Source organism: Amphiura filiformis, chromosome 2, assembly GCF_039555335.1.
Source record: "Amphiura filiformis chromosome 2, Afil_fr2py, whole genome shotgun sequence".
In the NCBI taxonomy this organism is placed as follows: Eukaryota; Metazoa; Echinodermata; class Ophiuroidea; order Amphilepidida; family Amphiuridae; genus Amphiura; species Amphiura filiformis.
Window position 1 is genome coordinate 63,292,593 of NC_092629.1, and position 135,868 is coordinate 63,428,460.

Here is a 135,868-nt window from a genome sequence, read left to right on the forward strand (position 1 = left end):
GTTGCCCCTATTTAAATGAGGACACAGGGGGCAAGTCCATAAATGAGGGACAAATACCCAGTGGCAGCGCCACGGGGGGGGGGGGCATGGGTGAAAATACCCCCGTCAGAATTCTTGTCCCCTGTTTCCCCCAGTAAAACCCCAAATTAGGAAAATTTCCACTTTTTACGGCATTTTTGCGCAAAATTTGTTGATTTTGCCCCCCGAAATTCACTTTACCCCAATGCCCCCCCCGACAAATTCCTGGCGCCGGCGCCACTGCAAATACCCTGATGTCTCCTTCGTGCCGCCCTTGATAGGGTGCAGGCAACTGGGGGAGCCCAATGAGGGAAACTGGCGGCAAAGCCCACGACCGCGGTGGGGGATAACCCAGGGATACCCCGATGCCCCTTAGTGTTATTTTTCTTTCATGTCCTTTGATAGTTGTTGGGGCAATTTGCACCCCCTGGATCCACCACTGAATCTATAGAATCATGCATGGTGAATCAAAGAACCAAAAGCATGCAAAGATGGAGGTACGTCTTCGTTGGGCCCATACAAGGCAATAGATTTATATTTAATTTTTTAATTATTGTACATGCATTTCGTATTTCGTATACGTGTATACTAATAGTGTTTATCGTGTTCTTTCATACTTGCACAACTTTAAATTTCCATACGTAGGACCCTATCTGCATTCCTGCAGTTGTAAATACGTATATCACTAACATTCCGTCGTAATAGTTCTTCCATACTCCATGATATCTGAGCATTCCAAATACTCATGATATTGATAATAGAGAACAATTATTAAATTCGATACTAAACGACTGGTAATAAAGACTAAGTACTACTCAAATACTGAAATTCAGTAATTGTAAGTGTGTAGAAAAGTTGTAAGACGTTTAAAAAGGGTCACTTCGCATGATCGCATCTTCCTGCTTGCCGTTAACATGGTTAACAAATGCTAATTTGCTTTATTCGTGGGGTGGGGGAAAGGAGCCTGGGCACATAAAAAAAAATTGATGGTTTGTTCCCTCGGAATTTTTAGGTGGTGGTCTTCGGGAGCTGGCGGCGTACCGGTAAAAGGGTGTCTTTTGGAGCTGCGAACAAGTAAAATGAGAACTTTTGGAGCTGCAAACAGTCAAAATCAAGGGTCTTTTTCGGCTTTCTGGTTGAAAATCGTTTGAAAAAAAAAAAACCCAGAAATATAAGGAATGAGCAATTTTGGGGTCTTTTAGACCTGAAATTATCAAAATCACGCGTCTTTTGGAGCTCTATTTTGGTCAAATATAGGAGGTCTTTAGGAGCTGCGAAATTAAAAAAAAGCCTGTCTTTCCGAGGACATATACCTGTATGATCATTTGTATTAGGTGCCCCCACCCCACATCATGCAGTTATTGTTGCCTACATGTATGCACACAACACAGGTGACAGGGACACTCACATCCGCGATAATGAAAACGCGTAAAAAGGGTCGTTTTTCGCATAGACATACGTTTGTCTGGGGTTTTCCGTGGGTAGGCACGATAGTTGAGGGTGTCAAAAACATGAAAAATTGGACTGAAAAGGGTAGCAAAATTGCAATTGCTAAATACGCGGAAATGAAATTTAGGGTATGAAATTTGATGTTAGGAATGAAATCCCTGTTTAGGGTGTCGTTTTAGCAAAGGGTTAAATCCTTAGGGTGCTTTTCAAAAGTCGATTATCGCGGATGGTGTACGGGCCACAATGGGAGTGACCCCCCGGGATTTTACTTCACCGGGCAACCCTGGCTTGGTCGTATTTGGAAGATTGGTGTCGCGAAACCGTAATAGGTACAAATTTAGTATGGTTTATTCTCTACATGTCAATCCTTAAATCATTAGCATAGTCCTTATAATAACGGGGGAGTTTTGACTTGAACAGAGGGAGATGCGTTGGGCACAGCAAAAAGTTGCCATGAGGAGGGGGGGGTCAATTTTTGGCAAGCGGGAGGGAGAGGGACAAGGAATATTTGGCACAATGCTTACAAAAACACTAAAAACGTTCAAATATTTGAGATCGGGGGGGGGGGGCAAGCAATTTGGGCAGACCGAGTCGGATGTGGGGGGGGGCGTTCTTGGCACACCATTTGAAAAATTAAACGGGGAGGGGCTAATAATTATTGCACAGCCCCTTGGCTATACTAAAGTTAAGAAATAATTAGGCTATAGAATAAAATAAGAAATCATGCTTGATAAAATAAGAAAAAAGAAAAGGGAGCCAAACAACCACCTCAGAACATACGGGGTGGTGTTGAATTCCCAAAATGAAAAAAACAATGTGCCGCCACCCCCCCCCCCCCCCCATTAACCACGGGGTGGGGGCACAATCCGGCACATGACTAGTATGAACACCCCTAAGCACACTTCTCATGTCAAACAGCCCAGCAAACACAAAACGTTTTCGACATCATTCGCAAAAGGTTATAAAAGGTTGTCAGAAAACGTTTAAATGTCGGGTTATATAAAGGGTACATTAATGGTATAAAACGTTTTCATAACATTAAATAACATTTGTTGGTAATTTACTGCACAGCAAACACAAATGTTTTACAGAAAACATTTAAATGTCGGGTTATATAAAGGGTATAAAAACGTTTTAATAACATTCCAAAAACATTTTTGAAAACTTGGTACAAATCATTCTAAACAGAATGTTATTTTGGGGTTGAAAAATATTTTGCAAAAATGTTTACAATAACGTTTTTAAAATGTTTTCACGACCTTTATATAACCCGACATTTAAATGTTATTAAAACGTTTTGTAAAAAACATTTTAAGAACATTTCTGTGTTTGCTGGGTGCAAATATTTTAACATAATGTTATTTAAGTGTTGACAAAATATTTGGCCAAACAAAAATGTTTGCAAAAATAATTTACAATGACATTTCGAAAACATTTAAAAAATATTGTTGTAGTGTGTTTTCATACAAAACGTTTAAAACGATTTCATGACCTTTATATAACCCGACATTTTAATGTTATTAAAACGTTTTTACCTAAACCAAAACCCAAAATATAACTTATTTAAAATGTTTTAAAAACGTTTTTGTGTTTGCTGGGAGGGTGGCTATAATCAACTAAAACATTTTCATAACGAAAATTAATATTAACGTATCCAAGATTAATGCTTTTTGGCTTTCTCTTCATCATTCAGCATCTTCATCATCATACTTATACAATTTTTCATGTCTCACATCATTCTTCAACATATCCGAAATGGCTTTCTGATGTACGACGTGGAGTGTAGTATAGTAATCGTCATACATACATCGTTTTCTCATCATACGTTGATTTTTTTCACGTCGTACGTACACTCTTCATCATCATGCGGCGAAGCATCTCGCATCGCACCACACTTATTTCCACGTCGTGCGTCACTTTCACTCTTCGTTATACGTCGTTGCAATCCACATCGTACGTCGACGTACAACGTGACCATTCATCATTCTTCATGAAATCAAAGGTGTTTCATCATACAACGTTTTACGGAAAGCAATTTCGGATATGACGTCCGTGGATTCTTCATTATACAACATTTTATTTTCATCATTCAACGTCTTCATCATCATACATACAATTTTTCACTGTTCCACATCATCCTTCAACATATCCGATATGGCTTTCCGTACATACTAGCTCGTTCACGTAGCGTTTTCGTTGTCCCACTGGCCTACTAAACGTAGATTGCCTGGCCCTGGGCTGGCGATCGGAGTGTTATCGTCAGAGCACCTCGGACTATCCTCATACACGCGCGAACGCACCCCCGGCATGGATAAGTACTTTCTCTTTCGTGACCTGATCGTCAGATTTGGGACATACTGTAAAATAAAGAATTTCAAGTGCCGTAATAATTATCTGTCTAGTCGACCACAGCATCTTGTGAATGGCGAGCTAGACCTTTGACATTAAACAAGCTGCTGGGCGACTGGGAACGTCAATTTATATGTAAAGTTTTCAATAGATGTATTCCGGGTAAATCCCGGGTCAATCACCTGCCAACATCAGGCGTAACAATATTTCAGAAATTGGCCCCGAAATTTTCTATAAAAATAAATTCATAAAAAAACCCAAAAGATCTGAGTAGCATTTATTTATTTATTCATTCATTTATTTATTTTTATATTAATACTTGTTTACTTATTTATTTTGTTTATTTATTTATTTATTTATTTTTATTATTATGTAGGCTATTTATTCCTTATTTACATGTTTGTTTACTTTACTCAATTTAATTCTTTTATTTTCATTCATTTTTTTTTATTGCTTACTAATTTAGTTTATATTGGAACGTTATCTTAAATATTTAATTACAATACCACCCATCTATGTGAACACAATATCATTTAATAATATAGCCCGGGCATTTACTGCAATCAATCATGTCATATTAATTGACAATTAACCGATTTAGTAATTGTGAATTTCATATTTTGCTAGATCGACTTATCTCACGAATGCATTCTCAGTGCTCGGCCGAACCAGCCAAAACAAGAAATGTCTTTAAAAAGACAATGCCACGGATGAAGACCATGTTTCATAATTTGAATTTGATAGTTCATGATATGCTGGTAATTTGTTTCCAAAAAAAGGTCTTTGCATCAACCATGTCAACATACCATTAGAATGCTTAGGGACGCAACATTATAATATCGGAGGGGGGGGGGGCATAAGCGTAGATTCTGGGGGATGGGCGATAAATCCCCCCCCCAATATTTTGCCAGGGGGGTCCATACAATCTCCCCCATGTTGACGCCTGTATGTGGGTTTCTTCCCAAATTAACCTCAAGTTCAGCCCCAAAAGTGCCAATTTTTCCGCTCTTCGCGCGAATTTATCCCACTTTAGACCCATAGCCTATTTCACCAGTTTCCTATTTCACCAGTTTAACTTCAATATGGCAAAATTTTTCGAGCGCTTCGCGCACATTTGTACCCTACACATCGCTCCCTAATAAGGCGTTGGGAAGTATGCAACTAGAACTAGAATGTGTTTTGGGACCATCTAAGAGACCTATAAAAGTTGGGTTAGGTTAAGGGCTGTGCAATAATTATGAGCTGATGGAGGAGGAGGATAAAAATTGGGGTGGGGTGGCAGGACGAAATTTCATTTAAGATTAAATGAAAATTGAATTGAATATTACAATCTGAAAGTTTTATTTTTTTAAATCCCTGTGGGACTGAAATTTATAAAACTTTGAAGACTTATTTTAATCCTATATTGATTGGTCCCTAACTACAGTCTCTGAAAATTTTGCATTTGAATTTAAATCCCTGTAATTTAAAGTGTATATAGTGTGCTGGGCTATCAGTAAGTGCACTTTCCTGGTATGGTATGGGGATGCATTGTAGTTGAAGTGAATTGGTATAATAGGCCTATACATGTAGTAAGAATATTAAACCTCTTGTGCGTACATAGGAAAAGGAAAGATCAAGATCAAGGTCGAAATCAAAATGGTATTGCCATTATTAACTTAGCTATATAAACAAAATACCATGGACTTTGAACTTGACTTTGATCTGGCAGTTAAATACAATTCAGACTAGTGGCAAATGGTGGTCATAGACCACAAACCTAGCTGGGGCATGTTGGTGTTTTGGAGGTATCTGACCCCTGCAAAATGTTCCAAAAATGCTCCCCTGGTCATGAGGTTTGTTGTCACCGAGTTCGAGTCCAGTATACGACTTACAGATGCCCAGAAAATTAAATTCTACGATTTGACCTGGATGACCTTTGACCTGACCCCTGTACAGCATTCCAAAGTGTTCCCCTGGTCAGTAAGTTTGTTATCACAGAGTTTGAGCCCCGTACCCCTTACAGATGTCCAGAAAATGCATTTCTAAAATTTGACCTCTACTTGACCTGACCCCTTCAAACTGTTCCCATGTTCATGAGATTTGTTGTCACTGAGTTTGAGCCCCATACCCCATACAGATATCCAGAAAATGAAATTATATGATTTGACCCCAGTTAACCTTTGACATGACCCCTGCAAAGTGTTCCAAAATATTCCCCTGGTCATTAAGTTTGTTGTCACAGAGTTTGAGCACTGTACCCCTTACAGATGTCCAGAAAATGCATTTCTAAAATTTGACATCTGCATGACCTTTGACCTGACCCCTGTAAAATGTTCCCCTGGTCATGAAATTTGTTGTCACTGAGTGTGAGCCACACACCCTTACAGATATCGAGATAAGGCAAAATAGATTTTACCCCTTAATGACCTTTGACCCCAATTCTGTGTGCAAGGTATGGGCACTGGGTAAAGCCGATGCACATGTGTAAGTGACGTCATTGTGCTATGTAATATGTGGCAGAAGAAGCATTTTGAAGGTATTTGATTATATACCGGTAATGCCCCCTTAATGACCTTTGACCCCAATTCTGTTTGCACCCTATGGGCATTGGATATAGGCGATACATATATGCAAGTTACGTAATTGTAGGGTGTGACATGTAGGAGGAGAAGCAATTTGAAGTTATTGCCAGAAAGAAGAAGCAGAAAGATCCGATAGCAAAACAGTACCTAGCTCGGGGGGGGTTGAAAACCCCCAGCTAGGTAAGAAGAATGAAAACTATACAATTTTGCATTGAAGAACTCAGTCTGGAAGAAACTCGTCTATTCGTGAAAATCCTCCGGACGCATATAGCAAGCCATTGGACCCATTACATACACACTTAAAACTACGGGGTCAAAAAATGACCCAAACGGGGTCATTTTTGACCCCAGCATAGTTATCAACTAAACACCATACCACTAACGGGGTCATTTTGACCCCATTTGTCGGGGTCATTGCAATGACTACGTATTTGGGTCAAATAGTAACCCCCATTGGGGTCAAAATATTACCACATTTCGGGGTCAAATGAAATGACCCCTTCAAAAGGGTTGCCTTATTGGGTTACTTAATGACCTCATTTCGGGGTCAAATGAAATGACCCATTTGAAAGGGTTGTTTTATAGGGTTACTCAATAACCACATTTAGGGGTTGTTTGGATTTCTTTAGTAGGCCTATGGTCATGCTGGTCCCACCAGGACATAAGTGTGTTTCTGCACAGAGAAAGCATTACATAAACAGCAAACTGCAAAATGCATCTGTGTATCACACTCACACACAGTCAGTCATCGCCTATGACAGTTCACGTATTATAAGCTTACACAGTGGCGTAACTCCTATGGGCTCTGGGGGGGGCGTGCCCCGGGCACCCGGGCTAAGGGGCACCCAAGCCTGGATAGCCTTTGACACGATAGTACTTTGTTATAGGAAAGAAGTGGAAACCTCTACCCACCATGCATTGAATTACTCTTCATTTGGGTGCCCCTTCATCAACACAAAATTTTTCGCGCGCATTGCAACATGTAAATTGTAATTTTAAAGACCTAAATTCAACTTGATTAAATACCAAATTAGTGGTATTTATGCACATTTTCGCGCGCCCTCACGCACGCAATTGTTTTGGGAACAGGGGGGTATTTTGTATTCTTGCCCCTGTGCGTCTTATGCTACGTCACTGCAGCTAGTGACGAGTGTCCAAAGTAAAGACATTAGAGAATATGAAAACATTTTGTTTTATTAACATGAACTGCATTGAAACATGATATAAATTTAATCTGAAACATTTCGTAAGTTATTCGGTATGTTGGTCAGGGGCACCCGAACTACTTTCGCCCCCGGGCACCCTGACCCAAAGTTACGCCACTGAGCTTACATGATATAAGCTTATAACAACTGCAGCCAAGACACCAGCCACGACAGCATGAAATTGGAATGAATCTGCGTGCATAAGGGTCTATGCATCCTTGCAGTCTCACTTTTCAACTAACTTTTCATATTCCATCATGCAGACAAGCACACACGACAATCCGCTGAGCTGCACAATCAGAACAAATATGGCGCTGATGTGACCACGTGAGCCGATGCACACCGTGTGTGCAAATAGTTCCGAAATGCAAGTCATTATAAAGTTGACAAATTGGGTAACTTCGGTCAAAAAATTAGTTTTATTTATTAATCAACAAACATTAATTGCAGCTCATGTTTAAACTCATTTATGAATTGAGATTTTCAAAGCGGAAGATTGAAACTGATATCAATGCGCGACGGTATCGGCAAAATGACCACTAAGTTTTTGACCACGTTCGTCGTGGCTAAAATGACCTCGTGAATGTGGTCAAATTAAAACGGTACAACCCCCTTGAAGGGTCAAAACAACCCCAAACGTGGTCAATTCAAAATGACCACGGAAAATATAACCCCGTAGTTTTTAGTGTGTATTGCGGCAACGCGTTGCTTTCGAAAGCAACGCATTGTTGTCAATTTAAGCATTGCGTTGTTAAATCAGCAAATAGGAAGAGAGCTTTTGACAATGCGTTGCCTTCAAAAACAATGAGTTGCTTCCAAAGCAACGAGTTGTTTTCATAGCTCAACTCACGAGGTCGGCAACACGTTTTTTAGGTTGGCCAATCGTCTCAACGCTTTCAAGAGCGTGACTTCGATGCTTCTGCTGTAGCCCTCCTCCCGGAGTCTCCTATATAAGATTCGCTGTGATTGGTGCTCTTAGCAACTCACTATAAAATTGAAGTTTACAGAGATTTTTGGAAATGTACACCTCTGTAGCTCAAAAGTGAGGTCCGGTACCCCCTGTTTTTAGTTTTACAATTACATTGGATTTTTTTATCTTAATTTAGATTAGAACACTTCTTGGCAGAACACTATCAGTAACAGGAACACATCAAGAACACACTAATAACAGAACACATCAAGAACGTGGATCTCAACCCAGAAAGTATCGAAACGATTATAGATGGTCAGATATATCGGGAACTGAAATATATAGCAAAAACTTATTTAATGTATATAAAGCACATTTTTGATATATAACAGTCCTCGAAGTAAATTTTATAAATCTGATGATTCATACTTAAAGTGTATGTAGGTGGGATGAAAAGCCGGCGATCAATTGAAGATAATGGATTTTTTTCCCAAAACACCAAAAAAAATTGGGGTTTTTTTGGGAAAAAATCCATATCTTCAATATGAAAGGTCAAAATTTTCAATTGATCGTCGGCTGCTTTTCCTCCCAGCTACATACACTTTAAGAATATATCATTAGATTTATAAAATTTACTTCGAGGACTGTTATATATCAAAATGTGAAAAATATCAAATTTTAATCATTTGTCATAAAATTTGTATTATATCGTGAATTTCAAAAAATGAAAATTATTTGATATCAGAAAGACATTCTTCGTATTTAGAATGCAATTCGATATGTCTGATGTGCTCTCATGTCCCACAAAAATTACTGTCAAAACGCTCATTCCAGATCCCTTAAGGGCTGGGGTATGAACGTTTGGACAGTATTTATTTTGGGACATTAGAACACGTCAGACATATCGAATTGCATTTTCTGAAGAATGAATCATTCTGATATCAAATAATTTTGATTTTTTGAAATTCGCAATTTAATACACATTTTATGGCAAATCATTAAAATTGATATTTTTGATATTTAACAGTACTCGAAGTAAACTTTATAAATCTGATGATTTATACTTAAAGTGTATGTAGGTGGGATGAAAAGCCGACGATCAATTGAAAATTTGGACCTTTCGTATAAAATTTGAATATATGGATTTTTTTCCAAAAACACCAAAAAAATTAGGTCTTTTGGGAAAAAAATCCATATCTTCAATATGAAAGGTCAAAATTTTCAATTGACCGTCGGCTTTTTCCTCCCTGCTACATACACTTTAAAATATATCATTAGATTTATATAATTTACTTCGAGGACTGTTATATATCAAAAATTTGAAAAATATCAAATTTTTATAATTTGTCATAAAATTTGTATTATATCGTGATTTTCAAAAAAATGAAAATTATTTGATATCAGAAAGACATGCTTCGTATTCAGAATGCAATTTGATAGGTCTGAGGTGCTCTCATGTCCCACAAATAATACTGTCGAAACGCAATACACGCTCATTCTAGATCCCTTAAGAAATCAAGTTTGTATTAAATTTCAAAGATTCCGAGTCGCGAAAGTGCATCTAACATAATACTGTCATTACAAACATGAGTAGCATCGTTACATGACACATAATCATGCAGCATTCATTGAAATGTCATAAATAATTTATAAAACAAATCCTCCAAAGCTCTCCAACACTTTTATAGTTTAGTACACCGAACATGTGGCGGCGTCACGGACATCAGGTTCAGTCGTCACATCACCATCACACCACCATACTGATATTTATATGCATGCCATGTATAGGAGCCCCGGGGGGACTTAACACAAATGACCATATGGGTATGCTCCCCGGAAAGGCCCCCCTTTTGGATTTCGCAGCTCGAAAGACCCCATATATGACCAAAATAGAGCTCCGAAAGACCCTTGATATTGATAATATTATTTCAGCTCTAAAAGACCCCAAAATTGCTCATTTCAACCAAAAAGCCAAGAAAGACCCTTCATTTTGACTGTTCGCAGCTCCAAAAATCCCCATTTTACTTGTTCGCACCCGATCGCATCAGCTCCCAAAGACCCATCACCTCAAAATTCCAGGGGAACATACCCGCCAACATTTTTTGATGTGCCCCCGATAGGAGCTGTGCAATAATTATCGGTCGCCGGGGACAAATTTTAAAATTGCCTGTCAAAAAATGCTTGCTCCCCCCTCGGCGTGCCCAAAAACCTTACCCCACCCCCGTATTAGCCTGCCAAAAATGAATTGCCCGCGCGCCCTCTCGGCCTGCCGAAAAGTCCCCGGCCCTTTTTGCACATTTCTAATCTCATCCCCATTTACATAGTATAGTGGCCTCCATTCAATAATCAAAGCTTAGAAGGTGACCGCATGTTGTGGAGTATGAGTTTTTAAATTTTGTACCCCACACATACAGGCATTTTATGGGTGGGGGTAGGAAGTTTTTGGGAAAAAAAAGAACTTCGCCGCGAAAAAAAAACCGATTTGCCCCAACTTCCTACCCCCCTACCTTGAAGTCTGATGTTGCGTCCCTTTATGAGTGCACAGGCAATTGTCCTTTTCGGTATATCCCATAAGCCTTTGCGAGTACACCTATGTCGTCATTTGACGTCACACCGATCTGCGCCGATGCGCAGTTTATCGAACATTACTCAGTGCGAATTGCTAGTCGGCGTAACGTCAAATGACCGAGTTGTCAGGTGTACTCGCAAAGGCTTATGGGATTTACCGAAAAGGTGAATTGAAAAACAGTGTTCAGGGTTGCTGGCTTATTTTCAGTTAAATCAAACTCGCTCATTCAAAATTATTAAAAATGGTCTACCGACATGTTTCAGGTTTTGCAGGAACCCGGGTGCAGGAATGGTCCAAATTTGGTCTAGTCATGTCAATGAAGTCATACGTAATTGTCAAAGTCTTCAGATTTCACACCACCAAATAGTATTATACGGTGGTGCGCCTTGAATGCATTTCTCAGAAAAAACCTTGGATGGCCTAAAGTAAGCATTAAAATGAGCAGAAATTTGCATAACTTTGGCTAAATTTGAATTGGTCATGATTAGTAATATCAAATCCTGCAAGTGTACCACAGATGGGAGAGATCGAGTATTTTTAAATGATTTTAAGCAGTCTTTTCTGTACAGAAACACTGGCATGATTTTGCAGGTAAATTAGGTAATTCCCAGACATCATAGACTTCGAGGGCCAGTAGTAAATAATAATGACGGTCAACCTATATTTTTCCCAGTCAGAGGGATCAGGCTAGGGCTAATTTCAACCGTCATTGCTGTCGCTAAGAACTGAGTCGCTCTTGCGAAAAAAAAATGACGTTTTCTTGAGGCGAATTTAGTACACATCTCTATGGGGATTTATTTGGTGGTGTGATATCTGAATCATACTAATTCATGCTAAAGTCGATTTCTAATTGAAGGACATCCGGACATGTGCGTGCAACATATCGCTTTGATGACAGGCCCAGATTATATGAAAAGGGTGACATTATTCTGCCCAATTCCGCGAATAAATAAAGTACATTGTTGCCTCTAGATAAGCCCCTACATCACATTCATGCGGGCATTCATGCACATTTGCTGACATTATTATTGGCATACATGCATGCAAAATGCTACGCAAAATGCACATCACCAAATCAAGTTCCTATGTGTTACAAGGTAGCCTGGAGTTTTAGAATGAATTCCATTTTCTAAAACTCATTCAAAACACCATTTTGCCTAATATTTATGACATCTTCAACCAACACTTTTTTGGTATGTAAGTAGCTCAAATTTTCGCGGTGGTGCATCAAAAACTATGTCGATGTAACTTTACATACACAATGCCTCTTATGTAGTGACATCTGTGTGGTGTAGATCCGAAAACGTGCCTCAAATTTTGGAATTGTGACAGTTGTAATCTTTTTATGCTGAGAAACTCATCCACAAAGTACAGTTATCCGTATCACAAAAAAAGGTATATCAGCCTTCTTTTCAAACTTTTTTCCCATTAAATCATTGTTCTTAGAAGGAAAATGCTGGGTTTTTTTACAAACTTGTGATTGGTGTGATTTGGTGGTGTGAAATGAACTGAAATCTGCACCCACACGTACACTCATAGAAATTGTTCGTTGGCATTACTCAGTATAAAGTTGATGTAAGTCGTTGCGTCAACTTTCCGAGCAATGCCAACGCGTACAATTTTGAGTAACGCTGACTCGATATCATTATGTTGGTCGCACTCTTTTGCACTTACTTTATTGAGTTGTTACAACTCAGAAAATTGAAACTAGGTTAGCATAATTTTCTAGAGGTGTGCTATAGTATACAAAATTTTGCACTGATTACAAAAATAAATATTTGAATACTGCTAATTGTGCAGAAAATGATCCAATTACGTGAATTTAAGTAACAAAGTACCAAATTGGAATAACTCAAAACAATAAGTACCAGTAACTTAATATGAACGAGTTACATCAACTTACATGTTGAGTTACAAACTTACAATAACTCAAATAATTGGTTCTTTGAACCTTGTTTATTTTTATAAGTTCCCTGAACTTGAATTCAGAAGTTGGCATTACTTAAAAAGTTGACGCAACGACTTACATCAACTTTTTAAGTAATGCCAACAAAGTTGATTAGTTGACGGAACCTTTTGAGCTTTTTCAGCATTTTATAAGTTCGGATAACTAAAATGAATTTAGTTTTGGCAACTTTTACACTATTTTTGAGTTGTCCAAACTTACTCCTTTTGAATTGCGCCAACAAGGCGAACAAGTCATTTCTATGAGTGTACATGATATAGATCATGCTGAATCAAAATTGTATTTCGATACCGTACCAGCCAGCCACTAATATAAACACATCAAGTCTTCCCTGACCACAAATAATTAAAAACAATCAATTGTATATGAATATTTGGAGAATTTTGTCAGCTGCAGTATGATACTTTTTACTTTTGCGAATCGGAATTGATTCGAATTAGATGCAGTCATTACTGAGTAAATTTACCGTGAACCAAACCAAAATGTTAAATACGGTTATTTGATGATGTGATCATTTGTTATTTTTTCTAACTATCACACTACACTATATTTTCGTTTCTTTATAAAAAAAAAATTCATTTTGTTTTTACTTTTTGTGATAATTTTTATTCTATAAACTATTCATTTGTGTGGAAATTGAGGGCGCTATTTACATATATTTTAAATTTAAATTAGCCAAATAATGACTTATTCCTTACATTTCATGATAAAAAAATTTCTGAAAATTTCCTCTCCATTTGTTAGTATAAGTTCTAATACCAGTCTACAAGTGTGAAGAGGCTAACAACAAGATAAATAGCGCCATCATTGTTCAACTTGACTTTAAAATGACACAGTTATACTTATACATTACATGAAACAACCGTGTAAAAGAATGTACGCTTGTCAAGAATGTACACTCTCCCCAAATTGAAAGACCGCACGATCAAGTCGGATTATTATGCTGTTTCATACTTTTTGCCGCTGACCGGCGTGAATCTTCACCATGCCGCTTGCGCCGGTCTGCAAGTCCGGAGCGGCACACCGCTGAGCGGCAGCGGCATGATTTTGTTCTCATACGTCAGAGCAGCACCGCTTCGAGTCCCAGAGATGCTGCCGCTTGGGCAAAGCGGTGGAGTGATCGATATACATGATATAGCGTTTTTGTGCGATTGCGCAGTGGAACAAAATCATCGTCAGAGCGGCAAGCGGCAGGAAAATATGAAACCAGCATTATCGATTGAGGACACACGCTGACCGCCGCTCCCTTCATGTGAGTGGAACAGATTCGGCTATGTAACGTCACACCGCCTAATCTGTTTCAAATTGACGAAATAAACATCATTTTGGTGCAATTTAAAAAAATGGACGCGTTAACATCTCATTACGCGTCCAACTTTCTCTCAATAAGCGATACGCATTATTTTATTAGCCTATGCTCATATATGTTCATAATATATACTGTATAATTGTCAGATACAATACATGTTACTTTTATTATACAATATTGCCCAATATATCATGATACGGCTACACTTCGGTTCCCCTCGAGTCTGTAGTAATGTCATTGCTTTTACCATGTTTACGCGTCTGCGCCGCAAGTGTACCGACAAACCACTCTTGTTCACATGTGTATAATGCTCTGCGGGATAAGGGTGGTGCGCGCGTTTCGATTCTGCGACTGACAAAATACGCACCTACGTCACTGCCAAACTTAAGGTGAAACGAAGTATAGCTGCCGGACTCCTTCAAGAAAATGATACACTCGGCATCCTCGCCCGATGCCGTGCCTATATATTATATTGAGTGCTCGGTTAGGTGGCTAGCTGCAGAGCTAACTGTCTGCAAACTCATCTGAAATATCCCATAGCAACTCAAACATAATAATTATGTCATTTTGTTTCCTCAGAAATGGACTGATGCTACATAGGGCACGACATACATTCCAAAAACTTCATTAGGATCTAGCCATCTGAGTATATAGGACGCTCATACCTCCGCTACCATGGCGGCTGTCAAAAGAAGAAGGAGAAGAAGCTAGCTGCTCATCAGCACCCAGCCCCTGATGGAGGCTGGGGTTGGGCCGTTGTTATCGGTGCTCACATGTGCATCTTCTTCGGGGTGGGTTGGCTACAAACCATCAGTATTTATTTAGTTCCGTTGCAGGAAGAATTTGGTTCGAGTTCGGCGACACTTGGATGGATTGTGAGCTCGGGTTTGGCGGTGACGTTTCTCAGTGGTAAGCAAATGTTAAGGAATTCTGTATACATTACCATTTTTCTGTCATTATTCTTGGCTATTTCCGAAGTTTACTATCAGTGTCCATTTCACTAAACTTTAAGAAGCTTCGTAAGTCTCGAAATCGCTCGTAACTTACGACGAGTCGTATGTTCCATTTCACTGCACTAAACTACGAACAGTAGCCTTCGTAAGTAATTGGGATTACAGGGACCCTTCGTATAAAGTTACGTCTAGTATTGGTAAGGATTCTCGAGTATAGTATTGGGTATTCGTAACTTTACGAACGGTTACCTGAGCATGTTTGTATATAGTTACAATGGTATAAAAGAATCAATTCATTCTCTTCCAAACCGCGCTGAGCGTGATTGCAAGAAAATCGTATGTGCAATGGCTACCTCATCATCATCCATCGTGGTACATTTCGTTATTGAGACCTCTTCGGTAAATCCCATAATTCTTTGCGCTTAGACCTGAGATGTTGTCACGCCAATGAGCAACATCGTTACTGAGGCACTTCACGGCTTTGAAATACGCAGTAACAGTTTTCGCTAAACGATATGCGCATCAGCGTTACGTCAAATGGCGACGTCTCGGGTCTACTCGCAAAGGCATTGAATTTACCGAAATGGTCAATTGAATGAGTCCAAGTAGATTTTGTCTCTCTACCCTCTGACCTCTGACGTAACACTTCAACAGTGCTTCATATTTTAAATGACAAAAAGCAGCTCAAGTTGCACATTATGGTTTTCTTGCACTAATAATGACGATTGATTTAACCCTGGTTTAAAGGCCCGTAACCCGAAAAGTGACGTTCCAAATCGATGTATTTCCGAAAAAAACACCTTACTTTGTGGGTTACCACGCTCATGACGCTAGCGAAATTTCGCACGCCCATTTGCATTGCAGGTAGCTCCTGGAATTTGACTTCGATGAAGTCGGGACATTATACGAACATTCAGTAAGCTTCTACTTGTTAGTAACAGCTTGCTGAGACTGGGACTGATACTCCTTTGTATAATTAAACACGGCAATATTCCTGCTACGCGCAGTCCGCGCAAGTTTTCTATAGCATAACCATAAAATCACTTCTCATAATACACCGGGAATACGGTATACCTTCGTGTTTCGCAGTTTACAATGATGCGAAACCACGATGCAATTGGCGTGTGCCACTACACATTTTACTCTGAAAATGTTCTCATTGTTTTTGACGGGGTGCATAGATAAATAAAAGGGGACGATATTTGACATTTAGTAAGTGTGCAGACAATCCATATTCTAAACCAATAGGGTTACCCCTTTAACTTTCACTTTATATTCTCGTACATTTCAGGCCCATTTGGTAGTGTCTGTGTGAAGTATCTTGGCTGCCGTAAATCGTGTTTTCTAGGTGGCACGATACTCGGCTGCGGCTATGTGGCTAGTGTGTTTGCGCAGTCGCCATTGCAGCTCTTCTTTACTATTGGTATGGTAACAGGTAAGCGACGAGTGATTAGTTTTTGACCAATGAGGTAGCGCGCTTTTCCCAACGCAACTAAAATCGCTCTACCTCACTGCCAGTCGCTCAGCTCAGCGGTGTTATTATAAGTGATGCTCGGTGAGCGGTGTATTATAAATCAGCTCAAGCAAACATCATGAACACGGAATGATATTAGAACATTTTAGAAAGGAAAAACAAAAGATTCAGGTCTTCACAAACAAAATTCTATCACCCATACCCATGATACCCGGGGCTATACTCCTATTATAAGGATTCAAATGAGTCAGAGAATCAATTTCATCAACGATTCACGTAATCTGGATTTTCCGTAAACTATTCCGTCTCCTAGAATCCTGATCTGGGCATGCGTAGTTTCTGAGAAGCATAATTCACGCACGCACCGCAAAGTGGAGCGGAATTGAACTACTGGAACAGTAATTGTCGCAACGATTTTCCTAAACTACGTTTGCGAAAATCAAAAATTGATTTTCTTGAAATCATATCCAATCTGCGCACAGTATACGTTGCGGTAACCAGTCTCACGTGATTCCTCCAATCGTTCGTTCGACATTCCATCAACAAAGACCGAATTACTTAAGCATGTTAAGACTTTCAATAGGACAGGGAAGTTAGAGTAGAGAGGTTAGGATTAGATCTGTAGGGTTAGGGTGACCCCTCCAACCTCCCAGTAGCATCAGTTGGCACCGAAGGTCGATGGATGTCGGCCGCAGGCCACCATAGCTAAATAAGTAAGTCGTGAGAAATTGGTTAAACTTTTCATTCATTCATTCATGGTTAGGGTTTGTTGAGGAGCAAGTGAAGTGTCGAACGTTGACCCGCGCAATATCTGTAAGTCTCTCTCGGCTTGGCTTCGCTAACGAAGATCTAAAGGCTGTTGTCCATGTTTGCCGCGACAGGCTCGCTGGTGACTGACGAGGCCGATGCGAGATCCCGGTGCGAGATAGGCAGGTCCGACTGCAATAATAGCAAGTAAAAGTCTGATCAGTGGTGGGAGTCCTGTTGCTGCTCTCTTTCCGTCTCTTTCTCCTGTCTTCTGCTGTACGTATACATGGTACAATGTGTATTATCACAACGTACAGCTGGGACGGATATGGATAGACCCGAGTTTTTAAGCTTTTTTAGTGCAATCACTTATACTAATATCCATTTTTCTGTTCTCCCGTAGGTGTGGGTTGCTCACTCCCTCATCTTTCAGCCAGTATTGCAACTAGTCATTACTTCAACAAGCGTCACGCCTTAGCCAATGGTCTTACGTGGCTAGGCTCCAGTATAGGACAATTTGTGTCTGCCCCATTCCTTCAGCTCCTTATTGACTATTACGGCTGGCGTGGAGCCGTTCTCATCGAAGGCGGACTCGTCTTTAACACTTTAGTAGCAGCTGCTTTGTTTAGACCTATACATCATATTTACAAAAGACGCAAATCTTCAGCTTACTTTAAAGTCAGTCAAGGAGATAAAACGTGTAGAACAAATGGCGGTGTGGGCGGTGCATTACAGACACGAGCATCTGAGGGAGAACTACAGTGCAATCAAGACGACGGTGCTATAACATTCCCACGCCTGCCACCAAATGAAAGCCAAATTCACCTATTACCACAAAATGATAGTAGTCTGTCGTTGCCTTCTGATGAATACAATTCGAAGGACTTTAGAAACTGCAAAGATTCTGTTAAAATAGAGTCGAAAGAATCGGCAAAGTGCAATCGTAACGACAGTGGTAGACCGGTCACATCTTTACCATCTAGTGAAAGCCAGGTTCAGCTATTACCAGTTGCCAGTAGTATATCACTTGCATCAGAGGAGATTAATCGAGAGGACCTATCGCGGACATCTCAGCAGGCCTCTCAAAACCGGGTAGCTGATGTGAAATCAAACGGTGCCTTACAACTTCACGCAATACCTGAAGCAAACGTCGATGACGAAAGTGATCCATGTGATGGACAAGATTTCTGGCGCAAGTTTTTCAGGAAAAAAACTTTCTTTTTGGATAGTCCAGCCGTTCTTGTTGTATGTGTTGTCAACTTCCTAATGGCGTATGCCATCCAAGGCTATTACGCTCACGTCGTAGCTAAAGCAATAGGGAACGGGATCAACAAGGACGCGGCAGCCTTTATTCTGTCTTCCTACGCCATCGGGAGTCTCTGCGCCAGACTCAGCCACGGATGGTTTATAGATCGTAAACTCATCACACCCTTGTCCATGTACGCCTTAGCGTTGGCCACAGGATGTATTGGTGCTTTCGCGGCAGTGGTTGCAAAAAGGTACTCGGGGTTCGTGGTGTCTGCGATTGTGCTGGGCATGTCTTCCGGCGTATTTTACCCGATTATACCTGTGGTGATGCGAAGCCTTGTTGGACTCAAACGAATGGGGTCTGCGTATGGAATAGCAATGGTGTTTGATGGGACGGGGGTTGTTACTGGAGGTCTTATGGCAGGTGAGTTGGAAATGTTATAATTGAAGACCGAATTAAAAAAGACTAGTTTGCGTCTGACGTTAGGGCAAAGACACGGCGTGATTGGTTGCTGATCTGCACAGTACAGCATTTTTGGTCTGGTTGACAGGACGTCATAATACGCAAACTAGTCTTTTTAATTCGGTCTTCAATTATAATGGTTGCATGTTCACAAACGTGCGCAAAGGGGGAGGGCGGAAAGCCACGGTCACCCACTTTAGTAAAAAGTCAGTGGAGGGAAATGCACCCAGAGATCTAGTCGATCATCAAAAAGAAACGAGAGCAAAATTGAATTGAAATCAGCATGAGTATTGTGTAGTGAACGTTTCCAATTCGTCAGCAATTCAACAATTAATCATTTTTGATCATCAGCTCGGTTCGTTTCCAGAAGAAAAGAAAAGTTTTTGGCGGAAACATAGCCGCTGCGCCAACAGGATATCATTCGCAAGGCGTCGGATATGACACGGTCTTATGACGATACATTAAATGTTTGCTATTTTTCCACCCTTTTACAGGTCTAATCAAAGACATCACTGGGGACTACAATATTTCGTTCATTCAATCCGGTGCAACGTTTGCGATAGCAACATTCTCTATTCTCGGCGTAATTATCGCCAAGAAATGTGAAAGTCGGTCACAAGAAGCCGTGCTCCAGTCATCGCCATCGCCCATATAGCGGCCGTGCAAACTAAAGCCATCGTCAGTGTGGGTGACTCCGTGATCCAGTCATCGCCATCGCCCATATAGCGGCCGTACAAACTAAAGCCATCGTCAGTGTGGGTGACTCCGCTCAGACATTTTTGTTCAGTGGCGGGGCAGGCGGGTATTGGGGTTAGTTTGAGTCCCCGACATGCCCGAGAACAAAACATCACTCCACTCACGGTGCTCGCTCCATTATTTTAGACAACTATAGCCAACTGTTAATTGGTGTAAATGTTGAGATTACCATAAATCTCAGTTAGTTTTCCGGAGACCCAGCCTCACATCCCCACCCAATCCGAAGTGGCAACCCCTCCCTCGGACTAGTCTAAGTAATCAGTAAATAAGAGCAATTATCCTGCAAAGACCATGAAGACACTGTATATTGCCAGTTGAATTTGAATTATTTGCGGAAGACCCCTAAAATTGTCCCCATCCAACATACCAAGGTCTGAACATATAAACTGGACTACAACCCGTATAGAACCACAGTATAGATCATAAAGTGTGATACCTAGCAAACACAAAACGTTTTACAGAAAATGTTTTATTGTCGGGTTGTAATTATAAAGGGCATAAAACGTTTTGATAACGTTCCAAAAATATCATTGAAAACAAAAACCATTCTAACGTAATGTATAAGACATGTAAGAGTTGACCAAACTATTTTTCAAAAATATTTGCCCAACATGTTTTACAATAACATTTTAACATTTTTGAATAAAATCAAGACGTGTTTGTTACATTTGCTGTTTCTTGTCGCCTGTATTTTGCCTGCATTTCACTTCGCAGAATTTACACTTCTATTGATTTTGGACTTGGTCATTTTTGGCTACCGAACTAGATTTTCTGTACATTGTCTGTGTTTCCCCACATTTAGTTGGTATACATTGCTCCATCTGTTCAGTTATAATATTATTAACAGCAGATATTGAAAGTGAATGATAACATCATTTAATATGTATATAGATCCTATACGCGCTTTCTGTAACCGTGTTTAAGTAAAGATATATTTTGATTAAATCAGGATCTTGTCTATTGAGTATTATATTTTACCGAGTATCATGAATGGAAATGAATGAATTATGAATATAATAATTATTATATCACAACAAGATTGATTATGAATAAACTTGAACGCGTACGCGTTATACGTTAAGTGTTCGTGTTTGATTGAAAAATGAGGAGTGACTTGAATGGAGGAAGTAGCCTACTCAAGTTTAAACAAAAACACTTGCCCCACTATGGGCAAAAAAAATTTCAATTCAAAAGAACCATTTTATGGGTTCGAGAACCTTTTTAGGTTCTGTAGAACAATTGACAAAGAACCATTTTTAAAGGTTTTATAAAGAATTAAAACGCATAAAATGGTTCTTTGTATAGGCTAACCAACAAAGCTGATAGAACCTTTTGTGGTTCAATTTAGAACCATTTTGGGAGAAGGTTCTGCGTACAAGACAAAATAGGTTCTGAGTCGAACCTTTTTCCTTAGAGTTTGTATCAATCATTTCAAAACATTCAAGAAAATGAAACTATTTTTATGGTAGGCTATGGATGGACAAACATATTTTGCGCCTGTTTGAGCTGGACATTTGCGGGAGGGAGGGAGCCCCGGGGAGGGGGAACTCTTAATATGAAAGTACACCGTAGTTTTTTTAGTTCAATGGGACGGTAAACATGGTAAAACTGGAAAAGTTTAGCGCCTGAACTTTGCACTCGCCTAAACTCAATATGTACTAGTATATTCCCTGTTCGTATTTCAACGTATAAAATACAATCTTTACATGTGACACAACGGTATACACCCAATTTGAGGTAATACAGCTATCGGTAGAGTAATTCAATTCAACTGTACGACTGAAAGGCGTATGAAATTTAGTTTCAACACAAGTTTTGATATGTGTGGTATAGGAACTTCCAGTAAAGAATTGAGTAAAGAATGTGATAATTGAGTTCTTTATACGACTCCAACACAATTGAGACGTATAAATAAAATGAAAGCACATGTGCGCCTTCTTTGGTTTCACGGATTTTCGTGTGGGTCAAGCAGGATAATATATAGAACACTTCTAGTGTATACGACAGTATAAAACGATGTGTAAAAAATATGCAACTAGTCTAAAAGAGTATTTCCGCGTCATGCATGATCCTTCTTATATTACGAGAAAACGCCAAACACCTTTCTGTTGATGTCTTAGGGGTGTTGTGATAATAAATGTGAACTCGGGGTGAATTATAGGGGGAGACAAGACAAAAAAGGGGAGGGTTGATAGATTAAGAAAGGGGGGCAATCGTTTTTGGCATATATATATATTTGGGCCGTTTTCTGCTCGCTGGGGTTCAAAATCGGGCATTAAAAGAGGGGTTGGCATGTCGGGGGGGGGGAGGGGGAAAAGATTTTTAGTTTTATCAACATACAACGTATCACGGCGTGAAGCAGAAAAGATAGCCGTACCGCTCGCGTTGCCAAAGATCGCTGTACATGGAGAAATCTTGTGGTCGCCTGAGAAGAATGATGATATAGGGCCTAGGTCATTCAGTTTATTCCCAGTTTACTGCGTATGAGAACATTGTGTTGAGAAGCACTTTGAAACAAATTGCATTGATCAATTGCACCCCAGATGAACTGGAGAAGAACTATGAGAGAGGGATATAGAGGAGACCAGGGCAACGTGGACCAAATTTTTTTTGTCCAGCCCAAAAAGGATTACGAAGCAAGGCCAAGGCAAAACTTAAGGTTTATAATCTTACCTTATAGGACATAGGACTGCAACTTACAAATGACAATAATAAGGTTTATCAAAAATGCAGTTCTATTAAATGGTGTGAACTTGAAAAACGTCATTCCGCTTTGCCCCAGGTATTGGGCCGGGGTAGAGTGAAACGTGGAGGGGGCATTGCAGAAATACACCCCCTTCAGGTATGTCTTCATTGTCAACACCACTTGGGGCCTACCTCCTGGTATATCAATATACTATGGCCGGATAAATTTCTATTGCATAGTTCTGAGTGGGGTCTGTTTCCTGTGTTACACTTTGCCCCGACCACGTAAGATTTCTCCCGACATGCATCACTATCTTATACGCTAATGTATGCTAGCCCTGAATGCATAGAATAGGCCATGCATATAATAGGCTATCGAAGTAATTCAGCAAAAGTACAATGCTTCGGCAGATAATAATATTTCTATAAATTATTGGGTTAAACATATGAAAAACAGACATTTTCTGAAAAAATCACACATACCTGACTCACTCGATTGCCCCCTATCACAAACAATGCTGGATCCACGCCGTGTTGTAAATACATGAGCTTGGAGATTGAAGATAGCATATAAAAAAGTTAATGGGGGTTTTTCGTTTTGCCCCGTGGTCCACTTTACCCCGGTCTCCCCTATAATAGCCCAACAAGGTGCTGATGAAATTCCCAAACCTTGCTGGCTTATTTGCAACAGGATATATCACAGTGTAATACACTATTAGGATGTTTGCACCTTAAGATTTGGGGGAAAATACCATGAAACTGACCCAGTTCAATAGTTCAGGTTCACTATATATTAATATAGTGTATAATTTTTACTCCAGTCCCACATGGCTTACCCCATGGTTGCACTTTTTGACTTGGAGAATAAAGGTATTGTTTTTAGCCGCTGGAGTGCATCTATCGTCTCATATAACACGGGCGACATCATTATTTTAAGTGCCGAGTTGTTTACGCACGGAAAGGAAAATTCGGAAATTGTTTCGCTTGATTTTTGCTGACTATCAAACACGTTTTCTTGTGATCTTATACCAAATCCGAGGTTAACCCACACTATATAATACGGTAGCTGTACGATGCAAATAATGCAGATTGATTCGAATCAATATGGTCTTGGGTCATATTTATAGGGAGTCTTGACCCTACACTTTAAGAAATAAAGGTTCTAAAATTGTCCTCTCAGGAGAACCCTTATATAGAGGTTCTCCAAAACCATCGAAAATGGCCCCAAAAATGCGATACAGAACCGTTTTCGGTTCTTTAGAGCACCTTTAAGGGTTCTCCAGAATTAAAGAACCTTTTTTTTTTAGAGGTTCAAGAGGGAGGGTTCTCCTTAGGGAGGGTTCTCTCTATCAAGAACCTGTAGGCCCTATACCCTATATCAAGCCTTGTGCTTCACCTCACTATATATGTTGGTGACTCTTGACCCAACTGCATTTTCAGATGTAATGAAAGGGGGAGGGGCACGTCATACATTTTTGTGGGTATGCTCCCCCGCATATGCAATTTTGAGGTATTGGGTCTTTGGGAGCTGATAGCTTGTTTGATTTTCTGGTTGAAAACGAAGTCTAAATTCGCCTGAAAATAAAACCAGAAATGTGAGGAATGAGCAATTTAGGGATCTTTTTGTGCTGAAGTTATCAAAATCAAGGGTCTTTCGGAGCTCTATTAGTCAAATTTAGGGGTCTTTCGGAGCTGCGGAATCCAAAAAAGGGGTCTTTCCGGGATAGCACATCCGTATGGTCATTTATATTCAGTGCCCCCACCCTCCGGGGGCGATGAATCTTCTTAACCATAGTCGTAGACCCTGGACCAAACTATAATCGCAAAGGTGAATCTTTACCATTTGATTATCATCTGCTATAATTAATATTAGATCAAGATTCACCTGATGATCTGAAATTCACAGCTAGCTCAAAATCTTGGATTGAATGATTTTCTCTCTTGAACTGATATTAGACAGAAGGTGAATCTCATGATGCAGTCATGTCTACAGTAGAATTCATCTCGACCTTTGCAGGACTTAACCCCATTAAAAGCTATTAAACCAAGATAACACTCATTGAAACAGCTCAACTGATTAAATCGGATCTTCTCTGGTTGTGCACAAGTGACTGTTTTCATGTGCGATATCGCAATAAAGCTGGTATTCATAGCTTCAGTTGGGTAACCGATTATAAAGGAAACGAAAGGAAACAATGTTATGTGTGGCTTTGTTCACGAAATCAGACAATGGCGTGCTTTTTGTAAACCAGCATTCTTGAAAATGAGCAACATAATGATTTTTGACTTAACACGGTTTGGAAATAATTTCTTCATATTTTTGGTGTTATCTGTCGTTTACATGTCCTTCCTAAAACACAAAAGTACGACCCTCTCCAAACACCTAAATTAGCTAAAAATTTAGGACATGTTACAAAACTATATTGTCTAGAATTTTAGAAGAGTACTTTTAATATTGGCCGGTTATTTTTCACACAGCGACGTTAACTAGGCAATGTACTATTACCTATAACATTAACTAAAACACCAAAGTACGAATATTTCCAAACATCTAAATTAGCTAAAAATTTAGGACATGTTAAAAACTATATTTTCTAGAACTTTAGAAGAGTACTTTTAATATTGGCCGGTTATTTTTCACACAGCGACGTTAACTAGTCATATCCCCATACTGTTAACGTAGGGCTATTTGTAAAAGGTCACGCGTCAATGGGAAAGAGCACTGTGTATTGTGTATAGGAAAACGGACAGTAACTGCAGTATGTTTGCCTAAAAATAATATTTGTTTGAAGAGTGAACCAATGATTGAGGACGGTAGGTTCAAGACTCCTTTGACCCGACAAAAGGCAGAGACTTGACAAAAGGCAGACAATGACGGCATCAGGGAGAGCCCCCTCCACCGGCGCAATCAAAATAAGATAGACATCTGGTAAATTTCCACGTTTTAGGTGCAACGTGCCGAATTTTAGGCAAATTGTCGCATTTCCCCTTCAATCTTGAAATGAACTCTACATCTATTGAGTTTTATGTTTTCAAAAACCTTTGTTTTAGAGGCACCATGTCACTATGGAAACTAGAGCGGTTACCGCACCATAGCTGATCCATGGGGCTTGTGCAGTATATTGTGGTATATACCACTGTCGCGTTTTGGACGACCCGGGTGCGGTCCATGAGATACACTCCCGAGCAAGATACACTCCTGTAGACTGGACTCGATGGTCCAGCAAATCTTTGAGCAATTCAAATTCAACTGGATTCTACTTGTCTATATGTAAGTAAAATACTCCTTGTCATCCACACGTAAAGTACTGGCGTACACAGGGCGTTGGCACCAAATACATTATATGTGATGCGATCAAGCAAAATCAGTCGGAACTCGGCAATAATAAATTTTCAGTTTCTTATAGGATAGTAAAAAAGATTTACAAAGCTGGATTTTGCAGAAACCCCATTGAAATTGAACAACCAGTTCCAAAGATATGAGCAATTAAAGCGCTTCCAAAACAATAGGAAACAAAAGGAAATATTGCCTTTGTTTGGCTATATCTCAAAATCAATATTTCCGAGTTCCGACTGATTTTGCTTGATCGCATCACATATATGTCCCACGTTGTTTATTTTGACCATAGACTTTGTTATGAAATAACGTCTAGGCCATGTCACCTATAGGGGATTACATTAATGTGCTCAATTGCAATTGCAATTTTTACGCGGTATGCAGCTGACTGGGGTGGTTACGGGTCGTTAAAACCACTAGAACCACAAACCGCGAAATATGGATATCCAACTAATTTGCCCCGCAGGGCTACAAAGAATCGCTAACCGCGAAATATGGATATCCAACTAGTTTGCCCTCGGAGCTTCAAAAACCACTCACCCCGAAATATGGATATCCAACTAGTTTGCCTTGCAGGGCTAAAGCACCATTAACCGCGAAATATGGATATCCAACTAGTTCACCTCGCATGGCTACAAAGAACCACTTAGCGCGCAATATTTTTTACCTCAAAAAAAAATTAATATCTACCAAAAACGTTTCAAAACGTAAAAGCGGCCAAAGTTTAAAAATCTTTCCTGTGTGGCTTTTCACCCTTTTTAAACTTGGTCCCATTTGTGACTGGACGCGGCGAATCAGCCGTAAAGTCGGCCCCGGTCAATTTTGTTTTATTTCGTGTTTATAAAATATATACCATAAGCTTTAAAATGGTATATCATTTAACTTCAAATGATATCCAAAAGCGGGTTTATGATTTGTTGAACTCTGATCCTTCGACAAAATTGTATTTTTTATCGGTTCTATATGTGTCTCTTTTTCTACATTTCTGGTAATAAATATCCAACAGTCATAATTGGCGGTCATTTCAAATCATCCCTAAGTCAACGAGGCTCAGAAATATCCTCTCATTGTTCATTGTTGATTATACATACCTGGACAAAATACAATGCTTTGTTATCTACCACTTGAACAGGATTTAGCCAAAGCAAACAAAGACAAGAACTACTCTATAGAAATAGGTAGAAGCTTATTATCCTCTTCAACAGTAGTATTATTTATTGATTTAAACAGCGTTTGACAAGATACTTGTCGCAACGAATTGATACACCTATGAATACGACCTTCACATACATTTTACACTCAAAATACAATTTGCCGAGTTTACGGCTGATTCGCCGCGTCCACTCACATTTATGAAAGTTTTTAAAGACCCATACGAAGTCATCTATAGGCTACTTGTTGGTTTTCTTAGTTGTCAATGTTTATTTTGTAGAGCAAATGAATTAATGTTCGTGCGTAATTGAAGTTTTTTTCCGTATAGACGTTATAATGTATTTTGTAGCAAATACTCACTTTGTTAAATTCTTCATCGTCATGTGCGATTCTGCGCCTTATGTACAGATGTAGGGCCTATATGTAGCAGGTTGACACACAGTCAATTTGCTAAGTATATATAATACTCTACTACTCTTTATGATCACGCAATATAATAAAACATAAACCTTGAAATGTTTTTGATAATACATACGGTAGCCTACGTCATATTGCACCGCTTTCGAACAGTCTTTTATAAGAGTACATTGTTGCATGTAAAAATTAGGACTCATTCTTCATGTTAATACTACTTTACTAAATGGGACCAAGTTTAAAAAAGGGTGAAAAGCCACACAGGAAAGATTTTTTATACTTTGGCCGCTTTTTACGTTTTGAAACGTTTTTTGGTAGATATTAAACCTGCGCACAAGTATAATAATCCTAACCCTAAAACACAGGGTGCACAGGGTAAACCATTGTATCTAAAACACAGGGTGCGCAGGGCAAACCGTACATATCTTTTTTTAGTCGGGTCATATTTAGGGGTTTTGTGACCGCGAGAGTAGAGGAAGGAGAGAATTGAAATCGATTCTTTGAGATAATTAGAATAAAACAAACTCCCAAAAGTGATGGCTAACTCCAGGAGGGGGTAAATCAATACAGGGGACAAAAATGAAAAATTATTGGACTGTTTAAGTGCCTATCAAACGATCCCTTTACAAAAAAAGAAAGTTTCTACTATGATATAAGACAAAAGGTGTCAAAGGTCAATCACACATCGGGTCAAAATGTTAGAATGGTCAGATTTCTTTAAAAAATAGGCGTGAAATTGTTCATGTTACACTTCTGGGAGGGACATAGCTAATTTTTTTCTAATTATCTGATGTCAACCCTAATTATCTGATGTCACGAAAACCATATATATGCCCCTATTTTTGTTTTTGTTCAAAAAATACAAATTTCTATCTGTATGTGTTAGGCCATTAATTGAATATATGAATACAAAAGCCACCCAAGTCCATACTGTGGCCAAATTGATTTAAGCATGGGACATTGTTGCTATGCATAGGCCTGTCATATGTATGAAAAAACAACTCAAATTCATCCACTGTGTCTATTGAGCATGTGAAAAATAGCATGTATGAAAGAACCACCCAAGTCCATGATTTGAGTATTGTAACACATTGATTGAAATCCAGTATGTATAAAAGTCTGCTTGTAACACATTCATTGCTTCAGAGTGACTTTTGAAAAAAAATGGGTTTAATAAAGGAAAGTGTGTGGTTTATATTACATGGCAGAATGCTTATCAACATTTTACATACCTGTGTGCTTTATTTTGTATTATCTTATTAGTGGTAATCTCATTCAAACATTGTTGTCTTTGTATATGATTCAAAAAACCACCCAAGTCCAAAATTTAAAATGAACCCCACGAAGTCCCTGAAATGCTAATTGTCATACTTAATACAGTTTAACCCACTCATTTGCACGTAAAACTTACCATATTGACCAGGTAAATATAACTGAAGGAATTAAAATGATACACATGTTTTTCTCTCAAAATCACTTCCCATGGACTTGGGTGGGTTTTGTATTCATGTATTCAATTGATTGTGGGGATCTCCCAGCCAATATTGAAGCTCACCCCATTTTTCAACATGCACGAGTGTGAAAAGCTATCAACATGCATAAGCGCAAAAGGCTATTATGAATATAATACCTCGAGTTAATGACTTGTTCATACAGTTTGTCCACTCTGAAGTACAAAGTGACAACGCGCGCGTATACAGCGCGTTAACAGTGCTTGCAGTGCTGCGTCTCTGCTGCAGGTATGCGTGCCTTCAAAGTCGGCACAATATGTGCGTCCACGTCGGTACTTTGTACTTTAATGACTGTAGCAAATAATGCATTTAAATTCAATGGGTCATAATTTCTTGAATAATGGGTATATTGATAGCTCCATTTTCAAATTCTCTGTCTCAGTGGCGTACCTCCTCCCAAACCAAACTTGAGTCCCCCCGCACTTGGTTGTGAGAAACTTAAGAATAATACAGCAATTAACCAAATGATGACAAGTTAGCAAATATTTGTGTATTTTCCCAAACCATTATATTCAAATAGTTTTATTCCTCCTTCTCATAGTACAAGTATTGTCATCTAAAATGGGCCATTCCAGTTGAAATCCTTACACCCCCTATTGAAGACATGACTTTTATCTCCCACACAGGGGATGGATGCAAATTTCAAATGGAGTCACCCGTTCAAGTAACCCCACTTGAAACTCGCACTCCATGTGTGGAAGATTATTAAGGTCATGTCTTCCACAGAGCGTGTAAGGATTTCAACAGGAACAGCGTAATATATAGCAGCTAAATTCTTAACTTTACTCCATACAAGTCTGGATTCAATAGTGAGCAGATTCAGTGGTGATGCCAAGACCCCCTCCACCCCCTCAAAACTTTACCCCCCCCCTCCTTAAATGCATCAAGTTTCTGGCACAGCCACTAATCAAGGACACTGTTTTCGCATTTCACAAGTAACCATACTAACAATAGTGGAATTTCAAAACACACTGCTCACTGTCTCCCTCTAGAGTTCAATATTCACTGCAAAATATTCATAACTGCAACCCTCTTAATAGATCCAGAGGGGCTTGTGCAAGTAGCCGTATCTGCAATAGCTGCCAGATGGCATATCTTCAGATGAGTACAATATAGAATGCAGAAATAATGAGAAATTGTCAAATGTTTATAGGGCAGCTATTTCAGATAGGGCTCTTCTTGGACTAAACCCCTCAATTATAAAATAGCTATATACTAGAGTACTACAATACAGTGTGGGTACAATTACATTTATTTTGGGTACAGCCGTCTCCCTCATAATAATGGTTTTTGCAAGGTTTATTTCAAACACAGTTGAAAGTTCTTGTTACTCACTAACTGTAGAATGTGTTCCTGGTGTCAAACTACACACAATTCATATCAATAAAGACAATACAATAAAGTAATAAACAAAATAACTCTGAAATTGATTTTGTGTCTTAATGCCATATTGACCCCGGATTGTAACATTTGCTGAGGAGGACGCCCTCAATATTTTTCAAAGTTCTGTTTTTTACACGATTGCAATGTACTTTATTAAACTAACATACCCTGCAAAAATCAAGACTTCAGGTGCTGTAGTTTTGTCAAAATCTGAGATTTTGAAAAAAAAGTGCAGGAACCGTCTTAACGATGGAAATATTAGTCGAACACGTGCACGATGTTCATAACACAGTACATACATGGCATGTGGGATGGTCATACACACATCAAAGGACTGTGCCGCAGCAGGAATGACGGAGCCATTCCATTTGAAATCAATCAACCCCTGGTAATTACATTTAAAATTCACACTCCCTGTGTGGAAGATTAAGGCATGACTTCCGCAGCGAGGTATGGATTTCAACTGGAATAGCCCCATGCAACAGTCATAAGTGCATAAATAATATAATTTATTGCAGAAATGTAACCAGTTCTCACACAACATTAAAATCTAGACTAGTCCGGATTCATATGAAACTGCATTAATCAAAATGTGACAAAGATACCTCTTAGCAAACACACAAATGCAACCAGTTCTCGCATAACATTACAATCTAGATTTAGTCCGGATTCATATGAAACTGTAAAAATCAAAATGTGCCATGCACATACCTCTAAACAAATACAGAACAGATACAGCCCGCCATGACAAAGGTTCACTATGTCGAAATGAAAACTTTATGTGATTATACACAAAATTTAGGGTTAGGATTAGCTTAGGCTTCCTTCAGAAAAATTACATTAAGGATCGATCGACCGAAGGTTTGCTCTGTTCAACGTCGAATATGAAATACAGTATGTTATGCCAGTGTGCTATGTTCTATATGATATTGTTAATATATTTTGGCCTTGAGCGACACAGCAAATCTTTTTCTACATTATTTCATATTCGACATAACAAACACTCTGGTATTATACAAATACTACATGGTTAGAGGGGGAATAGGGCAAACTATTTCCCCAGAGGTACTGGCTATGGGACTATCACCCCGAACCTGAAGGGTGAGAGATGATAGGCATGTAGTCTGTAAAGAGGGGAAAATAGTTGCCCTATTTCCCCAATATAAACTATGTAGTATTTATTTTATTACACCGAACATAGGCTATGGGTTGTCATGTCAGGTAGATAGTTTTCCCTATCACACAGTGAGATAGGTTATGTCATTTGCAATTGACCAATAAAGTGGCATGATTTGCTCATGAATATTTATGAGGTGTAATACAGGCAAATACTAGTTGAACATAGCGAACTTTCCACATAGCGGGTGGACACCAAAATAATATCACACCAAGATAAATAGCATTTTTAAAGGACAGGGATAATACAGATACATTATCAATTGAATACATCTGGTTGGACCAAAAGGAATTCAATTCGTTGTCTGCATTACATACTATTGTATCTGAAAAGGCTGCCTTGTACGATTTTGCTTATTATTGTCATCTAATTGTGATGAAATCGACTGTAAAATTACCTTACAGAGGAAGCCCTGCCAGGGCAGTTCTTCTGGGGTGAACCAAACCTGCCTGGTTATCAAATTAATCAGTGACAAGGTTATCTCTAAATTTGACAAGTGCTAATTGATGCAATAACATTAAAACATCAATTAGCACCTGTCAAATTCAGAGATAACCTTGTCACTGCTTAATTTGATAACCAGGCAGGTTTGGTTCACCCAGAAGAACTGCTCTGATGCCGCTTCCTCTTTGATATAATAATTTTGAGTTATTATAATCTCATGTCCATTCATAAACGAAGCAACAATGATAATAAAAATCACACAAGGCAGCCTTTTGAGATACGGCAGTATGTAATGCAGAGAAAGAATTATTGGTTGATTGTAACTAAAATAGCAGGCATGATATGCCACTGTCTATATAACAGAATCTCTCTGGGCAAATGTGACAAAACTTGCTCACAAAGGACTAGTTCCATGACTGTGGAATTTGCTCCTAGTTTAAAACACACACACAAATGTAAGTTTTGACATTATTTTTAGTTACGAACAAAGCATTAGTAGTTTTTGTTTTAGTATAAGAAAATACCCTGAAAGCACCACATAATAATTGTGTATCAAATTTTTAACTAAAAATGACTATACCGTATGTGTTAAATATAGTTCATAATACTCATATCCCATTAAGCATACTTTTATGAATCATATCTTATACAAGGGCAATTATTGCTATAAAAATTGCCAAACATTCAATAATTACCTTATATCCTAAAAAAACATTGGCATAATTGGGCAGGAAAAACCTATGTACTTGTGGCCCTTGAACATGTTTAAAACAAAACTGCCAAGAGGTTACATAGGAGGTTTTGCTTTATACATGTTCAGGGCAAATGACACATATGAGATTTTCCCTGCCCAACAAAGCCATATAAAAATGCCAAACGACATAAACCAGCCTGTTGAAACCAGTCCTGTTGGATTGGATTTTCCAAAGACATTTAGTTACACTAGGATCCACAACATGCTCATCTATCAGGGCACAGTTCTTTAAACCCAATACATTTGTAGATTAATTGAATGACCTTTGAAATTTTGAGTACAAAAACTCCAGAACTTGAGGTCAAATTTTGCACTATGATTGTTTTCTTGAGGTAATTGAACTATACCATTGGGATTAGGCTATTGTGGTCCATAGTGTTATAGGTTCCTCTAGACAGTGATGCAAGAATTTTCAAGAGAATGAAGTGGAAAAACGCTGCACACCTTGTGTTAATTATTATTGATAATATACATAGTGAAATTATTCGAAAGTATATGGGCCAATCTTGGTAAGGTGATAAATATTATAAAGATTAGCATGAACCCTGGTATGCACGCATCACAGGTCTGCCTAATAGCCGACGTCTTGACTGCTGCCCTCAGTTGTCAACCATCTGGATTGACGACTGAGAAAACTATGTGGAAAAAAGTGACAGATTTTGCAACAGGATTCCTGTGGCATAGAGCATGCGCAGTTGTGTCCAAATTGACCTTTTGACCAAGCTTGTTTTTTAAAAACTTCAGAGCGTGATCTTGTCACAAACGGCGCAGTGCAGCGACGAGGTACATGGGCGCCGCTAGTCAGTCGCACTTTAGCGCACAACCAAAGTCACATTTAATATTTTCAGTCGTCACTACGACGCATAACGCAGTACATTTGAAGTGTAGACGGCTGAATTAGTCTAGCCAACATCACTGCTTATAGGAAACAAACAAACAAGCGTACTACCAGAAAAGCCACTATTGGTTAAGGTGCTTCCTTTTGGACAATGCCTTCCAAGCATTATCCTGGTGGGTTTGTCTTATAGTATATAATCACAGAGCAGAACTGAAACATGACTATGATTTGGCTAATATGTCCAAGATGCAAATGAAATGCCTGAATAGAATTGCTTACTGGTAACTAGCACACAAGTAATGAATCAAGAAAGCTAATAATGAGATAGAGATAGGGCCAGCAGAGCTCAAAATCAATGAAGATCATGGAATTTCAGAAGTAAATAGCCGAGCACACCAAAACCAAACAGATGCTGCAATGGCACACTGAAACAAACATTAGCCAATTAAATTAAATGTTCTTAACATGGAGAATTAGTAGAGTGAGATCTTTTATGCAAAACTAGAACTGGGCCAAATAACTGGCAACATCTCATTTGCATACTTGTGACATTTTAGCAAAGCAATAGCCCCAAATGCCCAAACTGAACACCACTGCAAAATAACTGCATTAAGAGAAAAATCCCGATTACACAAATTTTGACATTATTTCAGACTACATAAGATCCCTGCCACCTGCAATACAAACTGGCCATGTACATGCACACATTACACTAGGATCTAGCCTCATCTGTCAGTACACAGTTCTTTAACCCCAATACATCTGTACATTCATAGAATGACCTTCAAATGTGTTGGGTACAAAAACTAATTGTTGAATGGAGGTCAATGAACTGTGCCGCAGGAAATGAGAATATTTTGGCTCTTAGTGTTACTGTCTATAGTTTGCTCGGCTTATAATTGGCAAAAATTAGCCTCATAACATGTATTTAATGTAGAATGGTGTACACCCAGTTGGGCACAGCTCATATGATAGTTGCACGTTGTGTAATGAGTGACTGGCGCAGTGTGAATTTACATGAGCATAGGTTAGAACTTTATTTGCATGCTCAGCAATAAAAACCAAATTAATTTCTCCAATTATAAGCCGGACAAACTATAAATTGAAGACATGTTTTTACTCTACAATAATGCAGCCTGCTCAGACTGGTAGTTGAGACAACGGTCTCTCTCTCGGCAGCAGGGAGATTGGCTTGCCACCTGGTTCAGAAATATTGGGCTATTCCAGTTGAAATGCACACACCCCTATGGAAGACACGACCCTTCATCGTCCACACAGGGAGTGCAAATTTCAAATTGGAATACCTGAACGACTACATTTAAAATCTACACTCCCTGTGTGTAAGATTAAAGTCATGTCTTCCACAGGGGTGTATGGGTTTCCACTGCAATAGCCCACTGACAAGTTTCACTGCCTATTTCAGTGAAGACTTTTAGGTAACTGGGTTAGAAATATTCCCAGAATGATTTTGATAAAAGTATTTCTGCAAATCAAAATTTGATTCTCTCAAATTTAAAAATCTACTCAGTAGATTATATGTGGGAATCAAATGATGCCCACAAAATTTTGAAAGAATCAAGATTGATTCTTAACCCCAAGAATTACTGCCTTTTGTACAGCATCTTGAATGGTACAGCCCTACCACCATTCTAACCATGGTGCAGGTAGCACTCATGGGGTTAAACCAAAACAAATTCTAACCCTGGTTAGTTCATATCTAACCCTGGTGGTTAGTTCATACAATACAGTCTTTTGTCAAAGTCATTGTAAACCCAGGCTTGTGGTTGTCGTGGCAACATTATGTCTAGAAACGTGTGATGATAGAATCCCGACTCTGGCCAACTCCTACCCATTTGACTGAAATAGAAAAAAAGATATGATGAGGATTGAGGAATCATTAGCATGTGTGTCTTCAACATTTATCAAGCATAGCCACACAGGGAGGTCAAGCCCAAGTTGCCAACATTGTAGATATATCAATTACTTTTTGCCACAACTCAATGCAACTTGTCGCATTTCCAAGTTAAAATATATTTAGCTCTATTGTGATACCGCAATGCACCGCACCCAAAAGCAATATATTTAACTCTATTGTGATAGCGCAATGCACCGCACCCAAAAGCAATATATTTAACTCTATTGTGATAGCGCAATGCACCGCACTCAAAAGCAATATATTTAACTCTATTGTGATAGTGCAATGCACCGCACCCAAAAGCAATATATTTAACTCTATTGTGATAGTGCAATGCACCGCACTCCAAAAGCAATATATTTAACTCTATTGTGATAGCGCAATGCACCGCACTCCAAAAGCAATATATTTAACTCTATTGTGATAGCGCAATGCACCGCACCCAAAAGCAATATATTTAACTCTATTGTGATAGCGCAATGCACCGCACTCCAAAAGCAATATATTTAACTCTATTGTGATAGCGCAATGCACCGCACCCAAAAGCAATATATTTAACTCTATTGTGATAGCGCAATGCACCGCACCCAATATATTTAACTCTATTGTGATAGCGCAATGCACCGCACCCAAAAGCAATATATTTAACTCTATTGTGATAGTGCAATGCACCGCACCCAAAAGCAATATATTTAACTCTATTGTGATAGCGCAATGCACCGCACCCAAAAGCAATATATTTAACTCTATTGTGATAGTGCAATGCACCGCACTCCAAAAGCAATATATTTAACTCTATTGTGATAGCGCAATGCACCGCACCCAAAAGCAATATATTTAACTCTATTGTGATAGCGCAATGCACCGCACTCCAAAAGCAATATATTTAACTCTATTGTGATAGCGCAATGCACCGCACCCAAAAGCAATATATTTAACTCTATTGTGATAGCGCAATGCACCGCACCCAAAAGCAATATATTTAACTCTATTGTGATAGTGCAATGCACTGCACCGAAAAGCAATATATTTAACTCTATTGTGATAGCGCAATGCACCGCACCCAAAAGCAATATATTTAACTCTATTGTGATAGCGCAATGCACCGCACCCAAAAGCAATATATTTAACTCTATTGTGATAGCGCAATGCACCGCACTCAAAAGCAATATATTTAACTCTATTGTGATAGCGCAATGCACCGCACTCAAAAGCAATATATTTAACTCTATTGTGATAGCGCAATGCACCGCACCCAAAAGCAATATATTTAACTCTATTGTGATAGTGCAATGCACCGCACCCAAAAGCAATATATTTAACTCTATTGTGATAGCGCAATGCACCGCACCCAAAAGCAATATATTTAACTCTATTGTGATAGCGCAATGCACCGCACCCAAAAGCCATTGCTGCGTAATATGAACGGACCTTAAGAGCATCAGAGCAGGATACATATGTGACACTGACAGACTGCCGCACTCATTTGCCCACTTTCTGAGTTGACGACTGAGAAACTTATGTGTTAAAAAAGTGTTGGGACTTATTACCACCAGAATCTGGAGGTTCTTTGCAGTCTTTGAAGTCTTTGCAGTTGTAGACCAAGACTGCTCAGTTGTGACCAAATTAACATTTTGATAGGCAATAGCGCACAACCAAAGTCGCGCAAGAATATTGTCATTGGTCTGACAAAATACAAACGGCAAGTTATTCAGTTGTCAGTACAGGCATAACACATATATATATACAAAGGATTTAGTCTTATGACACTGACACAATCTGAGCAAACCTCTCGGGCCACTCAAATACACTGAGCTTTCCCTGATTTTCTCAAATTAAAGGCCAATTCAGTGAAATTGTATACAAAATAAAATTGTGTTATAATTTTCCCTGTGTGGTTGAGAACCCTGCTGCATAGTGTAGAGTCAGTGAGCCCGTCAATTGATAATAATACCAAATATAAAGGTTACTCCAAACAAAATAATGTGGGACGTACTTAAGACATTTTCAAGAAGAAAATTTCACAAGTACACAACTGTATACAATCATCTCAAGTCAATTGCTTCCTATAGGCCAATTTCAAAGTTCATTCACCTTCCTGCTTTGATCTTTCAATATTCCAGTAACTTCAAGTTCGAGGTCATCACACACGATATTTTTTCCAAGGTTTGCTTTGTAATGGCATTTCCAGGCTCTTTATTTTTCCCCAACAAGCTCTTTTAAGGTGGCTTTATCGGCTATGGTGTCATGCACAGAATTGCTTGAAAATGCTATAGGACATGTCTATTGATGATAAACCTTACCCTGCCTAGTTTCAATTTTGTCCAAAAAAGAAAACGTTTTTGGTTACACAATTTTTAATCATCTCAGGGATGGGTTTTTTGGCACTTCAACAATTGATAAAAATAGCCAAACTTTTGAAAACAAAGATTTTATCGAAACTTAATTTATCTCCTTTGAAGCCAATAATACAAGAGTTTTAGGTTTCATTTTGCTGCCAATATATCACAGAATAATACTGCACTGCGAAGTTGTGTCCTAATTGACCTTTTGGTGAAATTTGTTGTTTCTTAGAGCGCGATCTTGTCACAACGGCATGCCGCTATTCAGTCGCGCTATGGCGCACAACCAAAGTCGCATTGAATATTTTCAGAAGTCCGTCACGATATGGACTGTAAGATAATCAGTCGTCATTACGAGCATACAAATACTTGTTCGAGCATAGCCTCTATCGCAAATCTTTGATTTGCGTTAGAGACCCGACCATAGAGGTTATTGTGCGGACCCGTTACACAAAGATGCGCCGGCATATAAACATTGATAAAATGCTTCATTTTTCACAAACACACTTTCATAAGCGTGTCATATAAGCTTAATTAAGTTCAACCCTACCTTTTGACATCTTTGATACATACGATCCTAAAAAATAAGATGATATATGAAGCCTAATTCAGCGCTGCTTACAGTGCTGCTTATCGTAGCTGTCACATCGTGGAAAGTACTCTCAACCTATGAGATAATTGTACACACGTAAATTCTGGTGATTTATGACTGGACAGTCACTTAGTAGGTACGAGATTACCTCATTCAGATAACACCTGTTATTTTTGTCGATCGATTAACCAGTCCAGGGCATTTCCGGTCCAAGGCAAACTCGACCACATGCAAATTCGGTCCCTGTATAAAACCACGTTTTTATGTGTAAGGGGCGCCCCATTAGATATCAGGGGGGAGGCTTGGTAGATTGTTGGAAAAAAATGTTCCACTGGCAAAAAAAAATGTTTTTCGCGAATTTGCTCATTTTTCATCATTATATAAGGCTAAATAAAAATTTGTGATAACCCGACCGACCGTGTAAGGGACGCACCATTAGATTCTCAGGGGGGGCATGGGAGTTTGGGTCAGGCAGAATTTTTTTTTTTTTTCGCCGCCAAAGGCGACAAATTTTTTTTTTTTTATCCTCCAAGGCAGAATTTTTTTTTTCAAGTATGTAAGTATTTATTTTTCAATTTTAATGTATATCTTTATACAAAGTTGGGTGGGGGAATTTTTTTTTTTTTTACTCATCAGTGAGGCAAATTTTTTTTTTCGTCTCACTAGTGGGTAAAAATTTTTTTTTTTCATCTCACTAGTGGGCTAAGTTTTTTTCTTCAAAAACTCCCATGCCCCCCCTGAAATCTAATGGTGCGCCCTAAAACCCTTGCGACTCAAGTAATTTTATCCAATTATGTTCAAAGTAAAAAATAATTGCTCACGACTGACCGGGTGTCTACAATGCTCCTCATCAGAAACTACATTATTGGCAAAAAAAATGGACGCACCATTAGAATTCTCAGGGGGGTAGTAAGTTTTGAGCAAAAAAAAAAAAGCGAGCAAGAAAAAAACAAACCCACCAACACTAAAAAAAAACCCAAAACATCCCCCACCTAACAAACTACGTATAAAAGCACGAACCAAAAAAAAAAACTTCCCGATCCCAACTTCCTACCCCGAGAATCTAATGAAAGCGTCCCTTACCTCACAGAGACAAAACAATGCGTCAACATGATCATGATGTAAATTGTACCATGACTGTAGTACCAAACCATCGCTTTATGTTAACCGCTCAACTCGCAAAAGCTCACCGCAAATATTGTAAATAAGCGGACTTTCCCAGGAAATATACCATGGCAAGGTGCCGAGATGTCTAGCCACATTCTCAATAGCGTGGGAAACTGGGAATTGATTTTGATCACTTACCAAAAATTTTCTAAAGCAAATGGGAAAAGGTAATTGGTTGGCTATTACTTTTAGCCCCGCCCACAACAGTGACCCACTGATTAAAAGGTTTTTGTTATAAAAAGTGACATTTATAAAGCCATTATAACGATCAGATCATGTACTTTGTGCAAACTTGTATAGTGTTGTAATCTCTAATGATTGAAGAAAAATGGTCAACACACATACATTTTTTAAATGCATGAGGTTTAAATAAAATTTAACTTTAAAATCTGGGTGACTTTCACGACTGCGCCTCTCTCAGTTCTTTCTCCACCCCTCTCTCACCAGTGTGTTCCAATATCTGTGCTCTCACTCTATTTCTGTCTCTCTCTCTCTCCCTTCAAACCCGACCTTCAAAATCCCTCCCTCGATCCAGTTCTCAGACTTTTTTCGAACCCGAACTCGAGTCCCAATTTCCGCCATGTACCGATGGCTGGCTCTGGACCTGTACGGTACCCAGGCGCGCAGCCAGCATACGAGGGGAGGAGGGGGAGGGGGCACGGTCAGTATCGTCCCTATTTTCTCAAGCCTCCACCATGTCTGGCTCTCCTCTCTCTCCATCTCCCGTCAAATGTGGCCGTGTCCCGTAAGTGACTTTACACCACGCCCTATTCAGGGTGCTGTAGGTGACTTAAGACGGTGTATCATAGCAGTAAAGACAAACAAGTTAATATTATTGGCTGTGCTCCGTAAGTGATTTTAATACACCACGCACCCTATGTAAGTGACTTTAGACTGCACCCTGGTAGACGGCACAACATAGATTGGCTGTGCTCTGTAAGTGACTTTACACCACGCCCTATGTGAGTGACTTTTTAGGTCGCACCCTGGTAGACGGTACATAGCAATAAAGACAAACAATAAATTGGCTGTGCTCCGTAAGTGACTGTACACCACGCCCTATGTGAGTGACTTTCACAGAACTAATTCTGTGGTGACTTTAGACCGCACTCTAGTAACATCATAAATTGACAATTTAACAAAAAGGAATTTTGATTGATCTGTTTTAAAAGAGTACAAAGTAGAGGGAATTTTGGCACGGAGGGGGGAGCGATTTTTGGTGGGCCGAGTGGGGACAAGTGACTTTTCAGGCCGAGGGGGGGGTCAAGCGATTTTTTGGCGGTCGTTCGAAATTTACCCCGGGGGGGGAGGGCTCATAATCATTGCACAGCCAGAGCACATTGCGTCTTCTAATTAAACATGGTATCTACACATAAAAACCTAAGTGGGTTTATACAGGGGCCGAATTAGTTTGTGGTCGAGTTGGCATGGGCCAGAGCTGACGAGTCCTACTATTCACGTGTTGTATCCATTGAACATGCGATCACCAGAAAAGAAGGGAGCGATTTTTATCACAAATTGTGCCGAAATATTCACGTGAGTACACTTAAAATGGGACATACTATCTGGGAATTATGCCACCAACACGTATAGTAACAGAATGGTAAGTGAAGTTAGATAAAAGGGGGTTATTTCAGGGTATGTTTATCATGCTGTATTGTCATTATAATTTATGTGGTCTTACGTAATATGTTTACCCCCCCGAAATTAGATACGAAAGGACACTAGCCACGAATGCGAGGGCATCCGTGAGCAAATTCGTGGCTAGTGTTTCTCGAGCAAACAAATACATGCACAGTGTAGCTGTAGAAGAGTGGTGGAATTAGTCTGTAACTATTGGTTTGTTGTAAATTGCTCCTGGCTCACACAAAATCCACCCCACTGGGCAAAAGTTTTTTCTCAAACGTAGAGCCTGGTTTAACCCCTGCTAGTTTTACCCCTGTCCAGTCCCATCTAGTTTGAATCCTATCTCAATCTCATACAAAAGATACTCCAGCTTAACTCCCAAAATCCTATTCTAAATCACAATCCAGTGTGATTGAGACTCCTTGAGATTGGGAGACAGTGACTTCCAGGGGCGTAGCCAGCACTCTCTGCCAGGGTGGGCAAGTCTCCACAAATTTCCCCCGATGTTGATTAACAGATGAAGCGAAGCGAGCGTGGCGAGCGGTCCACCGGCGTGGGGTCCAGGGGCCCGCCTAAGGGCCCCTGGTGGGGGTCCAGGGGGCGAAGTCCCTGAAGCTCATGGGGTTTGGTCATTTTTTATTCCACGAGGAGAAGCCTCCTTGCATAGGCCTACATTTGTAACGTTTTTATGTGAACATTTTACCATGTAAAGTTTTGATTTTAGAATTTAAAACAAAAATGCATTATTTTACAATGTAAGAACAACACAATAAAACAATACTGATATTCTTGAGTTGATTTAACATTATTTAAATTATTTCCCCTTCTCCCATTCGTTATCTTCCTTCTTCTTTATACATTCTTCAATTTCTTCCCCTTTCTCTCATTCCTTCCCCTTCCTTTAAATTACTTCCCCTAAATTACTTCCCTTCTTTTCCTAAAGTTTCCTTCTCTTTTCTTCTTCATTGTATTCCAATATCTTCCCATTTCTCTCATTCCTTCCCTTCCATATACACTCATTTAAATTGCTTCCCTCAAATCACTTCCAGTCCCCTTCTTTAAATATCATGACCTTCATATTCTTCAATTTGTTCCCCTTTCTTATACTCCTTCCCCATGTGCATGAATTACTTCCCCACAATAAACATTACAGATGTTTTCTTTACCTCTTTTTCTTTCGTTCCCCTTTCCCTATTCCTTCCCTCCATCCCTCTTAGGCTTCCCTTTGGTTTTCTTCATTTCCCTCTTTTTTACTTATTCACGTTTCCTCTCTGTTACTTTTCCTTCCCTCTTGACCCTATGCTTCCCCCATTCCCTCTTCCTTTTCTCTTCTTTCCTTTCCCCTTCTTTCTTTTTTCCTTCCTTTTTCCCTTCTTTCCTTTTTTCTTCCCCCTTTCCTTTCCCTTTTTTCCCTTCTCCCTCCAAAATTTCCCCCCAGATTTTTCCAGGGTGGGCGAGTTGCCCACCCCTAGCTACGCCACTGGTGACTTCATAATTCTCTTATTCTGCAGTAAAGGCCCCTGAACATGAATATTATCAGACAATTATTGCATACAAACTATACTTACAAGGTGCCCCAATAAGTTCTTCAGTTTTTAATACATATTGCTGGGCTTGTGGAGGTAGATCCTCAAATTTTCTGCATTTGGAAGTGTCACATTTCCACCCTGGTAATGTGATGTACTCGACTTCAACGTCCATCAAGGCATCTTGATTGGCTGAGAAATAAAAAGACAAGATTTTTTTGTCATCAAAGATGTTCACATCGCAAACTGCAGAGGAGGATAATGCTTATGCAGTGTATACAGTTCTTCTGTTTTCACATAAATGGATAAAAGCCACATGTACGATATCCATCAAATTTGAATACTCAAAATGCTGAAATAATACTAGTGATAGCTATCAGGAAAAGTTCCTGTTAAGTTTAAGCCGAAATAGCAAGGTAAAGTAAAAGGAACTCCATTGGGTATTTTGGCCGTTTAACATGGAGTTATATGGAGTACTTAATGTTTGAATACAACATGTCAAAAATTGCTCTGCTGGCCTGACAAACAATGAATTTGAGTGAGTCCATTTAGGTGTAAGATGGGACGTGTGTAAACATTTCAAATATATGGCTTTAACTCTGTTTGTATCAGGAAATTTTAAACAAAATAACCCCCAAATGTGGCTCAGAAACTCACTGAAGAAAACCTATAAGCTTCATGCACTTATAAATTGGTCATAGTGAAGACTAGATTTCACCCAAATGTGGCTCAGAAACTCACTGAAGAAAACCTATAAGCTTCATGCACTTATAACATTGGTCATAGTGAAGACTAGATTTCACCCAAATGTGGCTCAGAAACTCACTGAAGAAAACCTATAAGCTTCATGCACTTATAAATTGGTCATAGTGAAGACTAGATTTCCCCCAAATGTGGCTCAGAAACCAAATGTTGGTCAATAATATCCCGCAACCATTATTTATCTCCGCTCATGCATGACTTAGATGACTGTTACTTATGTTCAATAAAGTTTGTACCTTTGTCTTTCAAAACGCACAACAATTAGTATCAGAGTACCTTTAATTACGTAATCTCATTTGCATAAAGTCATTGCTATATGTACACTGCAGAGGTGTAAGCGAGGTAACGATCCACTCCCTGAAAAACATGCGAGCCAAAGGCGAGCACATCGCCAAATTTCCGGAAGTCCACGGGGCTTGTCCGGGGAATGGGCTGCAGGGTATCACCCCCCTCAAAAAATTTTTTTTTTTGCTCTTTTTATGACGGATTATCATCATCCAATCCCGGAAATGTAAAAATAAAAAAATTATTTTGGCCACATTTCCGCAATTCCGGGAATTTCCGGAAGTCTTACACCTCTGACACTGACAATTGTCAACATTGGCGAGAAATTTGAATTGGCTTTGAGGAACGTGTCATAAAAAGAAGCAGAAGTAAGGACCAAAGCAGTTTACAAGCCTTATTTTTGGTATGAGGTAATCTGAGTATATTCAATTGATAATTGTGAAAGAAATGTATCCGTCAACAGATGAGGAAAGGGACCGTCTTTGAACTTCACCAAAAATAGGCCTATAACAACAAGCAAAAAGGGTGTGAAAATCACGAAAAAGAGCCAACAAGGCAGAAGAAAGAATCCAAATTATCTCCAAAATAAAACAAAACCAAATATGGTTATTGGTATGGTATTAGAGATCAGTCAGGACAATAGAATTTGTTGCAACAAAAATAGAAATATGCGCATGCGTTGCTGGTATGCATGATTGAAAGTACCAAAAATGTATGAAAAAAGTAAAAATTCATCAAAAACACGCTAAAAATATGACTAATACAAGGTTTGCGGAACAGTAGCTGCGTGAGTGAATTGCTATACCAAGTCTTATGCTAAAATTAGACACACCTTTCGAAATTCAAATTTCTTATTCAATCCAGAGCCTCTCTATGGTGTGCTACTTTAATTGCAAAAACAAGACCTTTTGAAATTAAGGGTTCATTAGGGCTCATATTGAAATTCCCTTACACAGGAAGGTGTGCGCCATCCTGCAGCTTTCCTGTGCTAGCCGCCTTTTGTTAAAATCCTGGGCAGGGTGTATCACTGATGCATATAATCCATCCGCTTTATGACCGAAGCTTTCCTGAGGTGCACGCTTAGCGAGGGGAATCTTGCCTTCTTTCTGTGTGAAAACGTGGTAGGGTATTTCAATATGAGCCCTTAAGAAAGAAATGTTTATGGTTTCACCACTGGGACCTCCCTTTTTTATAATCAGTAGATACCCAATCAAACCAGGTACCATTGGTTAAATTTTGTCATCGATTAATCTTTCCATCTCTTATTATGTAAAGAACAATGGGTGATAAAGCCTACTCAAAATTGGAGATATTCAGCACGATTTCTTTTCTTTAATAAAAATGGTATGTCTAAAAAGAGTCCAGCATCATGCCTATGATATCGGGCTATAAAGCTGCAAAAACCATGCCAGATTCTATACTTTTATTCTCGAGATATTTGGAATTATGTAACAATACCTCAATTTGGCGCGAGATTTACTTGACTACTTTTCACCATAAATCAGGCAGTGCCCATACGCTATTGTGTTTATGCTAATGTCATTACGTAATCAAGCATTCAGCATCGCTAATACATATTCGTTTTGAAAGACAAAAGTACAAACTTGAATTTAGCGTAAGTAACAGTCATCCAAGTCATGCATGAGCGGAGATACACCATAGTTGCTGGAACTTATTGACCAGCCCTCGTATAAATTGGTCATAGTGAAGACTAGATTTCACCAAGTTGGCACGACTATAAGAGCTAAAAAGCTATTTGTGGAGTCATTTGAAGACAGATTTTATGCTGTATAAGGAATATCTAGGAGGTCACCCACAGTCATATGTATGGCACAACTTCACACACAAGAATTGGGGACAATCTGTTGACATATATTTTTCTATAACTCTGCACATTTTTGCCCTGCATACATAATTTTTTTAAAGTTAAATGATTCTCTTTTCAATGAAAACAATTACAGCTGCAAAGATTGAAACTTCATATGATCCTACCTATCTGGGGTTTAGCTAGGATCCCAAAAAACTGACTGTCCACAGACCCTACGGCCATTCCAACCTGGTATTTAAGCTTCCAGTGAGTCCACCACCATGTGGCAAAATTTAAAATGGGGTCGCCCATTTAGATAACCTCATTTGAAATTCACACTCCCTGTGTGGTAGATTAAGGTCATGTCTTCATTAGGGAGTGTATGGATTTCAACTGGAACAGCTAATTTCCATGATCAAAATCAAAATTTCATGATTTCTCATGATGTTTTGCCAATTTAAAAATTAGTGTTGTTGAATAAGGACTAACCTGGGAAAGATGGGAGAATTTTGCCGTCTTTCAAATACTTGACGCCAATCTTGATTTCATCAAATACGTCCAGGATATCTAGTTTTGTTAGAACCAATCTGGAATATAAAAACAGAAGTGTGATATAATTAAAAGAACTGGAGAGAAAAAGATGTTGCTACTACATTTGTCCAGGGTTTGTACCCAAACCGATTCTACACCTGCCCACAGCCTGTGTTGATACCTTGATAAATGTCACTCAGTTTAAGGACTCGATAGAAGAACCCAAGTTCCGCACAAAATTTAAGGAGTGTAAGAACTTCAAGATTCCAATTTTCAAGGATGAATTCTTATTGACCGGCAGAACTTTGATGAAACATGTATTTCTAAACCTCATGAAAATCATCAACCCTTGATAAACAGAATGGTCAACTGCAGATCCGTCGGATAACGCTTTTTGAATGGGAAATTAACTTTGCTGCTTGGATGATGTCATGATGAGGTTAGCATTTATTCTGTATTGAAAAGCGTGTTCCGACGGATCTGCACTCGACCGGCCTCTAAATGGTCAAATTAAAGGATTTTCAAGGACCGTGCATCAGGGATATCACTAGTCTCTACCTTGTTTGTTGAACTTTACCCATCCTCCAGTGCCAAAACTTTGAGACTGCATCTTCATCACATGTGACTTTCCCCATCCCCATCATATATGTAAAAGGGACGAATCTGTGTATTATGTTGCTGTGGGGGGTCGCTACACCTCCTCCACAGCAACTCGTATGATTCCCAGCATTGAATCAAGCTGGTACCCATTTGTACAACTGGGTGGGGAAAGGCAATAGGGGTAAAGAGCCTTGATTAAGTGCACAACACGTTGACGCTGTTGGGACCCGAACCCACAACCTTGAGATCCTTCGCAATTATGAGTCTTGGACCGCTGCGCAACCATATCCCATCATTCAGTGTTGGGTAATGGTTTAAATTCCAGATGACATTGTCCCCAAATCAACATTACAAATGTACCAGGGAAGGATTGGGCTATTGTAGTTGGTATCCATACACCCCTTATGGAAGACTGGACGACATGACTTTAATCTTCTACACAGGGAGTGTGAATTTCAAATGGACTCACCCCTTCAGGTAACCCCATTTGAAATTCACAATCCCTGTGTAGAAGATTAAGGTAATATCTTTGACAGGGGGTGTTTGGATTTCAACTGCCGCAATAGCCCTGTCTGAGCAAGATCTACCAAAATCCATCTGGAGTTCTGGAATGTTTCTGTCTAAAATATGCACTTACCCAGTAAATCCATTAATCATGTGGGTATAACTAAGCAGCACCGTATCTAACCATCCGCACCTGCGAGGGCGCCCTGTCGTTGTACCATATTCGTGACCTCTGTCTAACAGCGTCTTGCCTATATCCTGCAAGATCAAATTGATCAAAACCAATTGAGGGTTTATGTTGAATAGAATGCAAAATTTGTTCTTGCATTATTGAACTTTAATTAGAAAATATAATAGTTTCAAAATTTTCTGGTATCTTGAGTTATTTCAATCCAACTTACATTTTTCTGTTCCGTGGGGAAGCCACCTGTTCCCACCCTGGTTGTGTAGGCTTTCACAACACCAAAGACATCACCGATATTATGTGCCGGAATTCCTAGACCCGTACATACGCCTCCTATGGAGCAGTTGGATGACGTCACAAATGGATATGTTCCTGTAAGACAATTTTTTTGGGGAAAATACAGTATTAATTTCAAGGCAGATCATATCTTGTTTGTACTTCGATTGTGCATAAACCAGGGGTCGCGCTAACCTGCGTTTCTGCGCGTACAGCGCATATTTTTAAGTTTGAGCGCATATATCCATTTTTGCAAACCAGTTCAGGGGTTTTCATGTGCGCAGAAAAATGAAAACATGTGAAAGAAAAATAAAAGCTTCGATCTCCAATATTTACAGCCTGTCCAGAAATTATGTAACAAAAAATGCAATGTAACATAAATGTTGAAGTGAAGTCGCCGTAGCATTGTAACATAATTTTAAAATAGAAATAAAATACACACCGCCGGCATAATTACACAGATTGCGATATTGTCTAGAATGACTGCTGATAAGTTATTGCAGTACTGAATGATGACACATACATGATTTGGTAATTTCTAAGTCTAGGGATCGGAAAGAAATGCTTTGTGGGTGGTGTGTAGAGACAGTAGCGTAGCCAGGATTTTGGAACTGAGGGGGCACAACTTGTAAATGTACCGAACTTTTATGGCATAAAGCAACACTTTTATAGCAAGTAAACTGCTTGGGAACTTTCTTAAAAAGCGAAATAGTTGGTTACAGGCGAGAATCGTGGCGTGAAAAGCGAGATCACATTTTTTGCCGGGCTTAACTATTTATACCATAATATCGGTTTCATTGTAACCAAAATCACAAAATCTGATACTGATATATTAATTAAAACGGTACTTGACAGATTAGAGAACCCCTCATTTTAGGATTCGAGCGCATATTTGTAACACTTTCAGGGGGTTCAGGGGTTCTGAGAACCCTGGTTTCTCTAGCCTAGTAGTACCCCTGGCATAAACAGATTGGGACCAGACAGAGAAGGATAACAGCCTTCTCTGACTGTGAGATGTAAGTATGTGTTTGGCTCTCTGTTTACATCCCCTCTGAAGGATGCTGTCAGCCCTCGAATTAACCCATGGCATCCATGGCATTTTGCCGTGGGTGCCCACCCCACTGCCGTAGTGCCCTCAAAATATGTCCTGTACCCAAGGCAGTCACTTGCCGTGCCCTCTAATGAATTTGTCGTCGGTGCCCCAGCCCTGCCCTTCATTATAAAATCAGCTATGTTTGTGTGTGTTTTCTTCACTTTTGAGAAATTGCCTTGGTTCCTTTCTCAAATTTTCAACAGTTGCCATGATGCCCTCCTGAAATATTACAAACTGCTGTGCTGCCCTGCCTTTTCAGGCAAAATCCAAGGCAATTTTCAACTTGCCCAAAAAAATTGCTGTGCCCCTTCAGATCCTTAATTCGAGGGCTGGATGCTGTACTACACAAGGGGGTAGATTTCAAATGGAGTCACTCATTCAGATAACCCCATTTGAAATTCACACTCCCTGTGCGTAGCCTAATTATGTCTCCAACCACCACAAGATGTCTGTGCTGGTCCTGGTAATATTTTGTGATTTGTAAGGCTAGTTTTGAGCCACAATAACTGGTCTGATATTGGCCAACTGGGAAGTAGATCAAAACATTAATCGTTAGCCCTGCGCAATATCAGCATAATGCTACTTTCTCTACTTACCAAAGTCTATGTCCAACATAGTTGCATTGGCGCCCTCTCGATAATATTCTTGGAAGGATCTTGTAGTGCTTGATTCATAAAATAAATTGTATCACACACCATGGGTCGTATACTCTCCGCATAATTCTGGAAAAATAATAATATAGAATTACAAGTGTATCAATGGATTAAAAAAATTAAAAATTAAAAACATGGTCTAAGCAGCCAAGGATGAATTTTAGTTTATGCTTGATGCACTCCTTTTGCACACAAATAACAAAAATCCACCCAAAATATAACTTTTTGAGACCAAATTTATTGTAAGTAATGTCTGTCAAACCCATTACTGGTTCAGCCTTACTTTTTAAAACAATCAATTATACTCTGATCAGCTTGTAATAGGCGGGACTAATAACATTATGAATTAATATAGAATGCTGTATAGACAGCTGGGCGCAGCACTGTTCTAAGTGAACAGCGCTTTGCGTAATTGCGTTGACTGACGCACACACGCTTTTGTGAATTTACGCGGGCATGAGTTGGGACTTTAATGACTCGCTCAGTAACAAAAACTGAATAATTCTAGCCTATTACGTACTGATCATAGTATACGTCTTTCCTTTGTTTTCTTATTTACCTTGTATTTCTGTAGTTCATCCTCTATTTTCACCTCCAGATTTGAATGTGTACGCTGATATATATTAACCAACGTCCTGAACCTGGCGAACAGAAGAAAATCACAAAATATTTATTTGTTAGACCATGTATACGATCTATTAATAAGGAGAACCAAGAAACCAAGGGATGCGAAAAGCACTGAAAGTCAAGGGATGCAGAAAGCACTGGAACTAACACCGTTCAATCCTCTGCGGGACAGGTGGATCCCAGTGGTCATTCTGCAGAAGCCATCAGCCAAGATGGCGAAAGTCTAAGAACAGTAATTTTGGATTTGTCTACCTGAAAATGTATTCAATTTCTTCTTGTTCGTTCATTCATTTGTTCATTCATTCGTTCATTCATTCATTCCAACCACACACATGTATTTAGTATTCTATAAATAGCACAACATGTAATGGGAAATTATTTACTGGCTGTGTCAATTAAGTCCATTTTAGTTTTTGCGCCAATCATGCTCATGCTTGTATGCATCTGAAAGTGAAACTGACACAAAGCATGTGGCACCGCAACTTTCAAACAAAAATAGTGAAATTTCAGATTCACATGTTTTTATATTTTTGCACTTGGGCCCTGATTTGTCAAAATTTAATTTTTGATTGCAAAATGTGACCTTCTACCACAAAATGAGTGTAAAGTCTTGAGTTTGTAGTTTTGAGACGCTCTGGCTACTGCGTTACCGTAATGTTCTTTGACACCTGTTCAAGCCAGTAGTATGTCCTTTGTGAAAGGGGTCAAAATGGGCCATTCACGAAGGACATACTACTGGTTTGTACAGGAGTGTGGCAAATAAAGAACATCAACTCAGTCAGCCAAGATGTCTATAACTAGCAACTTGCGACTTTATGCTCATTTCGTGGTAGCAGGTCACACACGTGTGTACAATGAAGAATTTTACATAACATGCTCAATCTGAGGCTATTGACGGACGTATTGATACTACGCTCTATTCGGTACAGCACGCAAATTGTTATAGAGGGCCATACTACGGGCTGTATGCATTGTAATGTACAACAAGTAGCCTGGGTTTGGAACAGTAACCTTAACGTGCACTATCTAGAATTTTATCATTATGAATGACACCTTGTTGCCCTTCCAAATTCCCAAAAATCTGGACAGCTGAGTTTTGCAGTGTAGCAAAGCAAAACAAATAATAAGTAATTAAAAAAATAATAATAATAATTTAAAAAAAAGAGAGACCTGAGTCAAACCTGGATGGTGGGCATGGCACATACACCATTGGCATGCTTCACAATGCTATAAATGCTATTTATAAATCACATGGTATCCTAATCAATGCAAAGGTTTCAAATTAATTAACAGGAAATTAACAGCCTGTGCCCAAGGCAGGATTGCCGCCATCTGCCCACGGTTGCCAACAGTTTTTAGCCCCAATTGCAGGTTAAATCATAGAAAAGTCATTTTTGGCACCATTGGTTTCTATTGGGCACAAAACTACTGAATGTTGCGGGAGCCAATGTCAAACCACAAGTCACTAATTTTTTCTTAACCATTGGGTTCTATGGGACAGGATACTGTTGAAAATTGTGGGGAAATTCTTCAAAATATTTGGCTTCTTTCATTTAGATTCAACTTTCTTCATTTACTAGAACCAGGTCAAAGTTTAGTTCGTAATTAGCATACCGTAAAAACTCGACAGTTAGCATGTGTGCTTACTATCGAGTGCTTTAAAACATGCAAACATGAAGAACCCAGCCACAAAAGTGTAAAGGGTTTTGAGCAAATCATTGATACACATTATATGCAAATGTGTGTCTCAACCCCATAAGCTCGGTTGGTAAAGCGCCAGACTTTGGTACAATTTCATGCTTTCAAAAGCGCTCGATAGTAAGCACATGTGCTAACTATCAAGTTTTTATGGTAGTACTATTAGTTTTCATTAAAAATAAAAAATGATACCGCTAAAATGACCATAACACAATAATGCGCTTGATACTTGCAAAATTTGTGCAAGATTTAGTAAGCATGGTACCTTTTATCAAAGGTGTACCATGCAACCTGCTATTTAGAAGCAGCCCAATTGTGCTGTAAAGATGCCTCGTGGCAACACTGACTCAAGGTTCCGCAACTTAGTACAGGCTTCTCTCACCTAGCAACCAGACACAATGAGCTACAGGAAGCACCGTGACAGCAGCCAAGGTGTTGATGTGCAATGGACTTGATTGGTTTCATCATCTACACTGCATCGGTATGATTATACTATCTTTAGCATGTTTTCGTTGTTGAAAAGGATTCAATCATGTTTCACTGTTGTTCGTCACCCTTCAACAACTCGCATCAGGCGGGTCTGCATGGTTTACTTCAGCAGACAACACATCGTTGTCAAATGGTGATGAGCAACAGTAAATATGATGGAATCCCTAATTACATGTTGAGCTTGCTTTTAAAGAATAGCATGGACAGCAAACAAAACCCTGGATTTTGTTTGTCGTAATCTGGGTTCATGCACCAAGGAAATCAAGTCTTCTGCCTATATGACCCTGGTACGCCCCATAGTAAAGTATTGCTCAGCTGTGTGGCACCCATACACTCATGATCTTACAACAAAAGCAGGAAAAGTTCAAAGAAGGCGGCCAGACTGGTCCACAAAAATTATGACTGGAAAACAAGTGTACAACGAGATCTGATTGCGTTCGCCTGCGACCGCGAGCATGCACAGCCAGCAGTGACAAATGAGTTATGACCCCGAATCTGTGAGAACCGGAAGTGATCCCTTAATTACCTTTGACCCATAAAAATATTACATAGTGCTTAGGATGTCATAAGGAATATTCCTGGTGAATTTCAGCTTAATCGGAACTTATACATGGATTTTGATTTTTTTTAATTTATGATTGACCTTTTGACCCCTTAATGACCTTTGACCTCAATGAAAATAAAACCTTATGTACACCGACAAAATGCATTGTTCCAATTTTAATTAAAAAATGCTGCTATGTTTAGTTGTTGAGATAAAAATTCTTGAAGTTATTTAGCTAAAAACAGGAAGTGACCCCTTAATGACCTTTGACCCCCAAAATAAAAATACCATGCATACATCAGGTAACACTGCTTCATGTATGATGATTATAATACTCTGGTCTGTTTACATTTTGAGATTTTTTAAACATTTTTGATAATTTTGGTTTTTGACCGGAAGTAACCCCTTAATGACCTTTGACCCCAAAACTGTAGGCATCCTAAAGACCTTGGATAGTAGCAATGCATGTGTGCTAATGGCGACTCTCTGCTATGTAATTTGTAAAGACAGTGATTTTTTGAATATTTTTTACAAATTTTTCAGACTTTTACCGGAAGTGACCCCTTAATGACCTTTGATTCCAATTTTATGGTATAACTTTTGGACACTGGCTATAGGTGATGCATGTGTGCAAGTGACGTCACGGTGCTATGTAATATGTGGGAGGAGTAGCATTTTTAGTGAAAATCACGGTTTTGGCCACTGACCGGAAGTGGATGACATTTGATCGAAAGTTCATCATGTGACATCTGTGGCACCACCCAATAGTCCTAGTGACCAACTATGATCAACATGGCTGAAAGCATGTGGCTACGATGGCTGATTTAATGGTGTTGACAGAAAGAAGAAAGAAGAAGAAGAAGAAGAAGAACGCGGAAAAAAGAATGCACAGTGCCGATAGCGGCTGTGCAAGAAGAAGAACGCGGTAAAAAGAATGCACAGCGCCGATGGCGGCTGTGCAAGGACTGGGAGCTGAAATGGGACAATTTATCTACACGAAGGAAAGCAAATAGACTGGGTCTACTACATAAAGCCAAAGGGGGGCATCTCACACTCCCAGTGCCAGCCCAACGGCGCACCCGCAGATTAGGAGCTAACAAATATATAGAACAACACAATAGAATTGACTGTCATAGATTTTCATTTGTTCACTGGACAATAAGGAATTGGAACAACCTCCCTGACAACATAACATCAATATCCAACCCAGAACACTTTAAAACTGCCACCATTGACTACCTGCGTGTGCAGGACAGTCACATGAAGGACTAAGTTATCTATTGCGCACACCACACCCTGCTTGTGAAGTAAGTTGAGCAGTATATAAGAAGAAGCATGGACAGACACCCTCTTCTAATAATTACTGTACAACCACTATTGTTTTTTAGCCAAGACTTCAAAGTCTCCAAGAAAGTTTTGACAGAACAGCACAAATCGACACCCTTCTGAACACCCCCTGTGACATACACATACTTAATGTACAATTTCGGTCAAATTTTAATTTTGGATATTCTTTGCCAAACATTCAGGAAAAGTTTTCTGGTCATTTTACCTCGCTATATTAGCAGTTTGACTGTGGTGTTCTACGGGTGATTTAAAGTCATAATTATGACTTGATCCGTTGCCTTTAAACTCAATGAATTTGGCTGAATCCAATAGGGTGTAAGTTGGGACATGTGTAAACATAACAAATATGCCAAAAAAAAGAAATAGAAAAAAAAATTGATGAAACTCATTCAAGGAATCGGATAGCGACATTTGCACACAGTATTTTTTTTTGGAACCCGAGAGCACATCGGGTATAACGATTTGCATTTTGAATACGAGGGATGTCCTTCTGACATCCAAATCATTTTGAATTTTTGAAATTTGCAATATAATACAAATTTTATGCCAAATTATTCAAATCTGGTATTTTTTAAATTTTTGATATTTAACAGTCCTTGAAGTTAACTTTATAAATCATAATGATGCACTTAAAGTGTATGTAGCTGGGATTAAAAGCCGACGATCAATTGAAAATTTTGACCTTTCATATTGAAGATACACTTTTTTTCACAAGACCTAATTTTTTTGTGTGTTTAGGGAAAAAAATCTATATCTCCAATACGAACGGTCAAAATTTTCATATGATGGACGGCTTTTCATCACAGCTTCATCCATTTTAAGTACATACATGTTGTATCATTAGATAAATACAATTTACTTCGAGGACTGTTAAGTTTCAAAAATATCAATTTTCAATCATTTGCCATAAAATGTGTATGTTGTATGAATTATGAAACTCTTGATTTGTAATTACATTTTATGAATACAGTCTATAGTTAAAGTTTGTTTCCTTTATATTATAAAGTGCTTTACTGATTACATGTATGTATCTTGCTTGTTTATGTGTGTAGGGTTTGATGGTTTATTTTGTATGTTTTTTCCCCCCATCAAACCCAAGTACAGGGAATAAAATACGAAAGAAATAAAAAATAAAATGTGTATTCAAAATATCAAAATTATTTGATATCAGAAGGAATTTCTCGTATTCAAAATGCAATTCGATATGTCTGATGTGCTCTCAGGTCCCACATAAAAAAATGTGAAAACGTCGCTATCCGAGCCCTTGCACATGATGGCTTTAAGTGTTACACAGTCACTTACTTTTCAGCAAAGACTTCAAAGTCTCCAAGTAAGTCACATATCCTGATACCGAGTCTGCTTGCTTTGGAAGAATAACATGGACCAACGCCCTTCTTGGTGGTTCCAAGGCTGCAATCAAATCAAAACATTTTAAGAAACAAATAAGGTGTCGAAATACGAATCAACATGATTGAATGGAAAAAAAGTGCACTCTGCAATTTGAACTGCAGCAATCGGGGTAATATTACTTCCATTGTGGTGACCTGAATATAAATGTTTTGAAGTAGTCCCAGCTCAGAATCATATATAAATTTATTTATCATATATGTACTGGTTGCTATGTCAGGGGTAGTGCTTATTCTCTCTGAAAATTGGATGCAACAAATAAAATATTTTTTTTCACAAATTAGCTAAATTTTGCCTCAAATTGTCACACAGAATTGCAAATTCTTATGTGTTAAATCTTATTTTCACTGGGCCAAAATCGCGACATACAGCCTTGGCATAAACACTGGTCAGAGCTTCCCAATATGCAGCCCAGATCTGGTCCGCCAGCCAATTGTGGTTGCTGGATGGCCCTCGAACAGCTCTGTAATGTACAGTAAACATAGCAATACTAGGTTTATTTGGCTCTCAAACACAAATCTATGAAATGATTTTGGCCCAGTCCTATGCTGCAATGAAAAGCATAAAAGTGGTGCCTGCATGTTCTATACCATTTTTCACCCTGATGTAGCAGTGACATCAGAGCGCATTTCATTGAACGCAGCTTTAAGATGTGCGCGCGAAACAACTGCCTCAACGAGTTGACGTCACTGCCACATCAGGGTGAAAAATATTATAATATGGGAAAGTGCATTCAACTTTCCATATTAGTATTTTAATTCTATTCTATTCAACCCATGGGCACTACTAGCCAAATTATCAGCCTCAAAGAGCTCATTTGATTGGTTACAAAGAGGGCTATATCATGTATTGAGCCAATCAGAGATATGGTATAAATTATCAGTAGGGCTGAAGGGAATTGACTGCTAAGAGAGCTCTATTGTGATTGCACATTCAGCTGATTATATCATGTAATTAACCAATCAGGGACTCTGTAACAAAGCCAGTATTGCATCGTTGTTGGGCAGGAAAAACCTCGACCTATGTACTTGTGGCTACTGAACTGCCAACAGGTTCCAAAGGAGGTTTTGCTTTAAATATGTTCAGGGGCCAATGACACATGGGAGGTTTTTCCTGCCCAACGATGAGATGAGGTTAATTATTAGATTCATATCTTACAATTTCTTGCCCTTTTCTTCTTCTTGGAGACCGTCTATAACCTGGTGCATATCAAATACTGAAAAAAAGTAAGAAATCAGTTATTACAATATTTTGAGTGACCAATTTCGGTGAAAGTACTGACAATATTTGTTATATTGGTGGAGGCAAGTGTGTATGTAAGGGTAAAAATATGAGTTTTTCAACCAGAAGTGCATACTTAGTTTGTGAGAAAAGTGAGTCTTGGTTTACCTGACAGACTTTTACAAAACAGACTCACTTTTGTTTTAATAACAGTCAGAATTTACATTCTGAGCCCATATAGTTTGAGTGTATGAGCGTAAAGCTGGAAGTTGGGAGTTTCGAGACGTTCCAATCATTGAGTTGATGCTCTTTGTTTAAAGACACCTGTATTGGCAGTGGTATGTCCTTTATGCTCTTTGTTTAAAGACACCTGTATTGGCAGTGGTATGTCCTTTATGCTCTTTGTTTAAAGACACCTGTATTGGCAGTGGTATGTCCTTTATGCTCTTTGTTTAAAGACACCTGTATTGGCAGTGGTATGTCCTTTATGCTCTTTGTTTAAAGACACCTGTATTGGCAGTGGTATGTCCTTTATGCTCTTTGTTTAAAGACACCTGTATTGGCAGTGGTATGTCCTTTATGAATGGGGACAGAATTGAATAGAGAGTACAGCATTATGTCCCCATCACAAAGGACATACCATTGACTATATTTGTCTTCAAACAAAGAATAGTAACTCAAATTTTGAAGGTCTCAAAACCACCAACTTGCAACTTTACACTGGGACAGGTGATCTATAGCAAAGTTGCTTGAAGTCAACTGGTTGTGATTTGAAGCTAGGGTATGCTAGCAATATTGCAATTGCTTAGCCCTAACACCCATAGATACCACAAAACACCACAATGAAAACCACTGCGCATGCATGAATCCCAGGGTATGCGATGATGTTATCACCTTAAGTGCTATATGCTCACGTAATCGATGCCTGGGGCAGCGAAACCCGTGTGGCTACCGGTCCGTGATTGGGTGCTTGACATGCGAGGGGTCCAAGGTTCGAATCCCGGGGGTGCCAAGTGACTTCTTTGTTCATCTTCTCTCCTTTTTCAGAAAGCCGGGTTCAGTGTTAGGGGTAGTAGCCTATATCAATACAGGCATCAGTGACAAGGTGGGTGTATACCTACCAAGATGAGCTCTATCAGAAATAATTAGTCTCTCCTTCCAGCCATTTAAGCCCTTCTTGCTAGCTTTCTCTGCCTCTTCAAACAGCCCTGGTAGATGGACTACGACACCATTACCTGCAAGGGGAAAATATATTTTTAAATATTAAACATGTCCGGGTTATAGTCCTTGCTTTGGTCTTTAAAAATCAATACCTCCTTCATAAATATTGTTATTGAATTTTATGTTTCTATTGAATTTTGCCATGCTTTTAAAATGAACTATTAATTATTACAATTATATATCCCCAATGTGTTTGGTTCATGTCTAACTCTCTGCGTGTTTCTACTGAGGGCCAAATTCCGTGCCATGCCGTGCCGTGCGGGTCATACCGGGTAACAAACCCAGTAGAAACGATCTGGGTAATCGGTTGCCGTGTCATGCGGGTCATGTGCTCGCTTTTTCGTGATCCACCTCTTGAGGTGGATCATGCCGGTCAAAGCGTGTAATCCGCGCAGTAGAAACGAGCCGTGTGATCGGTTGCCGGGTCGAGGTCATGCGTGTTGGAAAAATAACGCGATTTATATTCTACTTGTATAGTCTAGCCTAGGCCTATAATGTAGTAGGTTCCTTCTTTCTGATATTATATACACTGGCCACATGTGTGACTCGCATGAACTTGGTGAAGTAAAATGGATATGACTTTACTTAGTCTAGGCCTACTTCTTTTTAGTTAATGAGTTGGTTATATTTTGGCTGTAAATTAATTATCATAATAGCCAATTACTAGTAGATCCACTCAGTGGTAAATTAATGCAATTTGGATTTTACGAAAACACTAAATTGTGATTGTAGGTCATATGCCATGAGCTGCCATGCGTAGACATTTAAATTTAGGATACACCCGTCAAATCTGTTTTCCGTATTCGGTTTACAGGGGAAAAATGCCGTGCATCGTGCGAGACACAGCTTTCTGGTCTCAGTAGAAACAAGCTGGGTAACGGTGGCCGGATTATGATCGGTATTTTGTGCCCGGAAAATAGCGGGTCAAAAAGCCGTACGCTCAGTATAAACACGCTGTCTGTCTGTTTGAATTTATGCTATAGTGGCGACACTTGACAGCATCATTCATTGATCTGGTATTTCAGTGTAGGTTGTGCTCTGGGTTGTGCTATATTATGTTGTGCTGTACAATGTGTACCCCTTCCTTTCAGTTCTGTGCTTATCAGGGAGAGCCAATAGTCTAATGGTCAGGGTCCAGGTTTGATTTCATGTGTTGGCGCATTCTCCTCATTATCTAAATTTGCTCCACACTTGTTAATTTCATTTTGTCTTAAGCTTAAAATGTAACACATTAGGTGGGTTAAACTGTCTTCTAGATCTTCTATAGTGCCATGTCGCTTTTACAATCAATTTGTGGGAGCAGGTCAGAAGTAATTCCTCCCACGTTATTGGCGCAGTCATTACGCCCACATTGTTTGCTTCTAGATAATGGCACTTTTATTAATGGTTTGGCTGGTAATGTGTTAATCACGGATGACAACACTCATTAGCATTCACTCCAAGCCAAGATGACCTCATCTACAATGGAGAAGTTCAATAACCTCCAATCAACAAACATAGCTCAAAACTTGACCTCAAATTGTGGAGTATGAGTTTTGTATCAAACACAATCAAAGGTCATTCTATGTGTGTAGAAGCCTATTTGGGTTATGTAGAACTGTGTATTGATAGTTGAGAATGTTTGAGATCCCAGTGATAGCCCTCCCATGTATAACACATGCTCATCTATCAATACACAGTACAATAACCCCAATAGGTTTACACTGTCATAAAATGACCTTTCACATTGAAAGGTTGGGTATAGAAACTCATCCTCAACACCATAAGGTCACAATCTGAGATCTAATTGTTGAATAGAGGTTAATGACTTGTGCCTGTGGAAGTGAGAGCATTTTGGCTCATAATGGCAAGTTAGATACCGGGTAATGTCTTCTTAATTAGGAAATGTTTTTGAATCAGTTTGCTCTTGCAGTCAAAAATGGGCTATTTCAGTTGAAATCCATACACCCCCTATGAAAGACATGACCTTAATCTCCTACAAAATGTCATGTCTTCAAAAGGGGGTGGATGGATTTCAACTGGAATAGCCCAATGGATTACAAGGAAATACAGTACAATGAAATAACATACCGGTACTGTATGTGGATGATGTTATGCCCACTATGCTCTCATACCCAGAGATTAAGTCCCTAAATTCAATTTACTTACCAATCACAGCCTGTGCTTTAGGGTTGATGATACCACTAGGCAGGCGGTGGAAGTCATACATAGTCCCGTCAACAACAACTACCGTATGCCCTGCGTTGTTGCCACCCTGTGTAGAGCAAAAACAAACAAACAAAATGAATTGACTGTAAATATCAGCTGGATTTAGAAAAGAAATTCAGGAAAATGGCATTTATACTGGGTACACTGAAATATTAAAGTCCTTGGCAGTTACTTCATGACAGCATGTCCCCTCCAGTTTGGAAGTGAGCATTCTAGCCAATTATTGAACTTTGGAATTACAAAATGTAAGGGAATTGAAATAAATTTCAAACTACGATACCTGAAAATGCTCTTCTTAGACTCAAACAGTCAAATTACCAAATAAGTTCCCAAAATATTTCTCAAAATGTAAATTTGGGATCGATTACAGAGTAAAGTTGTCTAATAAGTAATATACAGTAACATTCGCCTAATGGTGCTATGGGCTCCCTTGACATAACTGGAATTTTAGACACAAACTAAAAGTGCCCTCCCACAAAAATCCCACCAGCAAATTAGGGCACATACCCTTAATCCTTGTTGGGATTTTTAGCGAAGGGAGCTCTCTATTTGTACATGGAATTTATTATAAGACATAGAAGCCCATGTGCGCCATTAGGCTAACATTTACGGTAGCCCTGACAGTCTTAATATTTTTGGGTTTTTTTGTTGTTGTTTTAAATCATTTCTGTTAGGGGATGATCAATGCTGACCTTTGGCTTTTCGACCATCTCCATAATTGTCATGATATTATTTTATGTTTTGATGTGCAATGTCAACATATTTTGCTTGTTTTTGATTATGGAAATAAAGATTCATTTAAATAAAGAATGAGACACTGTAACATGCAGATAAATAACTTGAAATCTGCGAGACAATAAAAAAAAAAAAAATAAAATAAATTTTGGATTTATAAAGCGCCTTTCTCCAGATCTTAGAGGACTCAAAGCGCTGTAATTTCGCTGCAATGGTGAATCATCACAATCAGGTCGCATCAACTAGGCCAGTTGCTGCCGAACGGCGCACACCTATCCGCATTTAGATTGTAACATCCACCAATTATCTGTGCAGCTCCCCAAATTCCATTGGGTGAAGGAAGTTTTGATAACCAAACAACTAATCACCGATTTTTTGCGATACAGGAGGAAACCGGAGATCCCGGAGAAAACCTGCGAGAGCGAGCATGGAATCGGGATAAACCAAGTGCACATGAGTCCTTGGGCGCGCGCCGGGCTTGAACCCGGGACCTCAGTGGTGCAAAGCGAGGAACTACCGCTATGGGGAGTTTGTTACTTGGAATAGCTACATGTAGAGCCACTATCAACTTTGTTGAAAACAAACTGTATGAAACCACAGATTTACTCAGTACATTGACATCATTTCGATAAGAATTTCTTATTGAGGAAGGCACTACAGTTCTTGGAATAGCCCCCATGGCCCATTCACTGACTTGATTGATAACTTCACCTTATTAACTGACACTTATCTTCACTCGTTTCTAACATAAACAATATTTGAGTATACAATGTACACACTCCATAATGACATCAAGGGAGGTAGTACAGTTCTTGGAATAGCCTCCACTCACTTGATTGATAACTACACCATATTACCTGGCACTTATCCTAAGTACTCATATGTAACAAGGACTCTAGAATCACAAATACACGCATCTCTCCTTGTTCTTAAAACCCTACTTGCCTGTACAGTGTACACACATCAGGTGACCTTTCAATATCTTGGGTACAAAAACTCATCACCAACAACTTGAGGTCAAATTTTGAGCAATGATTAAACCTGTATATTGAACTGTGCAACTGGGGATGATAACATTTTGGCTCAAAGTGAGATGATTGAAAATTGCGACAAACTCAGGCTGACAGGAGAACCAAGCCTAGAGCAGTGATGATAGTGTGGGCGACAGGAAGGGAAAACACACACTGCTTGCATGCGATGATGCGTGTGCATCACATGGCTGGCGATACATATATGACGATTGACACAAATTGTTCTGAAATGGAAATTGACAGAAAACTGTGCCTTGAACTTGCAGGAGACGTAAAGTTATGTAGAGACTATCTGCATGTGAGGGTGCATGCGTATCACATGGCTGACGATTCATACATGGTCATAAGCAACATTAGACCTACCAATTGCATTATGTACTCAACACTGATCTTTTAATTGGTAGAATTCAGTCTAAACTACTATTAACATCAATCTAATTGTTGCTATTATTAATAAGATATTAAGGTATATATTTCAGCCAAAAAAACAAAAACAAAATTCTTAATTAGCTGCTTAATTAGCACTTAATTTCTTAACGAAGCGCTCATATGGGCCTGTAATGCGTAACAACCGAGCTCATGCAGCCTCACCTATTGTCAATTTTCTAACAGAATTTGAAGATAATTCCCAACAAATAGGGTATCACAGAAAAGCTAAGACTCTAAGCAATGTCGCTAAGGCAAAGATTAAGTTGTGTAAGGATAGATTTTTTGTGAATGAAGTTTTGTTGTTGAGTAATGTTATGTAATGGTTTCCTATGAAAGTGAGTGAAAGTTTGTTAAACTCACACCTGGATGTGAAAAGTGTAAAAAAATCGGCCAAAACGCTATTATATGAAATGAACAAATGATAAAGTTCAAAATAAACATCTATACGATGACAAAAAATGCACCAGGAGTTCAGAGTGAGATGATTTCCATGATCAGTCCACTATTCAAGATTGACTTCAACAGTGATTACAAGCTAAGTTTCTGCTTAAATTGTCCCCTGTAGTAACAGTATTTTTGCACTGTTGTTCTTAACACTTTTACATACTAATGAACATGTGATTGACAGTAAGTACTGAAAAACAAAGTGGATAGCTCTTTCCAATAATTGTTGAGACCATTTTTACCAGATCAGTCCATTTTTCAAGATGCTTGTTCAGAGATATTTAACAATGGACCAATAGAAAAAGCATGTAATGCCCTTTGATTTCTATAGTTAACATGGTTAACATGTATAGTATTATATTTATAGGCCTACATTATATATCATCAGATTTATTATGTTAAATGTTGTCATTATGAATTTTTTAAATGACATTTAAGTTTCAATATCAATTCTAGGGTTTCATGTTAGCAAAAACAGAGATTTCTTCATATAGATATAGATGGAAAAGCTGAAATTGCAGTGTGCATGTTAGTTTATCTGCACACAAGGTCCCGGGGGGGCACTCAACTTTGGAGGTGACGCGTATGTAGGGCTGTTAAGACCCCTTTTTCAGCATCGCTGTCACGCAAAGACCCCATATTTTTTTACTTAACACATGCTCGCTCCGCTGTCACCCGAAGACCCCTATTTTTCTATTTGATCTGTCACCCAAAGACCCTTATAAGTTCAATTTGAACAGCAACTTTCATTTATCACTGATTTTGTTACTTATTTTGAAAAAATAAGGAAATTTGAAGCCATTTAGAACTAGAAATTTCATTTTCGAGGTTTTTGTGGCGCTGTTTTGTTCTCACCCAGATGCCATTTAAAAAAGGTCATGTTCTCACCCAATGACCCCATATTTTTTACATTTTGCTCTCACCGAATGCCAAAAATCATGCTCTCACCCAATGACCCCATATTTTTTACATGTTGCTCTCACCGAATGCCCCTTAGTGCGAAAGCGCCAGCCCTACACCTATATCCATTTCAAATTGAAGTGCCCCCGGGACAAGGTCACGCTTGCACAATCACAATAGGCATTTAGATACAAAAGAATTTGGCCATTTCTTTTGTGCTTACCTACACACAGCAGTGTGTGCTATTTCTTAAGGTTACACAAAGAGACGTATAAAAAACGTATAAAAGACGTATAAAGTTGTTCTCTAAAACAGAGTTTTCTCAGTAATCAAATATCGCAGAGAGTGAAATGTTGGTGCATTGGATGTAGCTTAACATTTTTGTGTGTGTTATATACAAATTATTAGAATAAATTTGAAAATCCTTCGTTTAAAGCATTTTTACCCACCATGTTCACAAGATCAAAAACACGTTCCATGAGGTTTTTTTTCAAATGTGCGCTCCGTATAAATCCACACCGAAGCGATTGTTTTTTCTTTTTTCGTATTGTATTACAAATCGATCAAAGAAATAATGTTGCCATGGGGAAGAACCAAATACAGTACCGATTAAATTTTAAAAGCCTGTTTTGGGGGGAAATTTTGGAGAATTTGCTTGAGAAAAGCTGGTTTGTGAAATTATCGATATCTTGATTACTGAGACGTTAATTTAGACATCTGAATACCTACATTATTTCTCAACATTCTGCCAATTGCTATTCCATTTGATTTTCACTCCAAATTGAAGCTAGTTTTGCAAAAAACGAGGTTTTCCTCCATCAGTTCGTTCCAAATTTCAGCGCCGACATGTGTGTTTATTCTAAGAGCCATAATGCGGACGCGATTGTAATCATGTAATTATATTTATATCATCCGCTTTGAGAACAGTCAATTGCGTAAGCTGATCTATGGCCGAGTGGATAGAGCGTTGGACTGGGAATCTAATATGAACTATTTTTGTGGGTTCGAGTCTCCGTGTGGCTGAATTTTCTTTTTTTTTTCTCTTTCTCATTTTTACTTCCTTTCTTTCCTCTTTTCTTTCTCCCTTTCTTTTTTCATTTCTTTTTTTTTTTCATTTCTTTCTTTCTTTCTTTTTCGTTCATTTTCTTTCTCTCTCTTTCTTTCTCTTTTTCACTATTTCTTTATTCTTTCTTGCTCCTTTCTTTTTAGTTTTATTTGATTGATTCGCTGAGTGCAGTGAATCGTGATTGATTGTTTTCACTTTATATAATTCAGAAATTTGTAGGCCTGCTAAGTCTGTCTTGTTGATTTTCATCCCAAATTCGATTTACAAATAATTGCTTTTTGATATTGTTGTTGTTGCCTACCATTACATTTGTAATCAGGGGAATAGCAGCATTGATTTCATCAAAGATATCAAGGCTATAAATTCAAAATCAACACATTTTCCAGGGCGTAGCTTGACGAAGTGCCCCTAATCAATTTTAAAATTTATAAAATCCTTGTGAAAATTGCCGACAACGGCTTGTGCCACCCCCGCATCCGAGCTCCGGGCACGAGCTAAGCCAAGTTTCATAGCCTTTTCATGTCTTGACCGTGGATCGATATTCTATTGTAAGTAGGCCTACGTCCCGCACGCTTGTTCATTTTCTGCATGGCTGTTTCTGTTATGAACTTACGCCCTCTGAAATCAAGCGCATGAAAAACTCTCGCTAACCTTAATTGTTACTTCTGGATGTTACACATTTGGTAGGTCTGATCAGAGAAGATGTAAGGAAGCGGAGGGTTAACAGAATTAAATACTTGAGATAATCTCGTAGGTAATCCGGTTGCACCTATTCATAGTCCTTTATTCTCAAGTAGTTAGATATTTACTTGCAGTAGCCTTTGATATGTGTGAGACTGCTCATGGTTGACCGATCATTTGCAGTTCAGAATTGGAAATATTTTCAATGTTTCTATAAAGAGTTTGTTGAAAAGTATGAAACGCTTGTATTAAGGACCTCCTGCTTGGATGGGATACCACATGTGGATATTTTACAAGAAAGAAATCGAGTGTTGTAAAATTTCCCCCAAAATCCGCCTTTTTTTTGTTAATATTACACATTTCTAAAGAAGAATTTTTTAGGATTTTTTAGAGAAGTGATGATTGTTGATCATTTCTATTTTCAAGTTATGTATTTTCCGGTCATTTCCTGTAAACCTAATAAGATATTCTGATAATTGACAACATTCTCTATCACAAATGATAGAGGCTGAAAGTGACAACAAGCGACGAAAATTGTAATTTATTTATTTATTTATTTATTCTTTCTTTATTGAGGGTAATACTGCTTCAGTGACAAGCACTGCTTTTCAAGCAGGCCCTCATTGTACATTGTATACATGCTATAGCAACAAAATATATTACGATACACAATATTTATAAAAATAGCATACATAATATCTGATCTTGCTTATGACCACATGACGATTCCAAAAACCACTTTTGTTTTGAATCCACCTCAATTTGGATCACTATGATGCAATAAAATCCATTGGGACGACTGAAGTTACTCCAATCCTACTCAAACACAGGCAAAATTGGCAATTCACAGAAACCAGGAATCATTTTTAGTACTGGTACCGTGAATCTCAAAGATTAAGTGGTAATTTTCATAGTTAATTTTGTGATTTGTAGTGAGAGACACATTTTCCCGAATCACGATTGACCAGTCCTTCCCTATACTTGTAATACATTATTGCATATTCACAAGGTGTTATTTTCGTGGTTGGAGCTCTAAATGCAAAATTCACGAAAATAAAACCCTCATGAAAATAACCACTACACAGTATTTCAGTTCTTGTGAACCAGACATCATGTTTCTTTAACCCTTTCCAGTGGGTTGGCAAGATTTAAATCAATTGATAATAAATCACGATTTAAATCAAAAGTTTAAAAGACAAGAAAATCGCCAACCCTGCTTTCCAACAGTTGAGAGTTTGCAGTTCAGAGAAATATTATTGAGCATTTTAATGTTGTCATTTTGTTGAAAGCTTTTCCATTTTGGACTTGTCTAGATAAACTCTAGGCAACCTATTTTTTCAGAATATTATCTGCATCTAGTCCTGAATATGGCACAATTTAAGGTTAAATACATTAAAACTGCCAAGGTACACAAACTTTAAATTCCCAGCAAATAAAATAGTTTGGATGACTGATTCCTTTAGTTCCCATTCACAAACTGTAATCTATCTCTCCACGAATTTGTGAATATTCTCAGTCATCCAGGTAGATAAACATAATAAAATGAATATTAAATCTGTTCATCTGGATTTATCTCTCCATGGTTGACAAAATTCTGTAAATCTAATTGCACCACTCCAATGCTATTATTCCTCTTCTCTGTATTTCTTCAAATTGGAATTTAGAATTATTATTTGAGACCATAGATGGCCATCCTATTTAAATGGTTATTTTATATCCCATTTTGTTTTTCTCCATCAAGACTGGAATTCCTTTTAATTTAAAAAATAAACCAAATTTGTAATGTATTGTGGGACGGACAGCTTTTGCAGTTTTGTGACACTTTGAACTCTGACATCATCTGACCTATCGTGAAAATGAGTACAAAATATTGTTTAAAAAAAATAAACTAGAATTACACGGTTCGTAAATTAAGGTGGCTCACACAACAAAGGTTGGAAAATATAAAGAATAGGCCTACTGTTACAAGACCAAGTTTGATATAATATTGGATGGCTGAGCATGATACCATAACATATCGGATGAGTCGTAAAAATATCGGACGAGCCAACGGTGAGTTCGATATTTGTATGACGAATCCGATATGTTATGGTATCATGCGAAATAAGCCATCCAATATTATCATTATTAGGTTTTCTTAACTCCTAATAACCCTGAAAACATAATAATGAAGTTGATCGGTGATTGCATTTAAGCTGGAGAGTGGATTAACCCTAACACCCATAGAGACCACAAAATACCACGATGAAAACCACTGCGCATGCATGAATCCCAAAGTTACCTCACGGAATTGCGCAGCATTACCCGTGCAGCTACCGATCCGTGATTGTGTGCTTGGCATGCGGGGGGGGTCTAAGGTTAGAAACCCGGGGGTGCCAAGTGACTTCTTTGTTCATCTTCTCTCCTTTTTCATATCTTCTTTAAAGTCCGATAGCAAAAAGCAGGGTTGGGTGTTAGGGTTAATGGAAATGTGGCAAAATATGCAAATGAACTCATTAATATTCATAAATATGCAAATAAAATGAAACAAAAGTATACAGCACATGAGGCCACCGTACTATCACCGTACCAACATACTATCAATATCACGTTTGATATCAAATTGGATGGATTGAGCACAAAGATATTGGTCGAGCTGTGAGTTTTCGCGATAGCCGAGCACGATATCTTTTAAACTCACAGCAAGACCTCTGATGCAGAGACCTCTGTGTTCAGGTGAAATTGGTCGCCAATATCCAGAATAATTGATTTTTTTAAATGTGTATAAAGTATAGGATGGAAGATTCTCAAAGAATAATAATGAAGTTAATCTGTAGTTTGCTTTTAAGCTGCAGAGTGGATTAATGACAATGTAGGCAAAATATTCTAATGAGCTCATTAATATAAATAAATATTCAAATAATGTGACACAAAAGTATACAGCACATGAGGCCATCATATACTTTTTGGTCAAAAATGTGATTTTCTCGATTACATTTTATAACCGCTTAAAGTGGGGTCGCTAAACGGTGTTACGATATATATACGCTACATGTACGGTGATTGTGGACTGTAAGCTGATACAGAGACCTCCGGTATCGGGTGAAATTGGTTGCACATTTCAGTTTGAGTGCCAGATATTCAGAATAATTGATTTTTAAAAATGTGTAAACTATAAGGATGGAAGATTCTCTAAGCATAATAATGAAGTTGATCGGCCATTGTGTTGGAGCTGCAGTGGATTAATGAATTTGCTTCCGCCCGGACAGCAAAGAAAGAAAGATACAAAGAAAGAAAGAAACAAACAACCATCTTGATGATAACATAAGCCATGTATATATGTGGGGACCAAAAAAAAAAAAAAAAAAACCATCTGGATGATTATAAGCCATGTATATATATGTGGGGGCCAAAAAAAACAAAACCATCTGGATGATAATATAAGCCATGTATATATACATTGGGGGCCAAAAATGAAACAAAAAATCATGGGTATCTCACAAATTAATTATTTAAAATTATAATTTAATGATCTTAAAAACAAATTCATGAATGAATAATTAAAGCAGTTTCCCCGATTGGTCAAAGTTCCAAATGTCCAACAATGCTTTATGACTTTGTATTATATTACAAATTGATAGATCTGATAAGTTCTAGTATTTTCAAGCGTTAATTTCGGAATTTCCCCTCCAAACACCACATTTCCAAGGAAAGAGGTTCATGAATTCCCTACTTTTTCAAGATCTGCTAAACAAAGAAACATCTACCGGTGGGCTATTTCATTATAAATGACACATTCACAAAAATGGCTTTTATCATATCTGGTTGATATAATTAGGGTGATAATGCAGTGTTATTAACTTAATTCTAAGTATGCCACAAACTACAAGCTACATGAGCATTTTTACAGAATTCTGTCTATTTTTTGTATAAAAAATTGCCAAAAGGTACATTTTAACCCAATTTTGGAGTCCCATTTCATTTTGCCCATGTATTCTGAATAAATTCTTTGAAAAATTAGGTACATTCTATGGCAATGTGCTTGTTGCAATGAAAATATGATATGTGTGGAACATCATGCAAGTTGAATGGTGAAAATTGGTGCAAAAATGTTAAAATTCAGTAGATTCTTGCAAAATTGGCATTTTGCGTTAAATAAAAAATGAGTGTCCTCTCCAATTCATGCCTCCATTTTTGTTAACATTAAAGAGGAAATATAAACCCTTACCCTACCTGTATAATCTGTGTTATATTACCAATTGATGGGACAGGGCACTGATTGAGGAATTCATTTATTTTACATACAGTAGACCACTTGTTCTTGATACCACAGTTCCGCGTTAAAAATTTGTCCTCTCCAGAACTGAAGTTAATTACTAATTGTTGAAATAAGAAGGATTATATCATAGAATGTGAAATTTGTAGAGGAAGAGTGGTCTTCCTTCTACCAAGGTGGCACATGATTTGGTATTTGTTGCATTTTTGCAAGCCTGTATCCACGATTCTGTTTGCAATTTAACAAATGTCCTCTCCAGCACAATTATGTCATTTCCATGAATTGGTAAACAAACTAAAAAATAAAAATTTCAAAGAGCCAAACCCACAAGAAAATTTTGCATTTTATTGCAAATTATGCTTACAAACCACTTTAGTGTTCAAATTATTGTCCAGTTGTTGAGAACACATATGATATTATTCTGCATTGAACTTGGTTAGCTAAAAATTGCAATATTCCTAATTTAACCAGAATATTAACCCTGTTTGTAGTGGATTTTAAATGCTGGGGATCTTTTATGCAATAATATTGATGCAATAATATTGATGCAGCTATTTCTAAAGTTAAAGTATGCTTTATTATGTGTTAAAAATGTGTCCTATCCAGAACAAATGACACAGGAGGGTCTTTTATTTTAGGTTTTCCATGACTAGTACAACAGATTGACGCAGAATACTCACTTATGCATCAGTGTAGCTATTGGGCAGGACAAAATGACTATTTCATGAATTTTTCATGTGAAGATAAAGTTTATCCTTAAAATATGTAGTAATTTTGCACCATTTATCTGGATTAGTATCAATTTACTAATTGTTTTATATTGAAACTGGCATATTTAAGACACTGAAGTGTAAAGGAACATACAACAATTATTACAGACTAAATATGGATAAGTATGAACCCAATGTTGGTTACATATACTCTTTCAAAGTTGTGTATTAAATTGTTTAAAAAATGTCCCTCCAGGCGGCAGCTATGTTTTACACAGCAAAAATTCAATTAAATTTTTTTAATGGTTCCTGAGGGTTTGACGCTCTAATATTTTGAGAATTATTGACACACCATCTGAACTTTGAAATGATAATGAATTTGCATGAAATAAATGAGTTTGAATTTTGACCCCTTTTGGGACTCAATGTTGTCATTTATAATGAAATAGCCCCGGTATAGGTCTATATTTTAATTTGTTTATAAATTTCTCTCTCTGTGTTTGTTTGTATTTACTATTTATATTCTCTCATTCTTTCTTATCAATTCCACATTCTCCATTATGCCAATACTAATAGTATTCATTGGCATGTATAATGGAGAATGTATTATAAATGTTTTTCTGAGAAAATGCATAGAACGGCTACACTTCATTATTCCGAAAGGCCCTCGCGTTATTCATTAAATGATGACCCTTCGCACATTACTCCAACAGTTCAAATTTTCATTACAGTTAAGGGTCATTCAGCCCTCGAATTAAGGATCTGAAGGGGCACGGCAACTTTTTTAGGGAAAGTTGATAATTGCCTTGGATTTTCACTGAAAAGGCAAGGCAGCACAGCAGTTTAAGAGGGCATCATGGCAACAGTTGAAAATTTGAGAAGGGAACCAAGGCAATTTCTCAAAAGTGAAGAAAACACACACAAACATAGATAGATAATTTTATAATAAAGGAGCAGGGCTAGGGCACCGACGGCAACTTCATTAGAGGGCACGGCAAGTGACTGCCTTGGGTAAAGGACATATTTTGAGGGCATTACGGCAGTGGGCGTGGGCACCCACGGCAAAATGCCATGGGTGCCGTGGGTTAATTCGAGGGCTGGGGTCATTACTCCAAATTTACAAGTAGTCGTATTATTCTGAAGTGTCAATACTGGACATTTTAATAGATCAAAGTTATACTCTGAACAGCGAAATGTAAATTCATAGTCATGACCATTTGGAGTAATGAACCTTCAGAATAACGAACCTGTGAAAGAACCTGTCAAGGGTCTTACGGAATAAGGATCTGTTTCCGCATGCATAGAACATGGCCTCCTTCCATTTCACACACGTTGCTGTGTAAGTGTTAATTTTCGCGATGGTTTTAGTCTCCTGAATGGAGTAATGTATAAGGATAGGCCAGGAATTGGCAATCACAAAAATAACAATCATTCCTAAATGTCTCCTTCACTCCAAATTGTGAAAATAACTGTACGTGAAAATTATTGCTTATACAGTTAATTATAGGTATGGTATCATGAAAATTAACAGCACAGCCCTGGCTGTGGGCTCAGATAAAAGTATCAAGTTAATGTTTGTTGTCTGTTTGGTTTCCTAACAACTGTCCTCTATGGTATGCAAGTAATTAACCATAGCAAGATAGCTGGTATATATGACACAATCCCCCATGCACAGTTCCTTGACCCCAGTGTGCATAATCACACAGAATGAATGACCTTTGAATGTATTGGGGATAAAAAACTCATCTTCAAAATCTCGAGGGTAATTTTATTTGTAACATTTATGAAATAGTGTTATTGGACTATGTCAATGGGGACAGGGGTAGCACTAGGCTGCATTCTGGGGTCCCGGACTCACCAAAATATAGTTCAGACCCCCTGTTTTTACATTTTCTGCAAGTTCAGGGGTCCCTGCAGACCTCAGTTTTTCAATCCAAGACATACTATTTATGCTGCATTTGTGTAACTCAGGACTCGCCAAACTCTACTGCGGACCTCCTACTCAATGGGGATGATACCATTTGGGGTCATCAAGCAGCATCCTGTCACATCATCATTCCTAAGGAAAAGTTCATAAAGTACATGAATGTAAAGTGAATGTGAAATGACCATGTTCTACCTGAATCGAATATAACACAAAGGTCAACTTATAAGATTTCAATGGGAAGGAAGGTTACTGAACTAGGCCTTGTTTGATGAGGCTATATTGGCTGAAAGTAGAAGTGATACCCATCAGATCTACAGTCTAAAGTACATGTATGATGTAGCTTGTAATGGTGCCTACAATTTTACAATACCAGCTCTGAGTTCCTTACGAGACTGGCATACAGCAGGTTCTTTGGCCCCTTCCTGCCATTCATAGCGTTTTGGCTCGGCCAAATCCACAAGCCTGGCGACACAATCGTCCACCAACGTTTTCAGTTTTCAGGCTAAACAATCATCCTCGCTTTCATTTTTCCACCACTTTGCTAATTCCGGCCTGATTTGGAGTTAGCCGAGCCAAAACGCCATCAACAGCTGGAAGGGCCAATTATAAAACTCTATTCTTGTAAAGATTCAAAGTTGTTTGCAAATGTTGCAGTCACACAAAAACATACAAAGAAATTAGTCATCTGCTTATCGTGTTTGTTGATAAAGTACTGTTGTTGACAAGGCCTTTCAACAATATACTTTAGTTACCACTAAAAATTAAAATAAATAGATGGCTAGCTAGCAGGGTTGCTATCTGAGGTGGTCAGCACCTGCTTTTCCCAAAAAGCGATCCACTGGTCAAAACCAGGATGCATTCACCACTGGGACAATGTCAATATACCAGTTTCATGATGAGTCCACAAGTTCATTATCTGAACCAAATCAAGTACTATTTATCATAGGCCCTACATTACTGAATTGCCCATGACCCTTAGATAAGCATTCATCCAGCCACTTTACTATGTACACATGATCCTCCATCATTATTATGTGCAGGAATATATAACTACGTATCAAACCCGGAGCCATCATCCATGTCCCATACACATAAAATCCATATAAATTTGGTCCATTTTACACAATGTATGGCCTACAATCCTACATATTAGCCGTGTTCAGATGGTCATAGGATCCTCGAGGATCGGCGTGCTCGAGGATTGCAATCCCTGAGTGCGTGTCCACACAACTCTGTCATGGCCTGTAATCCTCGAGTTTCGCAATGCCTGATGACGTCATCGAGAATTACAACCGAAAGCTGAATGTGACCTCTGCTCTGCAGTATCGCGCGAAATTGAACTCGGCAGAACGTAAAACAAACCATACCATCCAATCAAAAGGCACCAAGTACAGACCGCGATTGTGATGATCTGCGAAGAGCATTTTGCTCTTGTTTGTACTTAAATACATGATGGAAAGTGGTGATGATGTTCTAGATTTGGCATCGATACCGTTGAGTTTTCGACATAAAATTGGGAGAAGAGAGTTGTTGAGAAAGAAGAGGTAGAATGAACAACAATTGCAATATTTAATATACCGTATACAGTGTAGGGCCTATAGCAATGGAACTCACCACCACCACACACAGGTCAAGCTCAGTGCTCGAGAATCGCAAAATTAGCGTTCACACGGCAGTAGAGCTCGAGCACCACTCGGGGAACTTGTGAAATCCCCTAAATTTCTAGGGGATAAATTTGGGAAAAAACTCGAGGACTGGAATCCTCGAAAGCGTTCAGATGGCAGATTTCCCCAAATAGCCTTCCATGTGGACAGGACTATTATGTAGGTATGCAACTATGTAAACAGTATAATTCTCATCAAACATACTCAGAGGGTTGTTGTCAATGGAGAATATTCCAAGTGGGTTCATGTTAAAAGAGGGCGTGCCCAAGGCACCATATTTGGAACAAAGGGCTTTAGGCAGCCAGCCGTGTAGGGAGTGTTTTACACACCCAAATTTGTAAATACACACCCAGTTTTTGCCCACATGGCCTGTACTTTGTACGTACAAATATTAAATTTACACACCCAGTTTTTTGAATTTACACACGCAAACCTTCAAATCCTGCCTAAGACCCTGTTTGGAACCCTCTTGTTTTTGATTTATTTGAATGATTTCCTTGACAACAGTTTCTCTGAAATCAGATTATTCGCCGATGACTGTGCATTGTATCGGCCAATAAAAAGTAACAAAGAAATTTCAGAATTACAATCTGATCTTGATACATTATCCACATGGCAGCACTCATGAATGGTAAATGCATTTTAATCACAAATATCTCATGCAAAGAATCGATCCACTTATCAATATTGTCTTGCTTGGTCAATCAATTCTCAAAGAACTTAAATCCCACTTATATCTGGGTATCTTTGCCATTTATCTCTCATGACTTGAAATGGGATACCCACATAAATTCTGGCATTACCAAAGCCAATAAGAGTATTAGGTGTGATCCACAGGAATTTCCATTCCTGATCCATTGACTTGGAATATTAACTTCCAAGCACAAGAGAAACACCACCAGGCCAATACCTTCTCGGCGGTGCTCAATACTGCTCATGATCACCATGCATGATGCATCTCAATGCCGGTAAAAAAGCAGGTTTCCAATCAGATCAAATACTGACTGGCAGGGATGCAAATTATGCGGGAGCGGGGAGCACCGCTCCAAGGAAATGAGAGTCAAAATTGAGGAAATAATGCCATGGGAAGAAAAAGGAAAGGGGGAAAAGGAGGGAGAGAAAAGAAAAGAAAAAGAAGAGGAAGAGGGAAGAGAGGAAAGAGAAATAAGACAAGTGAGGTACAAGATAATAGGGGAGGGCTGTGAGGAAGTGAAGCTACTGAATGGAAGAGAGGAAATCTTTAAAGACACTGGTTGTGCAAAATTTGGAGGAATTCACATTATTGTTCAAGGAATAAGTAATGAGCAAAAAAGAGGAAGGTGTTGGTGTTAGATAGAATATGGAAATGGGACATGAGGAAATTTACAACTCATCACCAATAAGAGGTATTCAATGTAATTTAACAGGAAAAGAAGTTGGATGAAGACAGGTGGAAACAGGGCTCATATCTGAGGAAATTTAGAGAGGCAGCAATCATATCTGAGGAAATTTACAGAGAGGCAGCAATGAGGATTTTATAGGAACAAAAGTCATGAAGGAATTCAGTGTATCAATACTAATGCCACTGACAAGAGAACAAACAAGAAAATATTGAGGAAATTTAAAAAGAAGAACCATAAAGCACTAAACAAGTTGTGCTCTGACAAAAAATGAAAGAGGAATGGGGTAAAGGAAAATAAAAGGGGAAAGGAGCCTCTGTCCGACCAAAATTGACCAAAAACTAGTGTAAAATACCATTTTTTGCGCGCTATGCATGCACACATTGTTGTCATAAAGCCTTTTTTGAAGCTTGAAGTCAATATACAGTCACTCTAAAAATACACGCTATGTTACATTCTCATCTTTTGATGTGCAGAATAAAGCTATTATATGCATGGTATGATTGAGGAAATCTTGAGCCTAAAAACCTTGCTCCTGAGGAAGAAATCACAATTTGCACCCCTGCTGACTGGACATGCTGATATATATGGCTCAAAATAAGCTAAGGTGTCATAAAAGGGTAACACACAATTATTTTTCCAGCTCTTTTCTTTTGGTCTCCAACCAGGTTTAAATTATAGTATGCACATATATCGTTCATAATACACTAAAAGAAAGATAAGTTATAGACCATTTACTTCACAAATTTAATTTTTTAGCCCTTGCGTAGGCCTACGTTATATTTGACAGACACAATTTTGATGATTTTCTGCAATCAAATAAAAATTTATAAAGTATTACATAAGGTATTTTGTGGTTATTTAGGTGTAGGACCTACAGCAACTGATTGTGGAAAAAAATGTGTCCAAATATTACAATAAGGAGGATAAATTGTTATAAATAAAATATGTGTGTCTGTCAAGCCATAACATACGCAAGATGTCTGTCAAATGTAACATACAGAATAATAATTTGGCAAAAACAGTAGTTCAAGATGGGAAATTGAATAAAGATCACATGCAGTTTATAAATCACATGTTTTAAAACACTTTTATAAACTCTAAACTATCATCATAATGTGAACATCAAGTGATTTTTAATTTTTTTAAGCGTATTATGTATGTTACTTTTGACAGACACATACAAATCTTATGCGTATGTTACTTATGTACAAATGTTTGACAGACAACACTTAACAATGGATTGTGTCATCAAAAAAGCTTCTCCTCACAAAGTGATAGTGCCACAAAGCTACATGTAGGTGGAGCTAAATGCTATGTCATGTAGCATAATTAGCTGTATCACCCTAGTTTAGCAGGAATTACAGCACCGTCTTGCGTATGTTACTATTTGACAGACATTTCAAGAAAAATTTTAAAATTGTTATATGTTCAAAAAAGATGGCAGCCACTTACAAATTGATTATAATATGGAGAAATGAAGTTATTTACAATAGATTTACCCTTTAGTTTATGCTTCAAGTCTTTGTTTATAAAAAACTGAGGGACTTCAAAATCAATCAAAAGTTTGACAGACAATAGTAACATACATAAGGCAAACTTTTAAATCCTTTTTTGATCTGTTAACTTATAAATCATAATGCCTCTTTCTGTTTTTTTGATTGGTTTACTGCACCATTTTGGGAAAAGGTCACATGAATTTCTATAAGGATCCATAAAAAAAATTAAAAGCTGTTGAAAAAAGGCGTCTCTTGGCATGTTACAAATAAAAGTGTAAAAATAGGCATTTTTACAGCTATTTTTATTTTTTTATTATTTAGAGTGAAAGGATTTTACTTAAATTGTGTATGCTATGTCTTTACTACCTAAACTTGCCACTAAACTAGCAAATATTCCATTTCTATAATTATTATTTTTAAAAAAGATGTCAAAATATATGGCTATAATATGACACCTTAGCATATTTTGAGCCATATAAAATTGTAGAGCATTAACCCTAACAGAACTAGGACTCACTAAAGCTCACTATTAAAACCGCTCTGCGTGCATGCATTCCACGGGACTTGATGGCGCAATCAGACCAAGTCATATATACCCAGGGAATCGTTGGCGGGCCAACGCGTCACCTGTGTAGCTACATGCTGGGGATCTTCTGCGTGGCATGCGAGGGGTCCGAGGTTCGAATCCCGGGGTGCCAAGTGACTTTCTTCTTCATCTTCTCTCCTTTTTAGTTCCTTCATTCCCTTCCGATAGCCAAACAACCTCGGGTAGGGTTAGGGTTAGTGACCATGCATATTTTCCCTATATGCCTTCTTAACCCTAACAGAACTAGGACTCACTAAAGCTCACTATTAAAACCGCTCTGCGTGCATGCATTCCACGGGACTTGATGACGCAATCAGACCAAGTCATATATACCCAGGGAATCGTTGGCGGGCCAACGTCACCTGTGTAGCTACATGCTGGGGATCTTCTGCGTGGCATGCGAGGGGTCCGAGGTTCAATCCCGGGGTGCCAAGTGACTTTCTTCTTCATCTTCTCTCCTTTTTCGTTCCTTCTTTCCCTTCCGATAGCCAAAAAACCTCGGGTAGGGTTAGGGCTAACCAAAATGAGCGTTTATTGCGTTTCGACAGTATTTTTTGTGGGACATGAGAGCACCTCAGACCTATCGAATTGCATTCTGAATACGAAGCATGTCTTTCTGATATCAAATAATTTTCATTTTTCAAAAATCACAATATATTACAAATTTTATTACAAATTATAAAAATTTGATATTTTTCAAATTTTGATATGTAACAGTCCTCGAAGTAAATAAAGCTAATGATATATTCTTAAAGTGTATGTAGCAGGGAGGAAAAGCCGACGGTCAATTGAAAATNTTNACCTTTCATATTGAAGATATGGATTTTTTTCCCAAAAAGACCTAATTTTTTTTGGTGTTTTGGGAAAAAAAATCCATATCTTCAATCTGAAAAGGTCAAAATTTTCAATTGATCGTCGGGTTTTTCATCCACCTGAGGGGGTATCAAAAGTTTTAGAAATGCCCAGAAGTGAAAGAGCTATTATCAATGAAATTTTGTCATTGCAATCACTGGTCCTTATGTACATTATGGTCCAAAAATGGCCTCATACGTATGTTTACTTTTTTTACAGGTGGCACTAGATGCCAAATACCTGCTGCCCCAGTTACTGCGCATAAACTGCAAGATTGAGAAAATTGAGGCAAGCAGCATTATTAAGATCCTGCTTTTGAAGGGTTGCAGTGCCTAGAAAATTGATGATGAAATGAAAGTTATCTTGTGGTGATTGTGATATGTCACTGTCATTTTTTGGAAAAGGAATTTTTATTTCATCACAGATTTTTTGGGCACTGTAACCCTTAAAATGGAACTTAATCATGCTGCATGCCTCAATTTTCTCCATTTTGCTGGTTATGCAGTTACATAGGCAGGTAGTGACATCTAGCTCCTGTAAAAAAAGTAAACATACTTATGAGACCATTTTTGCACCATAGTAGTGTACATAAGGACCAGTGATTGCACTGACAAAATTTCATTGATATAGCTCTTTCACTTCTGGGCGATTTCTAAAACTTTTTGATACCCCTCGTACATACACTTTAAGTATAAATCATCAGATTTATAAAGTTTACTTCAAGTACTGTTAAAAATCAAAAATATCAATTTTTAATGATTTGCCATAAAATGTGTATTAAATTGCGAATTTCAAAAAATCAAAATTATTTGATATCAGAATGACATTCTTCGTATTCAGAATGCAATTCGATATGTCTGATGTGCTCTAATGTCCCAAAATAAATACTGTCCAAACGTTCATACCCCAGCCCTTAAAGGCCAAGTAAAATTAAGTAGCATGTATATATCGTCCCCACCCTTTTTTGGAGATTTTCAAATATTTTTGGTTTTTTTCCTAACCCAATTTTAAGATGTGTGTTGAGAAACACTTTGCAATTGCAATTTTACACAGAATGAATGGTAAAAAAATCAGGGCCATAGCAAGCAGGGCGGCCGGGGATGCCATGGCCGCCCCACTTTTTGAGAAATTTGTATGTTTTTCTTTATTTTAATTAGGGCATATGGCCGCCCCACATTATGATGGCTGCCCCAACATTTTTCAACCTAGTTGCTACGGCCCTGAAAAAAATAACAGAAAAAGCCTGGATGATATAGGGTAAAGTGGGGCATTAGGGACCACTATTTTTAGTTTTCATCATAGCTGATTTTTATTTAATACTTGTTTCTGTTTTTAATAGTTTCACTTGACTAGACCTGTTATTCAGCTATGTATCACAGGAAAAAATCTGCCAAAAATGTGTTCATTTTCAAACGCCATGCATTCTATTTACAGTGACGTCAAATGGTCCTTATGGTGGGGCATTAGGTACCACCAACTAGTATGTTTCTTGACCATTTTGAGACCTTTAATCATTCTTAAAAGAGTTTCAGTTTTAAAAAGTCTTATATCAGTATGATGGTGTTTATTTTATATGAGGAACAACTGACACATGCAGTCCTTGTCATAAAATCCTCTTCCGAGCCCACAACTTCTCCATATATGGTCATTTTCACGGTAAAGGGTGTAACTTTGGATTTTTAACATTTTGATCCGTAGTTTTCTAATAAAGCCACAGAATTCCATGATTTTTGGCCACATAAGTCATCTAGTTAGCAGCTACCTTGGGTAGCATAATCATCTTCGGGAGTTACTGCGTTCAGTTTTAGCAGGCTTAAATGTACCTAATATTGCCATTTTGAAAAACTGTAAAAACAGTAACATTTTTGTAAAACCCTGTGTTTTCTTCAGTTAGTTCATGGATAATTTTTCTTATCCTGAAAGTACGGTCATATGTTCAGTAAACACTGCCACATTAGATTTAATTGTGAACAGCCCTGTATTTTTGAGAACCGACTTCGATATTTGTCGTTTCGGAGGCTTCATTTTCCGTTAACAATTGTTAACAAACTTTGTGGGTATAGCTTTGGTTCATAATTCTTGGTTATTTCTTCACTTCTTCTTGATTCATAACAGTTGATATCTTAACTTGAAATGGGTAACAAAAATTAGTTGATTTGCAAGCTTTTAAAATTTTTATAAAATCTTGACTTCAAAGAGCCGATTTTCCGTTAACTTTTTTTTTTTTCCGAAACAAACTGTTCAGCAAGCTTGGGCAAATATAAATAAAAGAGCTCATCCAATCTATTGATCAAAATGTAGCAAAGTAGATCCTCAAGTCACTTGTTTTTAAATCATGGAGATATATATCACCGTTTGAACAGGGACCCAATACAAACTTTCCGTTAACAATTGAAGCCTCCGAAACAAATGAAGCCTCCGAAACAACAGTAAACTTAATTATCATCTATGCATATCTAAATTGGTATGTTCCATATTGATATCTGCATTGTAATTGTTGCATGATAATTGATATGTGCAGAATGTCATAAATTTAAAAAAAAAATTGATATTATGGTTAATGCTTGAAAAATATACTGATATCCAAGAGAGCCCGTTTCGGAGGCTTCACATGCAAATAACACCATACTTAACAAATGGGTGAAAAAATTATCATGTTATAAATCTGCAATATCTGCCGCATAGAATCATTGATTCAATACACACAAGAAAATAACAGCTTAGATGATCCCAACAGTGTTGTTTTCAAAAAACTACTTCTGCCATGTTTAACCATTGTAAACATGAAGCATCAAAAAAAAAAAAAATGACTTGCTGTGATAATTTAATTTTTGTCACAACTGAAATTCAATACTTAGAAGCAAAGCATGACAATTGGTAATTGTGATATTTTTTACCTATTTTTTCATGTCAACTTGTAGTAGTTAGCCAAATATTTTACTTTTATGATCACCTCTGTTGTTAACTGAAGCCTCCGAAACACAAATCGCTTGAATTGCCAATTCTAAAAAATAACTCCAATTTCTGTGAAACTTGGCTGGGAGGTTCCTTTCATCAAGTAGTATTTGTACATGAAGTTAGACATTTAAATTATTTTAGGAACCCAATTAAAACTTAAAAAATATGTTTAAGGTTGGGAAATTTCCATTGCAAATGACCCTTGATGTTAAAAATTTTCAAAATTGCAATTACAAACATAGCAAAACATGGTATAAAATTTAACTTATATCTGTTGACTTACTTTGGAATGGGATTTCACATGTATTCCAGCTTTCATGTCATAATTTTCTGAGCTTATGTAAAATACATTTTTTCTTAGATTTTAACCAAAATGTTATGGAAATGTCAAATTTTTTATCAGAAATCAAAAGGTTTAAGCCTTGAAACACTATTTTACTGGAATTTAAGTTGCTTCTATGCATGATTACAGTAAACAGAAACATATTTAAGTGGTTTGAAATGTTGACCCTAAAAATCAAAAGTTACACCCTTTACTGTGAAAATGACCATATGCAAAACTTTACAAAACATGCACTGGAGTCAACAACAACCAACTTGACCAATGTCCTCCAGTCCACAATCAGGACATATTTTGTCAGGATCATCTTCATTGTCTGACTGTTTGCATCTTTGTGTCTTCTTTTACTGGCTTGGTTTTAAGGTTCTTGTTATTTTTGTTGGTTGGTTTTGACTTCTTGTTCAGCTGTTGCTTCTTCTGGAGTGCAGCAGCATATTGTACATATGTGGCATATAAAGGACCACTTCTAACTTCTAGTCCGAGATACTAAAAAGTTTAGCGTGTACTCTGAAGATGTCTGCCAAGATGATGTTTGGGTCAAACTGTGATGAGCAACTAACATGAGTGTTACCGTACATATTAAGCACTGATCATTTTAATGAGTAGCTATGATATTTATATAAACCACTCTTGCAAGGCATATTTAGAATAATGGTCAGCATTCCCTAATATGCATAACAATTACTTGTTTATTGGGTGAAATGCCCCATGGTACTTAATGCCCCGCTTTACCCTACATGTTATTTTTTCTACTTGTCCTAACAAAGTGTACAATTTTCTTGTATTTTACTTTTTCTAAAAATTTTCCATGTTTACACATCAATAACTAGAGCGGTTCTCGACTTGTGCGGTTCTCGACTTGTGCGGTTCTCGACGCAAAGCGTCGGCCACAATGCCTCCACCTTGAGGCGTATCATTTGAACTGGTGCAATTTCACCCCGAAATGACCTTCCAAAAATTTGGCTCTAAATGTTGAATGTACCCACCAAGTTTTTACTAAATTGACCTCAGATGACCCCTTGTGACCTTCCAAAAATTTGGCTCTAAATGTTGAATGTACCCACCAAGTATCATGCCCATACAACAGTTTGAAATTATTTGACCCCTGGGTGGCCCCGGATGACCCCAAAATGGCCGTCCAAAAATTTGACTCTAAATGTTGATTTTACCCACCAAGTTTCATGCCCATACGACAGTTCTAAGTTATTTGACCTCAGATGACCCGTGGGTGACCTTGGATGACCCCAAAATGACCTTCAAAAAATTTGGTTCTAAATGTTTACAGTACCCACCAAGGTTCATGCCCATGTTTACAGTACCCACCAAGGTACATGCCCATATGACGGTTTTTGCTAATTTGACCTCAGATGACCCCTAGATGACCTTGACCCACTAACCACACCTACTGGAATTTGAAGACCGCCAATGACCATCCCTCCACCAAATTGCATCACTATACATCTTACCAGTTGGCCCATGACGGTTTTTGCTAATTTGACCTCAGATGACCCCTAGATGACCTTGAGTGACCTTGAACCACTAACAAAACCTACTGTAATGTGAAGACCGCCAATGACAATCCCTCCACCAAATTGCATCACTTTACATCTTACCAGTTCCGACAAATTGGACCCGCAAGCTCGGACGGACAGACGGACGGATGGATGGATGGACGGACAACCAGGAAACATAATACCTCCGGTGGAGGCATAAAAATCATCATCAAGCCCAAAATATCATGGCCTTCGGCGATGTCATTGGAAATCTACAATTACAACTACAAATGGGAATACAATTCGTACTGAAGATGACTTGACTGAGTCAATGATTCAATGTGTGTTTCGGGCTATGTTTTCACTAAAATCATGAAAATAGTCAGTGTACATCATGACTTCATGTACTCTTTACATGCATGACACTGCCATGACCATGATGACCGTCAACAAACATGGTATACACTAGGGCTGCTAAGAATACGCAATTGCATTATTTGCGCTGCAATTTGCGTATTTTGGCTCCAATTGCGTTTTTTTTACATTTTTGAAAAAATCTAAAATAAAAAAAATCCGTGAAAAAAAATTAAAAATCGCAAAAAAAAAAAAAAAAATTTTAGATCTTGCGTTTTTGGCGGGAAATTGCAGATTTTTGCGTTTTTTGGAAAATCGGGGTGCGTTTTTGGCATCCAAAATCGCGTATTCTAAGCAGGCCTAGTATTACACTTAGTGCCGTACTATTACGCTGACTTTCGTATTCACCGAGGCCCGAGGAGGACAATTTCGACCTCCTCGCCTGTCAAAACTGTTACGCTTGTCCAAATACTCAAAGGATGGTCCACAATAGAGTGATTCACGCAACATGAATAGGGGATTAAAAAACTGTGAAGTAGGACCATCATACCATGTGCTTCTTTTGTCCAATTTGGCATCAAGATTTCGAATGGAAACAGTTCAGACCCAGAACTAGACCTGCCTGCATGCCTTCGGTCGAGGACTATCCTTTAAGGGGGTACTACACCCCTGCCAAATTTTGTGCCTATTTTTGCATTTTTCTCAAAAATTATAGCGCATTGGTGACAAGTAAGAGGACTACAACTACTGCACTGGAAATTTCATTTTAGCACAGACATGAGTTGTGGAGTTACAGTCAAAAATGAGGGAAAACCAATATTTGATCAATAAATCAATAACTACTTGCTTTGAGTTGCTGAATTTTCAGTGCAGTAGTTGTAGTCTTTGCCCCTATAATATACGTATATCTTACCTGTAGGCTGTACCCTGTCACGGTGTCACCGATGCCCTATTATTATTGAGAAAAAAGCACAAATAGGCGCAAAATTGGCCAGGGGTGTAGTACACCCTTAACATACTGACATTTACTGGCCCGAAGACAAGCAGCGCCATATTTAGGTCCGTTTCGCAAAAAAAAAAATTTCTTCATCGGCCCACAAAATAATTTATATATATAAATTCAATACCTACATCATATGTCAGGCTTCCCGTTGGTGTGCGTCATTGCGTCCAGACGCGTATTTTACAAATTTGGATGCAAATTCACATGGCTAATCAAGTATTTTGCGTCCATGTCACATGCATGTGGACGCAGACAAAACTTCAAAATTTAATCATTTTAAAATTGATGATAAAAATAAGAATTTTTATTCCTTTATATTTTAAGAAAATAAAACCCCAAAAATTTTGACCCACCTGCTAAAGAGTGAAGTAAATTCTGCAATATTTGTAAAAGAACCGTCAGGAAATCGTGCACTTTTTGCATGCTTTCCGTAACGATCGCTGTTTGATGGGAAAGTCCCCATTGATGCAATTGTTTGTTTACAAATCATGCTGGACTGACAACGTGCGGTGAATGTTTATTTAATTATTTATTACAACCTGACAATCAGTTTTTAATGTTTTAAGTTTATTTTCTCATATAATCTATGTTTCCTTTATTTTAATATTATTGTTATGATGAATAAAAGCAATTTTAAAGACAAAATCCAAATGATAACCTTTTTTTGTATTATTTGTGGCAGCGCGTGTTTTAGCTTTATAGCATCAACAACATGTTAATTAAAGAAACCCGGAAGTTAAAGTACGTAAATTTGCTAAAGATTGACAGATTTGCGCTTGTTTTTGCAGCTGTTTCTGACCACATTTCGGACCAAAACTGACACAGAAATGAGAAAAATTATCATAGCGAAGTCCTGGAGATGGAATATCACGGCGAAAATGCACTTTTATTTTATTTTAACAATCAACATTTGATGAGGTGTAGACCCGGGGTACGTATGTAATCAGCAACATGGGGTTGCTGCATGCCGTTGCGTTTCCCGGTATGATTGATCATGAATTTCAGATGGACGCACAAAAATCTGTCTGGACGCAAGTTTTTCAACCTTGGCAGCAAACTTGCGTCACACATGACGCACATTTTTAAACCCTTAACAGGAACCCTGATCTATGTACCTTTAAATCACAAGCTTTCCATTACGCTGTTGTTGAAATTTCACTTCATTCTTCCTTTCTTGTAAAAGCAATTCTTTCGGAGCACTTTCTGTCCCGAAATTTTCTAAGTAGAGATTTGTCGACGGAAGTAGGTCAAAGGTCAAATTAATGACCATTTGGTAGCGTGTTTACAAACCAGCACAGCTGCAGGAAGTGCACAGAACGTTCAATATGTCCAGCGAGGTCATGTCACACTTCCGGTGTGACATGTCCAGAACATCAAATGGTCGCATGTCATAAGTTGGGTACGGTATGCAAAAAGGGTGGAGGGATTACACTTTTCTGATAATTGTGATACAAATTTGATTAGCTTTCCGTAACCCCATATCCTACAGCAGTGGTTCATACCTCTTTTTAAGCCTAATTTTATACTCTTTCAATCTACTGAAGCATATAATTATACATCATTCAGTAAAAAAATCACATCAGTTGAAATGAAAAATGCCAGGGGCCTAGGGGTGGAGGAGCAGGCGGATGTGGAGCAGGCGGATGCGGGAGTGTGCAATAGGGCCTACATGTATGTAAAAATTCACATGTCAGCATGTCAAAACTACCGGTTACTTTTTCAAATCTAGAGAGGGTATGATGTGTTGACAGCTTTGAATGTTGAATTTGTACAACTAAAACAATTATTGACTATTTAAGGTGGTACTGCACCCCCTGATAAATTTTGTTACTAATTTTGCATTTTCTCAAAAAGTAACTACATTTTGTGTACACACTGGTAACAAAAGTTATGTATATTATTAAGGAATCCAATTAATATACTTCACCGAAATTTCAGTGATTCAAGATAAGGGGTTCATTATATAACAAATGAGGTACATTCTAGCAGTACCTCTTTTCTTATCATAAATAAGTACCGCTTATCTTGAGTCACTGAAATTCCAGTGTAGTAACTTGATTCCTTACCCCTATAATATAAATAACTTTTGTTACCAATGTAATATTATTTTTTGAGAAAAATACAAAAATAGTCACAAATTTATCAAGGGGTGTAGTACCACCTTAAAGGGTTATGTTCCATTTTTTTTCATTTTTAATGAAATCCTAGTTTAATTTCAGTATTTTTAGCAACATGCTAATGTACATTTCTCTTCTTGATATTCATTTCCTCAATAATAGAATAACTGTCTCGCTAATTACTCGTAAAAAGGTCATTGACCTTCACAATGTAATTAACATATGTGCAATTATTTGAAATAGTTCATTTGAAGCATTAATGTATTGAGAACATATCCTCCAAATCTGATGACATTCTTGCATAAAAAAATAATTTTACAGTCATTTTTGTAATTTAGGTCCAATTTGAGAAAAACGCATTTGAAAATTGAGATTTACATAGACGCCTGTGTATTAATTAATTAGTAATTAAGCATTATCGTAAAAATTAAGCATGTGATAAGGTTTAAAATGGTGTTAATTATTAGAGGTTGCCAATATGTACAACATATCAAAAAATACATTTTTTGTCATTTTTGACCATGTAATGGAAATTGTACCCAACTTATGACATGCGACCCAATACATTTTTGGAAGACACAGATAAATTGCATTAATATAAAATGTGAACGCTGAACAGCACGTTAAACAGCACATACAGAAGGATCAAAATTCGAAAAACGTGGAAAAAAACCATAAAAATATACCATTTTTAAACAATCATATCAAGACATCCATATGCGGATAGTTTGCCGGAGTTTCTGCAGATCACATATTCATGATATTGGACTACATTTAGTGCAAGTTATTTATGTGCTTTTTTTTTTTTAGAGAAAGAAGAATTTTTAAGTTTTTGGCAATTGGTCATGTGTCGGTAAATGGCCAGAATAAGCTTCATTGAGTTGTTGTTGTTGTTGCAAGATTATCCTATACTTTAAATGCTTTAGGCCCCTAGTTTCCTAGTAAGTACTTTAGTTTGCAATTTTGTGTATTTTCATAATTTATATTAATTATGTTAGGGGTTCATTCATGTATTTTCATGGCTGGGCGGTTGTTTGTGCCCGAGGGCATAAGCGGCCGTTTAGTCGTGTAGATATATGAAGGAACCCCGTTCATACATACCTGAATATTGTATGATTCTTACATCATCAAAACAATATAAAAAAAAATACAAATACATTAGGCGCGTGAAAGTCGATTCCGAGTTTATCATCCCCCGCCCGCGTCACTTTTTGGTAACCAAAAACACCCGCGTCAAATTTTCAAAAATGCCAAAATAATTCATTATTTTCAAAGTACAATGTTTTCACCAATTTTAGCAATTGGATACATATATTTTTATTTGTAAAACATATAAATTCATAACTTGGAAGCAAAACGAGTCCCTTTTCTGACTTTTCTAGTCCCTACCCATATAAAAACATGTTTATAAATAACATGTATGAGTGTGGCTTTAAATCAACACGCATTTTAGGTCAATAATGAAATCTGATAAAATAATGAAAAATGAAAAATGAAAAAGTCACCTCACCAACCTGGGAATAAAAAGGGACGATAAACTCGGAATTAACTTTCATGGGCCTTATTAAAAAACATGATTTTCCTTACCCGGCGATCTCACATCCGGGACGACCAATAATGCGTGCTGTTATATAGCGTACATGTATGATTGTTAATTAATGCTTATTTACCGGTTGATTAACCGTCATTTTTTAATTTGCCGGTAAATTAACAACACTGACTTGTTTATTTTTGTTTATCCTTATTTGTTAGGCCTCCGCACTTGTCTTTGTAAGGTGGTGCAACACTTTTGCAGGCATTTGCCTTTTGTTGCATCTCCTCCATCTTGTGTTTTTAATCATTTTGGTGTTAATTAAGTATTCTTTGTATTTTTGATGGAAATAAATTGAATTGAATTGAATTGAATTGAATATTCATGTATTTGCGAAACGAACTCCAATATGGCGACCTGTTAACTCGGTATCCGATAATGTCATAATGTTAAATAAAGATACCGAGAACAGTTACTGGAACTAACCCAGAACACGATCATGTCAGAAATTAATATTTTGTTCTGCGTCTGATTATTCGGACTAAAGAAAGTTGGTTTTTTTAAACTTCTGTGGTCGTGCCTGTGCGTATCGCGTAAACGCAAAAGCAATAAACAATCACGCTGATTGGCTGATCAATGCACTTGACAACAAGCCGGCTGACCCATTGGTCTTCATGTCTTTGGCGCGGCGCGTAGTAGGCGACCTTCTACGCGATCGCAATTCACCAGCGCGTACCCGGACCACGGAAGTTTAAAAAAAACAAATTTAGTACTAGTAGTAGTACTAGTATACACATGCATGTACACCTCAAATATTCATGTGTATCATGACTATTCAAGAATCAATTCCGACTTATTATCCATGTATCCACGCATGTACGATTAACTTAAAAGGCTTATAAAAGCACACTAACATGAACAACTGACAATCATGCATTGCATGATTGGGAGATTGTACATATATAAACAATAACATGTACGGTACACGATCACATCATGGACATAGAGTGATGATACACAATGTACATACCGCACACCGACAGACCACGTCGGCTTCAGTTGCCAACAAATCGACCAGTTTTCCTTTCCCTTCATCACCCCATTGCGCTCCCAAGATCACCGACACTTTATTCGCTGGCTCTGTACGCCTTCTTTTCTCTCCCGACATTATTGAATGACTGTTGTTGTTTTGATACGTCTTCTGTTCCTCTGCCATGTTGCTTTTGATGTGGGTTTCGCGGGGTTTCTGATCAGAAACCGCGAACGTAAAATTAACCTCGTCCATAAAGGCATCTGCCAATGTCATAACAATCCTTCATTGTGAACCGTGTCAACGTACGTGTACTATGATGTGGTTCGTACGTAAACATGTGAAAAAGAAAATTGATTGACTTCCGCATTCGATGACGTCGTAGTAGCTGATCGATTTGTTGTACAAGTTGTACTAGAGGGCAGCAACATGTAAAACCGAGCGGCCCTGCCGAGCGGTTACTGAGGGAGGGGAAAAGGTGGAAAAGAAACATTTTACATTTTAATTTAGGATTCAAGAGAAACAAAGAATTAAGAACATGAAGAAAGAAGCAGAAATAAGGAAATAATCTTTAAAAAGGAAATGGAAAAAAGTGAATGTGGAAAGTGCATACCGGTAATTTGCAGTTGAAGGCAAAGAAGAGCAGCTTGGATTCCAACTGGAGAAGAGAAGGAGTAGACGGATCGGAACTGAAGTGCTAACAGATTTAGACTTTGCAGACGACATAGCCCTATTGTCTGAGGAAATCCACCAAGCACAAGAGCTACTGCAAAGGGTTGAATCATCTGTTGGAAAAGTAGGCCTCAAAATGAACGCTTCAAAAACTAAGTTCATGTCTTTCAACCACAATCAACAGATAGGCCTATTTATACAGACAAACAACGGCACCAAACTAGAAGAGGTGAGTGACTTCAAGTATCTGGGTGCATGGATGGCTAGTACGGAAAAAGATGTAAAAACACGCAAAGCAGCTGCATGGAGAGCATGTAACAGCCTCAACAAAATCTGGAGGTCAACTCTCCCAAAGAAATTCAAGAGCCGTTTATTTGCTGCTACCGTCGAATCCGTTCTAACCTATGGATGTGAAGCGTGGACTATGTCTCCCAGACTATGTAAAGAACTTGATGGTTGCTACACAAGAATGCTTAGATCAGTATACAACATCAATTGGAAGCAGCACATCACGAACAAAGAGCTATATGGTGACCTACCGAAACTTTCGCAGAAGATCAGAGAGAGGAGGACACGTTTTGCTGGGCACGCATACAGAAGTAAAAATGAACCTGTAGCTAAGCTGATCCATTGGACACCAAAACATGGAAACAGAAAACCTGGTAGACCCCTCTAACATACGTGGATGTATTGAAACAGGACACTGGACTGGATGTTATGGATTTGGGAACGGCCATGCAGGACAGAAGGGTTTAGCGTGCTGTTGTAGTTCGAGGACACCACTCATCTTAAGCAAGTAAGCAAGTAAGCAATTTGCACTTTGATAGGCCTACTACCAAGGGTATTGAACTCATGGCTGGGTCATTTATAGGCCTACACTTTCAAAACCTTGGACAAAGTCATTGCTATAGTTTCCTTAGGACGTTGCACTATTGGTCATGCAATGCACTTTCATTTATAAAAAAAAAAATATATAGGCCTATTATATTTGTTTCATTTGAACTCATTTGATCAAAATAACTTTTTAATTTTGTATTATTTAGTTTTTTAATTGTCATATAGGGCCTAGGCCTATAACTTCATCCCTGAAGAAACAATAAATATGCCTACGCCCTCTTTAAGCGTATGGAACTAAAAATAGAGGGCGTAAACACGCTGGAGAAGGCAAAATTGAGTTATCGTTTCGTTTTGGGTTTTTTTTGTATTTTCATTTGTTTGTCAACTAAGAGAAATTCTGGAAAACAATAATAACCAACAAAAAGTGATAAGCCTACTGGGTGCACGCCACCAAATAGAGTTCCTATTCATTTATGCGTTAAAAGATATGGAGGAATTGGTCGTTTTCTCATTGTTAAACCTCCCTGGTACATGGTTCATTCAAAACACCATTTTATCTAATGTTTATGATATCTTCTACCATAAAAAAAATTATACCATATAACCAACAAATAATTGGGTAGGTATTAAGCAGCTCGATTTTTCGCAGTGACGCGTCGAAAACTATGCACATCCTGCCTGTCAATCTTACAGCACACTGATTCTATGTAGTGACGTCATCTGGTGAAGAAGAATAAAAACCGTGCCTCAAATTTCAGAATTGTAACAAATGTAATCTTTTTATGCTTAGATATTGAGAAAACCATCCACAAAGTAACAGCTATCACAAAAAAATAGGCACATCAGCCTTCTTTTAAACTTTTTTGTTTCCATTAAATCAACCCTCATAAAACACTTATTTTTTTACAAGCCATTTACCTTGGTGGTGTGATTTGGTGGTGTGGAATCTACTAGTAAACAAAAACTACAAAGAAACATTTATAGACTTGTTTCAAGTCTTTTGGCGTCCATAGTTAGTGAACGTAAAATTCATGGAAGCTTTGCCACATCTTCCAAAAATGTCTGTTTCAAAATTTTGAAGTTATTCTTTCGAAATAATTATTTTCCATCATAACTTTGTAAAAATCTATTTGACATTTGAATTGTTAGGCCAGATAGTGGACTTCCTTATCTTACTTTACTCCAGGCATACTGTGCACTGCCCACCATGCCCACAAGGCACAAATCCTCCCTAGCTCATGATGTAGCCAAAAACAAACACAAAAAATCTGACCTGACTAACAATTTGAGGAGTCCAGTTCTACCAGTACTGAAGAGCATGAATAGAGACAAAGTAAGGAGAAAGTCTTGATCAAGGCTAAAACATTTACTGCTTGTCGCATGTCGATGACTAGGTCTACGCCCTCTTTTTTCTTATGGAACTGAAATAGAGGGCGTAAATACATGATTATCCTGGACAGATCCTGGACCTGATCATGGATAAATAGTAGACAAAAACTACATTGTATAGATTTGCGAAATGCGAATGTCCATTAATTTATCCGACTTGGATGGGTAGCACAGAGGTCTATACTATTCCAATATCTTTGGTGGGTAGAAACTATTTACTCAAAGGCCAAGTAAAAAATCAGGTAAAAAATAAAACGTGTTTCTTGTTGTCCCCTCCCGTTTCTTTTTAAAGCTGCTTCAATTTTATTTATCTTTAGGTCTATATTTCATAACTTCAGGCAGGAAGTTGATATGCTTTCTACTAATGCCTTCTTAATATACAAGGAACACTTCTACAAGGTGCTGTGATCATTAGAGGGGTCTATCTGGCAGAAAAATAAAATAAAAAAGGCTTCCTCCCTTTTCCAGGCACTATACGCTAAATAAAGGCCCATTCAGTGATTTGTTCATCCGGATGATGGTAAAAATCATCAAAATTCAGATTTTGGTACCTTTGTCATTGTCATAGATGTGCTAACATAGCCTGCTAGTAGTTCAGCCGAAAGCCGTGTATTTAAGACAAAATAAGGCATTTTACATGACTTTGTAATTTATATACTGACAGTAGGCCTATATAAATTAGCTACATGTATTTCAATGGGGCTTCAACTTTGTCAATAATGCTGTTTCCTTGTTTTTTTGCCCAAATTTTTTCACTTCGGAAATACATACTAATAAGTTTAACGACTTAGGGCCTATCCTTCACTTTTAAGGGATTTAATACTTCGCTGGGATCACTGAATTGGACTTAATCATGAAACTAAAACACATGACGGTAGCTAGAGTCCCTATAATATGGATAGGGTCTAGGGACTCTAACGGTAGACATCAGAAGGCAACACAGAGTTATCGTCAATACACGGTGCTTTTTGGAGCGCTAGAGTTTCAATGCTCCTGGAGCACTAAAAACTCAGGAGTAACCCGAGATTGGGGGGGGGGGGGGTTAATACAAATGCATACGGATATGCTCTGAAGGACCCCCTAAATTTGACCAAAATAGAGCTCCAAAAGACACTTGATTTTAGCTCTAAAAGCCCATTCATTTCTGGCTTTTTTCAGAAGGAAACCCTTGATTTGGACTATTCACAGCTCCAAACCCCCATTTTACTTGTTCGCAGCTCCGAAAGACCCCCCTTTTATCGGTACGCTGACAGCTCCCAAACACCTATCACCTCAAAATTCCCGGGGAGTATAGGTCTACCCACTATCAACCTGCCCTCTTTTAAGAGCATCTGCCGGTCTGAAGTAGGCCTACCCGAAATCAGCTAATATTCTAATGTCCTGTTCTACCTGTTCAGTATTTACGCCCTCTATTTTCAGTCCATATAGATTCAAGAGGGCGTATTGGTGGATCATGTGTTTACGCCCTCTTTTTTGTTCACTAAGGGAACAACCAAAAATATCAATGACATCTTTAATAATAATAGATATAGCTCGTTTCGTCTCATAACTGACCCTGGGCCGATACATGCACCTTCTTCACTTCTATTTCCACTGACATTTCCGCACGTATCTTCTCCTTCTTGTGAGGTAGAACCAGACGGCCATGAAGTTGCAGGTTTTTTTAATCGCTTTTTTATATGCCTAATATCTTTCTTTTTCGTCAACGGGGTTATTGGAAACCCACTTCAAAGTGATTTAGGGAATCCGCCAGGGACCCCGTTGACTATTTGTATTTCTATTTATTTTTTTTTTGGTTTTTTTCTGCTATTGTATGTAGGCTATGCTTGCCTATGGATTATCAATAAATCAAATCAATCAAATTAAAACAAAGTTAAAAATGGTGATTGTTGTCAAAGTGCAGGGCAAATTGACCGACAAAGCCGGCCCCTAAGTAGCTACCCCGGGTACCGGTATAGTAAAGTCCCGAGTCAACTATGCACCTTACACCTAAATAGTCCAATTTTAACCGCAAAAGAAGGGTCGAAATCTGAGTGACCACAATAATTGAGATCAAATGAAAAAAATCTAAAGTGTTTCGTGTCCGCCTCCCTTGTCCATATTTTAATGTTGTTGTTAATACTTTAGTAAAATGTTAATGCTGCAAAACAAGTTCATCAGTAATCACTTGCAAATAGTTTTTAGAATTCTAAGGGGCCTACCCCTCATCTCATGTTCTTAAATAAATAAAGGTTGATTGATGATTGACAAAACTGCTAGGAATGTCAATTTTACGTGAAATCTGTTGTGTTTTGTCAATTTTGCAACAACAAAAAAACCCAGCAAAAACCCAAAACAACAATCAAAAACATCTCCCTCCCTCCTCACTTTTCTAAAAAGGTGGGGACGTGAAACGAATTTTTAATTTTATGTGGCCTAGGTGTAATAAGGTGCATGTTTATGCCCTTAAATATACAATGATGGAAAATTATTTTACCCATTTTCAGTTTTGTTACAAACGGAGGATCCACAGAGGGTCAGTTATGAGACGAAATGTCTATTATTATTAAAGATATCATTGATATTTTTGGTTGTTCCCTTTGTGAACAAAAAAAAACAAGAAAAAAAAGAGGGCGTAAACATATGATCGGACACTTTTCAATACGCCCTCTTAAACCTACATGGATTGAAAATAGAGGGCGTAAATACTGAACATGTAAAACCAGGGTAGAACCAGGTAAGAACATGGACATTAGAATTATGGCGATATTGATAACTTCATGGGCAAGCAGGAGTGCAAGCTGAGCTCAAGGAAAAAGCCTGAAAAGTGCTTGGATCGGAGCCTTCAAAACGGGCTGAAAATAAAGAAAAGTGCGGGAATTTGGACTTCTTAAAAGCAGGAAAACTTGCATCCCTGATAACATTTCAAAAGTACCGTCCATAGATATGGACAGATTTCACCTCGAATAATTATGGTCCGAGTATGACACCAAAATCTTGTTTCAACTTTAGGAATCCAGTTGTCAATTTAATATGGGGAAATTCGTCAAAATTTGTATCATTTCTGGCCAGCATGTTCAGGGAAAATGTACAGTGTTCTTGCCAACCGCCTCCAAAATGACTTCCACATGTGACACACTACACCAATTTACAAGTTAAACAAGATGCAAATTGCAATTTCATTATCTTGGGGGGCTCAATTTCAGAAGTCGAATATACTCAATGGGTGGTGTAAAAAACAGTCAACTTATTTGGAGGGGAGGCAATGTAGGTGTTGGCTCCAGTGCCAGTTATGCCACTGTATACTGTACACATGAAAATATGATACCTGACAGCTTTGCAGATGGGCTCTGTTGAAATATATTTCAGACAAAGTACTAAGTAGACGCATGAACAAACCATTTTGACACTGCATTTTATTTATGCGTACACGGAACATACCTTATTTTTTGATCATTCCTTTCTCTCTCTCTCTCTCTCTTCAGGCATTTCTGTCTTTGTTTCCTTTACATGCCTCTTCATATTTGTTCTCTCCCTCCCTTTTCATGTCTAGTCTCTGTCTCTCTCTTGGTCAGCAATTTTTTACAAAACTTCAAACAACCCAATTACACCTTCCATTTGATTTGAAATCATTACAATATACACGATATAACTCTGCTTTTCACTATACAAAGCTAGTGACACCTTATGACATAATCATTTATACTGAATTCAAAAATAGTTTTCAATATTTTGTTTCTGTTTGATTTGATCATTAACACTTATGTACAGCTATATCTACTACAACTGTATCTAAGAGCAGGGGTGTACTTGTGCGAGGCCTCAGACAAAAAATGAGGAAAATTACTAAAAACAGCATAAAATCAGGGTAAAAATGCCAAATATGGCCTGAAAATAAAAGAAAACATGTAAATTTTGGTAATAAAAAAGCTAGAATCAGCTTAAAAGCTCAACTCTCACACCCCTCCGAGACCGACCGAATTAAGAAATTAGAAATCTTGAGTCAGGGTTTTCTTTTTCCAACACTTTTTTTAAACAAAACCTTAAACTATGACAGTATCAAGGACATTTCGTTAATGATTCATTTTATTCATTAAATGCATAAACAACAAGAAGTATTTCCTTTAAATTCAGTCCAAAATGCACCAATGTTTTACCGTAAAGTGTTCAAGCATGTGTCAATACTAGCTTCTTCAAAATGGAGGAAGAGTTCATGGTAAAAAAAGGACCGGACTACCGACCCTCCAAATTTAGGTCTTGGAAGGGCAACCAAACAATATATTTTTGTTGCCTTATCCTAAGATCTAGCCTACATGATATAATGGTATAATATTTTTACAGTATTTACACTTCTTTTGCTTCACACATACGCTGGAAATTTGGAATGGTGAAAAGTCTGGTGTCCCGGGGAGGGAGGAGGGGCACTCACTAAAAATGGGTGACGGGGATGTGCAGCCACATTAACCCCCATTTTTCAACGACCTCCTACCCAATGACCTCCTTTTTTGTTTTATTGAACTCCCTCTCACCCAAATGACCCCCTTTTCTGTCACCAACAAAAGACCCCTCTTTTCAAGGATTTTAGACAAATTTCTCCGAATTATCCCGTTTTCTTTCATTATATTTCTCAAAATCCTCAAAAATATTTTCTCAGTCTCACTGAAAGACCCCCTGTTTTTGGTTTCTAGGCTCACCAAAAGACCCCTAGTTTAAAACTGCTGTCCGCATATCCCCGTCACTTACAAAGCTGAATACCACAGAAATTGACTAGGAGAATCCTGACTCCCATACAGTGGATTATCCGGGGCACAGGGGGGTCCCGAGATGTAAATCACTTCAGGTTACTGTCACACCGTGGTATATATAGCGATATTCCAGTTGAAATCCATACACCTCAATGGTAGGCATAACCTTTACCTCACACAGGGAGTATAGATTTCAAATGGAGTCGCCCATTGAATACTGGAATAGCCCGATGGGCTTGTGGAATTGATTTCAGATTATAATGGTACTACTCATTATAATCTGAACTCAATTCCATGTATCCATAGGGAGAGAAACTACCGGGTACCAAATATTCAGAGAAACCAATGTGGGAAGATGCCGCTTTGTCAACTCCCTCAAACATGACTCGCTGCTTTGTGGCTCAATACCGTGGCTGCATAATTTAAATATCCCAAAACGCAAATCGGGGTTGGTCAGGCTCATAATAGAAATTAACTTTATTTTGTCTTTTGTCACCTTATGTAGTAGTTATGTAGTAGTTTCTTGTTTTACACATTGTTGTCTACATTATATACATGGCTTGTCTTTATCATAACAAATGTTACTATTAATTTTATATGAAACGTATAAACCTAGTTACAGTACACATGCTATAAAAGTACAATTAATTAGACTGTGATCATTGCACATGCAAAAAACACGCTAATGTTTGCATTCAGTTATGCTACCCTGTAAAACAAAGGTGATTTATCAGTATAATGAGAGCTAATTAATAATACACCATGGATAATGACACAACAAGCCAGTGACTAGCTAGGGGTTGTGGCGCCCGTTGCAAGGATATGGAATGTCGCCCCAAACTTGTACAAATATTTTTTGCTGACTGAAATTGTTAATTGTTGACCCCATTTTTTTGGCCCAGGGTGCTGGGCAATCTAAAAAAAAGTGGTGGGGGGTCAAAAAGTATTTGCAGTCAATATTAATCCTTCAATATGGTCTAATTTGGTTCATTTAAAGTAAATCGGAAATTTTGAATTGGTGTGAAGTGGCATGTGCCACCCTTAGTCCCCCTAACTATGTCACTGCAACATGCTTCTTTCCGGTGTGGTGTAATGTCATCAACCACAAACTTTTGAATTATCAATATCATGCAGTAATATTTACAATTTTGCAAGTGTGTGTAGGGTGACCACTTCACCCCCTCCTCCTGACTATTTATACGCATACCCTAAAATACTTGATGCAAAATTTCTGAGAAATAACCGAGTCATGCTCACTTGCTCCATCCCATAATGACATTTTCTTTCAAAAATAGCATGTTGCACATGGAAGGATTGCTTTTTTATAATAAAATTTCAGCAATTTGGTCATAATCAGTTTCATGACGAGTCTGTGGGACTATTTACACACTTATTTCCCCGCACTTACTTGCAAATGGCTAATTACACATATTTGATCAAATATTTTATAGAACCTAGTCTACATAGGTAGTTTTAAGTATTGAATGCATTGCTTTGGCTAAAATCATCATCATTAACAAGCTTCTGAATGTGGCCCACTCTGACGTAAGCAAGAGTAAGCTTATTTCAGTTTCCAGCTTCATGTGTGATCCTGTGGGGGTGCTCAAGTCTGGTTTGGTTAAGGATATGCCTCCAGGAAGTGGAACCAAGAAAATTGGACTAATTTTTTGTATCAGAGGCCCAGATGTTTTTGCCAAATTTGCTCAATTTAATTTAAAAAATATGTATATTGGGCTTCAGTTGGACCAAAATGTGGTATTTTCCCCCCAAAAAGTGAAAAAAACTACCCATTTTATACGAAAATTGACCGTAAAGAGGGGCCATTGTTACAGCAGATGAGACCCACACCTGGGGCATATCCTCATGACCATTTGTCCTGGGTGTGTGACAAACCAAACCTGAGGAATGCTCCTCCACATACAACACACAAATATGACTGAATACTCATTCCCTTGTTGAATTCATTGGCAAATCCCCTCCAAAGGACTATGCGTTTCTCAAGCCAATGGTTTCTCGATCACATGGATGTAGTAGGATGGAGTATCCACCTCATTGTATGGTTTGAAATCTGCCAGCACTGTGTGCTTGCTGTCAGCTCCAAATGCTTCCTTCAACAGCTCTGTGAATGCGTTCAGACGATGCGGATAGTAGGACAGACGGAATCTGTACAATGATAAACAACAAAATCAATAATAAATAAGTTACAACTTTATAGGTAGCCAGACCTGGAAAAATTATTCATTTCCAGGAATGTGGACAAATTTCCCTCCAACATATCAGGACTATTTCTTACATATTTCTTTATCCAAAAAGAGCATAATTTCCCTCCAAATTACCAAAATTATCAGGAATAAGATTCCTGAATCCCCCCTTTTTTTAGGCCTGTTTAGCACTGGCTTCTGTGCTGTACTCTGATACCTGTATGATGATTTTCCAACTGTAGGATAGTAGCCGATAGTAATTTGACCTTGGATGACCCCAAAATGACATTCCAAAAATTGGACTATAAAAGTTGACTGTACCCACCAAGTTTCATGCCCATACGATAGTTTTACTAATTTGACCTTGGATGACCCCTGGATGACCTCGGGTGATCTTGGCCCACTAACTGAAACAAACTTCTTCTGTCTGAGGTCCAGATGCACCCACCAACCAAGTTTGAGGATCGTGCGAAGGTCTGCGACCCCTAGTCTCCGAGAAAATAGGCGGAAAACAGTTTTTACTAATTTGACCTCAGATGACCCCTGGGTGACCTTGACCCACTAATCAATACAAACTTGTCCTGTCTTAGGTCAAGATGCACCCACCAAGTTTCATGCGACCCCACAAACAGTTTTTACTAATTTGACCCCTAGATGACCTCTGGTGACCTTGACCCACTAACCAATACAAACTTGTTCTGTCCCGGGTCAAGACGCACTGACCCGTCAAGTTTGAGGAACGTGCGACCCCCAGTCTCTGAGAAAAACAGTTTGGACTAATTTGACCCCTGTATGACCTTGGGTGACCTTGACCCACTAACCAATATAAACTTGTTCTTCCTCATACCAAGCTGCACCCACCCACCAAGTTTGAGGAACGTGCGACCCCTAGTCTCCGAGAAAAGAGGCGGACAGACAAAGAGACAAACAGACAAAGAGACAAACAGACAGATTGTGTATATATCCTCTTTTAATTCTGAGCCAAATGAATGAAGAAAAACAAAGAAAAAATGTGGGTCACTCCATATATCAGGACTGAGGTCGGTACTTTAATGTGCAGCTAAATGTGTTATGACCATTCCGTAGCCAACGTAGCCTATAGTGTATGTCAGTTTACGATTATAATTTGCTCAAAATTGTTAGAAATATTGAGAGCGTGCTCCTTATTAAATGTTACAATATGGTTGTAACTCATAAACATATGCGGGTCCCGGGGCGGGGGTACTCAAGTTTGGTTTTGGTAGGAGTGTGCTGCTAAGAATTTAAAAGTGGACCGATCAATATACCAATTTTTCAAGAAATTTGGACCCATCAATATATACCAAAAGTCAAATTTTTTGGTTGACACGATCTGGTCCATGGAGCCAAAGGAGGCATTTTTGAAAATAGAATTACTGTAATTGTTACATTATACATACAATTGGCTATCATTTACTGAAAACACCAAAGGTCTAGCATACTTGGTTCTAAAGTTATGAAGTTTTTATGTCTATTTTCTTATGTATTTTATTGTTTTTTTACTCCATATTTTCACCTTTATCTCAGTTTCAAATTTGCCGCCTTTGGCCCCCATGGACCAGATCGTGTCACAATTGTCTTAGTTTTTACAAATTTCCCATCCAAATTTTAGCTAGGTAAACTATTTTCCGGAAAATAATGAGAAAATTTGGAAAAAGTACCCATCCATATACCAAAATTGACCTAGAAAAAGGGGTCATTGATATACCAAAAGGCTAAAAATGCTACCCATGTTTGCGGCATGTCCCTGTATGGTCATTTGTACCAAGTACCCCCCTGGGAGGCGAGTCAGGTTTTAAGCCCTCAATTTGATCTTTTGGTCAAGCCTCTTCGCAACTTACTTGCACACACCAGTAGTATCCTCCAGCCGTTTTGGCGTCTTATGAGTATGCAACTTGTGGTGTTCACTGTCTTCCGATTCCATTTCTTTCTTTGCCAAGCCGATATCTATAATGTAGTCCAGCGTTACCATGGAGGGCCTGCCATTCTTGAACAGAGTAGAGGTTTCTATGTCTGTGATACAGTTGCCCTGAAATTGAAGAATACAAAGAGTACATCAGGATAATATTACGCCCCCTGAAGACTTTACATGGTATATCCGCTTAATTTTCTGAACTTATTTGCTATCTAATGCAACATGGGTCGATATTGATGAAATGCACCTCAATGAACAGAGCAAATCCAGATCTTGCAAAATGTTTATTTCATAAGTAACTATCAACCCATATTAAGGGTAGACGAGGTATTGTTGGTCGAAGCAACCTAAAAATCGATTGGCATTATCTAGATCAATATATTATTGAAAATTGACACCTTGATGTTTTGCAAAAGTTCATTCTACAAATCGTATACTTTTTTATTGTTGTTAATGAGTTATGTACGTTTTACAAAAGTGTTGTTGTTTCAGCCCTCTTTACAACGTAACTCAAGAACCGCAGCACCTATAAAAGTATATCTGTGATATTTTAATTCTTCTACACGCTCGCTATGAATTGAGCAATGCAGTTTTTGCCAAAGCCCACTACCATTCGTAAGATGCTGTGAACTACCAAATCACAACAGTTTAAAATAATTAATAACCTTAAGGGCGTACTACACCCATATATTGGTTTGATTGGTCTAAAAACGTATTTTTTCATTTATAGCGAGGCGATATATGCACGGATCATGTGAAATAAAAAAAATTTTAAAAAATAAATAAAAAAGGTGTTTTTAAACCATTGTATAGTAAGTCATTTTAGCCCTATATATTTTTTGTTTACCGTATCCTGGTAACTCAGATGCGTGTTTCATAACAAACCATAATTTATTCTTTTCAACATGTTCAAGTAGGGTACATGAATAGAATATATTAAATCCTTTGTTATACTCTCTATAGAAAATCTAGTGGTGCTTGCAAAATATATAACACTGAATAAATTAAATAAACACTTACACAATAGATGCATAGTCATTAGTCAATTTGATATTGATGTTGTTATTGATGTGTTGTTAGGAGAAGAAAAGGCTATTAGGTCACCGTATGTCAGGTTATAGGTCAATTGGTTCAGGTCAAATTTAAGCATCAATTTTGAATACACATGTGAGAGTCTGTGATACAAAATGTATCATAATGAAGAATAATTTTGATATTCTGTCTTTAACTGGATATATATCGAGAAGTGCAAGGTGGATATACTAATATACCTTGGGATGTAAATGGTGAGTACAATTTAGAATGCCTAGTTGAGATGGATTTCACAAATAAATATAAAATAGTTACCAAAATCACAAAAGCTAAGCTTACGGAAAACTACCCAATATGGTGGTATAGGTGACAAGAAATACAATTTTTTTCAACATTGCTGTAGTATGGTTGTGGTAACCTGTTACCTATGGCTTAATTAAGTTTCAGTGAAATAATGTCGCAAGTTAAAAATACAAAATATAGCTCAACATTGAAAATAGAAGCATTTTAACCAGTTCCTTTTTTGATAGTTGTGGAGCACCAAGTTCATGAAGTCATAAAAGAAATCAGGAACCACTTATTCCCATTTTACATATCAACTTTATTTCCCTAACGTGTTAGCAACACATATCCAAAATTTTAACGAAATCCGTTGATATTAAGCTTTCCAAAATGAAGTGAATTTAAATCATCAGTGATGTACCACCTTTTGGCTTCTACTTTTAAAAGCATGTAAGCTACGTTGATACCGATGCCACCAATAAAACGAGAAGATTTGCCCTTCATTTTGCATACCACTTTGTCCAATTTTTTTTTGTAATTTCTTCACAAAATGCAAAAAAAATGCACAAAAAAATCAATGGGTGTAGTACCCCCTTAAGCCAGTCTATTCTCAAAATGAAAACAAAGGGAACCTGTACAAAGTAATAGGAGTGTCATCTGATGAAATGAGGTGATATCACCACCCTAGTGCAACCATAGATGTCTATAACTACTCATTCTTTCCAAGGACAATCCATATTTGGAACAATCTCCCCGAGTCAGCTGTGTGCACGCCCTCCATCTGTGCTTTTAAGCCCATAGCACTGAGTTCAATCAGTGCTATGTTGCCAGCCTGAAGACACTCTAAGCCAGTCAGCCTACTTTTTACTTGCCTGATGTCTTGCCTTACTTGCCTTGATGTACAGCACCAAATTTATGTTTTTCACACTGCACCGACTGTGAGGTCACAGCATCTGCACACTTCCAGTTTAGCTCAAAGAGCTGCTATAGGAAGCAGTGGCGTAGCGTGGGTCATCATATGGGGGGGGGGGCACCGACCATGAGTGGGGGCACCATGTCTGATTGGGGGCACAATCTGTTTTTTGGCCATTTTCCTATGGGATTTTTTAAAATTTCAGATCGATGGGGGCATGTGCCCCCGTGCCCCTCTGACGGCACGCCACTGATAGGAAGTTATCTACTGAAGGCTGAAGACGAAAGATTCTGAGAAGGGAAAGAGATCTTCTCTGGATAAATATGTTCTATTACCATAACCCTGCAGGTATAAGCCCACTTGCAGCTACAAGCTCAGCCTATTGTACAAAATATTCTAAAAACAAATCCCCAAGGCTGACATTGAATTTGAGTGATAAGACATAATAGCCACTTGAGTTGGCTAGACACCCCAATCAGAGCTTGTTATTATGCCGCTGTAAACCAGATTCCGTGGAGCTCTTTGACATGCACTACGAATCCCCTATTATGATCTCTCAAGTGGCACTTGATGCATGGTCATAGATAATCTATTCCTGGAATGAAAGAAACTCCCAAGTGGTAATTAATTACTGGTTTCCTCCCAGTATCTAAAAGCATGTCATGGAAATTCTTAAAGACATTCTCTATAAGCTTCTATAGCTTACCTTATAATATATATTCTTGACAGGCGCCCTCCCAGTATCCAGAATGGCATCATAGTTACGATGATCAATGATCAGCACACCGCCTGGTTTAAGCATGTCATGGAAATTCTTAAAGGCCAGCTTCTGATTGGATAGGTTTCCTTCAAAGTCCGGCAGATGGGCGAAGGAGTTGCCAATGCAGACGACACAATCATAACCGTCTCCTGGTTTTTTGATGTCGTCAAAAAGAGTCAGCCAGTTGGCAATTTCAATTTCTGTCAAAGGGTGAGAAAGAAATGATAATACTTAAAGTGCCTTAGCTAGCCACCCATCTCCCTGACATTTTAGGCAAAATTGTAGGTGTTGAAAAAGGCTATTGACCTTTTTAGTAGACCAGATTTGCACAACAAGGCCATAGCAACACATATTTGAACTCTATGAACCCCCAATGGGCTGTAGAAGTCTGGTCAATAGGAGGGCAAACCTCAATTTCTAAAGCTAAGACCCACTATGATAGAATTGTATAGGGTTTGAGAGTGAGGCTACTCTCCGCCCATTCCAGAAAGTTACATCACTAAATTTTTGGGATTAAAAAAATTATCTATTTTGTCAAATAAAACATAGCTAAATCCTAATCCTTAGTTAAACCTGACAATAAAATTTAGATTTTAAAGCCATAATGTACTATCTTATAATATGAAATTGGTTAATTTTTTTCAAACCTGATTTTTTTTTTTGCATATCTGTAATGTTTATACATACCCTATATCCCAACTTGCACCTACATGTCTATGGAATCACCTTTTGGCAAAATGACCCATTTTTTGTTCTTTTCAGCCACTTTTTGGCCGGTTGTCCCCACCACATTTCAAGCCAGATTGGTGCTAATGCCTGGGTGCCCCATCCAAGGATTTGATGCTTATAGTTGTAAACATTAAGGATACGATACATGATTTACCGACAAGTGACTCATTTCGAATGCGATCATGAATTTTGAAGAAAAAAGTTTCCACGGGTTCGTTGGGATTCGAACCAGCGATTCGAACTTCCTTTGATTACGGGTCTAGTGCTTTACCGCTCGCTACGGTGGCAGTTGAGCGGAGGAGTGTAATGAGAAAAGATAAATCTCATAATGCCATCTTTATCCTTTTGTTTAATAAAAAAAAACGCGTTTTGTAAAGATAGATTAGCCGTTTTATGCATAAATAGCACGAACGTTTGGGAAAGGTTTCAAACAAATAATAAAGACACTGATGTGATGATGAAATTGCGTAAGTCGGGAAATATCTGCGTTGCAATGTTTTGTTTTGGTTTTAGGAATTTGACCTTAAAATTTACGACTTCTTGACATTATCATTTGAAATCAACAAAAGATATTTCAACAGTATATGGCCTCATTCTTGCTCTAGAATGTTTTGCACATGTATATGAAATAGCTTCAACAATGGTTCGCTGCATAATGGTAAAAACAGCCTCGACCTAAAAAAAGGGCGAGAGGTACCATATTTACTGATTCAGGCTAAATTTAAAATTGATATAAAACGTTTGTTTTTGATCCATTACAAAAATTAATTTTTGTCATATAAAGAAGTTGTGTTTGGTGTGAATTACACTACAATTTTTATTCTTAGGGCTCTTTGACTTCTTCAAATAATTTTTTAAATGATAGAGTGAATCCCCTGGCCCTCTATAATTACGCACAAAAGATCGAGTCCCCTTAAAGGGGCATTTCGTGATCCACAGCCTCATCCCCCCACTTTTCTCAAAAAAAGTTGAGATTTTCATATCACTGGAAACCTCTGTCTACATAATGTTTATGTACAAAATATTTCTTGCAGATTAATTAGTTTAGCAAAGATATCGTGAAATTTGAATTTCGTTCTGGTGCACCAGAACGAAATTACAACGTATTGTCTATGGAGCAGTGTAATACACATAATCATGCATAACTCGCAAACGCAATATCGGAATCAACTGAAATTTTGGGAATATGCTTTTTTTCGTGGATATGTACTGAAACATGTCATAAAAAGAGGCTGCTAGGATCACGAAATACTCCTTTAAACAAGCTAAACAGTCTACTGGAGGCTGGGTGTGTTCAACCAGATATCCTCAACACGTGTGGAGGATCTGTGATTCAACACCTGTTGTTATGGCCTTCAAAGTTGAACAAACTGTTTTAATATACAATCATCTATTACATCACTCATACATGAATTCACAACATAAGGTTCATTAGCTTAGTGTAGACATAGTGTGGGTAAATTAATGTCACGGCAAAGCTTAATTGTGTTGTGCCGACATATCAGTATACCGGTAATTATAAAGTTATTCAAGAAAAGTGATTTTATGTATGAGTGATATAAAACAAATTATTAACCATCTAAATTTTGAGGTACCCTGGGGAGGGCCGCTTATGTATAAAAGTTGTAAGCATCTGCGTGAATTGTTTTCAAAAATGACCCTAAAGCTAGGATGTCGAAAATTTATCAAACTAACTCTAAACAAGGATTTCACCCAATCTTTCTGATCTAAAAGCTCAGACACTATCCCTCCTACAACAAGACAAGACATGACCCAGGGGACAGGACAGACTTACCCCATGCACCGAAAGCTTCTTTACACCTGTCCCATATCTCTCTGAAAGCAAAGACACTAAATCTATATTTCTATTCATCCTAAGACAAGACAAGACAAGACAGACTTACCCCATGCATCGAAAGCTTCTTCTTTACGCCTGTCCCATCTTTCTCTGAAGGCATGCATCACCATCTTATCTGAAGCATCACAGCTCATCACCTGGAACCCTTCTTCAAGTAACATGACTGAATCAATTCTGAAAGAATAAAAGAATAATATTATTTCATTAGTTAAAACAATAAAAGTAATGACATTGCATGCGATCTTTGAGTGCTTGATGAGTAAAACTGTGTGTGTTATCCAAGTCAATAAGTGATCATCTTTGCTAGAGCTGGGCAAAGTGGGGAAGCTACCCCCCTGTGAAAAGTCTTCCCCCCCCCCCCTTGATCCCCCATGGGATGGTGGCCACCCGATATTTAAGATTTTTAGTACTTTTTAGTCAATGTTTGCCCCCTTAAAATTTGTCTTGCTCCCTTCGCCCACCCTCTGAAAAAGTGCTGGTTATACCACTGGACATTCATCACAAGACCCGGGTCAATATTCATATATGTCATTTCATATCTTGAAATACCAAGAACGTATGACCACCATGAAAGAGAAAGTAAAAAATATAATAAAAATAATTTCCCCACCCCGGGTGACACTCCTCGTAAAGACCCGGTCAATATTCATATTTTGGGTTCTTTTTATTCTCACTCCTTCAAAAATGATTTATGCTGTAAATCCCCAGGGGTACATGGTACAAATGATCCCCCTTTTCTATAGGTCCTTTTTCAAGTATGTTCTCAATTTGTTTCTGAAAATACTTAAATTTTACCTCACTGCAGCCAAAATTTGTGATATTTCTCCAAATTTTTAGGGCTAAAAAAATTGGTATAAACTACCGGCAAAACAATTTGTGTTAAATTTGGCCAAAAATTTGACTTTTGGTATATCGATGGGTCCAAATTTCTTGGTATATTGATGGATCCACTTTCAGATTCTAAGCTGCACACCCCTACCCAAACCAAACTTGAGTGTGAGGCTAATCCTTAGTTGAAATGGGAATTTAATGTTGATTGATCTCTTTTTTAAAGAAAAATTGGAAGAGGAAAATATTTTGAGTTGCACTAGTTGTTCCCTCTTCAGATTTTTTGGGATCAGCTAATTTCACAAATTCTGTTGACATAACAGGCTGTATGTACACTCTCCATCAGCGACATCTTTGATCAAAGTGAATTTCTCTCTTTGTGTAAGTTTAGGAGGTCAATGTACATGTGAATTATTCGGGGATTATGTCACAGGCTGTTTGCTATTTAAGACCTCTTATCCAATGTTATATAACTCTATCTACATTATCACAAGATAAGTGTGTCAAATATTTACATAACACGATAAAATGATAATAAACAATCTGTCAAGTTATGCTTGACTAGTACAAATGAATTCTTCATTGTTCTGTCATCCTAGAAGTTGTCTGAATCCAATTGAAGCCATGTGATTCACCATAAAAAGGTGAGCTTATTTGAGTTCAGCTGCCAACCTGGTACTTACAAAAAGTTGATATTCCTGTTACCTGAAATCAAAATCATATTCTTTTTGGGCCAGACCTAAAAAAGAGTAATCCGGGGAGTAATCATGCAGTAAATTCTGTACTGTTGTCCCAAGCCTTTTTTAGAATATGTGACCCCTCGGCACAACTGAGCCCTGAAGTCGCCAATCATCATTTTTGAGATATTCAACCAAAATATTCTGCTTGAAATTAGCTTTAAAATGATGTATATCATGTCTATAGTACTTGACATTTAAATAGTGAAAAATCAATAAAACAGTCAATAAATCCTTTGTTTCCTATTGTTTATTGTTAAGTTCGATGGAGCATATCTCAATAGTGGCACTGGCGACATCCGGGCTCAGTTGTGCCGAGGGGTCACATATGTTATTTACAAGGTGCCCCGTAAACATCACCCCCCCCTGACCTGCAAAACATTGCGGGACAATAAGCTTCAAAATGATACCAATATACATAGCATCAATACTTTTCAAGATATGGATAATTTTGTGTAAAGGGTACCTTGATATTATTGCCAAACTGCTATTCTGAGTAATGGGCTAATTAGTTTCCTGCTTTACACAGGATTGAATAGGGATTATCATAGTTCAACTGTCAATTATTGATTTTTAATAAGTACTTTCAAGTACTTTCAAGGATTTGAAATACCATGAAATTAAGAATTCCAAAATTTGATTTTTTATTATAGGAATGTCATCTTGAAAGGCCTATAACTAAAAAACATGTCTGGCGACTTGTTCCAGGTTTTGTTGGAGCTGGTCACATTTAGTGTATTCACCCCATGCAGCTATGCCCTTCCATAAAACAAACACATCCCCCTGCACACTTAAAACTACGGGGTCAAAAAATGACCCAAACGGGGTCATTTTTGACCCCAGCATAGTTATCAACTAAACACCATACCACTAACGGGGTCATTTTGACCCCATTAAATCGAGTCATTGCAATGACTACGTATTTGGGTCAAATAGTAACCCCATTGGGGTCAAAATATTACCACATTTCGGGGTCAAATGAAATGACCCCTTCAAAAGGGTTGCCTTATTGGGTTACTTAATGACCTCATTTCGGGGTCAAATGAAATGACCCATTTGAAAGGGTTGTTTTATAGGGTTACTCAATAACCACATTTAGGGGTGGTTTGGATTTTTTTAGTAGGCCTATGGTCATGCTGGTCCCACCAGGACATAAGTGTGTTTCTGCACAGAGAAAGCATTACATAAACAGCAAACTGCGTCTGTGTATCACATTCACACACAGAGTCACAGTCAGTCATCGCCTATGACAGTTCACGTATTATAAGCTTACATGATATAAGCTTATAACAACTGCAGCCAAGACACCAGCCACGACAGCATGAAATTGGAATGAATCTGCGTGCATAGACAAGGGTCTATGCATCCTTGCAGTCAGTCTCACTTTTTAACTAACTTTTCATATTCCATCATGCAGACAAGCACACACGACAATCCGCTGAGCTGCACAATCAGAACAAATATGGCGCTGATGTGACCACGTGAGCCGATGCACACCGTGTGTGCAAATAGTTCCGAAATGCAAGTCATTATAAAGTTGATAAATTGGGTAACATTTGGTCAAAAAATTAGTTTTATTTATTAATCAACAAACATTAATTGCAGCTCATGTTTAAACTCATTTATGAATTGAGATTTTCAAAGCGGAAGATTGAAACTGATATCAATGCGCCGACGGTATCGGCAAAATGACCACTAAGTTTTTGACCACGTTAAATGCGTGGCTAAAATGACCTCGTGAATGTGGTCAAATTAAAACAGTACAACCCCCTTGAAGGGTCAAAACAACCCCAAACGTGGTCAATTCAAAATGACCACGGAAAATATAACCCCGTAGTTTTTAGTGTGTGCAGCCACAGTTTTTGGATGAGAGTGGTTGTGGTTCTCGTTTGTACTCATTGTGAGATAATTTGATATTGAAGTATGAATTTCAAAAAGGGGCTATGAAAATGACATACATTGTAGACTATATTCTCAGTGACTGGGCTTTTGCTCTCTCAAAACACATCAGGTCCGGTTACATGCCTGGAAGAATGCATCAGGTTACATGCCTGGAAGAATGCATCAGGTTACATGCCTGGAAGAATGCATCAGGTTACATGCCTGGAAGAATGCATCAGGTTACATGCCTGGAAGAATGCATCAGGTTACATGCCTGGAAGAATGCATCAGGTTACATGCCTGGAAGAATGCATCAGGTTACATGCCTGGAAGAATGCATCAGGTTACATGCCTGGAAGAATGCATCAGCAAACATACAAAGTTGAAAAACATTCAGGGGGCAAGAGACCCCCGGGGGGGTCACTCACATACCGAAGTGGTACGCATGCTCGTCCCCAAAAACGTCGAAAAAGGGTCGATTTTTGGCCTTGTGGCGGCGTCGACGTTTTTAGAAAAAAGGGTACTTTTCAGGTAAAGTTTAAACGTTTAGGGTATCTTTTTCAATTTCCATGGGTTTGTTTTAGAGTTTACGCCATTTAGGGGTCCGTTTTAGTTTCTTACACCGAATTACGCCATATTTTAGGGGTAAGATTTTCAGAGCCTTACGCCAATAAGGGGTGAAATTTTTCTACACTGATTACGCCATTTAGGGTCCATTTTTGAGGTGCTGGGACGAGCATGCATATACCACTTTGGTAAGCGAGTGACCCCCCCGGGAAGAGACCAAAATTGTCTAAAATATATGTAGACTGAAAATATCTACACTGATTCTGTATTAATTTGAATATGCTTGAGAGGGTGCATGTAACATACCCCCATTGCTCCCCTCCAACTGGAATGACCCCAGTCATATGACTAATGGGCAGTGGTGTTAATTCATAAAAAAAAGTGTGGGGGGGGGGGGGCAGGGGGCATTGAGCCAAATCCAAGCAGCTGAAAAACGAACAAAAAGTGGTTCATTTTTCCAAACGCCCATGACTATGGCCCATTCTACTATGAAAGCAAAGCTAGCATGCTTTATAATATAAAGTTGCATGATCTGATGGCAGTCCAACAGAGGGATTTTCCCCAATTCATGCAACATGCCGTGTGTGTGGAAATGAGGCATAATATTTTGCAGATTTACTTTTACAAATTAAAAGCGTATACTGCTAACCGTCGAGCGTATATTATTTTCCACAAGGTCCAATGCACATGCTTGACGTCACTTGTAACAGATTCCCAGCAGTACAGGAAAGATATGTAAACAAATCTGGGTTAGGCCTAAAAAAATTGTTTGATTGACGTAAAATTGTTTGATTAGGGTCGGTCGGGTTTGGCTGTTACGCCAATCAAATATTGTTTTCTTTTAGGTCTTAGTCTGCCTGTATATTGTCACACCATTTGTAGTTTCATCAGCTTCAATTTGGAGCAAAAATTTGAAACAATCAGTGGTGGTGCCAGGATTTTTTTTTGGGGGGGGGGGACATTGGGGCAAAAGTGAATTTCAGCGGGGGAATCATTTTGCTATTTTTTTTTTTTTTTGACATACAGATCTATACGGGAATGACATATCACATACAGATATAATCAAGCTTTTTTTTTTTAAATCAGTTTTGGAGTATCCCTGGCTGGCCCTATAGAGCTAATTGCTAGGATCATTCATAAATGGTTGATTAAAAAGAAATGCTGTATTAATGATTTCAAAATGCACTGAATTTGTATCCAATTTAATATCATTCACAGAGTGTGAAATGAACATGCATTTATAATTAAACTTTGCATATTAAAAATACAAAAAACTTTTTTGATCCTAGCATTTAGCTCTAGGTCCAGGGACACTCCAATACCGATTAAAAAATCTAAATTAAAATATATACGGATGAACAAAAATTTTGGTGGATGACCAGATTTCACAACCCTATCATCCACCGGATGACCTAATTTTTTTCTTAATTGATCCGTATGTGATGCAACCAACAGTTGTGATTGGAATTCAAAATTAAATGGGTCAGGTATGCAATGCATGCTATTGAAAATTCTAAGCAAATAAAATTCAACAATGTTAAGGGGTGGGGTATAAACGTTTGGACAGTATTTATTGTGGGACATTAGAGCACATCAGACATATCGAATTGCATTCTGAATACGAAGAATGTCCTTCTGATATAAAATAATTTTGATTTTTTGAAATTAGCAATGTAATAAAATGATTAAAATTGATATTTTTGATATTTAACAGTACTTTCGAAGTAAGCGTTATAAATCTGATGATTTATACTTAAAGTGTATGTAGGTGGGATGAAAAGCAGGCGATCAATTGAAAATTTTGACCTTTTCAGTATTGAAGATATGGATTTTTTCCCAAAACACAAAAAAAATAGGTCTTTTGGAAAAATCCATATCTTCAATATGAAAGGTCAAAATTTTCAATTGATCATTGGCATTCCTCCCAGCTACATACACTTTAAGAATATATCATTAGATTTATAAAATTTACTTCGAGGACTGTTATATATCAAAATGTGAAAAATATCAAATTTTAATAATTTGTCATAAAATTTGTATCATATCGTGAATTTCAAAAATGAAAATTATTTGATATCAGAAAGACATTCTTCATATTCAGAATGCAATTGATATGTCTGATGTGCTCTCATGTCCCACAAAAAATACTGTCAAACGCCAAAAACGCTCATTCCAGATCCTTAAAAGCTAATAAAATTTCATTACCGTACTATTCGATATTACTATTTACTGTGTACTTTTTTCTTTTTGTTCATCATCATTCACTGATATTGTGCTGACACAGTCATTTTATTTCATGTATTTTTGTACTTTTCATGGTGAGCTTTCCCAAATCCCAAGTAAACTAGAGTGGTTGTTGCACCACACAGGTGAACGTACATAGTGCACATTTCAAGTGGCTCTTTAGACCCCTGGTTTTTGTTTAATTGTATTCTTTTTTTAATTATTATAATTGACGATTAAACTATTTCTAGTACAATCAACAAATCATAGCTCTGTCATATATTAAAGAACAAGGCCCCTTCACACACACTTGTAATGGGGAGGGGTAAAAATGATGCAAAAAGAAAAATCCACATTTTTTTTTCAATTTCCCCTTTCGGATCTAAAATCATTTTCAGGCCCCCCCTTTTGGTCATGAAAAATGTCGCCAACCCCATAGAAAATAGTGTAAACTCATGTTCTACAAGAAAAATTAAGGTGATTTTTCAGAACGGTCCCCTATTCCCAAGTTGTCAGTCAGCCAGTCAGAGTTCAGTCGGGATTTCAGTGATGATGACATACCATCTTACTTGGGTGTCACTGTCAAATATCACAGTATGCATAAGGGTGGTGGTTGTCAGATTCAAAGAGTGGTCAATGAACAAGTTCTGACCAGTCACAACAGGGCTGTCAACTCTCACGCATTGGGTCACTTTCTCACGCCAAAGTAGTATAATCTCACGCCTAGGTAGTAAATCGCATGCATAAAGTTGTAAAATAAGTATATAATCTCACACATTTAGTCGTAAAAATAATATGTTGTTCCTACCCCCACTTTTTAGATTCTCGAGCACAGTGGCTCAAATAATCATCCAAAATGAACATTGTAGTCGGCAGAGACTAAGATTTCTGGCTTAAAGTTTGATCATTAAGCACTTTAATTTTCTAAATAACTTGTTATACCCTTACCCGTGCCACACGCAACATCCAACACACTCTGACAACCCCTGTCTCTGAGTAGCTTCACTATCCATTCACGATACACCTCTGTACGTTCACGTCGGCTGCCTATGTAGTACTCCCACACCTTAGCAGCCTTGCCATCAGCATACTGATCTGGGATACCTTGGGCTGCTACCCCGAGGGATCTGGTCCTGTATATGCTGTCTACCATGTTGGCTGAATGCCTGTGTGAAGTTAATCTCTGGAAGATATAATCATATCATCATGCATACAATTAGAAATTACACCTCAAGTACTTGTGTGTGTTGTATTATGTTCGTTTACCAGACAGAAATCATAAAAGAATAGTTTTACATATCTATTTTGTTAAGATAGAGATTAAAAATATCAAATGTCATTGGCTGACCATAGGGCCCGTTGACTTCCATATTGCAAATTCAAGTAAAGAGCACATTTTTACCCCTGTATGACCTTTTGTGACCTCTACTGGTCACTAAGGTCAAATCCAATGCCTCCTGCCACATCTTCAAACTATCTTTGGACCATGTACTTCATGCGTGCAAACTCCCATAGCTTCCCATGCTTTTATCACAAAGTGCACAATTGTGCTAAATTTGGGAGCTTAGCAGCTTTACTAACTAAAACTTTTCGCTTGACCTCCTCAATGGACAAACTTCTACAGCTACTGAATGAATACCTTCAAGATCATTTGATTAACGCGGCTGTGTACTCTAGACATTGTTTCTTTCGCAAAATTGAGTTTTTTTGATATGTTTGTACTTTGTTATGTTTTTTATAAATACAAGGAATGAAAATCCAGATTTGTAAACTCCAACTGCAATTTTTTAAGGATTTTATTTCACTATTCCACTCGTGTTTGAAATTGAAAAGGAAAGACAATCTTTGTTGAACCAGCAGGGTACACGCAGCAAACAACGCATCGCGCAATTTGTTAACGCTTTAAATCGCTTACATGATACGCTGACGCTTATCTGCATCGCGGCGCATCTTATGGAAACGCCACGGAAGCTATGATTTCACAAAAACCTAGTGGTCAAATGGCTCTGTTTTAGCTGATAAAATGTGGGCTTTTTCAAGTTCTTTCCCCCGATTTAAATATCAAGTTATTAATGGATTTAGCTCAAACTTCTCAAGGGTCTGTGGATTTACCCGATGTTCACGTAATATAAGGTACAAAAGCGAAAACTGCCGCATTCTCCTGTGAGATTCGATGAAAGTGCAAATGTGACCACTTCAACGGCCATTATTTCAATGTTCATTTTCTCAGTAAAATGACGATTTAGGTACTACGATAACTCAATAAATACAGCATCTATAGGTAAGCAAATATGATCATCGTAAAAAGCATGATCGACTCAAGAAACGGTTTTCTCATTTTTTTATATTTTGGTCTATTTCCGATTTTAGGCATCATTTTGTGCAAATAGTCGTTTGTGAATTTTAAAAGTTCAATTTGATGCCTTATATGGTCAATATCTCAAAAAATAAGGCCAATATCAAAAAATTAAAAAAAGTTTTTGGATTGGAGCCTCAAGATTGAGCTAAAAACAAAATAAAATATATTTTTGGAAAGAGTGTTTTTTGTTATGATGTACCTAACAAATATTGCCAAAAACTCACTTTTTGTGATTTTCTTCATAATAATTGTTTTTACCCCAAATCTGTATTTATATTAAGATTTATTGATGTCTTGCCTTCATAAAAATGTATACTTTTATATGTCTTGCGAATAATTACAAAGTTATTGCACTTTTACTACATGCATGTCTGAGAGTACACAGCTGCCTTAAGGGCACTATTTTCTTCGGAAGGGGGTCCCAAATTTACAAAGAGTCAGTGTCAATAAAATTGCACCCCCCCCCCCCATTTCGGTAACAAAAATTTTATGCCCCCAACACCGATACACCTTACCCCCTATGTTAAAATTGTATTGAAATCAGTCTTTTTGAATAAAATAGACAGTAGACACACATTCTGTGGCCATCTTGTGACTCCCTACATTTTGGTCATCAAAAAGTTTATGACCCCCTGGATATTTGGGACCCCCCTTCCTGAGAAAATGATAGCCCCCTATTCTAGAAGATATGTTGTATTTACTATAATAGTATAAATATTGATTAGTTAGTATTACACAACTAAAGCTTTTATCTTGAATGTATTATGTAAAGTTTACACACCACATACCATCAAGTTTATCTTGTCTATTTAACTTGATGCACATGCCCCATGCACATGTACAGATCTATATACAAAACAAGTTTTGTTAACTACATATGTATAAGAATTATGAAGTCAATCTCTTTAATTCAACATTGAAGTTGTTACGTAATTCTCTTGGTTACCTGATCATGCTATTTTGGTATGCCTTCGAGCACCATATACTTTGTGTGGTGATCATTTTGATCATTGTTCATTACTCAAGAGCGTGATCCTGTTGACATAGTAACATTATGTAACTTCGATACTGAATTGTTACCTCATATCAACATGATCAAAGATGACAAAGATTCTAATACAGTGTATCCCAGAATAAAATCACAGGGTGAATTACTTTGGACACAAGTTGTGAAATAGGTATCAGAATTAAATATGTTTAAGCAATATGTAGCCCCGGGGGTGGGGGGGGGGGCACTCCCATATATTGACATACGTCATGTGCCCATGAAAAGACCCTGGTATTTTTGGCAAATCCTACACCTAATGACCCGTTTTTTCACATTGCCAACACCAACTGACCCCCGGATGTAGCCCATCTTATTCTGCATCTTACACACTAATTTTACTTAACCCTAGAACTACAAAGGGGAGGGGTTTGTACCAACAACCCCCTAAGATTTATATCTGCATGTGTTTATGCCCAAACGATCTAAACTAATCGTAGATACGTCCTTTGCGCTCATTTTAGTGATTACCGTAACTGGGGATTGTACCAGTCATCAAAGATGACCATGGAGGTAGGGTTGGTGAGGCCCACCATGATTTTCATTTTGCTCTTGTAAAATTATTCCAAGAGCTGCTGACTTTTTACTGGTTAGTTAGGTGTTTGGAAATAAGGGTCAAACACATGCGCTTTTAGGGTGTTTTTCGTATGCTGTGACAATCTTGTACATGTACTAAGACTAATTTCAGTTTATGCATTCTAATTTTTGGAAAAGACATGTTTTATTCTTATAATCAACCATTTAATTAAAGTAACACAAAAAAGTGCAAAATTAGAGCAAAATTTCGGCATATATAGGCAAGATTTTGAATGCTTAGACTTGTTCCAAGTCTGTGATTTTTGTGACTCGATTGTCAGAAAACATGCCGCAAAATGCATGTTTTTGGCTCTTTTTTCAAGAAATTAGTAAAATAGTGAACTTTTTCTTTTATCTCCAGTTAGGACTAAATGAATGATTAGGATTGAGCTATCATTTGGCAGAACTTGATAATATTTTTTAATCCCAAAAAATTAGTACTGTATTTTCCTTGAAAGGGGATCGAGTAGTTGTTAAACTTGCCAATGCTTCATACTTTGTTTGGAGAAATCTTTTTTGTTCTCCTATAAATAAGGGGTCGGTCACCCACCTTTGCACAGTATTTTTTGTGGGGCCAGAGAGCACATCAGAAACACCAAATTGCATTCTGAACACAAGGAACGTCCTTCTGATCCCAAATATTTTGATTTGTTGAATTTCTCGATATAATCCAAATTTAACGACAAATTATTTAAAAAAATAATTGGATCATATTTTTCATATTTATGACATTTAACAGTCCTCAAAGTTTACTTTATAAATCTAATGATATACTCAAAAAGTTTAAGTGGCGTAGCATCATAGGGGCGGCATGTGCTCCCAATCGATCTGAATTTTTTTTAAATCCCATAGGAAAATTGCAGAAAAACAGCTTGTGCCCCTCCCCCAATCAGACCTGGTGCCCCCCCAATCATGGTCGGTGCCCCCCCCAATCATGGTCGGTGCCCCCACCCCCTCCAATGTGTTGACCCATGCTACACCACTGAAAAGTTTGTTCGGTTTTTGTTTTTTGCACATTCCCTTAGTTCAACTACATGACTCACATAAAATAGTTTAGTAGCCTTCAGTCAATACTAGCTGCCCAGGACTGGTTGTAACTGGATCAGTCAGACACAAACCTGTTCCAAAGTAAAATAACACACAAGTTGAATGTCAGGAACATTCAGGCATCACATATCATGTATTATATTCAGGCATGATGAGTCAGCAGTTTCTGAGGCAGACCTCTACTCTATGTCTATCCTATATCTGTGAATCACAGATGGGTCTGCACAATCAGACTAGTGGCGGTGATTGCCAGCATTTTTTTTTTTTTGGGGGGGTGAATCAACCAATTTTGCGAGAAAGGCAGAGAATTTCGTAATTTTAGGTTTTTACTGGTGGAGACAAGAGCCCAGGGCAAGAGTTCTGACTGAGTAGGAGATTTTCCCCCATGCCCCCCTCCCACAAGCGGCGCCGCCACTACCGACAATATATAAATAGGACCTACTAGACTGCCATGGCATGCGAGGTTCTTGTTAAAACTATGGGCCACGATCACATAGTCCCACACATATAGTACTATATTTTTCTGAGGGGCACAGCCTACATAGACTAGTCCAGAAGGAAAATAGCCCTACCCCCCCATCTCATATCAGGGACTAGTACGAGGAACCCATACCGTACTTAGCTCTGCTAAAATAGGGCAGCGTCAATAACGAAAATGTCATACCGATAAATGACACGTCTGTTTTGCCCGGTTTTTTTTAAGTTTGCCTTGCGAACTACTCAGGGACCAGTTTTAACCTGGCAACATATCAAGTGAATCAATCTACTGTGGACTAGTTCGCAAGGCAAACTTAAAAAAAACGGGCAAAACAGACGTGTCATTTATCGGTATGACATTTTCGTTATTGACGCTGCCCTATTTTAGCTAAGTACGGTATGGGTTCCTCGTACTAACTGTGGACCATCTACCTGATACCTGGCTGAGTGTTTGGAGCTATGACAGCTACGTCTTTTGTCTACTATCTCTCCGTTTGAACATGGAAGAAAGAGATAAGAAGGAACCACAACGAACGCATTCACTTTGTCCACTCCCTTTACCGACATTTAGTTGACATTGTTATTCATGAGGATTTACCTTGATCAATACCCCGCGTTAAATAGGTGATTGGTATTGTATTCCATGTATTTGCGTGTCTTCTGGAGCGTGTGTGAAGGATGATTTGAACTAATGACCTTCCGTGCAAGCACCCTATAGGATTTTCTTTGGTGACGTGATCATCGGTCATTGATGGCCTACATCTTTTTCTTCCATTTTGCCCAATTTTTCCGAACTTTGATGACTTTTTTCTCAGAGTTGGCAGTCTTTGGCACTGAAGCGAGTTAGCTAGTTACGATTATACACATATAAACTATTAAATTAAACAGGTTTTATGTACCGGACTCAACCGGAACATTGTGCATTATTTAAGAACATTTTACATCTATTTTTCATCGAAAAAGTCACCAAAATCTTACCTTATTTGCTAAAGATGAAACTCAACAAAAAAACGGCAGATTTTGATTACCTTTTCGATGTTTTATAGGACATTTTCTACACAACACGATCAAGAAAACAGTTTGACTGTAGATCCCAAAACAAAGCTACTATACATTTTCAGAGCATCAGTGAAATTCCATAATCTTACTTCTGGGTAGCGTTTGTTTGTTCGTGGATGGGTTTGTTATAAATTTTTTCCAGTAATGATTTTGCCAAGCATCGATCGCGGTAAATGGATCATACATGAAAGTAAGTACCATTGATAGCTTTTCTTTTCATGCGTCAATAGATAAACGGATTAAAACTTGGCCGATCGAAGTCGTTGTGGTTCCTTCTCATCTCTTTCTTCCATGGTTTGAAGTTGTTTGTAAACAGATGAGATGAATACATTTTTTGTCTGGTACTGCACAAATGGCCTGGTGTGGGGAAAACGTACAGTTCATCAAGCAAACAGTACTATTACTAGCAACGTATACATCTTGTGTTTTATTTAATATCTAGTACTTGTAGGCCTACATGTATTGTATATCGTTTGCAATGTCTTGTGACCGTGACGTGACATCGATTTACTCTAGTACAAGTAACTTATATCGCGATGTCCTCATTCACAAACTGATCTGTTCATTGGCGAGCGGTCCGAATTTTGAGCCATACAAGTTTACGTGGTGAACTAGATTTACTCTATACAAAAGCAGTCATGATTGATAATGTTATTTAGTATTATCAGCACTGCTGATCATGCAATGTTTATATCATGATCATCGTAATACAATGTAATAATAATTTGTTTACTTACTTTAGGTCCCGGCTTTAGGTTACTATTTTGACTTGAGCACCACTCCGCACCACACAGTAAACAGATGTCGATATCTTTTACTTCTGAATATGCAGTGACGCAGCTCAACAAGCTCAATCTTGTTCATTTATTTCTATCAAATAAACACATTCAAGGTCGTTTTAATTTCACTGCGCACCATGCTCACTTACACGCTGGTTCCGTAGAACTTTAATATCTCGCAATTTGTATTAGCTCTAAACCGGAACGCGACGCTGCTGAGCACCAAAATATGCAAATTGCATCAAACGTAAACATTACCAACATGCTCACGGGGTGGAATTTGCCACGCACATGCATTCACCAAGACTTGCTTGCGAAAATCCCCAGAAAGAAGGACAGAGCTGGCAATCCAGAATCCAGCCATTATAGGCCGATTTTTTTTCTGGGAGTAGTCAGATTTTTGATATTAATTTTTCCCGATTTTCTCTTAAATTGTTTTTAAAAAACTTTGAAATATTTTAAAGAAACCTTTAGGCCTATGATAAATATATTATAGTTATGAGGCCCGACAAAGATCACTTTCAAGTGTTTTTGTGGTACCGGTACGTAGGGAGTTTTAAATACCCTCAGAACCTCGTATTTGAAAAAAATAAAAAATAAAAATGGTCTCCTATTTCCTCGAGCCTGTATATAACAAGAGCTAACAAGGACCACTTTCAAGTCTTTTTGTTGTACTCTAGGAGGGGTTTATGCTTCAGAAGCTCGCATTTGAAAAACAAAACCAAAACAAACAAACAAACAAAAAACTAAAAACAAAACACACAAAAAAACCAGCCGAACTATCATGACTATAATAGCGCAGATGGGTTGTGCAGTTGTTTTAGGGAACGCTGCCCCGGGTAACAGGAAACTAGGTTCAACTTGGCCATCATACGGAAATGCCCACCCATCAAATTATTTTGCCCACAACAAATTGGGCATCATTAGGCTTATAATAATTTGGGCCTACCATAAAACTATATAGTAGCATGATGCATCTCTTGAAATCAACTTGCCTTTTGAAAGTGATGTAGGCCTATAGGCCTAGAAAATTGTTCGATTGGCGTTTATAAAAGAGGAAGGCCTACCGCTAGAATGTACCGGTACCTCATTTCTTAGAATGTACCTGCATTTCTTAACATATAATGAACCACTTGTCTTTAATCACTGAAATTTCAGTAAAGTAATTGGATTCCTATAGGCCCTAACTTGAAGAATAAGGATAGGCCTAATTATGGGGTAAAAAGTTTTAAAAAAAATAAGGTTATGGTTAGGGTTTGGGGTTTAGGGTTAGGGTTATGGTTTAGGGTTTAGGGTTAGAACTATTACTATTAAAGGGGCATGTCGTGATCCACAGCCTCATCCCCCCACTTTTCCAAAAAAACCACTGGATACCTCTGGCTACATAATGTTTATGTACCAAATATTTCTTGCAGATTAATTCGTTTAGCAAAAATATCGTTAAATTTGAATTTCGTTCTGGTGCACCAGAACGAAATTACAACACACTGTCTATGGAGCAGTGTAATACACATAATCATGCATAACTCGCAAACGCAAAATCGGAATCAACTGAAATTTTGGAAATAAGCTTTTTCGTGGATATCTACTAAAAATGTCATAAAAAGAGATGCTGGGATCACGAAATCCTAAAATGCAAAGGGCTGAGTATAGTAGTCATTAGGCAAGTGGTTTAATAATGCACGAATAGTGGCATTATTAAACCACTTTCATGGGTGGTAGTAGTATAATAGTAGTAGTACTGAAGATAGCATCGTATCATGAATTGAACTCCCTGCTGGCCATCTGATACTGAGGATAGCATCGTATCATGAATTGAACTCCCTGCTATAGCCATCTGATATAGTGTTAATGTTATAGGGAGTTCAATTCATGATACGATGCTATCTTCAGTAGATAATACTATATCAGATGGCCAGCAGGGAGTTCAATTCGTGATACGATGCTATCTTCAGTAGATAGCACTCTATGAGATGGCCAGCAGGGAGTTCAAATCATGACACGATGCTATCTTCACTAGATACCACTATATCAGGTAGTTATAGCTGGGAGTTCAAATCATGACACGATGCTATCTTCAGTAGATACCACAATATCAGGTGGTTATAGCAGGGAGATCAATTCATGATACGATGCTATCTTCAGTAGATAATACTATATCAGATGGCCAGCAGGGAGTTCAATTCGTGATACGATGCTATCTTCAGTAGATAGCACTCAATCAGATGGCCAGCAGGGAGTTCAAATCATGACACGATGCTATCTTCACTAGATACCACTATATCAGGTAGTTATAGCTGGGAGTTCAATTCATGATACGATGCTATCTTCAGTAGATACCACAATATCAGGTGGTTATAGCAGGGAGATCAATTCATGATACGATGCTATCTTCAGTAGATAATACTATATCAGATGGCCAGCAGGGAGTTCAATTCGTGATACGATGCTATCTTCAGTAGATAGCACTCAATCAGATGGCCAGCAGGGAGTTCAAATCATGACACGATGCTATCTTCACTAGATACCACTATATCAGGTAGTTATAGCTGGGAGTTCAATTCATGATACGATGCTATCTTCAGTAGATAGCACTACATCAGGTGGTTATAGCAGGGAGATCAATTCATGATGTATGATGCTTCAGCTCAGTACGATGCTATCTTCAGTAGATAGGACCATGTCAGATGGCTATAGCAGGGAGTTCAATTCATGATACGATGCTATCTTCAGTAGATAGCACTCTATGAGATGGCCAGCAGGGAGTTCAAATCATGACACGATGCTATCTTCACTAGATACCACTATATCAGGTAGTTATAGCTGGGAGTTCAATTCATGATACGATGCTATCTTCAGTAGATACCACTACATCAGGTGGTTATAGCAGGGAGCTCAATTCATGATGTATGATGCTTCAGCTCAGTACGATGCTATCTTCAGTAGATAGCACCATGTCAGATGGCCAACAGGGAGTTCAATTCATGATACGATGTTACCTTCAGTAGATAGCACTAGCCTATATCAGATGGCCAGCAGGGAGTTCAATTCATGATACGATGCTATCTTCAGTAGATAGCACTCTATCAGATGGCCTGCAGGGAGTTCAATTGATGATACGATGCTATCTTCAGAAGATCTTTCGTGTGATCTTTATTTACATGGTACCTTGTCGTAAACATAGTTTTTATAAGCTGTAAACATAGTTTTCTAATAATGACTTTGTAAATATTGTATATGTGTTGCAAATAGGGCATTCCGGTAGTGAATGTCCTTTAATAAAAAAGAAAAAAAATGGCGTGAAACTCAGAGTAAAGTCTCCTATTCCGGTAGGTCTATACTTTGAATTTTTATCTTGATGTACATCTATGTGTATCATTATTTTGTCTTTTTTTCGGACAGTCGGAGTGACCCTGTAATGGAGTCATGGTGACTCTATTAATGGAGTCTCGGTTACTCTAGCAGCAGAGTCCAGCCACAGCCACTACGCGTCTAAAATGACTCTATATTGGGAGTAAAATGACTCCTGTGAAGAGTCATCAACAGTGACTCTTCAGCGGAGTCAAGAAATTTATGACTCTTCAATGGAGTCAAATGACTCTCAATATGGAGTCATTTTAGACATAGAGTCGCAGAGTGGCTGAACTCCACTTTTAGAGTCACCTAGACTCCAGTTTGGCTTTCAGTGCAGATGGCCAGCAGGGAGTACAATTCATGATACGAATGCTATCTTCAGTAGATAGCACTCTATCAGATGGCCAGCAGGGAGCTCAATTCATGATACGATGCTATCTTCAGTAGATAGCACTATATCAGATGGCCAGCAGGGAGTTCAATTCATGATACGATGCTTTCTTCAGTAGATAACACTATATCAGGTACTTATATAGCTGGGAGTTCAATTCATGATAAGATGCTATATCTTCAGTAGATACCACAATATCAGGTAGTTATAGCAGGGAATTCAATTCATGATACGATGCTATCTTCAGTAGATAGCTCTACATCAGGTGGTTATAGCAGGGAGTTCAATTCATGATATATGATGCTTCAGCTCAGTACGATGCTATCTTCAGAGATAGCACCATGTCAGATGGCCAGCAGGGAGTTCAATTCATGATACGATGCTACCTTCAGTAGATAGCACTATATCAGATGGCCAACAGGGAGTTCAATTCATGATACGATGCTATCTTCAGCAGATAGCACTCTATCAGATGGCCAGCAGGGAGTTCAATTGATGATACGATGCTATCTTCAGAAGATAGCACTATATCAAATGTTAGCAGGAGTTCAATTCATGATACGATGCCATCTTCAGTAGATAGCACTCTATCAGATGGCCAGCAGGGAGCTCAATTCATGATACGATGCTATCTTCAGTAGATACCACAATATCAGGTAGTTATAGCAGGGAATTCAATTCATGATACGATGCTATCTTCAGTAGATAGCTCTACATCAGGTGGTAATAGCATGGAGCTCAATTCATGATATATGATGCTTCAGCTCAGTACGATGCTATCTTCAGAGATAGCACCATGTCAGATGGCCAGCAGGGAGTTCAATTCATGATACGATGCTAACTTCAGTAGATAGCACTATATCAGATGGCCAACAGGGAGTTCAATTAATGATACGATGCTATCTTCAGTAGATAGCACTCTATCAGATGGCCAGCAGGGAGCGCAATTCATGATACGATGCTATCTTCAGTAGATAGCACTATATCAGATGGCCAGCAGGGAGTTCAATTCATGATACGATGCTTTCTTCAGTAGATAACACTATATCAGGTACTTATAGCTGGGAGTTCAATTCATGATACGATGCTATCTTCAGTATAGATACCACAATATCAGGTAGTTATAGCAGGGAATTCAATTCATGATACGATGCTACCTTCAGTAGATAGCACTATATCAGATGGCCAACAGGGAGTTCAATTCATGATAAAATGCTATCTTCAGTAGATGGCATTCTATCAGATGGCCAGCAGGGAGTTCAATTGATGATACGATGCTATCTGCAGAAGATAGCACTATATCAAATGTTAGCAGGGAGTTCAATTCATGATACGATGCCATCTTCAGTAGATAGCACTCTATCAGATGGCCAGCAGGGAGCTCAATTCATGATACGACGCTATCTTCAGTAGATACCACAATATCAGGTAGTTATAGCAGGGAATTCAATTCATGATACGATGCTATCTTCAGTAGATAGCTCTACATCAGGTGGTAATAGTATGGAGCTCAATTCATGATATATGATACTTCAGCTCAGTACGATGCTATCTTCAGAGATAGCACCATGTCAGATGGCCAGCAGGGAGTTCAATTCATGATACGATGCTAACTTCAGTAGATAGCACTATATCAGATGGCCAACAGGGAGTTCAATTCATGATACGATGCTATCTTCAGTAGATAGCACTCTATCAGATGGCCAGCAGGGAGTTCAATTGATGATACGATGCTATCTTCAGAAGATAGCACTATATCAAATGTTAGCAGGGAGTTCAATTCATGATACGATGCTATCTTCAGTAGATAGCACTCTATCAGATGGCCAGCAGGGAGCTCAATTCATGATACGATGCTATCTTCAGTAGATAGCACTATATCAGATGGCCAGCAGGGAGTTCAATTCATGATACGATGCTATCTTCAGTAGATACCACAATATCAGGTAGTTATAGCAGGGAATTCAATTCATGATACGATGCTATCTTCAGTAGATAGCTCTACATCAGGTGGTTATAGCAGGGAGCTCAATTCATGATATATGATGCTTCAGCTCAGTACGATGCTATCTTCAGAGATAGCACCATGTCAGATGGCCAGCAGGGAGTTCAATTCATGATACGATGCTACCTTCAGTAGATAGCACTCTATCAGATGGCCAGCAGGGAGTTCAATTGATGATACGATGCTTTCTTCAGTAGATAACACTATATCAGGTACTTATAGCTGGGAGTTCAATTCATGATAAGATGCTATATCTTCAGTAGATACCACAATATCAGGTAGTTATAGCAGGGAATTCAATTCATGATACGATGCTATCTTCAGTAGATAGCTCTACATCAGGTGGTTATAGCAGGGAGTTCAATTCATGATATATGATGCTTCAGCTCAGTACGATGCTATCTTCAGAGATAGCACCATGTCAGATGGCCAGCAGGGAGTTCAATTCATGATACGATGCTACCTTCAGTAGATAGCACTATATCAGATGGCCAACAGGGAGTTCAATTCATGATAAGATGCTATCTTCAGTAGATAGCACTCTATCAGATGGCCAGCAGGGAGTTCAATTCATGATACGATGCTATCTTCAGAAGATAGCACTATATCAAATGTTAGCAGGGAGTTCAATTCATGATACGATGCCATCTTCAGTAGATAGCACTCTATCAGATCGCCAGCAGGGAGCTCAATTCATGATACGATGCTATCTTCAGTAGATACCACAATATCAGGTAGGTATAGCAGGGAATTCAATTCATGATACGATGCTATCTTCAGTAGATAGCTCTACATCAGGTGGTAATAGCATGGAGCTCAATTCATGATATATGATGCTTCAGCTCAGTACGATGCTATCTTCAGAGATAGCACCATGTCAGATGGCCAGCAGGGAGTTCAATTCATGATACGATGCTAACTTCAGTAGATAGCACTATATCAGATGGCCAACAGGGAGTTCAATTAATGATACGATGCTATCTTCAGTAGATAGCACTCTATCAGATGGGCAGCAGGGAGCGCAATTCATGATACGATGCTATCTTCAGTAGATAGCACTATATCAGATGGCCAGCAGGGAGTTCAATTCGTGATACGATGCTTTCTTCAGTAGATAACACTATATCAGGTACTTATAGCTGGGAGTTCAATTCATGATACGATGCTATCTTCAGTATAGATACCACAATATCAGGTAGTTATAGCAGGAATTCAATTCATGATACGATGCTATCTTCAGTAGATAGCTCTACATCAGGTGGTTATAGCACGGCGCTTAATTCATGATATATGATGCTTCAGCTCAGTACGATGCTATCTTCAGAGATAGGACCATGTCAGATGGCCAGCAGGGAGTTCAATTCATGATACGATGCTACCTTCAGTAGATAGCACTATATCAGATGGCCAACAGGGAGTTCAATTCATGATAAAATGCTATCTTCAGTAGATAGCATTCTATCAGATGGCCAGCAGAAAGTTCAATTGATGATACGATGCTATCTGCAGAAGATAGCACTATATCAAATGTTAGCAGGGAGTTCAATTCATGATACGATGCCATCTTCAGTAGATAGCACTCTATCAGATGTCCAGCAGGGAGCTCAATTCATGATACGACGCTATCTTCAGTAGATACCACAATATCAGGTAGTTATAGCAGGGAATTCAATTCATGATACGATGCTATCTTCAGTAGATAGCTCTACATCAGGTGGTAATAGTATGGAGCTCAATTCATGATATATGATACTTCAGCTCAGTACGATGCTATCTTCAGAGATAGCACCATGTCAGATGGCCAGCAGGGAGTTCAATTCATGATACGATGCTAACTTCAGTAGATAGCACTATATCAGATGGCCAACAGGGAGTTCAATTCATGATACGATGCTATCTTCAGTAGATAGCACTCTATCAGATGGCCAGCAGGGAGTTCAATTGATGATACGATGCTATCTTCAGAAGATAGCACTATATCAAATGTTAGCAGGGAGTTCAATTCATGATACGATGCTATCTTCAGTAGATAGCACTCTATCAGATGGCCAGCAGGGAGCGCAATTCATGATACGATGCTATCTTCAGTAGATAGCACTATATCAGATGGCCAGCAGGGAGTTCAATTCATGATACGATGCTTTCTTCAGTAGATAACACTATATCAGGTACTTATAGCTGGGAGTTCAATTCATGATACGATGCTATCTTCAGTATAGATACCACAATATCAGGTAGTTATAGCAGGGAATTCAATTCATGATACGATGCTATCTTCAGTAGATAGCTCTACATCAGGTGGTTATAGCAGGGAGCTCAATTCATGATATATGATGCTTCAGCTCAGTACGATGCTATCTTCAGAGATAGGACCATGTCAGATGGCCAGCAGGGAGTTCAATTCATGATACGATGCTACCTTCAGTAGATAGCACTATATCAGATGGCCAACAGGGAGTTCAATTCATGATAAAATGCTATCTTCAGTAGATAGCATTCTATCAGATGGCCAGCAGAAAGTTCAATTGATGATACGATGCTATCTGCAGAAGATAGCACTATATCAAATGTTAGCAGGGAGTTCAATTCATGATACGATGCCATCTTCAGTAGATAGCACTCTATCAGATGGCCAGCAGGGAGCTCAATTCATGATACGACGCTATCTTCAGTAGATACCACAATATCAGGTAGTTATAGCAGGGAATTCAATTCATGATACGATGCTATCTTCAGTAGATAGCTCTACATCAGGTGGTAATAGTATGGAGCTCAATTCATGATATATGATACTTCAGCTCAGTACGATGCTATCTTCAGAGATAGCACCATGTCAGATGGCCAGCAGGGAGTTCAATTCATGATACGATGCTAACTTCAGTAGATAGCACTATATCAGATGGCCAGCAGGGAGCTCAATTCATGATACGATGCTATCTTCAGTAGATAGCACTATATCAGATGGCCAGCAGGGAGTTCAATTCATGATACGATGCTATCTTCAGTATATACCACAATATCAGGTAGTTATAGCAGGGAATTCAATTCATGATACGATGCTATCTTCAGTAGATAGCTCTACATCAGGTGGTTATAGCAGGGAGCTCAATTCATGATATATGATGCTTCAGCTCAGTACGATGCTATCTTCAGAGATAGCACCATGTCAGATGGCCAGCAGGGAGTTCAATTCATGATACGATGCTACCTTCAGTAGATAGCACTCTATCAGATGGCCAGCAGGGAGTTCAATTGATGATACGATGCTTTCTTCAGTAGATAACACTATATCAGGTACTTATAGCTGGGAGTTCAATTCATGATAAGATGCTATATCTTCAGTAGATACCACAATATCAGGTAGTTATAGCAGGGAATTCAATTCATGATACGATGCTATCTTCAGTAGATAGCTCTACATCAGGTGGTTATAGCAGGGAGTTCAATTCATGATATATGATGCTTCAGCTCAGTACGATGCTATCTTCAGAGATAGCACCATGTCAGATGGCCAGCAGGGAGTTCAATTCATGATACGATGCTATCTTCAGTAGATAGCACTATATCAGATGGCCAGCAGGGAGTTCAATTCATGATACGATGCTATCTTCAGTAGATAGCACTATATCAGATGGCCAACAGGGAGTTCAATTCATGATACGATGCTATCTTCAGAAGATAGCACTATATCAAATGTTAGCAGGGAGTTCAATTCATGATACGATGCTATCTTCAGAGATAGCACCATGTCAGATGGCCAGCAGGGAGCTCAATTCATGATACGATGCTATCTTCAGTAGATAGCACTATATCAGATGGCCAGCAGGGAGTTCAATTCATGATACGATGCTATCTTCAGTAGATAGCACTATATCAGATGGCCAACAGGGAGTTCAATTCATGATACGATGCTATCTTCAGAAGATAGCACTATATCAAATGTTAGCAGGGAGTTCAATTCATGATACGATGCCATCTTCAGTAGATAGCACTCTATCAGATGGCCAGCAGGGAGCTCAATTCATGATACGATGCTATCTTCAGTAGATAGCACTATATCAGATGGCCAGCAGGGAGTTCAATTCATGATACGATGCTATCTTCAGTAGATAGCACTATATCAGATGGCCAACAGGGAGTTCAATTCATGATACGATGCTATCTTCAGTAGATAGCACTATATCAAATGGCCAGCAGGGAGTTCAATTCATGATACGATGCTATCTTCAGTAGATAGCACTATATCAGATGGCCAGCAGGGAGTTCAATTCATGATACGATGCTATCTTCAGAAGATAGCACTATATCAAATGTTAGCAGGGAGTTCAATTCATGATACGATGCCATCTTCAGTAGATAGCACTCTATCAGATGGCCAGCAGGGAGCTCAATTCATGATACGACGCTATCTTCAGTAGATACCACAATATCAGGTAGTTATAGCAGGGAATTCAATTCATGATACGATGCTATCTTCAGTAGATAGCTCTACATCAGGTGGTAATAGTATGGAGCTCAATTCATGATATATGATACTTCAGCTCAGTACGATGCTATCTTCAGAGATAGCACCATGTCAGATGGCCAGCAGGGAGTTCAATTCATGATACGATGCTAACTTCAGTAGATAGCACTATATCAGATGGCCAACAGGGAGTTCAATTCATGATACGATGCTATCTTCAGTAGATAGCACTCTATCAGATGGCCAGCAGGGAGTTCAATTGATGATACGATGCTATCTTCAGAAGATAGCACTATATCAAATGTTAGCAGGGAGTTCAATTCATGGTACGATGCTATCTTCAGTAGATAGCACTCTATCAGATGGCCAGCAGGGAGCGCAATTCATGATACGATGCTATCTTCAGTAGATAGCACTATATCAGATGGCCAGCAGGGAGTTCAATTCATGATACGATGCTTTCTTCAGTAGATAACACTATATCAGGTACTTATAGCTGGGAGTTCAATTCATGATACGATGCTATCTTCAGTATAGATACCACAATATCAGGTAGTTATAGCAGGGAATTCAATTCATGATACGATGCTATCTTCAGTAGATAGCTCTACATCAGGTGGTTATAGCAGGGAGCTCAATTCATGATATATGATGCTTCAGCTCAGTACGATGCTATCTTCAGAGATAGGACCATGTCAGATGGCCAGCAGGGAGTTCAATTCATGATACGATGCTACCTTCAGTAGATAGCACTATATCAGATGGCCAACAGGAGTTCAATTCATGATAAAATGCTATCTTCAGTAGATAGCATTCTATCAGATGGCCAGCAGAAAGTTCAATTGATGATACGATGCTATCTGCAGAAGATAGCACTATATCAAATGTTAGCAGGGAGTTCAATTCATGATACGATGCCATCTTCAGTAGATAGCACTCTATCAGATGGCCAGCAGGGAGCTCAATTCATGATACGACGCTATCTTCAGTAGATACCACAATATCAGGTAGTTATAGCAGGGAATTCAATTCATGATACGATGCTATCTTCAGTAGATAGCTCTACATCAGGTGGTAATAGTATGGAGCTCAATTCATGATATATGATACTTCAGCTCAGTACGATGCTATCTTCAGAGATAGCACCATGTCAGATGGCCAGCAGGGAGTTCAATTCATGATACGATGCTAACTTCAGTAGATAGCACTATATCAGATGGCCAGCAGGGAGCTCAATTCATGATACGATGCTATCTTCAGTAGATAGCACTATATCAGATGGCCAGCAGGGAGTTCAATTCATGATACGATGCTATCTTCAGTATATACCACAATATCAGGTAGTTATAGCAGGGAATTCAATTCATGATACGATGCTATCTTCAGTAGATAGCTCTACATCAGGTGGTTATAGCAGGGAGCTCAATTCATGATATATGATGCTTCAGCTCAGTACGATGCTATCTTCAGAGATAGCACCATGTCAGATGGCCAGCAGGGAGTTCAATTCATGATACGATGCTACCTTCAGTAGATAGCACTCTATCAGATGGCCAGCAGGGAGTTCAATTGATGATACGATGCTTTCTTCAGTAGATAACACTATATCAGGTACTTATAGCTGGGAGTTCAATTCATGATAAGATGCTATATCTTCAGTAGATACCACAATATCAGGTAGTTATAGCAGGGAATTCAATTCATGATACGATGCTATCTTCAGTAGATAGCTCTACATCAGGTGGTTATAGCAGGGAGTTCAATTCATGATATATGATGCTTCAGCTCAGTACGATGCTATCTTCAGAGATAGCACCATGTCAGATGGCCAGCAGGGAGTTCAATTCATGATACGATGCTATCTTCAGTAGATAGCACTATATCAGATGGCCAGCAGGGAGTTCAATTCATGATACGATGCTATCTTCAGTAGATAGCACTATATCAGATGGCCAACAGGGCGGTTCAATTCATGATACGATGCTATCTTCAGAAGATAGCACTATATCAAATGTTAGCAGGGAGTTCAATTCATGATACGATGCTATCTTCAGAGATAGCACCATGTCAGATGGCCAGCAGGGAGCTCAATTCATGATACGATGCTATCTTCAGTAGATAGCACTATATCAGATGGCCAGCAGGGAGTTCAATTCATGATACGATGCTATCTTCAGTAGATAGCACTATATCAGATGGCCAACAGGGAGTTCAATTCATGATACGATGCTATCTTCAGAAGATAGCACTATATCAAATGTTAGCAGGGAGTTCAATTCATGATACGATGCCATCTTCAGTAGATAGCACTCTATCAGATGGCCAGCAGGGAGCTCAATTCATGATACGATGCTATCTTCAGTAGATAGCACTATATCAGATGGCCAGCAGGGAGTTCAATTCATGATACGATGCTATCTTCAGTAGATAGCACTATATCAGATGGCCAACAGGGAGTTCAATTCATGATACGATGCTATCTTCAGTAGATAGCACTATATCAAATGGCCAGCAGGGAGTTCAATTCATGATACGATGCTATCTTCAGTAGATAGCACTATATCAGATGGCCAGCAGGGAGTTCAATTCATGATACGATGCTATCTTCAGAAGATAGCACTATATCAAATGTTAGCAGGGAGTTCAATTCATGATACGATGCCATCTTCAGTAGATAGCACTCTATCAGATGGCCAGCAGGGAGCTCAATTCATGATACGACGCTATCTTCAGTAGATACCACAATATCAGGTAGTTATAGCAGGGAATTCAATTCATGATACGATGCTATCTTCAGTAGATAGCTCTACATCAGGTGGTAATAGTATGGAGCTCAATTCATGATATATGATACTTCAGCTCAGTACGATGCTATCTTCAGAGATAGCACCATGTCAGATGGCCAGCAGGGAGTTCAATTCATGATACGATGCTAACTTCAGTAGATAGCACTATATCAGATGGCCAACAGGGAGTTCAATTCATGATACGATGCTATCTTCAGTAGATAGCACTCTATCAGATGGCCAGCAGGGAGTTCAATTGATGATACGATGCTATCTTCAGAAGATAGCACTATATCAAATGTTAGCAGGGAGTTCAATTCATGATACGATGCTATCTTCAGTAGATAGCACTCTATCAGATGGCCAGCAGGGAGCGCAATTCATGATACGATGCTATCTTCAGTAGATAGCACTATATCAGATGGCCAGCAGGGAGTTCAATTCATGATACGATGCTTTCTTCAGTAGATAACACTATATCAGGTACTTATAGCTGGGAGTTCAATTCATGATACGATGCTATCTTCAGTATAGATACCACAATATCAGGTAGTTATAGCAGGGAATTCAATTCATGATACGATGCTATCTTCAGTAGATAGCTCTACATCAGGTGGTTATAGCAGGGAGCTCAATTCATGATATATGATGCTTCAGCTCAGTACGATGCTATCTTCAGAGATAGGACCATGTCAGATGGCCAGCAGGGAGTTCAATTCATGATACGATGCTACCTTCAGTAGATAGCACTATATCAGATGGCCAACAGGGAGTTCAATTCATGATAAAATGCTATCTTCAGTAGATAGCATTCTATCAGATGGCCAGCAGAAAGTTCAATTGATGATACGATGCTATCTGCAGAAGATAGCACTATATCAAATGTTAGCAGGGAGTTCAATTCATGATACGATGCCATCTTCAGTAGATAGCACTCTATCAGATGGCCAGCAGGGAGCTCAATTCATGATACGACGCTATCTTCAGTAGATACCACAATATCAGGTAGTTATAGCAGGGAATTCAATTCATGATACGATGCTATCTTCAGTAGATAGCTCTACATCAGGTGGTAATAGTATGGAGCTCAATTCATGATATATGATACTTCAGCTCAGTACGATGCTATCTTCAGAGATAGCACCATGTCAGATGGCCAGCAGGGAGTTCAATTCATGATACGATGCTAACTTCAGTAGATAGCACTATATCAGATGGCCAGCAGGGAGCTCAATTCATGATACGATGCTATCTTCAGTAGATAGCACTATATCAGATGGCCAGCAGGGAGTTCAATTCATGATACGATGCTATCTTCAGTAGATACCACAATATCAGGTAGTTATAGCAGGGAATTCAATTCATGATACGATGCTATCTTCAGTAGATAGCTCTACATCAGGTGGTTATAGCAGGGAGCTCAATTCATGATATATGATGCTTCAGCTCAGTACGATGCTATCTTCAGAGATAGCACCATGTCAGATGGCCAGCAGGGAGTTCAATTCATGATACGATGCTACCTTCAGTAGATAGCACTCTATCAGATGGCCAGCAGGGAGTTCAATTGATGATACGATGCTTTCTTCAGTAGATAACACTATATCAGGTACTTATAGCTGGGAGTTCAATTCATGATAAGATGCTATATCTTCAGTAGATACCACAATATCAGGTAGTTATAGCAGGGAATTCAATTCATGATACGATGCTATCTTCAGTAGATAGCTCTACATCAGGTGGTTATAGCAGGGAGTTCAATTCATGATATATGATGCTTCAGCTCAGTACGATGCTATCTTCAGAGATAGCACCATGTCAGATGGCCAGCAGGGAGTTCAATTCATGATACGATGCTACCTTCAGTAGATAGCACTATATCAGATGGCCAACAGGGAGTTCAATTCATGATAAGATGCTATCTTCAGTAGATAGCACTCTATCAGATGGCCAGCAGGGAGTTCAATTCATGATACGATGCTATCTTCAGAAGATAGCACTATATCAAATGTTAGCAGGGAGTTCAATTCATGATACGATGCCATCTTCAGTAGATAGCACTCTATCAGATGGCCAGCAGGGAGCTCAATTCATGATACGATGCTATCTTCAGTAGATACCACAATATCAGGTAGGTATAGCAGGGAATTCAATTCATGATACGATGCTATCTTCAGTAGATAGCTCTACATCAGGTGGTAATAGCATGGAGCTCAATTCATGATATATGATGCTTCAGCTCAGTACGATGCTATCTTCAGAGATAGCACCATGTCAGATGGCCAGCAGGGAGTTCAATTCATGATACGATGCTAACTTCAGTAGATAGCACTATATCAGATGGCCAACAGGGAGTTCAATTAATGATACGATGCTATCTTCAGTAGATAGCACTCTATCAGATGGCCAGCAGGGAGCGCAATTCATGATACGATGCTATCTTCAGTAGATAGCACTATATCAGATGGCCAGCAGGGAGTTCAATTCATGATACGATGCTTTCTTCAGTAGATAACACTATATCAGGTACTTATAGCTGGGAGTTCAATTCATGATACGATGCTATCTTCAGTATAGATACCACAATATCAGGTAGTTATAGCAGGGAATTCAATTCATGATACGATGCTATCTTCAGTAGATAGCTCTACATCAGGTGGTTATAGCAGGGAGCT

The 135,868-nt window shown here is 38.4% G+C and overlaps 3 protein-coding genes across 6 annotated transcripts in view; 1 reads left to right on the plus strand and 2 right to left on the minus strand.

Moving 5' to 3' along the window:
• The window catches only part of LOC140146521 (monocarboxylate transporter 12-like), a 30,747-nt gene extending 10,695 nt beyond the window's left edge, over positions 1 to 20,052 (plus strand). The window contains exons 2-5 of the mRNA XM_072168396.1: positions 14,919 to 15,248; positions 16,584 to 16,727; positions 17,917 to 19,185; positions 19,719 to 20,052. Coding sequence (XP_072024497.1) covers positions 15,113 to 15,248; positions 16,584 to 16,727; positions 17,917 to 19,185; positions 19,719 to 19,879 — 1,710 coding nt within the window. The 5' untranslated portion in view covers positions 14,919 to 15,112 and the 3' untranslated portion in view covers positions 19,880 to 20,052. The remainder of the gene's footprint in view (positions 1 to 14,918; positions 15,249 to 16,583; positions 16,728 to 17,916; positions 19,186 to 19,718) is intronic.
• Positions 20,053 to 29,564: 9,512 nt separating this feature from the next.
• Positions 29,565 to 89,601, minus strand: LOC140146522 (adenylosuccinate synthetase isozyme 1 A-like). The gene is given in 13 exon segments (XM_072168397.1): positions 29,565 to 35,532; positions 42,886 to 43,035; positions 46,187 to 46,284; positions 47,466 to 47,590; positions 47,734 to 47,888; positions 49,482 to 49,520; positions 49,523 to 49,607; positions 50,098 to 50,179; positions 55,546 to 55,653; positions 56,809 to 56,866; positions 57,993 to 58,106; positions 60,241 to 60,346; positions 89,285 to 89,601. Coding segments are annotated over 13 exon segments (1,449 nt in total). The 5' UTR covers positions 89,561 to 89,601; the 3' UTR covers positions 29,565 to 35,479.
• Positions 89,602 to 96,229: 6,628 nt separating this feature from the next.
• On the minus strand, positions 96,230 to 120,336 carry LOC140146528 (glycine N-methyltransferase-like). Of its 4 annotated transcripts, none has more exons than XM_072168405.1 (7): positions 120,164 to 120,335; positions 117,874 to 117,948; positions 113,798 to 114,033; positions 106,661 to 106,788; positions 103,974 to 104,227; positions 100,967 to 101,154; positions 96,230 to 99,069 (listed from the first exon to the last, which is right to left on the minus strand). In XM_072168405.1, exons 3-7 carry the CDS (start codon positions 114,001 to 114,003, stop codon positions 98,904 to 98,906), a joined length of 942 nt encoding a protein of 313 aa, XP_072024506.1. In that variant the 5' UTR covers positions 114,004 to 114,033; positions 117,874 to 117,948; positions 120,164 to 120,335; the 3' UTR covers positions 96,230 to 98,903. The 4 variants fall into 4 exon arrangements, with proteins under 4 accessions (XP_072024506.1, XP_072024507.1, XP_072024509.1 ...); XM_072168406.1 differs by having other exon boundaries at positions 120,151 to 120,335; XM_072168408.1 differs by lacking the exon at positions 117,874 to 117,948 and having other exon boundaries at positions 120,164 to 120,336.
• Positions 120,337 to 135,868: the final 15,532 nt, after the last annotated feature.

What these genes read in the sequence shown, in the direction of transcription:
- LOC140146528 (XM_072168408.1), bottom strand. Translation starts at nt 114,003, where the DNA reads ATGGTAGACAGCATATACAGGACCAGATCCCTCGGGGTAGCAGCCCAA. An exon ending in GATGTTGCGTGTGGCACGGG is followed by an intron (nt 106,789 to 113,797) that starts TAAGGGTATAAC and finishes TTATTCTTTCAG; the next exon opens with AATTGATTCAGTCATGTTAC. An exon ending in GATACTACTGGTGTGTGCAA is followed by an intron (nt 99,070 to 100,966) that starts GTAAGTTGCGAA and finishes ATCATTGTACAG; the next exon opens with ATTCCGTCTGTCCTACTATC.